The sequence below is a fragment of the Nesoenas mayeri genome (assembly GCF_963082525.1).
Source record: "Nesoenas mayeri genome assembly, chromosome: 7".
Classification (NCBI taxonomy): Eukaryota; Metazoa; Chordata; class Aves; order Columbiformes; family Columbidae; genus Nesoenas; species Nesoenas mayeri.
In genome coordinates, this window is record NC_137551.1 from 5,698,711 (window position 1) to 5,826,291 (window position 127,581).

Genomic DNA, 127,581 nt, shown 5'->3' on the forward strand with positions numbered 1-127,581 from the left:
AATAGCCAATGAGACATTACTGCTGTAACTTGTAACAAACAGTGAAGAGACACATGAATTGGTAAAACTGTATAAAAATGCACTTGTGGCAATAAATAGCATCTACTACTTTCATCCTGGAAGTACTTGGTCTATATTGTTTGTCCGTCTCAGTCACGACAGGTATCTTTCAAAACGTCACTTGAGATTGGCCCAGTGGGGAAACAGGACACTTTCATAATATGCACTTAATAAGACACAGGTCCCAAGCAATGAGGGCCACAACCGGACTTCGAAGTTGCCCACACAAGCTCAGATCTACAACTTTGAATTGAAAAGCACCTCATATACTCTGGCACCAAACGCTCTAGAGGAAGATGCAAGACACACCAGAGAAGACATATTAGAAAGTCTGACCTCTGCAAAAGCTTTTTCACAGTGCTTTCAGGATGATGTCATCCCATCTGCATATTCTTCCCAGCAGCACCAATGTCAATAATCTGCTGTTCAGTCTTGCCTAATTCCCTGCATCTACTGATTGGTCTGTACAACACTTTGTACATGAAAAGCTGGGAAATGCATTAGGAAGAGGGAAATAGTTTTGACTTCTTTAATCCTTCAGTATCCATTTGGTTTTGGTTACAAAATAAAAATGAAACTTCTCATCTGCCTTCACAGTACCATGAGTTATTTCACACATGGTCCTGTAAAGAGGCCTCTCTCCCTTGCCAGGGCAGCTGGGGAGATTTCCCAAATGCCCTCCTCAGAGGGACACCCAAGGTCTTCCCTTGCTCAGCACCCCACAGCCCCTAGACCTCCCACAGCCCTGTTCCAAGTGATGTTTCTACAATCCCACATGCCATTCAAGAACAGAGTTTCCCATATTACTACGCATAAGTTTTCTGCTTTATTTTACAGGCTTATGCTTCTTTTAAGGCAATCGGGCACTATTTTATTCACACGTATTAAAAACTTACCAGCAGCATAACCGCAAATCTGGGATGCGCACTGCAGAACAGCAGCCCAGTTTCTCACCAAAGCGTATGCTCAAAGCACAACCCTTTTCCCACTGACATCAATAATACAAGATGATGTTGAGCAGATCAACCATCAAGGCCTTCATCCTAAATTCTTGTCCTCGCTGGGCTCAGAAGGGTCAGTAGGTGTGGATAAGGTGGGACTGCCACCCCGTCCCACCTCCCTCCCCTGCACAGAAGCTGAAGGCTGCTGTGAAATACACATTCTCCATAAACTCAGCCAGAGAGGTCCATGTTTAGCATTGTGCTATGTCATGACTTCATGTACCTTGGAGCCTACACAGCGAGTGAAACAAAAAAATAACACAAAAAAAAGCCTTCCTGGATTAGGGAAAGCCCTATTAGAACAATTAAAAAAAAAAAAAAAAAGTGTAGCAAGGAACCTCACATGTTTAAACCACAAAACCAGATTAAGCCTCAGACAAACAACTGGCACCAGAAACCTATTGTGAAGACTCACACCATATGTGCAAGTATCCTCCTGCAGCCCACACAGGAGCATGGGCTTCTTTAACCTCTGCTCAGCACAACTCAATGCTGACTTAACAGGAGAATGCTAAAAAGTAAAGATACCACATAATTTCTAAGGGTTCACCAAATGAAAGCCCATTCCACCAGAACACTCCAGGTACTTTTGAATACAAAAAAAAAAAAGGGGGTAAGCAAAACAAAGCCCAACAGCTAATAATCTGCCCCTCAAATTCTGCATTTATGCTGTTTCAAATACTGCATTTCTTTTTGATAATATTTGACTCCATTCTTCAGGGGGTTTGCCTTTTCTTAACAACAACAAAAAAAAGCAGCATGCTAACTGAATCACCTTATCTCAAACTCAATTAAAAGAAGGGGGAGGCAGAGGGAAGAACCTTCAGACAAAGATTAAACCTGGAAAATTTCAGCCTGAAAGGTGTTTCGAAATTTAAGTAACTGAAAACAGAAAGCAGGATGGAAATGCTTAGACCAGCTTTAACAACCACAGGTAGCACACCAGCCATAATAAAAAAATATCAGTGGAGATTTTGAATTATTACACAGTGAAGACTTAGGTCCGATAGAAACCATAAATATCAGAAAGTTCCGTGGTACATCTCACCTTGAATTCTTCCCTGATTACCTACTTTGTGTAACCCAGCCCATCCTTGTCTCCTCCAAGCACAACCAACCTCTCTTGTCCAGAAAGACTGAGCCTCATCCTCATCCCGAGAGCAACCACCACCCACCCTTGTGCTGCCTGAGAAAATGCTTCTGAAAAGCATAAACCAGCTTTCTCCTCCTTTACAACCAGGGTCACCCAGGTTACCTGCCCAATTTTGCCCAGAACAAGAATAAACACTACTTTTTTCTGGATTCAATCGCTACTCCTAATTCATGTTGACTGACATTAATTAAAACAAGGTGATTACTGCCTTCTGCCTCTCCACAAGAGAGCCTTAAAAAGCAGTACTGAGCACAGCTGGAAAGAGCTATTCTTTAGAAGATTTTTTAATTATTGTTATCTTCACAGGTTTCCCCACTGGCTTTTAAATTTAAAGATATACCTTTGCCCTAAATGTCTGCTTGGTCACATTTAAACATCTAACACTGCAAGTGCATCTTTGCCTTTTTTTGCCATTACTGCATTAACACTTTTAGAAAGATAACTCCTTGGCCAAATCCAGGCTGGTGCAGCCACTCTGGCCAGCTTGTTTACAGAGGCCACCTCACTGCCCCACTCGGGGGATTGCACTGACATGGGTGGGCTCATGCCCTGCTCTAAGATGCCAACTCACACGCTCCCCTCTCCTCCTAACGGAGTAGCATCTCGCCATGCTGAGCTGCTGTTACACAGGCAATGTGGGCCACGACACTCTTTAAATATCTTTGGGGTGCAGGATAGGCTGGCTGGGTATAGGACAGGCTAGGCACTGGCACAACTCCTTTGACTACTGTTGCACCTGGTCCCTTTGCAAATCCAGCATGCTGCACTGCTCACTCCGGGCATTAATAGCCATACCTGTGTCAGGTTAGCTGGTCCTGCCTCTCAGCAGGCCACCTCGTCCTTTTTCCTTACCCATCCCACTCGCTGAACAGCTTCCTCCTCCCCTGGCTTCATGAGGAGCATGGCAGGGGCCATCCCCACCAGCACCAAACCTCCAGTTGCGACAAGGCCGCCACCTCTTCTCCCCCAGCTCCCACAGCAGCTGGATGGTCTCTCTGCATCCAGGAGCACCTGGGGGGTTGCTGCCCCGCCGGGCTCTGGTTCCTTTAGTGGAGGCAGGGGGAAGGGCAGGGGCAGGCAGACCCCGCCTACGGGGGAGGCAGCGGTTCCTCGTGGCCCGGCCCGGCCCCCCCCCCCCCGCTCCCCGCCCCAAGAGCCCTACCCCGGGCTGCAGACAATGGGCCAGCCCCAGCGGGAGCGCTGGGGGCCCGCAGCGCCCGCCCGGACGCGCCCGGCTGCTCCCGCGGTAAAGCCGAGGAGCCGCCCTCGGGGACGCTCCCCCCGGCCCCGCACACCAGCGGCACCTCCGGAGGGTGATGCTGCTGCACGGCCCTCGCTCGGCTGTTCTCATGGGGGGGTGGCTGCGGGGGTTTTCCGGCTGGCCGGGGGCCCCGGCTGCCGGGTAGGGTCCCTTTAATTGTTCGCTGCCCTCCGCGGAGGCTGCAGGCAGTTTCTCTCGCCTGGCGGGTTTTTCCAGGCAGGCTCTGGCTGCTGAAGCGCAAACACGCTTCAGCACCGCCAGGGAGACCGGACTTTTTCGCTCTTTCGGCCAACAAACTGCGTTTTGCATTTGAATAAACCCCAGCCTCTCCGCCTGCTTGCCTTCCTCCTCGTCCCGAAACGGCCCGACCCGCGGGGCGCCGAGCCCAGCCGCTGGGCTGCTCCTGCCTCCCCTCCACCCTGGCTCAACTTTGCAAAGGGGAAGGAGGGGGGGGAAGCAGGGGGGGAAGGAGCAGGGGTCCGAAGCAAGAGGGGGAGGAGTGGGGGTCCGAAGCAAGAGGGGGAGGAGTGGGGGTCCGAAGCAGAGGTCTCCCACGCCCGCAGCAGCCCCGGGACCCGTCCCACACACGTACCAGGGCTGCGGCACGGCCAGCCCGCAGTTCACAGGAAGAGGCGACGCTGGCATGGCTTGGCGCTCCGCGCTCGGAGCCGGGCGAGGCGCGGTTCACGGCCCGGGCCCCCGCGGACGGGCGGCTCCCATGGCGCGACGAGCCCAGGTGCGGGAGAGGCAGCCCCGGGCCGCGAAACGTGCTCTCGGCAGCGGCGGCGCGCCTGGCCCTGCCGGACCCTCCAAGAGGGAGCGGGGAGGGGGCGGCTCGGCGGGGCGCTCGCCGCACCGAGCCCTCCCGGCAGGCGGCAAAACGCGCCCTGGATCCCCGCGGCTGGAGCGGGATTCGCCGCCCCCCGCCGCCTCGCTTCACCGCACCTGGGCCCCCGCGGCGGCACCACCGGGACGGACCCGGCGCGGCCTTGGGGAAGGCGAGGGTGGCGGCGGGCGGGGCCGCCCCGGTTGGCCCCCGAGAGCTGCAGCCGGCATGCCAGGCTGGTAACACCGGGGATCATTTAACAACAACAACGAAATAAATAAAATAAAAAGCAAATTATTCAGTTACTTGTGGGGGCTGCAGTTTGACGCTGCGTGCCTCCTGACCAGCCACGGAGGTGACACCCTCTGAAATCATCCCTTTTTTTTTAGGCAGGAAGAGGGAAATCCTGCTCAGTGGTGATGGGCAAAGGGTCAAGCCCCCTTTCCCCTTACACGTGCCACCCTAAACACCAGCGTCCCCCTAGGCCCAGACATGCCACGAGTGGAGCCAACTGGGAGATGCTGTTTGAGAGGAAGAGCTGCTGAGCCGCCCCTCCCTCCCGCAGGGAGGAAAAAAATAATAATGAGCCTTGCTGTCCCCATCCCCCACACCTCATCCATCAAGAACCCCGATGATATTTTCTGTGCCTTCCCAGGGGCCAGAAGGTGTGCAAAATGCTATAATAAGAGGAAGAGTCAGTCAAGCCTTCTTACACAACTGCAGCCTTTTGTCAGAGCAGAAAGCAGGCCACCAAACCCAGCATCTCTTCAGACTGTTTTCCATGTCAGAAATTGGATCTATGAAACAACATGCCCCAGCAGCACTTTTTTTTTTTTTAAAAAAAAGCTTCATTATTATTAAGTCTCTAGTTGTTGTAGTATAAAGCACTTCAGATGTGAACCAACCCATTCAAAATGTGAGACTTCAGAGGCTTTTCCGCTGCATCCAAGAGAGCAGTACTGTCCACATCCATTGCTATGAAGATGCTTTAAATGCCAGTGTTTTGCTAACTATTTTAATTGACATATGAGCAAGGAGAGGCAGAAGCATGGAACTGCACAGCTCATTGTTATTGTTAGTGGGTAGGTAGCCCATCACCAGTTTGTGCGTCCATCCTCTTCCTCTTCTCTCCTCCCCTTCATCTCCTTGCAGTGAAAAAGGAATTCAGTCTGGGAATCTCAGCCAAGGTCACAGACACATTTCAAATGCAGCAAGGTGAAACCAACAACACCTGAATTTTGAACATTGGCCTGACCAGCTCTCAGTGGCAGCTAATTTTAGCCATGCCACATGAGTTCTCTTTGGTAACCATAACACCTCCTCCTTGAACTGACAATTCCCTGAAAAGACTGTTGCTACAAGATATTAAGACTTCTGTCATTCCCAAAACCTGCCCTGCTAAAAGAAGAGGTAAAACAAGCTATTTTTACAAGGCAAAATTGCAGATTATTTGAGAAGTAAAAGAACTATTGGTCTCACAAGTGCTACACACAGCAGAATTAATTAAAAGGAACCCAAACTCAATTAAAAAAGCTCCATATAAGCTGAGTATGTTTCTTGGAAGATGTTAATATTAGGAAGCTAGAAGTTGCGGGCTTTAATAAAATGCGGAACAAGAAATTAGTAACTTGGAGGAAAGCAACAAGCAAGTAGGCCTAAAGCTTGGTTAGAATAAGCAGGTTAACAGGATCACCCCAACGCCAACATGTACAACCACAGCTCCATTAAAAACATAATAAAGACTAGGAAACAAAGAAGAATTAACAATTTCTCATTTTCACAGCCACAGACATGTTTTCTCATTGCCTTTTTCAACACTAATAAATATCCTAGGAAGCAAATAGCACTTGGTGACAACCTTTCCTGGCAACTCTAAGATATTCAGCCTACCAAAATAAGCTAAATATAAATGGCTGGAGAAAGATCTCACAGTAATGACTGGCTGGGCAACAAATAATGGATTAAATCCTTTAACTAAAACGCAGTGAAACACATGAGGGGAAAACATAGCCTCTAAATTATCTACTGCTATTCAAAACAGAGATCTTGATACTGTAAGAGATGCCTCTGTAAAGCTGTTCTGTATTGCTCATGTGGAGTCTTAGGAATCATTACAAAATGAGCAAAAACAAGGACTGGAAACATCAGTACACCATCCTTATTTAGTCCAGATCTATCATTTGCTTACATCTTGAATACAAAATGCAGTTACGGTCTTCTTAAAAGACACAAGTAGAACCTAAAAAGCCACAGAGAAAAGCACTAAAGATGACCAAAAGTAGAAGGAACAGCTAAAATACTTTAACTATTGAAAGAAGGCAATCCAGGTGAAATACTAACCAGGATACTATAAAAACAAGAGCAGCATGGAAAGGGTTATCAGAGAGTGATCATTTACTGTGAAAAATAGAGTATATGAAGTCAATTTATCAAATATTGATTAGAAGATAAGACAGCTATGTTTTCATGCTATGTGTTGCAAGCCATGGAACTCTGCTACACCATATTGTAGATGAAAAAACTTCACAGGTTGCATTTTTTTAAGCAAAATGAATGGGAGAAAGTTTAATCAAAAACTACTTACCACAAAAGTATTATTTTAACTATATATTACTTAAAGCTCAAAGAGTGTGCTGAGAAAATAGCTCTGTATGCTACTCAAGCCTTCCTCCCTATGTATGTTCTACTGTCTACTGTCATGGGTAAAGCTTTAAACTGGTGGACCTTTGATCCAACATAGTACTACCATCCCTTTGTTTTTCATCTAGAATAACACATGAATTGATACATACCTGCAGAATGAATAAAGCTAGACAACATAGTACCAAAGAACACAGCGCATAAGCCCATAAATTGTTCGACATTGCATGCAGCTCTGGCAAAATTTGAGTCTGTGGTGAGTATCAGGAAACGGTGCATGGCAGCTGCTCTCAGAAACAATAACAGCCAGCAGGACAGCCCCACTGTAGCCACACAAGGCAAAGAGGACAGACCTGTATCCAGATTCAGCCAGGAGTGCAGCTTCCAGGTGAGGATGCAGGTCCAAGATTGAACTGAGAAGTCCACCCGTAAGTCAGAAACAGGTCTGGTAACCCACTATATGAGCACAGATAGATGTAATACAAGCAGATACTGAGCAGGACCCATAGCAACTAAACAGAATCCATAAAACATACTAATACTTCTAAAATATAGCTTAACCAGGGCTGACCTTAACTAGAGCTCCTGGGCCCATGGGTAGAGGAGGCAGGTGGAGGCTCCAGGTTCAGTTGGTCAGGTCCATTAAGGTCTATTAGTGCCCTCAGGGCCCTGACCCTGGAAACAGAACTATCTAGGTGTAATATGTTGGCCCTAAATCAGTCCCGCAGTTTTACCTGGATCAGATCTCTGCAGTAGGCATAATATCAGTCCAGGCTATAGAATATTAGACTTGTCACTGATGCTGAGTTAAGCTCTCCACAAACCAAAAAGCTCTAGGAATTACACCACAAAGACACCTGTGCTGCTTTGTAAGGGAAATATTGGACCCACCTTGGCCTATCTTGGCTAGCTCTGCCTCCCCTGTAGAGAAAACGTGATGCTGAGACATTGGAACTGGCTTCCTGTGTGATTACAAAGCACCTACCTTGCAAAGCCTTCCTCACATTTATTAGCGTGGACTCCAGTGTGACAAAGTGAGCAGTCTGCTTCCAGAGCAGACATGACCTAGGGAGCTATACGCTACACTGCTGTGGTGCTGTGCCTGCAAACCCAACAGAATGCAAGCCAACCACTGCTAGTGCCTTTGTATTTGTAATACAGATGATCAGATAAATCACCCACGGTGTTGTTAGTTGGCAGCATCTAAAGATAAAAGTTTTGAACAACAGGAGTTTAATGCAGAAACTCCTGAATTCTAATTGTGGAAGACAATGTCTTCCTCATTTAGTCTTTCTTGGCCCTGTTTCTGTAGATAGTATCTACCTGCCTGATTGGCACCAAAAATAAGTTAACATTTGTAAGCATGCTCAACACAGATTATTTAAGCATTAATACCATTTTACATTAAGTAAGGCCAGAAGGGATTATGATTTCATCTTCTGACACCTGTTACATAGGCCCATTGCATTTACTCTAAATGTTTCCTATCAGATGCTTCTGACCTGATGGACAGCAGTTTGCCCCCAGTTTCTGATTTATTGGAAATCTCCGCCCTTGCTTCACTGCATGATTGTACAAGTATGAATGCAGAATGATTGTGTTGTGCCTGGATGGTAAACACTATATCTGGGAAGACTTGGCTAATTTTGCATGCACCAACTTGACATTTTCTGATGCTTCAAGTCTACCGCACTTTTGCAGTAAGCCATATGATACCAGAGGGCATGAAGTGCACACCTCTTCCCTGCACCTGAAAGAAAGGAAGAGGCCTGCTTAGCTAGAGAAATGTGGCACCACTGCATTTGCAGGCTCAGTAGCCAAATATTTGTCCCTTAAAGACCACACTGACATGCTACAGGTAGGGACTATCAGGGTTCTGATGGTGCCAATGGGTGTTAATAGCCATGACCAGCCTCTGCCCACACACCTGGTCCATGGGCTGGGAGCTCTATTTAAGCTCAGGCCTGGCCAGGTACTTGTTCCTCAGCTGAGCTTATGTGTGCTTGTTTTGAGTCCTGGCTCTGGCCTTGTTTATAGCCTGGACTTGTTTATAGCTTAGACTTGGCTGCTGGATGAATATGAAGCTTGTTTCTAGTCTTGCTTTGGGCCTTACCTTCTCATGTTTGTGGCTTGTTTCTCTGGAATGACCTTAGTGCTGCTCTGTGCCCTTGGTGTGACTGTCAATGGAGCCTGTTCCTGCCACCCAGCTCTGGCTATCCTGCTGCAGGACTGTTGGTGAGGATTCTACCCATGCTGTAGTCACCCTCACTTCCTAACTCATATCCCCTCAGGAAGTAAAACTGTCTTGCCTGCTTGCTGACAAAGAGAGCTCAAGATGGCAAGGGGCTGAGATTTGCTCAGGTATTTCTAATCTGCAAGCTATAATGTCTATTGCAGAAGAACAAAAACAAATTCGCACATTTCTGAGTCTTGTGGGAAAAGTTCTGTACTTTTGGTGGTTTTGTATATAGTTTGGGGCAAATGAACACGCAACTAGATAAATGTCCCTTCAGATCACTAGCTAGTAAAAACCAGAAGCAAGTATAAAGTGGAAAAAAATCTTTTGGATTCCTATAGTCCATAGGATAATTTCTATAGCTGTTCCAAAATTGAGCTTGATGTACACCAGTATTTTAAGAGAACTGAAAATCTTCAACAACAACTGCCGTGAGAATAGCTTACATAACTTCAGCCTTGATAACTTACTTAAATTGATAAATATTTGAAACACCTTTATGAAAACAAACACCTTCAACTCCAAAGAAAAAAATCAGAAACTATTTAAGCTATTGACAAAACTGCCTACCTCCTTGAATTTTTTGTCAAGATAGAAGCTCTGCTTTTGAGTATCTTGACTTTGTCTTCTCTTGTTCATCATTAACCTGTCAGGGAAACATGACAGAGCATGAGGCATGAGTGTAACGTGAATTACGTTAAAAATGCTGATGACTTTTAAGAATAGATCATAAAAGAGAACCCACCAGAGAAACTCTGTAAAGGGCATAAACACTTCAAAGTAAAAAGATGAAGTGACAGTAGTGAGAATGTTAAGATTTGAAGGTGCAAATAATTAACCACTACAGCAGGCAGTAAAAACCCCAGAACTTCAGAGCATTTTATACCAGTAAGTATTAGGAAAAAAACACCTATACATATAAAGCTCATTGCTGAATACCTTTGTGTGTTAGTGTATCTATGAGATGTTCTGCTTGATTTTGCAGTGCAAGTTTTTTTATTGCTTTCCTAAACAGTGCATGCTTCCCTCAATTACAAGGGTTGACAGAATACCTTCCTGAAATACATTGCCTGTATCCAAAAGAAGTAGCAGCCTATTTATGCAGTTATCTGATTTTTCTAGCTGCTGGTGAAACTCTAGAAACTAGATGACTTTCAGCTGTTACTATATTTGCAGCACTTTTCTGTCTGAAGTCTGTAAATAAGTTCCTACAGTTGGAGCTATTAAAGCAGAGTGACTGCTGCTGTAGTGGGAGGAGGAAGGTGTTTTGTTTTGTTGTTTGGGTTTTTTTTGTTTTTTTTTTTTCTTTTCTGAGCAGAATCCCAAAGGAATACAAATTGGCTGGGGAAAACCACAACAATTACAAAGCTTGCTTCAATAACTCACAGAAAAATTGCTCTGACATTAGAGACTTAAACATTAGCGTGACTTCAACAAAGATTATGAATTTCCCAGGTATATTTAAAAAAAGGTAAAAAGGCTCTAGAGCTTTCTGCTATAAAGGACATACTCTGTATTTTCGGGAAGAAATCTGTCCACCTTTGCTACGCATTTTTTTATTATTGGAAAAAAATGTGTATTGTAACAGCCATTTCCCAAATATACAAATGACATAATGATAAAACAGAGCAAAATAATTTTTCCAAATACTGAAGCAAACTTAATTTTAAGGAATGTAACCTATTAAAGGAAAAAAAAGTAGTAATTTCTCTTGAAAGCAGTTTGACATAAGCAGGAAGAAAAAAGGTTCCAGCAGACTTGTTTGGAACTGGGTTCATTTTACTTGTGCAAGCCTTGAGATCTGCGTGATTGTTTCCTTCATGTTAAAAGACAGACTTTTAAAAAGAGGGTTTGGTATATGAAATCCTTGAAATTTGGGTCAGGGTGTACAGGGCAAAAAGTATATGAGAAATATATGAGTAACTGCAGAAAACAGAAAATCTCACAGCCTGAACTTTCTCACCATTGTCTGGCATCCCATGCGCTCACCCACCTTACACTGGGCACCAGCATTGAGTGTGTTTTGTTGGAGTTTTTTTCAGAGTTGAGGACAAAAGTTTAAATACCTCCTGGAAAGCCCTATTACACTGTGTTCAACAGAGACATAGCAGAAAACCTAAAAAAAGTGCAAGAAATGTTGACAGCTGCAGATACTGGGTTTGGCATTCCTGATTCTAAAAAAGTAGTGGTGTTTTTGTTTGTTTGTTTGTTTTTAATGATATCTACTTCTTTCTGATGCATTTTGAAACTTGAACCTGAGTAAAAATGCTGAAGAATTTTGCTATATATGAAACAATACTGGATATTTTTTACTAGATATGAAAATATACTGGATTTTTTTTGCTAGATATTAAACTATAATTTAGACAAGAGACACATTGATGTTCTAGGATGGATTAAGTAGCTATTGAAATGCTTAGGAAAAAAAGTCTATGTACTTTATAATATAGACTAATTAAAGGTATTTAGGTTTTGATTAGATGCACATATAGGCCTAAAAATATCTCTTTGTTGGAACAGGGCACTACTGACCTTCCTGATTCCAAAAAAGCTAAGCTGGTTTTGGTGGGGCTTTTTTGGTAACATCTACTTCTCTTTCTGATGCATTTTGAAACTTGAATATGAGTAAAAACGCTGAATAATTTTGCTAGATATGAAACAGTACTCGTTATTTTTTGCTAGATATGAAACAATACTAGATTTTTTTTTTTTGCTAGATGATGAAACTAATTTAGACAAAAAGAAATATTGATGTTCTAGGATGGATTAAGTAGCTATTGAAATGCTTAGAAAAAAAAATCGATGTACTTTATTGTATAGCCTAATTGAAGGTATTTAGGTTTTGTTTAGATACACATACAGGTCTAGAAATATGTATTTGTTGGAACAGGGCACCGCTGAACGCCTCAAATCGGAGCCGGGCGACTCGCCGCGGGTCCTGACGATGTGAACCACCTGGGCCGCCTGGCAGCAGCCGCGGCGGGTGCTCTGGGGACTCCTCGGGCGGAGGGGCGGGGGCCGCTGCGCACCGGCCGCGGGTGACGCGATCGGCAGGCGCCGCGGCGCGGCCCGGCGGGCCCGGCCATGGCTCACTGCGGCGGGCCCGCAGTGACGGCGGGGGCCGCCCCGAGCTCCGCCCCTGTGCCGCGGCGGGGTACTGTGCGCTGCCCGCTCTCCGCTCGAGGGAGCCCAGCCCTCCCCATGGCTTCCCCGGCGGCGGCTGGGCCCGGCACCACGCTGCCCCCGGGCGCGGCGCGCCGCGACTTCTACTGGCTGCGCTCCTTCATCGCCGGAGGTGGGTGCCCCGGGCGGGCCCTGCCCCGTCTCTACGGGCCCTGCCCGGGGAGAGCGGGGTGCCGGGGCCCGGGGAGGGTGCGGCGGGCAAGCAGAGGTCCCTTCCATGTCTATCCCCGGCAAAGCGGCTCTTCGGGGGTGTCGCCACCCGGGGAAGTGGAGGCTCTTTTCCTTTCCTTTTCTTCCTCTTTATTCCCCCGATGTGCCAATGTCGGTGACTCAGGACACGAGTGAGCCGCACGTGTGGCAGAACCGGCCAACAGCCCCGAGTAGTCGCCGACTGCATGTTCACAGAGCCCGGAGCCTCGTTGGGGTTCTGGGGTATCCGTGTCTCCGCGCTGCCGCGAAGATTAAGGTGGTGCGGAGGGGGGACAGCCGAGTAAACACAGCCCCAAAGTACGAACCTCTTTGAGAACAATCCTGTTTGTTCCTCCCAGAGGGTGTTGTCCCAGCTGCCCGCTGTGCCAGCGGGTAGGAAGATGTTTTATTTAGTTTTCTCTCTGTTGGATCTCGCCCTGAAGTCGCACAGGGTACACGGCAGACATGTAGCCAGCTCCTTTGGGCTCTTCTCCGCGGAAGGGATGGAGGAAGCGAGGTGCAAAACTCTTGAGGAACTTTATCTGAAAGCTTCTGCTGCGACTATAGCAGCTGAGACGGCAACCTGGGTTTGCGTAATCAGGAAAAGTAGCTTATACGTTTCTTTAAGGCTCTAAGTGTTTTGTAACGTACTTCTAATGCAGGGTGTTTACCTGTCATTGGGGCTTCTTCCAGTTCCTGAGTTTCTCCTTCTCTGTTCCATTTAAAAACGCGTTAGAAAAATCCTGTGTGTATCTGCTGACATAAAGAACTTTTGCATCCTGTCACTTCTCTTTTTCTGCTCTTGGAAAGGTGTTGCAGGATGTTGTGCCAAAACAACTACTGCACCACTGGATCGAGTAAAGATTTTGCTGCAGGCTCATAACCACCATTACAAACATCTAGGTAAGATGGCTACTGCCTGTATAATTTTTTGGTTTAAAATGCAATGTGTGTGGTTGGGGTATGTTGATTTATTCAGTGATGTGGCTGATAAAGGAGGGTGCTAATCAGACAGAAGGTTCTATCTGTCTGGTCAGTCTCTGTGCCATGTTTTGTTAGTGTTTATAAACAAAACAGCTGTCTGGGTTGATGTGTTGGCGATGGAGGTGTCAGAATAATCCTCAGTAAGATGTCTAAAACTCAGCTTTATCTTCCTCTTGATGAAGCCAGCAGGAGGCTGGTGATGATGGGTTCAGAGCTGGGATCGTTTCTGTAAAAACTCACTGCTGGTACCCGCTGCCGTCTGCCCGGTGATCGTCGTTCCCAGGGCGGTGGGAATTGGTGCCTTTCAGAACTTGGTGGCCTTTCCAGGGGCTGGTGATCCCAAGACAGTGAGGGCCAAATCCTGCAGGACTGGAGTGCAGCAGTGTGGTCCATGTTAATTGAAGCCAGGGGTGGATTTGAGCTTGGTGTAAGGTGCAGGTGATGTGTATTCAGCACGTGTTCCATCGTGGTGAGAGAGGAAACTCAGGGTTGTCCGTGTGTTTCGCCGTGCAGCTGTAACAGTGCCCTCTTGTGCATAGTATTTGAGGCATTTTATGTCACATGTTCTTGAAATATGTCATAACTTATGTTCAAAAATTTAGGTGTGCTGCAGTTGTCACAAGAAAAATAATTTTGATTTGGTTAAGTTTACATGTAATGAAACTTTAGAATTTTTTTGCTTAGAAACTAACGGTAACTTTTTTCTTAAAGGCTGGAAAAAAAAATCACAAAGCAAAGCTCAAGGGCTATATATTCACTTAACTGCAAAAGGGAAACACAAGTAATGTGGCATTTTGGTAACATAGTCACATAAGTATGCACTCATATCTGCAGTTAAGAATTGAAGGCTGAAATAATTGGTTTGATTGCTATTTTAAATCTTTATTTTGTTTGCTTTGTCCTGTGCCATAATTGGCAAGTAAAATTTTACATTCTTCCCTATATAGCGTATTAGATACGATTCTGTTTATTAGAAATGTGTCTGAGTTGAATGCATGTCTGTGTTACATGTAGGCAAAAAAAGAAACTTATGTGGACGGGATGGGTGTGAGTGCAGAGACCCAATGAATTAGTTCCTCAAAGTCCTCACTAAATGTTTTTACTGCCCTTGCTCTGTGGAGTTTGTGCCACATGGATGTCAGAGCATGTGTTTTAAGAAATAAGAACAGTAACTCATCATTGCAGGGTAGAGAAAAATTCTAATGGCATAAGTGTTTTCAGAGGCATGATGTCTTAAAAATAGATTTAATATTCTTAGAACGCCAGAAACTAATTAATACTTGTTTCATTTAAACTTCAAATGAAAGTTTGTCAACTACTTTTTTTTTTCTGCTTGAAAGTAAGACAAATGTGTAAGCCTTTTGTATGTTCAGCTCTTACCTTATTAAGTAGTTGCATGTGAGTAAAACCAGTTTAATGCTTACAGTTTATTCCTTTGCAAAAAAATAATTTAAAAGTTAATTTGGTAGCAATTGTGCATAACTAATATGTTTATAATAGAACTGTAGGTTTTGCCCAAACTTTGTGTGATCTTCCATTATTTCCCACTTATTAAAAGAGAACAGGGTTGCTTCTTGTTGCAACAGCTCTGGAACAAGAAGTGTGAGATGATTAAGTTGTAAGTAATGAGCATCTCAAACTGCTGTTTACTTCATTTCCTCAGTGATGTCATTTAATCTGTAAGTTAGCACGTAGTGATGTTAGATTTCTTTTCCCATGGCTTTAGATTTTTAAGTTTTTATTTATTTCGAATTGACTGAATTGCAAGTCAACCAGTTTCCTTCCCTCTGTTGCTGGTGTCAGCCATTGTGGGTGGTTGGGATTCCCTGCAGTGGGGCTTCTTGTGGGCCAGGCAAGTTGTGGGGAGCAAATGTGTGAATTCAGGAGAAGGTTGGCTGAGTCTGGGAGGTGAGCAAGCTGATAAAACTTCATCTTAAACCTCCTCCTCCTCCTGCTAATGTTTGGGCATTGAAAGTGGATTTGCCACTCTCCCTGGTTACATGAGCAACATGATCCAGCCTTAGTTCTGTGCATATTTTCTTATTGACAGTAATATTTGCTTGATTTTTTTTTTTCCACCTTGCAGTGTAATTGTTAAATACCTCTTTTTGTATTGCTGGCAGGAGTGTTTTCTACGTTGTGTGCTGTCCCCAAAAAGGAAGGTTACCTTGGGCTGTATAAAGGAAATGGGGCAATGATGATTAGAATCTTTCCATATGGCGCAATTCAGTTTATGGCATTTGACCGATATAAAAAGGTAGTTGAGTTTCTTTTATTACTTTTTTTTTTTCTGCCTACAATGAATACACATTCTTTAAGTGATCTAAACTAACACTTAAACTTTTTCATCATAATAATTAGCTGCATGTCTTTTCTAAGGTTGCTCACTTTCATCCGAGTATACCCATTAAGAATGTCACGGCAACGGTGAAAATCTTTGCAGTTTTGCTTAAGGAAAAACCATCCAACTGATTTTTGTATCTTTGTATTTTTGAGAATAATACCTTTTTTTAAATGAAAGAAACAAGTAATCTAAAATCTGTTGCTATTTTTATTGCTATTAGGAAGCCCTTTGTGAATGATGTAGGAGCAAATGTAAAATGGAACATCTTTGTTGTGTTGGGATTCTTAGTTCTTGATGGATAGAATAACTTAACTTTGGAAGTTTGGATATGACTGTTACACTTGACCTGACAAACGACTGTAGGGTTCTAGATAAAAATGACCTGGAAAACAAAATGCTCGTTTCAGGGTCCTGCAAGATCTGTGGATTCCTTTCTGCTGTTATGCATTTACTCTTTCATAATAAATACATGATAAATCCCTGCAACATCTTTTGGAGGTCAGGTGTTAGTGTGAACATGTTTTTAAATGTCATGTGTATGTGGTGAAAAATACCATTTTACTGTTTGCAATGAGGAATTCTGTTTGAAAGGTCAGATTTTGTACCCAGTGAAGTAAATCGCAGGATCTTTATGGAAGACGGTGAGATTGAAATTGTGATTCCCTTCCCTAAAGAGCAAATTTCAGAAGGCTGATACAAAGAAGTAAATGTAATGAGTTTCATGTCATTTTTTGTCATGTAATCATAGTCTCAGTTATTTGATAAAAACCTGGAAACTAGTTTCTAACTTCCATCCTGATGTAATGTAGTTTACGAACTTTTCGGTCCCAAATGCTTGTCCAATTTCTCTCTTATTTTTTTTTTTTTTAATGCAGTTGAAGAAAGGCACAAAAATATCTTTACAGGAGTATGTTTCACATGCTGTGTATGGAAAAAAAATTACTTGTCTCAAATGTGTCACTTTTCAACTTTGCTCAGTGTCCTTTGCTCTTTGTCATGCAACAAGGACAGTATTCAGTTTGCCTGCTGTGACACACATGAAAAATAACTAAATAAACAATTAACCTAGTTTCTGAAGTAAATAGTACAAATACTTTCTGTCTTGTTAGTAGAATTTTACCACTTTGATGTTTTTAGTAAGAAATTGGTAACAGCAGCAATGTTCAGAAAATTCTTTTAACAGTAATGCTCTGGTTCGAATTTGTAGTGTTGTAAATTTATTTGAAACAGCTAGGGAGTTTGCATTAATGTTCTAATAAACTGTGTGATGCATTTCCCTGTATTTTCTGATATATGACTATTGTAAATGTTCCGTATTTTGCAGGTAATAAAGAAGCAACTTGGGATTTCAGGGCATGTGCATCGATTAATGGCTGGATCCATGGCAGGTATAGTTTTGCTCTTGATTTTCAGGCATCCCTTTTGCTGAATAGTATTTGTTTAGAAGATGATTTGATATATTTTCAGGTCAGACTGTTGCAAATTTGTAATAAGCAAAAATACTAGTAAAAGGTTAATGTAATGGATAGTTGCCTAATTGAAAACTGTCTGAGGGTATTCTTTAAAATATATTTGTTCAAGCATTGAATTCTGTGCTATGTTGTAAAGCACATTTTTACAGTATTTATTATGGATTTTTAAAAATGAAAAATCCAGTGTCATCAAGTTATGAAGTACAAAGATTCAGGTTTTAGTAGAATTGGCTCATCAGCCTGTCCGTCATGGCTACTAAGTGGAGGTTAAGCCCACAGAAACAGAGAAATTGCAGCTCCTGAAATAGGTGGACTTTTTGGATTTGCCAGAAATGTCTATGCTTTTCAACATCCAATGCAGGATTGTCATGACACTCTTTAGATCATGTGTGTGAATGTTAAAAACCATAATTTATCAGTTAGTGCAACAGCAGTAGAAAACCTCATTTGTAAACTGCTGGTGTACAGTATGATTATACATTTCTGTTTTCCTCTTGCTAGTCATTCAGCCAAAAGTAGCTAAGAAAAAACAGGTGAAGGTAAGTAATACTGAGGTGGTTTTTAATTGAGGTGGTTCTTCATGTGCTTTTACTTTGTAAACCAGGCATAATACTGTCTAGTGACAGGCCATAAATAGTTATGACATGAGTATTAATTAATATATTGCTTCTTTTGGAATAAAAACACTGGTGTTTGTTAATACTACCTTCAGTTAAACTAGGAGGACCTCATGAAAGGAAAAACAGAATGAAATGAAACAATTCAAAGATCCTAAAAACTAGCAAAATCCATTTTGCAAGATATGTTCCAGAATTTGGCTGGAAAAAATACATAAGTTTTATTTTTTTTTCTTTCTCGCGGCTTTAGCTGTACTAAAGAACACTTGCCCCCACTAAAAGCTTGTTATTAGCTTTTTCAGGAGCCTGGTCAGAGCACTGGAGCCTGACTTCTGAGGCACTGTGAAAACATTGAATAATCAGCCTAACTCTGTCCAGGTTGGACATGCTGGAATTCTTTGCGCAGAGCAATTAATAGCATCTGGCATAATTTTAAGCACCTTATTGGTTAAATCTGTTTTGTGTGGTTAGAGTAACAGAAATGAAATTGATATACAGTACTATCTGGAAACTATGGTTAAATTAAATGCTTCATATGGTGCATTTCAGTACAAGATACTGAATAGTGTGGTATTGAGAACCCCAAAACTGAGTAGACTTAGGTGGTGTGTGTAGCTGTCAGGTATAGTGATAGTATCGCGTCTTACTATTTGTTTACTAGGTGGCATTAACTGCTTTTTGGGATATTCATTAGATACCATAAGAGAGGAGGATTTATATTGAGGATGCCGAGAAGATACAGAAGAGGAAGGAGGCACTAAGAAGAGCATAGAGTTTGAAAGCTGATACAGAGGTTCTCTAGATTTGCAAACAAAATAAGAAAAGGCTTTTAAAAGCAATTGGTAATATTTCTTGCTGTAACTCCTGTGGCGTAGTCTCTTGCTGGCCTCGATAGGGATATTATTCTGTTTATTCCAAGTTTAAATGACTAAAGGATGTGGTGTGCTGCGTGTACCCTGCTGTTGGTGAAGAGGGGTCTCCACATTTTCTTGTAACCCAGCTGAAAATGCATAACCCTTGTTTCCCTCTCCTTTTTGTCCCTTCTACACCATCTAGCTGCACAACTATCTGCTTTCACTTCTGTGTATGCTACTGATTCTTCAATCTTGCTTATGCCAGTTTCCAACTTTACTAGCAGTCAACAGACCTGAAACAGCTTCAAAGTGGTGGGAAATATTTGAGTATCTTCTGTAACTGATAAACAGGATGAAAAGCAAGGCAGTGAGGATGGGGGTAGTGGAGTGAGAGAAAAGAAAAACCTATTGAAATGCATGTATTTAAGGAGGCCAAGTTAAAGTGACTGTGGAAACTTTAACTCTGAATTTCCTGAGTCTTGTGTGATTCAAATTTCAGCTCTAACACCTCATTAACAGATAAATGGTGTATAACTTCTTTTAAGGAAAGACAGAGCTGGGGAGAAGATAGAGAAATCATAGAGGTTAGTGTGGTTTAGGAAACAGAATTATCAAATAAGTCCTGTATCACTGGATGATTTTGCAATTTTTTTTTCATTTTTAAATTTAAAAATCGGAATTAAACCACAGAATTATGTATTTCCTTCCCTGCACTTGGTTACTTAACATCTAGCCTTCTTTGGCTTTTTTTTTTTTTTTAATCTAGAATTAACACAAGTTCTGTTAAACTAATACAGAAAGTATGGTTCTGTTTTTACCTTTTTACCTTCAGTGAAAGCAATTGGAAAATAGTACTGATCTAGGATACTGTCTCAATTGTAAATAGTATGGAATTAACAGTTACCTATTTGAGTCAGCATATTAAAAGAATCTGCACTGTTTATTTCTTCATATGCAATTCAGAAAGAAACAGTTATATATCGGAGGTCTAGAAATATTAGGACTTGTAAATTAGGCAGTTCTTTAAGCTGTCTGATAAGTATTCTTTGTCATCAGCTATTTATCTGCATAGTTCCTGAAGCTTTGATTTGTTCAGAAGATGCCTCCTTGATAAATTAATCTTTATACTAGTTAAGGAGCATGTCTTCTGCAGTTCAAGACACTGGTTTGTGCTTATTACTTTTTGAACTGCATACCTCTGCAACACAGTTGTTGATAAAGTACGAAGACTGTGGTACATAAATAATAAAGAACTTGTGCATCAGGTATGTTTGCAGTACTTGATCTTTGTAAATGTTTTTCACTTTTTTTTTTCTTGGTCCAGATTTTTTTTTTATTTTCAAAGAAAGAAAATTACTAAGAATGGAGGAATAGTTGGGAAATTGAGAGACAGAGATAAATCCCTTACATCTAATCGCATTGTTAACTCCCAAAGCCTGGGAAGCAAATCAAAGACAGTCTAATTCCTGTTGTGCTTCATTGACACCAAGTTTCAGTAGAGGCCTGTGTAAGCCACGGTCTTGTCCCCAAGAGTGGTCAGGGGTGCTTGAGGACAATATGGCGAGTGAAGAATGGTCTCTCCTTGACTTGCTTGCCTTCTGAGTGAACATTTGCAATGGAAAAGTCTGCTGTTTTTGAAGAAGTCGTTCCTTAAAGGAGTGAGAAGCTTCATTTCCCTAATATTATTTCAGATCAGACACTGGGAATTGCAGTATGTCTCTCTTCACTGTCGAGATGCTTCCAATTCTGTCCTGTTTAGCCAATCATGGGAGAGATTTTTGGCTCAAATTTCATTATTTGAGATATACTTTGCTTCCTCAAGACAAAGGAATCAGCCTTAAGATGCTGTGGTCTGACTTCTGGTAACTCATAATATTTAGGGAGTAGGGATAAGTAATTTTGTAGACTTCACCACTATGACTTTGTGTCCCAAAGTTGGCCATTGTTCCTCCTAGAAAGGATAGTGTCTCTTCTGTGCCCTAAAGGAAATCTTGATCCTTTGTACGTACATTTTTCTTACATGAACAGCAAACAAACAAAAAACCCAAGAAAAACAAACCCTATTTAAATCCTTCCTGCATATGGTTTCTTTCAGTTCCATCTGATATTTTTTCAATAGTACTATTTTTGAACTGTGTACATCAGTGCATTCACTGAGCTCTTAGTTGGCCTGTTTGCTAGCCTATGTTCAGAGAATATTCCTGGATATGTATCAGTGCATGACTGGAAAGGGAAGGGGGATAAAGTTGTCGGTTTTCTGAAGTGGGATGACTTTCCTGTGAACTCTTAAGCTCTCTAAAAGCTTTTTTTTTCCTATATTTTTTTTAGTTTTTTTTTTTTTTTTAAATTGCTTGAGTTCATCCATTTTACAATATTTCTGGACATCTCAGGCAATCAATTAGGAAAAGGCTGTAGTGTAAGCAATTGCATTTAATAATGTAGGTCAGTGGAAACAGTCCTAAAGTTGTAGTGTAAGCAATTGCATTTAATAATGTAGGTCAGTGGAAACAGTCCTAAAGTTGCTTTGGTGTTTTGTAGCTTCCAACTTTTGAACCCTATGGGTGAGAAAACATCAGGAATCAACAGTGGATGTCTGCTTTTTGTTCAGAGGAGTCATCCAAAATCTCTGAAAGAGATGTTTCTGTCTTGTAAAGTAAATTACTGGTAGGATAGTCCAGAAGGCCACAAACTTTACTCTCAATTGAGAGTTGACCAGTGTCAGCTTTTTGGATAGCTGACTTAGAGTGTTCTTTTTTTTCCTCCCCATTTAATCCTGGTATCTTCTGTTAGATCATTCAGCTTACTAAAGTTGCCTTTTTTTTTTTTCCCTCTAGACATAAAAGTTATGAAGAGTTTGTTTGCTGGAGTTGTGTTTGGGTTTTGTTGTTGTGGTATTTGTTTGTTTCTATGTTTTTTTTTCCTTCCCTTCCCTGTTGTGGTTTTCTCTTGACCTTGTGGAAAGGAGGGGAAATGATACACCTACAAAAAGAGATGTCACTGACTATTAAAACTTCAGAGGAAGTGGTGGCAATTTCCTGCTAGCACAGTGAGTGTGCTTAACTTGTGTAGGAACAATTTGTAAGGGTGATGTTTAGCTAAATGAGAGCAGCTGCTAGAAAACAATATCAATTATGAAGCTTTTTGCTTTCTTTTTCTCCTTTTTCCAGTTTTTAATGAAGGTGGTATACCACCAGTAAATGACCTCTGTTTTTAGTAGACAGTTTTAACTATTCCCTCCAAATTGTTTGTCAGCAGTTGAGTTCTTTGCCTAAAATACTAGCAGTAGGAAATAATTTATTGAGGTAACTGTTAGAGGAGTTATCCTCTGTACTCTGTATACTCTTCCCGAAATTACAAGTTGGTCAGCATCTAATCAGTTTTGAAGTAGTTCAGAACTGGATGAATCAAAAAACTTGATTTTTTTGGCATCTTGAGTCTAGAAATGGCTTTTTTGGTCAGAGTTGTAAAACAGAGCGTTGGTGTAACATGAACTATTAAAATGCAGTAATGCAACACAGTTAAGTACTCTTCATCAGTACGATCCTGACTTTATTTTAAATGTCATTAGAGTATATTTAGTGTTTTCAGATGCAGCAGATAGAATTTGATGTGATTACTGGATATAGGTATATGTATCTGACACAATGGTTTTGAAATCAAACATTACATTTGGTGGTTTGATTTTTTTTTTTTTTTTTTTTTTTTTAAGATGTGGCAGGATTAGGTTTCGTGATTGCAATCCAGTAACGCTTGATGCTTATGAACCATAGAAATAAGATTGCTCATGTGAATACAGTTAGGGCCATAAATCTTTGAAAACTCAAGGCCTAGGTTTGTGCAGCTTCAGTGAACACCAAGTATAAACATAAATCCTTTGTGTGTTGCTGAAGTTAATGTCTCTATTTGCTGATTATAAGTGACTTTATGTGTTTCTTTAACAAAATAATTTATGTATGCTATTCACTGCCACAGAAGGAAATTCGTAGTTTCAGAATAATCCTAGAATCAGATAAGGTGCAGGTGAGTTTTGTTTGCTTGTTTTGTTTTTGTTTTTAATAAAGGTATTACAGCAGTGATTTGTACTTACCCTCTTGATATGGTTAGAGTTCGTCTGGCGTTCCAAGTAAAAGGGGAACACAAGTACATGGGAATTATCCATGCATTCAAGATGATTTACACAAAGGTATTTTTTCTTTTCATCTTCAGTCCTGTCAAAGGAAAATATGCTCTTTAAAGAATGTTGCACTGCATTGAAAATAGTGACTTGGTGGAAGATAACACGACTTCCTTGTGTACATGTTGAATTTTTTAATGTAAAAAGTTATCTGGATGCTTTCTTCTACTTTGGCTTCTAAGATGTAGCTAAGTCCATTTACAATGGGAGGTCAAAAACAGCAGAGAGAAGTTGCTTTTCAACAAATAGTAATGATACAAAAACAATTTGGGGAGGAGGGTTATGTATAATGCAGAAATGTCTCCTAGATTATGATGTTGGATGTATATTTTTTGCCTTCATTTTTGCTGCTTTACCTCCTGTGGAGCCAGGCAGTTCCACCCTCAGTTCTTCAGGCACAAGAAATGGAATTTGATGTTAAGCTCCTTGTTGCTAGATGCTGCTAGTCAGATTGCTGTCATGTGAATCTGTGTGAACAGGCAGACAACTTAAGACATTTGTTGTATTTCTTTCCACAAATGTACTTGTATTTTTCTTTCAAAGGAAGGTGGTTTTAGTGGATTCTACAGAGGGCTGATGCCAACTGTTGTAGGAATGGCGCCATATGCGGGTAAGTGGAAAACAGAACGTGGCAGTCTTTCAGCAGTTGTGTGCTAATAAATTTACATAACATATTTGCACATCTCATTAATTAGCTTCTGTTAAAATCAAGGAGTTCGGTTTTTACTGAATGGAGAGAGGAGGCCATTAGAAGGATTTGCAGTTCTTCAGTCTTAATCTAGAGTTGATCCACATATGTTAAAGCATCTTCAACGAGCAAAATCTAGCTTTTCTGAAACTTAGAGTCTCTTCTGCTTCCCAGTTTTCCCACAAGGAAGCACGTGGGATATTTCTCTCCAACAGGTAGATCCCTGAGAGAGCAGAGGGCTCTGGAGATGGACACTTAGTGCCTCTGGATTGGCTCCATCTCCTGGTGACTTCTGTGTAAATACTTGCATGAGCTAAAGCAGCAGGTAACGTGGGATGGAGGAACAGCAGAACTGCCCTGCCAAACTACACTCATATTTAGAAGATGAGATTTTCTTTGGTTAAAAAGTTCTTAGGATTTACTCTTAACAGCAAGCCAGTAATTTAAATCCCACAGTCTAGCTTATTGAAAGCATTCTTTTAATGTTAATTATAAACACTGATTCATTTGGACAGAAGTTACTGTAGAAGTTAAAAATATTTGTCTATTTCTGCTGAAGAAAAGCTTCTAAAAGAATGGGTGATAGTTTAATATTGTAATTGCAGCTTTTTGTTTATGATGATGATGATGCAGGACAAATAGTTTGCTTTTTAATGAAAATATATAAAATTAAATTTCCTTTTAGGTTTTTCGTTTTTTACCTTTGGTACCTTAAAGAGCATTGGACTTGCTCAAGCGCCTAACTTGCTTGGACGGCCTTCATTAGATAACCCCGATGTCTTAGTTTTGAAAACACATATCAATCTGCTGTGTGGTGGCATAGCTGGAGCAATAGCTCAGACGATATCGTAAGTTTGGGAATTGTTTTTGTTTTCTATATAGCTGTACATTCTAAAGAAAACTTTTATCTGAGAATACGATCTTTATATAAGTCTACTAATTAGTAAGGTTTTTGAATCAGACACTGGAATTCAGTTATTTCCTATCACTTCATTTACTAAATATCCATTTAATCTTCAGAGTCTTTAAGGATACATGCATTGAGTCAGTTAAACAAATTCAGACATCTCCTAAAATAAGTTGGAATCTTGTTTGGTTAACTGGGAAATTTTGACCATGAACATAATTTGCAGAATTTTATTATTCCAATTTATTTTCAAAACAATGTAACCTGCAAAGCCACAGAATTAATAATAATAATAAAAAAAGGCAAGTCTTAGATAATTTGGCATTAATTTTTTTATTACTTTGCCTGCTTTCTCCATTCTCATGCTGTCCTTGTCATATTTTATTTTGTCTATAAAATAATTCAATGGACCTATATGGTGTCAATTTTTCACTAAATCACTGCATTACAATTGTCATTTTCTATTAATCCTTAAACTGTTAATTTTATTTTTGATTCAGATATCTTCTCCCTCCAGCATTTTACAGCCTGTTTTATACTCTCATCTGATCTTCGTGTATCTTCCTTACTCGTGCCAAGTGGAATATATTAAGAGATATGATTTGCTGGTTTTAGTTGTATAGGGGAAGTCTCCCTTTTTGGAGAACTTCAGCTGTGTTGAGAACTTGCTGAAAAGGGAGCTTGGAGGATCCACATGGACTACTTTGTATTCTTTTTTAAACAATATTCATGTAGTCATCACACATCTGGTTGAACTGCTGTTCGAATATTTCCTCTGTAGATATCCCCTTGATGTAACTCGAAGGCGAATGCAGTTAGGAGCGGTTCTTCCAGACTCTGAAAAGTGCCTGTAAGTATTTTCATCCATAGTAACTGAATTCTTACATGTCTGAGCAAAGTTAAATTCTTAGTTCTAACCCAAACCAGAACAACAAAAAACCCCCAAACTACTGTTGTTGATCTCTTCATTCTTTCAGTGAGTAAGTTTTCACAAAGACAAAAGCTGCCATTATCACTCTGGGATTAAAAAAAAACAACCCTGAAATAACAATGGCACTTTTTTTGGTAATACTGTGTTTATATTAGTAACTTTTTTTTCTATATTTTTTTAACTCATGATGTCATATCCGCAGGATTCCTAAGAGAGAGATGGCGTGCTTCTGCTGAAAGGAAGTGTTTCAAAGGGTTTTAGTGGTGCAGAATCTGTTCCATAAGATGATTTTGCATAATACTGTTTTATATGGTCTTTCTTGCATTTACAGTAATGCCTCACACTCCACATATAGTTGGGGTTCCTCTAGTAGAAGTGGAAGTACCATAATATCCTTCAAGTTATTATTAAATCAGCTCTCATCTTGAAAAATGTCCATACGGAAGAGATTCTGAAAGAGCAATGTATTTAATAGCTTGGAAATATTGAGCACCTCACAGATTTTTTTATGTTGCTTTGCATTTAATGTCCATTTGTTCAGTTTCAATATAAGTATGTGAGGAAGATCCTTCTCCTTCCATATATACTGCAAATTCTGCTTTTAGTAAGGTCAAGTATTATATACTTAACATGAATTCTAGCATTTCTCATTTGAGAGAAAATACTCTGTCTTGGTCACAGTGGAGGAAGCTACATACATGCAAGATGTAGAATTTGGAGCTAAACAAAAATTTCATATGCAGACCTTTCGAAGAGTGGGTAGTAGGAACCGAATGCTCAAAGAAAGAATGGTATACAAGCCTAAATACCGATATTTAATGCAAGAAGCGTCTGCTACATTCGGCAAATTATGTTTCTGTTTCTCTGTATTACATTTGTAAGAAGAATTGATGCTTCTCAGCTCCTTCCTGCCGGATATGCAACAGAATACGCGTAGTCATTCTGGTGCAAAATGTCTTAAATATATCTTTTAGGGCAGATGTTTTCAGACTGAAACTTCTTTAGATGGGATTGCACTGTCCTCTTCCCAGTTACCAGCCCTCGTGCCCACATTTCTTGCAGAAGTTCAGATTGTCTTCTGAGTCCTCAAAAGACTATAATGCTTTGCTATATGGAGTTCTGTGAGTTTTTCTCCATAGATCTCTTAAGGACCGTGTAAAACAAGTGCCTTGCGTGTAAAAAAAGTTATTTTGACTATTGAATATGTGTATCCAATAATGATTTGAGTTCTTATTTTTCCAGTACAATGGTGCAGACACTGAAATACGTATATCGACAACACGGAATACGAAGAGGATTATACCGTGGTTTATCTCTAAATTATATTCGTTGTATTCCTTCCCAGGCTGTGGCTTTTACCACATATGAACTTATGAAACAATTCTTGCACCTCAACTAATTTTTTTTTATTTTTTTTTATTTTTTTTTTTAGAAAACTTTCCTGTAAATCTACACTATCAGTTCTCAAATTACATTGGTGATTAAATTACTTGAAGTTTGAAAAAAAAGTTATCTGTTACTGTGGAACTGCTGTTGTCTGACATTTTTATTTGCCAAAATGCGGTTTATTTCCTGGAGTCAAACCAGGAGACAGATCAAAATAAACATTAGCTAGCTATAAACATTTTTTGCACTCAGTCTTCTAGGCTTCTTTAGGTTAATGTTAAGAATTACACAGATTTAAAATTACACCCATGTTTTACACAGGTTTCAAGCTGTTATTGAGCTTTATCACCATTCCAAGAGCTACACACATGGTTATATTGCTTTTTAAGCTAGTAGTTAGACATCTGTTCTTCTTTAAAAATTAAATTGAATAAACTGATTTGAACAAAACGCAATGATCTGCATATTCAAGTATTTGCCGGCTCTGTAGAAGCTGAACTCGGCAGACCCCAACTTAAGCTTTTTTTTTTTTCTGGTTTTGTACAAATTTTCTGTATGCAAGAACAATGCATATATCTTCAGATGGGTACATATGAAAGTCTGTTCAACCATTTCAATTAAAAATGGCAAGACATAATGAACATTATTAGAAATCTTGCAATTTGGAAAGCAGTTTCTTGGCATGCATTTTATTCTAAAACATGCTGTAACTACACAAATAAAACCAGGGTAACTTCTACAGTAAGAAATGCTATAAGAGATCTCCGTAAGGCAGTTGGTGTAGGACCAATCTTAAATGGCATTTCTGTACCTTTTCTGTGGAGCTGAATGTTCTCGATCTAGTTTATTGAAGGCTTAGTATTTTATGTACTTCCCAGTACTAGCTTGTGTAAACAGGTTTGTTCCTACTGTAAAACGTGGTGACAAACAAGACTGCATGCTGCTGTGTTTACTTATTTGGGCATATGGACCATATTCCATTTCTTGTGCAAGAAAAGCAAATGAAGATTGTATTAGAGTCTGTAGATGTGTATCTGTACTGTTTCTAAAGTATGGTATGCAATATATTGTTTTCCTCCTCCAATTCCTTTTGTGGAGGGGATTATCTTTCAGACTTGTTTATACATGATTTGCATTGGTACTCTTGATTTTACTCACTTGATTCAGGAAACTGTAAAGCATTTACTTTAAGTGATGTAAGTTATTTATTTATTGTAAATATTTTAGCCATGTCTTTTAAGAATTGGTAATGGTTAAGTGGTGGATGGTAAGATCGATTTGCTTAACTTTGACAAATTTGACAAACTGGATTTTGAGTTATATATTCAAATACCAATTTTGTGGCTCGATTTTTTTTTTTTTTCCCCCTCCCAGTTTTTTAAAAGTATGTATTTCTTTGCTATTTAACAGTGTAGCTATGGACAGAGAATGACATGCATTTGAATTTATTTTATTAAAAATTTTGAACTAATGTCTTTGTGTGATTTGTATGTGTTACAGTCAGAAAGAATGCATGTTTCTGGAGTTATCTGTACGTTTGCCCTTGTAGGTAAATCTGCATAACATGGTACTTCTTTATTAAGAGACAACAAATAACTTGTTTGTTTGTTTTTAGTTTAACTTAAAGGGAAACTAACCAATATCACAGTGAATCTTTAAAAGTTTTTGTAGGAGAGCTAAATTCACAAAAAAAAAAAAAAAAGAGATGAGAGATGTGCCGTTTTTCTTTCCTGTATTGTTTTACTGTGTGAGCAAATAAGTGCCAATTCTTTGCCATGTTAATACTATTAAGGATGTTCAAATTCAGTTTTACATCTGAATTTTAATAAAAATGATATATTTGAGGAACTCAAGTAGATTTGAGCTCTGTCATGGATAGTTAAGCAGTTCTTATGCAGAATAAAGCAGAACCCAGCATATTCACTCTTGAGAGGAAAAGAATGGTAAAAAGTGTCCCCTAAATAACTGAGTTGAATGTTGAATGTGAATAATAGACCTACTGGATGAAGCTGTGCTGTATTTTCAAGATTAGTTTTTCAAAATATAAGTGTATGAATGATTTATATATTCTTTTAGTAGATATTTCAAACTCTTTCTGGAAATGTTATTCTGGTATTTCTTATTCAGTTAGAACATAGAATTTATTTATAATATCTGACTAAGACAATGGAAACATGGGACTTAATTGTCCGTCTTCTTTCTTTCTCCAGTAACAGCCATATGAAAACTGGATTTATTTTCATTTTGAACTACTGAGTGGTTTATTCCCTTGGATTTTTTTTTCTTGTTTGCCTCTAATATTTTTAGAGTACTGAACAAGCATAATTTAATTCTAGCTAATAAAAACCACAAGATTAGGCTCCAGTCAAACTCATTTCTATGCCTTAATCACATAAATTATGTATTTTTTTCTGTTTACTCCTGAATATCTGGTTTTGTCTTTATTTCCTAAAATTCCAAGTAATAATAATCTCATAACTACTAGTTCTATCTGGTGAAGTAATTAGTTTGCGAAGAACTGGTTATGTAGCCTTGGATAATATTGTGAAACATTGTTAACGCTCTGTTTTCAGTACTCGTTGACATGAAAGTAGGAAAGTAACCCTCATCATTTCAGAGCTCCTTCAGGTGAGACAGTCTCATACAGGCTTATCCGTGACATGTCTTGAAAATGTGTCTCTGGGGGTTTGTTTCCAGTGATTAAACATTGTATGTTTAAAATAAACCTCATACTTCACATTCTTACAATTGAAAAATTTGCCTGCTGTGACTGAGGCATTTACATGTGACCGATAGTGCAGTTTGCAGTCCATTACACAGAAAAGTTTCATGTATTTGAAACTTTTTTTTTTTTAACATGGATTAATTGCAATGTCTCTATTTAATAATATTCTGCAGATGTTTCTTTTCTTATTTAAATGAGCTAAGACCTCAAAGTGGACAAATTCTGTTGACACTCTTCAAATTTCTCTCCTCCGTGTCTGAAAAAGGAGCATGCCAGGCGCTTTTATGTCTTCTTTCATGTTTGCAACTCAAAGCAACTATATTTGTTCAATTCAAACAGGTATAAAAGCTCTCTGTATTTGGTCCTTAAGTGTGTTTTATTCTGTGCAATTAGTGTGAGTCTGTTTCAGTGATGTGAAACTGTCCCCTGAGCATCCTCAGAGTGGATCCCAGGATGCTTCAGTCTGGTCTGAGGTTTATTGTACTCCCACTCTCCTTCCCACTCCTATTAATAGGTTCTACCTTGCAACTAATTTGTGCTGGTTTATGCTGCTGTTTAACTGCATCTCTGGGTGCTCTTTGACATTTTGGCTTATCCAGGGTAGATGGTGCTGCTTCCACTGATGCGATGAAAGGTTAAGCCACCGAAAGAAACAAATGGGTTGTATTCGTGTCACTTTATTGAACCAGCTCACGCTGTGGCTGTGTGCTTGCTAGATCTGATTCAGTATAAATTTAATCTCAGACTTAGCTTTAGGAATAAATTTGCCACCTGGGGTGGCAGCAGGTGAGTATATATTGCTGAGTCTGTTGGTGGTGAAGATACCCCTCATACATTTCCCTGATTAAATCTGTGGTCTAAAAAAAATGAGGGCATACACAGCATGTGAACTATTTTTAAGTATAGATAGGTAATTCCCCTCTCAAGAGGACTGGAAGGAACACATTCTGTTATGTTGTGATAACAAAATTTGATAATAAATTCCTAAATTTACACAGTTCAGACTGGAGGGGGAATGGAGATGTATCTTAAAATGTTAAGAACATTTTTCTCGACCACTGATGCCAAAAAGAATTAGCCGTAGCCTGAACACTTTTACTACAATGTGTGGTACTGAAGTAAGGTTTGGTATTCTTCTGGATTTCACAGGCTCTCTAGAGATTTCCCAGATTGCTTGGATTTTAGGTAACTTCAAAAACATATTTAAAGCATATTTTGTACTTCGATAACTGTATTCTTTTTAGATATTTCTTAGTGTATGGGAGATGTACAAATAAAGATATTACAGAACACAAGGTTATCAAGTGTAGAAAGTAAAAGTATTTACATAATCTCTTTGAATACCACACCCAGTTATGTAACTGTGCATTTGTTAGTATCAACATGTGACTATTCTAAGTAAGCTTAGAGGTTCTGCAATGGAAAGTGACATTGATGTAGTTTACTCCATGTATTTCAGGATTATCCCAAAGGAAAATAAGTGGGCTAATTTAATTATATTCTCACCTTTCAAAATTCAAGCTTTGATCCTCTGGTGGGATGTCCAACTCTTGTCTTTGAAGGTCTGAGCCTCAGAGTGTTTCCAAATGTCTGGATACGTTAAAGAGATCCAAGGCCAAACTGTTAATACATTATTTTCACATTTAAGCTACCAAACAGTCATACTGATGTACCAAGAATAGATTTAATACCTATCTTTCAATCTTTGCTGGAAGCAATGATCTCAGATCCAGAATACTTTGTTGAAATAGTGGTTTTGTGGTTTAAAAAAAAAACACAGAAGGCGAAGAAAGGAGATCTGTGTATCTGAAACTTGGGTGTCACCTCAGAAAGCTGTCGGTGAACAGCACCAAATGCAACAAGTTCTCGTCAGAGAAGAAGTTCTACCCTCAGGCTGGGATTGACCCATAAGCAGTGAGGAGTGGAAGGCTCATCTGATAGTACCTCACAGGGCCGAGGAGGGCGGTGGCTTTAGGGCACTGACGCTGTGGAGATGGCGGACGGGCCCGCGCAGCAGCTTCCCGCCCACTCCGCGCGCGGGTCCCGCCCCCTGGCAGCGGCGGCAGGGGCCCCGCGCCGCTTCGCGCCTCCAGCCCCCTTCTGCCCGCGCGCGGGAAGCGCCCGCCCCGCCCTGCCCCGGCAAAGAACCGCCCTCCCATTGGCTGCGCTAGCTCCCGCCCCGCCAGTGGCCGAGCTGGGAGGGGTGGAGGGGCGGGGCTTCGGGAGTGCGGCTGGACTGTGCATGCGCCCGGACTGCCCGGGTTGTCTTGTGAGGCGCGGCGCTGGGGTGGCTCATCATTTACCTGTCCGTGCGCACTGGGCCCCGGCTGCAGAGCTGAGGCGGGTCGAGCCGTGCGCTTGCTCATGGCGGAAAGGTAGCGGCCGAGCGGGGGGGGGAAGAGCCAAGTGGGTGGAGACGGCCACGAGCGCGAGGGGTTTGGAATCCGGGCTGTCTCGCGCGTCCGCTCCCCCACCTCTTGGCCCCTCCGGAGCTGTGAGGGGCGGCTCGAGCCTCGGCGGGGCTGGGAGAGGCGGGAAGCGCGCGAGACTGGCTGCAGTAACCAGAGGAACCTTCCCCTTAGCCTGGAGTTATCTCTCTCTGAGTCGCTTGGATGATTGTGAGGATTCCTACATGTGTTAGAGTGTTCGGGGAAATACAGGCTTTCTCACAAATACGGGGTTTGCAACGCAGTTACAATTAACTTATAAATGAGTGTGGTTATATGAACACCAAAAGGAAACACTGGTTGCAGTAAATAGCAACTTACTATTTATGTTTCCTTCCTTATGTGCCATATGTCCAAATAATTGGTTTTCATCCTTGTCATCTGAAGAGACAATATGGAAACGTTACCAGGGAGATTTCCTACACTCTACCTGTATAGAAACTAAAACCCTACAATAAACATATATAAAAATTGAAGAGGGTGGAAGTTGGGTTTACACTTGAAGCTTTCCCTCTTCTTGCATGTGGGTTGGCTGTTTCATTTTCAAATAGTGTGATGTACTTTGCATTAATGAATTGCTACTTCAGTTTTCAGAAAAAAGTGACTGACTCCCCTGACGCAATACTTAGGAATGGGTTGAACAACAGATACCGTGTGTTGGAAATCAGCGTAATACAGAGAAATGGAAGTGACCCTGAGAAACACTTGACAATTACAGCATCTCAGTCGCTGGAAGATACGGAACTGTGTATTCTTAGGAATGGCTGGTAATCCATACAGAAATGTAGATGTCTGAAAAGAGGGTGAAGTAATGGATTACTAAGTCAATTTTCTTTGTGTTGGCTTTGAGATGTGCTTTTCTGCCTTGAAAGTGACACGAAATCTGGAAACAACCTTTGTCTAATATAATATGATTAGTGTAATGGGTATTCATCATGGATATTGCTACCTTAAATTTTAACTGTCGGTAGTCAAGACAATAAGCTCTCAGCAGGCTAGTTTAAGTGTTACCTTGCAACAATTAGAAATGTTTTTCTAAATGGTGTGCCCTCATTGTACATATAAATGTACAAAGCTATGTCCGTAAAAAAGGTTTTATACAGTTTGTTAAAATCACCTTAGCTTGAGCACTACTACAAAAGCTTTTTTGTGTAAGAATAGGATACTAATTGAAGTGTTTGTGTGTTACATGGTGTGTTATGGAAGAAAAGATTAGCTTAGACTTTTCAAACACATGGGCATGCCTATGCAATGTGGCACTGCCTTTCATTTTCTATGCAAGCCTGAAGGATAGGAGAAAAGTATGATTCAATTTCTCAAAGGGAAAAATCTAAAATATCTTTAACCTTGACATTTCTAAATTCATGCACATATTTTTAGATTTTGCTGAGATTCTGAAGCAAGTAGAATTGTTAAATAAAATAGTTGTTCAAATGCATTACATTACAGGGAATCTGTTCCGGTTGTTCCAGGAGACATCATTCATTTAGAAGGGGAGTGTAGCTCCAGTACGTGGGTCATAAATGAGCAGTCTGGGTACCTGGTTCTTTACCCCGATCTGCTGCTTTCTGGCACTACAATATCAAATAGTATTCGATGTATGAGAAGAGCAGTGCTGAGTGAAAGGTTTAGGGTAAGTGTTAATTCCAGAGCATCATGCATACTAGTGGATTACTGTTCCATCGAGACTGGTGGTTTAGTTGAATATTAAAACTGGCTGAGATGCTGTATCACAAAATGTCATTTTTTGCTATTGGGGGGATATAAATCCAAATGGGTAAGAGAAAGGAATGGTATACAGCCACTGAGAGCCTGTGGCTGAAACGAGACACTTAAGTACAGAATGAGGTGGTGTCAGGCCTTCATTAAACAAGTAATAGGAATAAACTAATCATGTGGGAGTCCTGAGTCCAGGATAACACCACCCTCCAGTTGTGGTTGGAACCCACAAGTGCCAGTTCTGTAAAAGGTATCAGTAAGTACTTAAAAAAAACCCATACTGATCAAATTTCCAGTTGTTTGGTGGCTCATGCAGAGGTCATAGCTTACTACCACTTTCAGTTCTCATGAATCTACAAAGCCCAGTCCTGGTGATGCTTAGATGGGTTTCTGAGCCATTCTGGTGATACTTGGAATAATTTTGTGTGAGCTGGTAACACACAGGAAACTGCTTCATGCAAAAAAGAATATCTGTAAGATCGTAAAGGTGAGTATTTGCATTAGGAAATAGTGCTATTAATACTGCCCACAGGTAAAACTTGATGAAAATTCATTTTAATCTGTACCTTTGTTTCTGACCTGTCAGTCACATAGGGCTCTCGTATGCTAACTTTATGAGTGTTGGGATAAAAATGAGAGAGGAGAGACCCATTTCTTTTCAGCTGCTTTCACAGTCAGCTTTGACTAGATATTTTTTAGTGAAGGTGAAAGCTCTAATGAACTTGTAGTTAAATAAGTGCAGTCCATCATGTGCAGAAAATAAACCCCAGAAATTTTATAGGAAAGGTGTCCTGAACTGGTTATAAATATTCTTGAGTGTTATGTGTGTGTTTATTTATAATATCTGTTGCAGGGCTCAGAGTCTGGTTCACGCCAAACACTCATTGGTACAATTCTTCACGAAATTTTCCAACAATCAGTAACAAATAACTTGGCACAAGAAAAAGTTAAAGAACTAGCAAATAAAATTGTGTATGGACAAAAGTACCTCAAAGAAATGTAAGTAGCATTGCAAGTGTTTTTTATCTTTGGAAGACAGGGTAGGAACATTTCTACCAGCAGATAAATTTCTATGTTAAAAAATGTAGCACTAGTATTGGGAGAATATTGTGCCAAACGACCTTGTTTAATGAGACTTGGTTATCTTTTAGTAATATATTTTCTTGTTTCATAATGTAATTTGATTTGCCTGCCCTGCTGATGTACTTCTATAGCTGTGGGTTTTTTTCTTCCAGGCCAAGCAGGTTGGAGTATTTGTACCTGTAACATTAGATTTCCAGGCATTTCCCCAAGCTGAGTTAAGTGTGAGATGAACTTAAATCATTCTGATCCTTGGGAGATGAACTAGAAACTTGTGACTGACCAAGCATTGAGAAGTCTGATATTATTATAGTTTTTTATCAGGTTACTTAATAGCTCAGCTGTTAGAGGACCTTTAACTTATTTTCTCTGCAAAGCTGATAGAAATGCTGGCATAATTAGTCTTCATATTTCCATCAGAAAATGGCAGATTTTAAGATTTTACTGCAGACTTGAATAAAATAAAATTCAAGTCACATTAAAAACCTCTATTATATCTAGAATATTATAAAATGTATATTGGGCAATGTCAGTATCTGTTAGCTCCAGATGAGTTGGAAGTTAGAGTAATAAATCTTGTTACAATTTTAATTTAGTTTTGAAGGTGGATATTTTAAATTTTGGCTGTAAAGATTACTTAAAGGCTTTTGTGTCACTGGGCCTCTGTGTTCGAAACTGTTGATTTGTGGTTCCTCTTTGCATATATAGGCTACTGTTTGTTGGGGTTGAAAATTAAGTTATGTAGAAGTCTGCTGGCTGTGGCTATTGGCACTTGTATAAACCTCCCTGTGTATTTAGGCAAAAAGCAAATGGCCTTTTTTTTAAAAAAAAAAAAAGCATAAAGCATAGGAATAGTCTTTTTTAAATGCATGTATCTGGTACTCCTTTTTTGCAGTCTGTTAGTTTTGTTTCATCACATCTACCATGCTGCTGCTTTCCTTGTGCTAGACCTGTCATTTCAAAAGTTGCATCAGAAAAGAACATAGTGTATTCTATCTCTTCTAAAGGATGTTCACTTAGAGTTTTATGAAGTAATAGAGTTGAACCTTAATGAATCTGTTGCTATCTAAAATGTATAGATGCTTATTCAAATTTGAGAGCTATTTCCATTATCTTTTTATTGCCTCAGGCAAAATTTTGTTTGTAACGGCAACAAATCTAGTATTTCTGTCTCCTTAATGTACACGGCTTTATTTTTTAGGTATCACCTAAATCTGAAACAAACAGAAATAATGCAGGAAGTGAAAGAATATTTGCCATCATTTTTTAAGTGGGTGGAAGACTTCATGCACAATCCAGCTAACCAAAATAAAATGCAACTAAAACTGTAAGAAACCTGAATTAGAAATAAAAACCATCCTAAGTTGTATATCTTGTTCGGTTCACTTTTAATTTTCAGAACAGCGCTTTTTATGCAAATCTGTTCAGTGATACGGAGCTGATTTGTGGCCCCACTGTCAAAATAGCTGAATTTAGCTGCCATTGTGAATGCTGGGGAAGATGTTAAGACTGAGGGTGAACTGACATAGAAGTCTTATTGGTCTTAAAATCCTTATAAACAGCATGGTTCCAAGTAGAAATTTTAGCAATTAGTAAAGCAAACATGTTTGATCTACTGACTAAGCTAGAAGTTACTGTAAATATGTGCAAGACTACAAATCAGTATGCGAAACTATTTATTAATCAAATCTTATTCTTCACTAAGATAACAGTTTATCGGAGAGATGGTGAAATTCAACTGCTGCTGAGCTCTTGTTTGTGGCTTCTTGCTGTTAATGGTCATAGCCATAGGGTGTTAAAGTCTCAGTGAAATGGCAGGTCTGAGTAAAATGCTACTTTCCAGTATATATCATTACACTTTTTCAAGAAACAAAATGTTTTCGAGTGTAGTTATTCAGAAAATAACAAACTATTAAAACACATTTTAGTATTAAGAATTAAGGGAAATTGTACCTTCTGACTTAATTTTCTTCCTAGGTCAAGTGAAGAGAAAACACAAGATTTCTCTTCGAAGATAGAGATTGAAGATATCTTGGACATTGAAGAGAACATCTGGTCTCCCAGGTTTGGGTTGAAGGGAAAGATTGATGTTACAGCCAGGGTGAAAATTCATCGCCAGTCTGGAGTACAGTCTCGGATAATGCCCTTAGAGATCAAGTCTGGCAAGGAATCAAACTCCATAGAGCACAGAAGTCAGGTACAAAACCCAAATGTCTAATTTCACCATCAGTGCCTGTGTATACTTCTTTTTTGTGGTGACCTATTTTATAATCTAGAGTTGTGGATGGTTAATCCTGGCAGGCCAAAAGCTGCTGATATAAAATGGAAGTGAACTGAGGTGTGAGAAGTATATATGTTTTCCACCTTCAAACACATAGTTTTTGTCCTGGAATATCTGTTCTTTAATCTCTTTTTGTACATTCAAATGTTGGGTTGAGGCAGACTGCTTCAGGAATTAGTGTCATACCTCTTTTTAAATAGCTGGCCTGATCTAGAGGTACTATTTTTTTATAAGCTTTTGTTAAAGAAGATGCCTTTTAATTGAAATCCTTGATTAGGTGCTTACAACTTCTGGCTTCTAGATTACTTGTGATAGTAATGGCTGCTTAACCATATAAATTATAGAAAAACTAAATACAGCTTATAACATATTTTGGTTTTAATATGTTGTAATAAGTTTATATATAATGTTTGCAGGTTATTTTGTATACATTGTTGAATTTAGAACGGAGAGTAGATCCTGAAGCTGGATTTCTTCTTTATCTTAAAACTGGTAATATGTATCCTGTTTCTGGAGCTCGCATGGACCGAAGAGGTAAAGTTCTTTAGTTTCCCCGGAAATCATAATTACCTTAATTAAAATGAAACATTTTGGTAATAGTTATAAGGTTTATTCCCATGAACATCTCTGTATTTAGGGAGGTATCAGTTGTTACAATGTTATGAGCTCCAATAAGTTTATGTTAAAAACTTAATTGTTTTATTAATACTCCACTAGGACTTTGCTATATGAATGCTCACTTCTTAGCTGACTGAAAAATTGATGGCTAGTCACTTTTGAGTTGAAATCATTACAAACAAACCCAAAGCCATCAGCTTGGTATGTTCTTCTCTTGACAGAACTAATGAAGTTAAGAAACCACGTGGCCTTCTATTTAACGCACAGTACATCTAAGTCTGCTGTGGGAAGACAGCAGTCACAGCTTGCTGCTTTGCCTCCTGTCATTGATGACAGTCAAGCCTGTAAATATTGCTCCCAAATACACAATTGCTTTCTATACAGCAGGTAAAAAAAAAAAAAAAAAGTTCAGCTTTTTTTTTTTTTTAAATAATTGTAGCTTTTGATACCATGATTTCATTTTTGTGGTTGACAGTTTCTTATTTCTTTATTGAGGACTCTTGCACACCAAAAAAATGTTCTGTAGGCCCACTGCAACTTTTATAATGTCAGTCCCTGATTTTGCAGCTGTTTATTGTGTTTGCTCAGATACCTTTTCTGCTAGACAAAATTTCAGATAAGTCTGAATAAATTATTTCATGATGGTAACAGATTTCTGTTACATCTAAGTTAATAACAATTATGATTTTTAAAAGCTGTATTCTCACAACTCTTTGAAATGAGCAGTCTTTTGAGGCTGAATTATATCTGGACAACAACTCTTTCACTTTGATTCTGTAGCAGATTGCTTCCCTGTAGGGTATCACACAAGTAATGATACATTACATTGATATTACTCTGCTGAAGTGTTATTGCATCTCTTGTTAAACAGAAGTAATGAGAAAATGCTTGATAAATTTTCACGTAACAGTTTTAAAAACAATGCAATAGCTTTATAAGTTTTAGTCTTTTATTTATGCTACCAGAACCAAAGCTATCTACTGAAGAGATCAAATGAGATATGTTACAACAGGAGAGCTTTTGAGGTGATGTTGTGTAAGCAGAATGCCTGATCGTTTTTAAAATTGTACTGGTAAAAGTGTATGTTGAGGGAAGTAGCTTTGTGGACACACATGATATGTTTTTATAAACCAGGTTTTGTGAAATATCATTTCTAATACTCAGTTGTTACAGCAACAGGATTATTATTAATACTATCTGGGTATCACAGTATCACAGTATGTTTGGGATTGGAAGGGACCTCAAAAGATCATCTAGTCCAATCCCCTTGCTGGAGCAGGAACACCTAGGTGAGGTCGCACAGGAACATGTCCAGGCAGGTTTTGAATGTCTCCAGAGAAGGAGACTCCACAACCTCCCTGGGCAGCTTGTTCCAGTGCTCTGTCACCCTTACTGAGAAGAAGTTTTTTCTCAAATTTAAGTGGAACCTCTTGTGTTCCAGTTTGATCCCATTACCCCTTGTCCTATCATTGTTTGCCACCAAGAAGAGCCTGGCTCCATCCTCATGGCACTAACCCTTTATATATTTATAAGCATTAATAAGGTCACCCCTCAGTCTCCTCCAAACTAAAGAGACCCAGCTCCCTCAGCCTTTCTTCATAAGGGAGGTGCTCCACTCCCTTAATCATCTTCGTTGCCTTATGCTGGACCCTCTCCAGCAGTTCCCTGTCCTTCTTGAACTGAGGAGCCCAGAACTGGACACAATATTCCAGATGGGATCTCACCAGGGCGGAGTAGAGGGGAAGGAGGACCTCTCTCGATCTACTAACCACCCCCCTTGTAATACACCCCAGGATGCCATTGGCCTTCCTGGCCACAATGGCACAGTGCTGGCTCATGGTCATCCTGTTGTCCACCAGGACCCCCAGGTCCCTTTCCCCTACACTACTCTCTAATATGTAATTTCCCAACCTATACTGGAACCTGGGGTTGTTCCTGCCCAGATGCAGGACTCTACACTTTCCCTTGTTAAATTTCATTAAGTTATTCCCTGCCCACCTCTCCAGCCTGTCCACATCCCACTGGATGGCAGCACAGCCTTCTGGTGTGTCAGCCGCTCCTCCCAGCTTAGTGTCATCAGCAAACTTGCTGATAGTACACTCTATTCCCTCGTCTAAATTGTTAATGAATATATTGAATAATATTGGCCCCAGTACTGACCCCTGAGGCACTCCACTAGATACTGACCTCCAACTAGACTCCGCACCATTGACTACCACTCTCTGGCTTCTCTCCTTAAGCCAGTTTGCAACCCACCTCGCTACTCTATTGTCTAGACCACACCTCCTCAACTTAGCTGTGAGGATGCTGTGGGAGATTGTGTCAAAGGCTTTACTGAAGTCAAGGTAGACCACATCCACCGCTCTGCCATCATCCATCCACCTTGTTACATTCTCATAAAAGTCTATGAGGTTGGTCAAGCATGACTTACTCTTGGTAAAGCCATGCTGACTGCCCCTAATAACCCTCTTATCCTTGATATGCCTTGAGATGGCACCAAGGATAAGCTGTTCCATTACTTTCCCAGGGACAGAGGTGAGGCTGACCGGTCTATAATTACCCAGGTCTTCGTTCTTGCCCTTTTTGAAGACTGGAGTGACATTTGCTTTCCTCCAATCCTCGGGCACCTCTCCCGTTTCCCAAGACTTGGCAAAGATGTTGGAGAGCAGTCCAGCAGTGACTTCAGCCAGCTCCCTCAGCACCTGCGGATGCATCCCATCTGAACCTATGGATTTATGGATGTCCAGACTATTTAGTTGCTCCCTAACCCAGTCCTCATCGACTAAAGCAAACTCCTCCATTGACCTGGCTTCATCCGGGGTCTCAGGGGTACAGGGCTCCCCAGGACAGCCTCCAGCAGAGTAGACAGAGACAAAGAAGGCATTCAGTAATTCTGCCTTCTCTGTATCTTCTGCCACCAGGGCACCCACCCCATTCATCAGTGGGCCTACATTGCCTCTGGTATTAGTTTTATCTGCTATGTATTTGAAAAAGTTCTTTTTGCTGTCCTTGACCCCTCTTGCCAGCTGTAATTCTAAGGAGGCCTTAGCTATCCTAGCTGCCTTCCTGCGTCCTCTAACAGCAGCCTTATATTCCTCCCAAGTGGCCAGCCCCTACTTCCATGACCTGTAAACTCTCCTCTTCTGCTTGAGCATACCCAACAGATCCCTATTCAACCACGCAGTCCTCCTGGCTCCCTTCCTTGACTTCCTACGTGTGGGGATGCTCTGATCCTGAGCGTGGAAGCAGCAATCTCTGAATGCAGTCCAGCTATCTTGGGCCCCTCTTCCTTTAAGCAGTCTTGCCCATGGGATTTCCCCCAGCAATTGCTTGAAAAGGCCAAAGTTAGCCCTGCTAAAGTCCAGGGTTGCAATTCTATTTGCTATTCTGTTCCTGCCACACAAGATGCTGAACTCCACCATCTCGTGGTCACTGCAGCCCAGGCAGCCCTCAACCTTTACTGCTTCGACCAGACCCTCCTTGTTAGTGAGGATGAGATCCAGCAGTGCACCTCTCCTAGTTGGCTCCTCCACCATCTGCATGAGGAAGTTATCATCAATGCACTGGAGGAACCTCCTGGACTGTGGCTGGCTGGCTGAATGGTCCTTCCAGCAAACATCAGGGAAGTTAAAATCACCCACAACAACCAGGGCCTGTGACTGTGAGGCCACTCTCAGCTGCCCATAGAAGGCCTCATCAACTTCCTCAGCCTGATCTGGTGGCCTGTAATAGACGCCCACAACAGTGTCACCCCGGCCAGCCTGCCCCTTGATCCTGACACATACACTCTCAACTCCTTCGTCATCCACTCCTGGGCAGAATTTAGTACATTGTAGTTGCTCTCTCATATAGAGAGCAACTCCACCACCACGCCTGGCTGGCCTGTCTTTCCTGAAAAGGGCATAGCCATCCATGACCATATTCCAGTCATGTGAACTGTCCCACTATGTTTCTGTAATTGCCACCAGAGTAGCTATTAACTTCCGAATTAACTTTTCTTTTTTTCCTTTGTTTGCATTTTGTATACATGATTAGGTATAATGTCTCTTGGTATTTAGTTCTGAGGTAAATTGACCAGAAGTCTGCTTGTGTATTAACTATTAAATCCCTTTAACTTATCTAAATCTCTACATACAGGGTATTTCAAAAAGATGGACCCAATTTGAAATTACTGTATCTCTGAAATTGGGTCCATCTTTTTGAAACACTCTGTAGTATTCATATCATGCCAAGAAGGAAAAAAACATCAGTTATCTATTAACGTATACAGTACTATCCTTGAAATGTCTTTAATTGGTCTTGGACTAACTTATTGTGCTTAATAATACAAAATCCTAGACATGATGTAAAGTTACTAACATGAGCTTTTTCATATGAACAAAGGATACAGATTCAACTTTATTTCAGTATGATAGATTAATCTATCTGCTATGTTACAGTATATATTTAGATTGGCATTATGTGCGTATAGACCTGCAAAGAGAAAAGGATACAAGTTGACTCTTTCCTGTGTTTGGTTCTGCTCCTAGAGCTGTAGAACAAAAGATGGGCAACGTGTCTTTTCCTCCCGCTATGTTACCTGTTATTGAAAGAGAGACCCAGCACCTGAAGCCCTCCCACTTAGAGTATTTCAACCTGTGGTATCTAATGCTAACCTTGGAGCTGCAAAGTGGAGAGAGCAGAAAGGGATATAAAAATATATGGATGATGCCTTCTTTGGAAAGGTAAGGTATAATTTCTAACCTGGTGCAAATGATGCTTCCTTCAGAGACGGGAAGTGAGGCATTGTCAACCTGTGTTCTCAACACAAGGAAAACCACATGTAGTGCTTGTAGAAATAGTCAAGTATGCTACTTAGATAGGTAAGATTTTTGTGAGATGTGACCTAATGGAGACATTAGCCTACTAGATTTATTAGTTTTGTATTTGCAATATGATATTTGGTTTTTTATTGTTGTTAATTCACACGTAGGAAGCGGCAAACTGCAGTCTCATTCTTCGGAACCAAAAGTGGTTTAATTCTGTTTGGGTTGTGTCCGTGGGCTGAGGCTGCATGCTGCCTGTGAGCCCAGCTCGCTCTGCTGGTTCCTTGAGGGTTTAATTGACAAACAGTGGTATGTTTTGGACCATACTTGCAGGTGTGGCGATGAACGTGGATAAAAGCAAACTAAAGGTGCTTGTTGGCTGAAGTACCATGTAATTACACATCATCTAGTCCAGCAGCTGTGGAAAAAGTTCATAGGCCCATTTCAAAGCATCCGTAGAAGTAAACGTAGCTGAGTTGTTTTAAGGGAGATAAGCAACTTCATAAGCAAATATGGAACATCTTAGTGAAGTGAATCTATATATTTCAGTGTTTGTTTTTTAACAGGAAATTATAGATAACTTTAGCCTAAATATCAGAGTCTGTTCTTGAAACAATTGCAAGGGTTCTCTATGTATTTTTACTATCCTTCTTTGGTCATAGTGGCTATTGTAAAATGACTGTTTAATCTTACTGGTTCTCGTGTGTGGTGGGGTTTTTTCTTAGGGTTTTTTGTGTGTGTGTGTGTGGGGGGAGGGATTGGTTGTTTGGGGATTTTTTTTTAATTGTTTTTCTGTGTTGGTTGAGGGTGGTGTGTGGTGTTTTGTTTTCTTTTTTACTTGTGGGTATTTTTTTAAATATTTATCTTATTGAGAGGATCTTGATATTAAAATATATTTTGTTTCCCAATATCTTCAGAGAGAAGGCTGGAGATTGTGTTGGAAACATGATCAGAGTTGGTGAAGTGCAGGAAATTTACGAGGGACAGTATCTACATTTTTTCCAACGTAAAAATGGTGCCATACCTGGGACAAATCTATTGGTTGGTGATCGAGTGGTTGTGAGTGGAGAGGAAGATGGTTTACTTGGTTTGGCTACTGGCTATGTTAGAGGAGTCAGTGCGACAAAAGTCTCCTGTTTGTTGGGCAGGTAATAGAACAACAAAAGGAAAAATGTCTGTTTGAAGACACTATGATACTGGCCTCAGGAAGGGAGCTTCTAGGTGTCCAGAAAGCTCTAACTTTTTCTGACTCTTCTTGCTGGGCTTGGGGAAGTACCCTTCATAAATTCTCTTATCTTGATTGAAAATGCCAATACTTGGTCAGTGTATGTGCCTCTATGTTTAACTAGGTTGTCCAAATAAAAAGCATGCTTGCAAGCTCAATTTACTTCTGCCTCCAACATGAGACTGTATGGATACAGTGATTATTGTGTTAATAGTAACTTCCATTATTCAGAATATATTGCCTTTAAATTTGGCTCTGATCATGTTATATTTAGATCAGTTAATACTGTGTTTCTTCTAGCTATTGGTTCACTCTGGGACATCTGGGAGGTATCACTTAGCACTTAGTAATAACTCTTTAATCATCAACATGCTGCCTGTAAACAGAATTCTTTTGTTCATGTTACTGTCATCCTTCAGGAATTTGTCAAAGCTCCCAAAAACCACCACATTTAGGCTGGATCATGAAGAAGGAGACTTTGGTATAGGAGTCCCTTTTGAAAACCTTTCTAAATTGATGAAAGATTCTCCAGTCAGGTACGAGAAATCAGATTAATTTCACACTTTCATTATTTTTAGACAAAGTTTCTCAACTGGTAACTCTTTTTTCTGTTTTAATCTGTAGTGAAAGGCTCCGCAACTTGGTAATCGACTTCCACAAACCACATTTTATTCAGCATCTGAGCTCTGTCCTTCCTCCAGAAGCAAAGGAAACTGTTGCTAATATTTTAAAGGGTACGAACTAGTTTTCCCCCAAATCCTCTATTTAGTAGCATGTCTCTGTAGTCAATGCATTTCTCACACTAAGTAGAAGGGTATTTTCCTACTTTAGGGTCTGGTGGTAGTTTCTGGCTTAAAAATTAAAACCAAGTTCTTATGTCGCAGGTCTTCCCGTGATTAAATTAGTCATAAACTATAATAATCAAGACATGACTGGATGTTTGATTAGAATTTTATTTTACTTTTGTTAATTGCTGCCGCTTGCAGGTTTTGATTTGTGATTCTCTCTCTGACCTTTACAAAAGGGAGGAGCAGGAAAGGCTCTTGGGACAGAGGAAGCAGACATGGAGGGGATGGGAGGAGTTGGGCTTTGGTGTGAACATACACTCATATAATCGCTCTTGCTGACTCCTTGGCTACTCTGTAGTGCGTGATGCTTTGACTATTTTTCTTTCTTATTTTTTAAAAACAAAATTTGTTTAGGAATGTGGCAGTGTCTCATATTTGAAAATATTTCATTGTTCTCTGACAGAGATGTCTGTGAAAACAGATATTTAACTGAATTCTCTTAGAGCAAATAGAACTTTTAACATAAACTCAGTCTGAAGACTTGTTTTTTGCTTGAGCTTTGCCTAGTCCAAACAGCTGGAACAAGCCGCTTATTTGCATCAAACTGTGCAAAAACATCTCTGATGTAACATTTCTTCTGAACAAGATGATGGTATATGTGCAAATCGTTTCCCTTTCCTGTGAGCCATATGTTTGAATGTGAAAGTGGGTATGATAAAATAGAAATGTCCCTGCCTGATATCATGTGGAGGTGGTCATTTAGGATATTAGAAAAAAGTCACAAAAGGTCTGAGAATAAAAATGTCCTCAGCAACTTATTTTTAGGACTGTAGTGCAGACCTTGTACTACATGTCTTGCTTATTATGTTTAATATCATCACTTCATTAGAACCTACGGACTTAACTTTGCTCAATTCTTTTAAGGGCTTTAGTGAGGAGGGGAACTGTAGTTTGGTTTTTTAACTTCAATTATTACAATGATCATGAAGTGTAGACATTTCACTCTGATTTTTCTTCTTAAAGGTCTGAATAAGCCTCAGAAACAGGCAATGAAACAAGTGCTGCTTTCAGAAGACTACACACTTATTGTGGGTATGCCTGGAACAGGAAAAACTACTACAATATGTGCTCTAGTAAGATCATGTACCTTGATGTTTACATTTTTTGTGAAATTTAGAAGATGACAGTAAACAAATTGTCTATAAAGCACACCATCTAAAATTAATTGTCATGACTTAGTGTACTCATATCTGCATAATTTCAAAGAAGAAAACACATTTCTTTTTACTTTAGAACTCACATTTGGTAGGACTACATTTTTTTTTGTGGAGTAGGATTCTTTTTTGCATGTGTAGGAAAATACATGGGAGAGAGGAGACGATTGAGGTATATTTACTCACTTTAGCCTTAAAATTCTTTGACCCCCCCAAATGTCAGCAAGTCCCCAAATCCTGAGTTACAGCTCAAGAAAGGGACTCCTTGGGGAAGCCAGTAGCTTGTCCACTGTAAACTGCATAAACCCTGGTGCTGAAGCTCTGTGCAGCTGGCTAGCTGTCTCCTCTGGCTGGTGGTTCCCTTTCCCCAGGAATGGCCTGTCGGAACACACTGGATTCGGGCTGTGGGCAGAGTTTTTCTGGAAACAGCAGTGTCATCTCGCTTCCAGTTGTCATTAGCTTCTGGGGAAAGAGGAGGCTGGAGAGCAGCTGGAGGCTGCTGCTGTTGGCAGATTGGCTTGTTTTGCTGAATCTCTTGTGTCTGAGTTGTCACGGAGAAGAGTGTTTATGGAATGGGCTGTGTGGCATACTTGTATGTGAAATAATAACTTTTTCTTTGCCACTCATTAGGTGAGAATTCTTTCTGCTTGTGGCTTCAGTGTTCTTCTGACCAGTTTTACGCACACTGCTGTAGACAACGTCCTGCTCAAGCTAGCCAAATTCAAAGTTGGTTTCTTGCGGTTGGGGCGAGCTCAGAAAGTTCATCCGGATATACAGAAGTTTACGGAAGAAGAAATTTGCAGGTCCAAATCAATTAAATCTGTAATGGATTTGGAAGAGGTCTATAACAGTCAGGTGAGAAAAGCTTTTTCACTAGCCTTGCAAAATAGTAAGGATATTTACATTAGCATTCTGGTGGTTCAGATGCTGCGGAGAAGAATCTTGTCCCAGGGGTATGGTACTGGTGAGAGAAATCTGAGCTGAAAGAGATACTCAGTTTCTGCATTGCTTGGATTTATTTATAGCCAATAATGACCAATATGAACAGTCTGTAATTTGAAAATAATTTTTTATGTTTCCATAAAGTATATAATAATTACAAGTGATAATTCCCAAACACTCCAGTGCTCTTATCTGAGATATTGTGTTGGATTTTTCACACATATATCCTCTCCTAAAGTGTGGTTCCTTGTCAAATTTATCCATTAAGGGGGTGGTAATTAACTGCTGCAACCTCCTCTGTCTTTATTCACATATTGTTACTGCTTGCCCCTTTTCCCTTCCCACATGCTAGTTGTACCATTTGTGCCGAGGATGGGGGAGACTGCTGTGCTGTGCAGCTGATCTGGACAAACACTAATTTTTGATTGAAAGATCAGTGCTGCCTTTGTAAACATTAATGCAAAGGACTGTAACAAGAGCTGGGTAAACTGAATCAGTGGCAGCTTTAATTTAAATTCATTAAAAGAACAAAGCGTCATGGTAGTTGGAGTAAATGCCAACATTGCAAAAGCCACCATTTTTTTGTTGATGGGCATTGCAGGGAAATTATTGAAGTTATAAGGGAAGTCACCTGTGTTTCAAATTGCAGCAGAAGCGCAGAGGTGGGAAGAACTGTGCTGCTGTTGTTTTATCTTTTTGGAATTAAAAAAAACCAACAAAACAGAACATGTAATTTTCTAAGGTAGTCATTTCAGCACACTCCATGAATTGTGCATGCATGGAACCTGCTACCACTCTGAACACATGGCAGGAGTGAGTTATTTAATACAGTCTGTTCTAAAGCTGGTTTTTGTTTGTCATTTGCAATTGATGCAAGAATATGCAAGGCCAATATGTATGCAAGGTGTGCTGTTCTGATTTCAAGGTTTAATAACTTGATATACTTTGTCTTGCATTTTAGTTTGGTTTAATGGGACATATTATTTTTCTTCTTAACTTGGAAAGTGTAGTGATAACACATATAAGATGTACCTTATCCTTAAAGTGTGTCTTAATTTTCAGTCAGTGGTAGCAACGTCTTGCATGGGAGTAAATCACCCCATCTTTGTTCAGAAGCAATTTGATTTCTGTATAGTTGATGAAGCTTCCCAAATAAGCCAGCTCATCTGTCTGGGCCCACTGTTCTGTTCGAAAAGGTTTGTGCTGGTAGGGGATCATCAGCAGCTGCCTCCACTTGTACTGAACACAGAGGCAAGGTAAGATAAAACGCTGCTGGGCAGTTATTAGGAACATGGATTCTTGGAAGGCTCTTGTAATATTTTACTTGACACATTTTTTGTTTGTTTTGTAACAGAGATCTTGGCATGAGTGAAAGCTTATTTAAAAGGCTGGAACAAAACCAAAATGCTGTTGTGCAATTAACTGTGCAATACCGAATGAATAGGTAAACTTTTATTTATTACATGGGGGTTTTTAGTGTGGAATTGAAACCATGAGTTTTGATGCCTTGTCTTGTTTTTTACACCTGCAGTAAAATTATGTCACTGAGTAACATGTTAGTGTATGAAGGCAAACTGGAATGTGGCTCAGAGAAGGTATCAAATGCCACTGTGAACTTGCCCAACCTAAAAAAATTGAAACTGGAGCTTGCAGATGCTTCAAAAACATGGTTGAAAGAAGTACTTGATCCAGACACACCTGTGTGTTTTCTGAACACGGAGAAGGTAAAGTTCATCATCCTTTTGAAATTGTATTTCTGGTGTGAGTTCTCTATACAGTCAATAGATAAAACTTCATACAGCTTAAGTAGGGTTAAATGTGCAACTTCAAAAATGGTTTTCAACGTACATGTAAAATGTGCAACATGCAAAAATTTGCTAGTATAGCTGATCAGTTGGGGTGGTACAGCGACTGCTGGAAACATTGTATCTAAGCAGCTGAAAAGTTTAATTCAGATAATATTTCAAAAATAGCGAATGTACTTTAAACTTTTTTCTCATATACAGAATGTAGCTCAAAATGTGTAGCCATATTGGGTGCCATTGCAAACATGGAATGGCTTCATTTCCAGCACCTGAGGGTCAGGGGTGGTTAAGCTGTGTGCCAGTGGCCCGAATAATTGTAATTCTCCATTGAGTTTTGCAGATCTTCTATACATGGAAGTGTGAGGGAGGAGTAAGTTGGTTCAGGTGTGTCCTTTCACAGAGACTGAAATTTTGGCCAGAAAAAAAAAACTCTAGAGTGGATAAGAATTATGGAAGGAAACTGACTTCTAGGTAAAATGAGGGAGACTTTATATGCATGTGGAAAAAGATTAATACATGCATACATATTTGTGATCTCTAGGACTTGCTGTCACGGTAGTTAGTGACTGGATTATGAATATTTACATCTTTCTAACAGGTTTCATGTTGATTCCTATTCATACTGTTTTTTTCCCAATAATTGTATCAACTGATGGTCTTTTATGTTGGCCTTGGAAAGAACTCCCCAGTCTTTTTGTGCTCTCCTAAAGATTCATTTTGTAATAACAATTCTGATGGAATGTCTTCAGTGATCCCACAGTGTTTACTTTAGTGACCTGGAGAAATTAATAAAAATGCCTAAACTAAACAGGGGGACCTTTTCAGGGTTGCCTCAATAGTGGCTGTCCCTTTCACAGAAAAGCAGACAACTAGTCCCAGAAAGGAGGCTTGTTCCATTAAGAAACTGGCTGATACACTGTTCATTTATTAACCATACCAAAATTAGTAATGTGAGAGGTAGAGTTTCTGTTCTATTTTTTTTTCTTCCCTAGAAAGCCCATCTTCAGTATAAGGCAGCTGTTCTGTTTGTAGAACCGGTAGGAAAGTTTCACTTTCCAAAATACTCTTGCTTTTGTTGAGACATTAGGCTATAATGTCATCTCTCTTTTTGGACTTCCCATCAAAACTCTGTGTAGTGTGGTAGTCATAGAGGGGAAGGAAAAGCAAACAAACAAGAAAAAAACCTCACCAAACCACCAAAAAAACCCGCAAAAAAGCCAACCAGCTCTTCTGGAAAAGGCAATGAAATCTTCTAATACAAAGGAAAATATTTTCTGCTTCTATAATCTATGCAATATACTGAAAACACACTGTGGTGTAAAAGAAGCTTGGAGAGCATGTTGTAGAACAACAGGATTCTTGCTGAAGTATGTAGGACCTTAAGCAATGCAATATGGACTACATTTTGTACGTGGCTGGAATCCTAAAATAAACTTGTGGGTACAGTAGCTTACTATTTATAAATATATATATAGGTGCTGCCTTGAGAAGACTGCTTTGTAGAGTTGCAGCTGTGTTGCATATGAGTTTGTCAATCTGTATTAAATAATTTTTTTGTTCATTTGTAGTGCTGTAGTGTGCCAGACACTGAACACAGATTACACTTAATGAGCTGCCCAGTCAGCTGGATTCCTGGATTTGTGAAGCTTTTGATGCACATTGTGCACCATCAGATTCTATACGTGTGCAGTAGGCCTGCTCTAGCAAGCAGATGCCACTTACCTGGGATACTCTTAAAACATATTAATTATGTATTGCTTTACCCATATGTTAAACCTTATAGCAATCTCCAAATTCAGATGCTATTAGGGTATTTGTTTGGAGAAGTAAAACTAGTAATAAGATTCTGAGACTGTTGCTTTAAGTTACAGTGTACCACCTCCTATTTTAAGTGGCAATGCTGTCATCAAAACTTAAAAGGAAAACTGTACCAAGTGGCATCTAAGACAACAAAGTTGATGTATGTCACTAGTAACAGAGGCAAATGGTAGAATGGATAAAGTAGTAAATAGCAGTAAATGAATAATGTAGTAAATGGAATTGAGAGCCAGAAAACAAAAGCAGATTTAGTGTATGCTTAGTTTTAGACTCTTTTTTAAATAAATAAGCTTGTCACTTGACCCCAGATGTTTGTAGCTGCATGCCAGAAGGATAACATCAGGGCCACATTCATGGCTAATGACACTACTTAAACTGTAGAGAAGGCAGCGGCTAAGCAAAGGGGATAAATTATAAAACTGTGATACCAAAATGAGTTTACATTCTCAGCTTGTTCCTGCCTTTCTGGTCTCATTCATACATGATGGAGGGAAAGGGAGTTAATAGTTAAGAAATGCTAAATTCAGTGATTTTGATTTTTTTTTTTTTTTTAGATTTTGAAGTTAAATTTAATATACTACCATTTTGGATAGTTGTTCCTGTAGTTTTAAATGTAGGCTTTCAAACATATAAAAAAATCCTTTCTGCCATGGAAACAAGGAAAATTCACTGTAAACATTATTATATAGAAAGCCTTAGGACAAAAGTTTCATGTAAAATATAGTCCATTCTTTCACCTGGTCAGGCTGGGAAATGTCCATCTTTTTCATATGATATATGAATATATTGTGTGCACTGTGAAGTCAGATGATGAAGTTTGGCAGTTGCTGAAGGTGACTTTATAGTAATAGAAACTCATTGCAGCAGATTGTTTCAACTTGTTTTGCAATTGCAGTATTCTGAAGTTACACTATAGGCTCTTATACTCTAAAATTTAGCATTTAGCCTTATTTTTTTAATTACAACTGTTACTGTAAAAATACATATGATACGGTGAGTCAGATATCAGAATATAGTATGCCATTGTAGACAGCAAGAGTAATTATTTTCCATTGTTGTTTTTAAAGGTGCCAGCACCAGAACATGCAGAAAAAGGTGGTGTAAGTAATGTGACAGAAGCTAAACTAGTGCTCTTCCTCACATCCTTATTTATTAAGGTATCTTTTACATTGTTTGGAGGGACAGCTTTATAATTAATCATGTTTACATTGCTGTGGTAATGCCGACTATATGCATTGGGTTATTCTTTGAGGGATGACCTTAAGGATAAATAGAAGATTGGCTGTGTCAGTATAACAAGCTTGACATTTGTATTTCAGTTTTTGCCCCTTGCCTGGTTGGATTTTGGATGCAAAAAAACCTGTATGCAAATTCTTTTAAGAGATGAGGACTTTCTTGTGAGGGAGGGGAGAGGATTTGCCTTTCCTCTTTATTTCATCCAGTCAGCTTCAGGAGTAGTACAGACTGGGAGTGCTGAATGTTCACCTCACAGTTTGAGGAAGAAAGAAAAATGAGGATTTCAAGGATATCTGTCTTTGTACTAGGTTAAGATAAAGCTTTTGAGCTTGCAGTAACTAATATTTTCTATTCTCATTAGTTAATACTAGTTATACCTGATATTATAATGTGTATGCCATATCTGTTATATTACTAACTGGTATATTATACCAGTTTCTTTGATGATTTAAGTGTAGATACAATATCTTGCAGCACTGTTTTAAAACAACAACAACAAACAAACAACAGCAAAAAAGAAAAACCTCCTTGAGAGTCTTCTGACAGTAATGAGTATCCCAAGCTAACTGCAGCGACAATTTTCTTCTGTTTCTCCATCATTCAGGCTGGCTGTAAGCCTTCAGACATTGGCATTATATCACCATACAGACACCAATTAAAAACAATCACCGATTTGATGGCAAAATTGAAGGAGAGCAGAGTGGAAGTCAACACCGTAGACAAATACCAAGGAAGAGACAAAAGTATCATAATTGTATCTTTTGTTAGAAACAGCAATGATGAAAATGTAAGTTGGTCATATTATCTTCAGCTAACTTTCAGTCTATTTTAGATGTGTTTTGAAACTCAGTGTTTTATCTACTATGTACATGAAATTCTGAAATTTAAAAAGGAAAAATAAAAGCAAATTATGTTTATTAAACAGCTTGGTGCCCTCCTGAAGGACTGGCGACGTCTTAATGTGGCTATCACCAGAGCCAAGCACAAACTCATCATGGTGGGCTGCGTTCCAACCCTGTGCCGCTACCCTCCTTTGGAGAAGCTCCTCGGCCATTTGCAGTCGGAGGCAATGATATCCTTTTAATTCCATGCTCTTTTGTGAAAGGGGAAATATAAGATTGACTTACTGAGATTTTTGAGAGAAGATATTTGATTGTTTGGGTTATAGTTTTAACATCGATTGGCAACACAGTACAAAATGTGCTAATTAAATATGCCAAAAATATACTTCACATCAGGCAAATAGATTAATTTAGAACTACTGTCTTCAAAAGTAGAAAAAGTCCATGCTGATTTGCAAGTCAACTTTGACATAATTTATTTTAATTTTGAGGCCTGAATTTTTAATGTTTAATGCTTCTGAATTTTTTTTATCCTCCTAGTTTCTTGGCAAGTTATGCCAGTGTGATTGTTTTCCTCAGAGTTACCATGCATTTAAACACATCTGGTGAAAGAATGGTTCATGAATAATGTTGTTAGAATGGAAAATGGTGTCACTTTCAGATGACTTCTGAAATTTTGTCTTTCTCTCTGGCATTGTATTGAGTCTTCTGTAGCTATGGCTGTTTCCAACTTGTATTTAAAAAGGAAAGACCTTGTTAGCTGCTTTCTTTTCAAACACCAGTGCATATTCAAACAGGTGTTGTGTTTTTGTGAAAGTAGTATGTTATCAAAATGCTTCCTTAACTTGCTACATCTTCAGTCTTCCAGCAGGGGCTCACGAAAGTATCCACAAATGTAACATTTTGTGATTGTGAAGATATGGAGAGTGTTACAGGCATTTGTGTATTTTCTTGTGGTGCTGCTGACTATAAATAATGGGTTAGTGGGGTATGAGTGCTGGTGTGTGCTGGTTAATCTGAGTGCAGCTAAAACAGAAATCCCATTTGATTATTTGAAACACTTCCTGTTGCTAAAATAACACCACACGTCTGTCTTTAAGCTGATTAAGTTGGTCTTTTTAATACCCATATACTTGCAACAAACCAGAAATATGAAGTGTTCTGTTCCATCAGATACTGGGATAGCTACTTCATTATTCACTTTTACCTTGATAAGCAGATATCTGCGTAGTGAATGGAGAAACCCTTGATGTGAAGGGGAGGACTAAACCAACACTGCATTTAGTCATAGTTTTCTGGGCTCAGTTTTGTTTTAAAGATGCTAAAATGTAGTTTACATACAGTAATTCCATTTGTTAGAATTCCTACTTCAGATGCTGTGGTTTTGTGCTGTTTGGAAAACAAACAAACAAACAAACAACCTGAAAACTTCCTTCTTCAGAGCCTCACATTGTTCTTTAAAGTGTACTTTTAAAAATACTGAAGTCTTTTGTATTTATATACATAATATAATTAATCTCTCATATGAAGAGCCCTGTATGACTTCCCTAATCCCTGGATTTTGTATATGTCTGGGACAAATTAAGTATTGATTCACTTAGTTCCCTTTTATGAACTCATGCATTTAGCAGATAAATCTGAAGTGAAATCCTGCCCAGTTGAAGATCATAGGAAAACTCTGGTTTCCGCTTACCAGATCTGTAGTCTTTACTCCAAAAAAAAACCCCAATCAAACAAAAAAAATTCCCAAGAACAAAACTAGAGATGCAGTTCAATGACTGAGAAGTTTACATGCTCAGGTTCTGCTTTTTGTAAAGATGATAGCAAATTTACAATACAAAATATCTTTTACTTGACAGATCTAGTTTAGTTTCTTTATACTACCTCATATTCTATGCTATTTCTGAGAAGTTTACCTCCAAGATCGCTAGTAAAAACATAAATTTTTTTTATTACTATTTGTTTTCTCTTGGAATAATGTCAAGTACTGTGCATATAGTTGCAGACAAACTTGTAGATGTTAAATGTGGGCATTTTCACTCCTTTTTTTAAAACTGCTCCCTAACTTTTGTAATGTTTGAAATAATAAAAAATTGATGTTGGTTTTGTTCTAGTTGTTTAATACTTTGCTGTATATAATACAAATATTTTGAACAATACAAAGCTAATACAAATACTTCACAGGATATTATCTTTTTCAGTTGAAAATATACGCTTGTTCATCAACTATGTATGTACTCTAGGTCTTTCAAAAGATCAAAATAATTAGGGAGTTACTGCTAAAATATGCTCTTAGTACAGTAGTTATTTCAGAATAACATATGCTTGTATAGAAAAGTTTTCTTTACAAAAGTAATGAGATTTATCTGTTTACTCACACCAAGCTATGCTTATCTAGGAAATGATCTGTATGCTATGGAAAAAAAAAAAAAAGGACGTATTGGCATCTGTCCACAAAGTTGCATGAGAAACAGGCCAAAGAACAACCCCTTAACCCCTTATTTCCTTATCCACTTCTACAATGCACGTTTTCCTCTTGTCACATGGTAAAAATTGGTTTGAGCAGAGATCTACAGATTAAACTGCTGCCTCCTGCCAGGCCAAGGCCGTGACATCCCTTTTATCCCTTTTTCTCTGCAATCTTTTCTGTCATCTTTTTGTCCCACAGCTGGTTTGCCTCTCCTTAGAAGGGGACAGGGAAGAGCATGATTTAGAATAATTATTAAGCAATGTGACTCGTAGTGTGTAGATGCAGTACACATAAACTGAGATTCTCTCCATGACAGAAAGGGTCAGTTAAACTCTTCAGTGTTGTGGTTTTTTTTTTCTGAGATACATATTTCAGGACTGAGGTACATATTTCAGAACTCTTAAAACTAAAGACTTGTTGATATCTCTGTGTTGTTTGAACTACCAACTTTTATTCCCAGCACATTACTTTTTAAGGTACTGAGCTCAAGTGTTTATTCTGGCATGTTTTCCAGGGTTAGAGAATTATTATTTGGAATAAATGTTAGGGGTTGAAGCTTTTAATAACAAGAAACAGAAGGCGACGTTTCAAGTTTATGCAGCTTCACTGTGCTTATATCGAAGGTCTGGAGAGCTGTTACCCATCTCTTTTTGAAAACACACCTCTGAAAACACAGCAGGGGCTGTGTGAGCAGCGCGGCTCTACTGGCGCTGTCGGGGCTTATCGCGATAGGCCGGGAACCGCACAGCGGGGCCAGGCCGGGGCGGGTCCTCCCGCCCGCCGGGGGCGCCGTTGGGCGCGGTTGGAGGGGCGGCGCTGGGCAGCGGGGGGGCGGGAGGAGCCGCAGGGAGCGGCCGAGGTGGCGGCTCCTCTCCAGCCATGGGTGAGCGGGGCCGTGCGGGCTGGGGACGAGGGGGAGACGGGGCGTGAGGCGGCGACTGCGGCGGGACTGGGGCTGGGGCGGCCGCGGCGGGCGGCGGCGGCGCCGGGAGCGGCCTCAGCTCGCGGTCTGTCTGCAGCGGCGGGTGTCTCTGCCGCCGGGTGACCCACGGAGACCTTGTGCCGCCCGTAGCCATAGCGACGACACGCTTGTTTTTTTTTCGGGTGGCTGCTCATCCGGACTGGGAGAGGAATGTTGTCTCTCAGGCCAAGCCTTGCCGGGCAGGGTCTGGTGAGGTCGGCGACGTCAGTGCCACCTGCACAGCATCCCCGCGGGGTGAGAAGAGCCCTTCGTAGCTCATTTTTCATCACCCATGCACAATCTACCCCATACAATCCTAGCAGTTACAGGAAAACACACCATCTGAAATTGTAAATTTTATTTAATTTTATTTTTTTTTTAAAGCTAGCGAACAAAAATTGTGATGTGGAGGTAGACCACACTTTAAAACAGACCTAAAATGCCTTTCTGCCCCAGAAAAGCTGGGAAAAGGGCTGGCAATTACAAGGACATTAGACGTGGAAATCTGTGCGGAGGATCAGCCTCAAAAGTCGAAATGAGGTCACCTGAAAAAGGGATTTGTAAGATGCCTTTGGGGAAGTAGACTTGAATATTTAGCGAGGGAGAGCTGCCCACCTGAGGTCCGAATTCCAGCGGGGCTTTTTCTACAATAACGTTCACATTTAGTACTGTCAATAGCAAACCTATTAAAGAACCAGGAGGTCTGGTACGAGATTTACGAACAGAAAGCTCTTGGTGTTGCCAGGCTCCATTTGCTCGGAGTGGGCTGGTGCTGCTCTTGGCTGGGTTGGATCCATTCGCAGAGTCCAGAGATAAACCAGTGAGCCATGACTGCTCACCAGGTGTGTTTTAGCCAGAGCACTGTTGCTCACTGTCTGCTGTGGCGTCTAACATCTTTTTGTGTCTTCTGTTGAAGTACTGGTGAATTGAGAGGCTATAGAAGTAGTTTTCAAGGTTATCTCGGGTGCATGATCTCAGTCATTGTTTTTTAGTTGTTACCTGAGATAGGCTATATTGTATAGGAATAATGTAATCTGATGTTTGATAGACAGTTAGGAATACAGAAAATTAGAAAGTAATTTTCTAAGTGTCTGATATCTAATACCTACATACCTAGAGCTGCGATATGCAAGAAATGAGACAAGTAATTTAATTGCCATTTGAGGAACTGAGAAATTAGCCATCTGTTATAATGATTCATTTTTTCATTTGTTTTTGGTTTTATTGTGTACAGTTCTTTATGTTTTCTGATGTGCAAAGACATAAGGTCATATACCAATATGCAGATTTGCAGAGGAAGAGGCTCACGTTTTTCCCTCAGACAGAAATCTGTGTAGATATTTTAACATCTGTGTCTCAGTGTCTTGAAAAAGACGATCTGTTTTTGTTAGATTTAATTGCAAATAAGGGAAAACAGTTAATCATCAACTTTTTTGCTTCTTTCCCCGTTACTTTGATCATGGTGAATAAAGAGATGGTTGCTTTATCTGTGTTAGAGGGTGGACTGAATGTTTGAATTGCTTTATTATAAGTGAAAATAAACTAAGGATCTCATGAATTTAAGAATCTGATTTCAGTAGCAGGACCTCTAAGAAGAGGAACCTTGTCCATTCTGTCAGAATAAGATGATTTTTAAAAGCTATGGGTTTTTTACTGAATAGATTTAATCCCTAAATGCATTTTTGTAGTGTACATTTTGTAAAGTTTACAAAAAACATTTTTAAGTTACAGCAAAACCTTTAATTCTTAAGCTTTCTTGTGCAGAAAATTTTTTGTAGCTATATGAGAAACTAAAATTTCGATAAGTAATATGTAGTATTTTCCTGAAACTGCACAGGAAAGCATGTGTTTAGGTCACTGTGCAAGTAAGACTAGAGTTGAAATTGGTTATATGTGAGAATTATGATGTCTGTTTCTGTAGGCAGACTGTACTATACCAAACAGATTTTTCCATGAACAGGAACATAGCTTTACTACCATGGTGTTTGTTAGAGGGGATGCTTTTCTACAACATGGTGGTTTATAGCACTTATTCAGTTATTCCTTTGAGTTTATCTAGATTAAAGTACATTTTTCCATTTTTCTTTGAACAAAGTGGCCATGAAGCATTTTGTTACTTTGCATCTCTTCTAAAACTTGAACAATAACCTTTTTTTTCCTTTCTTGTCTTAGCTGTAAAGGACCCTACAGCTGTGGAAAGAGCAAATTTACTGAACATGGCTAAACTGAGTATCAAAGGTCTCATTGAATCAGCTTTGAGCTTTGGCCGCACTCTGGATTCTGACTACCCGCCTTTGCAGCAGTTCTTCGTTGTCATGGAGCATTGCCTGAAGCATGGCCTCAAAGGTGTGCTAACTGCTCTACCTGCAGGGTTTTTTTCCTTTCTTTCTTAAATGAGATAAAATCAAAGTGCGTTATGTTGCTTTAACAAGTGAAGAAAATGTGTAAGTTGTCACCTTTTATATTTAATTGTGTCATCATTAATACTTCACAAGATATTTTTCCACATTTACTGGTTTCTTTCATGTACCATTTGCTGGAAGTGGTCCAGGGATTACCACAAGTGCATATATGTATCTTATATGTTTAGCTAGTCATCCTTTCTATTTTATTTTGTTCCAGCACAGCAATTTTATGTTCAGAGTGAAGTAATTCAGAAGATGATTTTGGATACTGGTGAACTGACCAGTGTCACAGCTACCTGTTGTCTGGGTTCAGGAGTTGAACCTTGCATCACACCAGCTATTTTGAAGGCAGCTACTGCAGTAATTTAAATAAATTCTTTCCAAGTATTTTAAATCAATTCAGCTACTTAATTTTTCTCTTCCTAGTGAGAAAATCCTTTCTAAGTTACAATAAAACCATCTGGGGTCCTCTGGAACTTGTGGAGAAATTATATCCAGAAGCTGAGGAAATAGCAGCAAGTGTCAGAGATCTGCCTGGCCTTAAGTAAGTAGTATTGGTAAAATACAGCAAGAAAAGTAAAGGATCTGATTAAGAATCTGCAGATGTCTCATGACTTCACTTGTCATTAATCAAGCCTTTGAACAGCTAGCACATGATATTGGGGGGAGCACAGGTGAATCTTGCTAGCTTTTCATGCTCTGCATAAAACAGCTAAAAAAGTAGTATTTTTATGTTATTTTCTGATGTTTCGGGTGGAAGAGTTTTCTGAATGGTGGACAAAAACGGTGCAATAAGGAACAGATTGTGTGTCAAATAGTCTGCATTCTAGAACTGCAGCAGCTGTGAGTCTGGTTAGCAAGGCTGCATAGAAACAAAAGGTTATGTGCTGAAGAGGAAAGTATGAGGCATCTTTTCAGATTCGTTTGTGTAGGGTCTTTCTCATCTGTAAAATTATGCCGGGGACTACAATCTTCTCCCATTCCTCTGCACTCTGCTTTTGTATTTAGCTTTAGAATTGCCTGTACATTAAATTCCAAAAGGGCCGGGTTACATTGGGATTGGTATATGGCAGCATAAGGGTTAGAATCTCTAGCTGTAGACTGTATCTAAAGCACACAGGTATAGAAATTGTTATTTACTCTTATATCAGGCCAGATGAAATAATAACCTTTGCCAAGTATGTTACACTCTTCCTATCCTGATATAGCATGCAAATGTTTTTTGTTGCTGTTTTTTCATTCCTGTACTTACTACTTCTAAGGGTACAAGCACTAGAAGAGGAAGGTCTAACAGTCCAGGTGTAATTTTTTGGATATTAATGTTTGCCAGTTACATACATTTTCATATTTTTTGAATTGTCTTTAGGATACCACTGAATTTGTAAACAAGTATGAGTTAAAGCTAGAATTCAGTTGTGTAGACCCAGAGAAAACTGGGAAAGCAGGCTTGTGTGATGAGTTAGAATGAACATTTGGTTACTTTTCTCACAATTCCTCTGACTTTATAAGCAAGTTGCAGAGGGAAGTCTGAATTTTTGCAGTCGTTTTACTTCGGCTAGAAACAGGAGTTTCAAGATTACCTCTACAGGCACTGTCAGGTTAAGAAGAAGGTACTTACAGGACCACTCTTAAAATTTTTTTCCATGCTGCCAGCCACATACAGTGTGAGAACAAACCACATTGAAATACAACAGTATGTAGAAAGTAACATGTTTTCACTGAGTAAAACAATTAATTTTACAGTCAGGCTCTTGTACTTTCTCTGTTCCTGTTCTCTCCACCTTCTGCTCCCAAGCCCAGCTGAGTTGATGAAAATTTTTCTGATTTATCCCAAAGCTTGGAGCCCAAAGCCCAGACCTTGTGGCTTCCCAGACCACTTTGCTCAACCGATAGTTTAAAATACCCTTTCAGAAATACCAATTGCTCTGCCAATAGACTGATAAAATGTTTAATACAGTGAATTAATGAATATATTGTTGATTTGGGACTGTTGGTCTTCATGCCCTTCTTTTCAGAACACCACTGGGCCGTGCCCGGGCCTGGTTACGGTTAGCATTAATGCAGAAGAAAATGGCTGACTATCTCCGCTGTTTAATCATTCAAAGAGATCTTCTCAGGTAAACAATTAACTAGATTTTGCTTATGATTTAGTTTAGAGATTTGTCTCCTGGAAAAAAAAAAGTATTATTTTCTGTTTGCTACTTTTGGATGCATCCTTAGCATAGCAAGGTGTAGCTTCTGGCCTGTGGGCTGATTTCTTCCAGTTCTAAAATTACATTGCTCTCTTCTAGTATAACTGCTCCTTTCTGATCAGTTAGTTGAAGCATAAAGGGAAAAAAACCCCAAACTTGTCATCCTGATTTCAGTTCTGTAATTTCTATATATTTTTAAGACTCTTCTTGTCTGCCTACATAGTGCTGGTATGTCAGGATGACATTGGTGTTAAACAGCTATGGACTTTTCTATTGAAAGCACAGTTTGTTTCAGAGAGTCTAGAACTTTATTTAAAGAATGCGAGGAGGAGTTGCTAAATTATGGTATTCTGTTGTTCAGTGGAGTGTTTTTATTTTCAAAAACTTTTTAGCATTTCAGCCCTTTCTGTTTCTCTTCTTTTACACATTTAATCTCTTCCTTGGCTTCTTTAATTTCAAGCATGTGTTCATTGAAGTCCAGACCTTTTTTCATACCAGGTAAATTTTCTTACCATTCTTCTTTTGCATCCTGCAGTGTTTCTTAAGAACATAAGAATTGTCTGACTCAACGTGGCCAGACATCCATCTGGTCCATTATTCTATTCAAAAGTGGCTAATAGCAAGTGAAAAACCTTTTAAAAAAATAAATGGGGCAAAATAAGCTTTGCCCCCCAGATTTCCCAACCCTTCAGCAGCTTGTGGCTCAGATTTCTGGAGCCAAAGGTAGTGTCTTTGTCTGTAATGGCCTCTGAGACAAACCATGCACTTACAATTTTTGAATATTTATGAGGTGAAAGTATGGAAAGACCAAGTTCATCTTTAAGGATGTTGACTTAAGGCTAAAATCATAGAAACAATTCCGATTTAGATGTCACTTATTAATTTATTGCATGTAAATATACTGAGTATACCAATAAGATGCAATTTTCTTCTTTAACAGTGAATTTTACGAGTATCATGCCTTAATGATGGAGGAAGAAGGAGCAGTTATTGTTGGGCTATTGGTTGGGTTAAATGTGATAGATGCTAACCTGTGTGTGAAGGGAGAAGACTTAGATTCACAAGTAAGTCAATCCAGGTAAAGTAATGTACATGCAATCCGTAAGATTTTTATGTACAGTGAATTTTTTTACTATGGAGTTGTGACTTGTTAGAAATTATCCTAGAGACTGTTCAGAGTATGATTCAGCTCCTGGATCAGTGGAGGCTGTTGCATTAACCTCAGTATTGCTTGAGTTGCACCTTTAGATGGTGATAATTGGCAGAGTGTAAGGGTAAAAATTTATGCTTTGTCATCAAGTGGATGCCATTTTATTAGTAGCAATGCAGAATTCTTTCCATCTGAATTGCACAACTCATCCTTTACCTTTGTGGGAGAAGCGTAGTTCCATGATCAGTCTATCCCATTTGGTTCATTCCTTGTTTTTCTGGAACATAATAGGAATGTTTCAAGGACCCGAAAGAAAAACTTGCTTCACACGGTATAATAAAAGACTGTATAAGAGGGTGACTGCTTTCAGTCTGCAAAACAAAGCTTAGTATTCTTCCTCCTTTGCAGGGTGCTTTGACTTTGAACTCTGATCCTTTCAAAGAAAATCGTGCCGGGTTCTTAGTAAAGGCAGATGCACAAGTATTTATAAATAAATGTGGACTGTGTTCAGTCCTGATTTTTTCTGTCCAGCTTCTTTGTGGAGAAAAATCATAATAGTTAAGTGATTATTTACTGTATTTCAGCATATATTTGATGAAAAAGTGATTTCTGTGGCAAAGAATGTGAATCATAGTGTTAACTTGTCTTTGATCATTCTAGTTACTATCTAATGTTTTAGGCACTGATGTTGCATACCAGAAGACTTAATATCGAAAAGCCTATAGTTATAGAAAATTTATCAATATGCTTTTCTTAGTATTGAGAATTACGTGTGTAATAATTGACAAAATCTATTGCTAGCTACACCTTTGTTATCTAAGTCACTTGGTGGCTTTGCTGTATGAGGGGATGTAAACTTGATTTGAGAAGGTATTTAGGTAAATAATAAGTAATCGCGGTTTTGGACTGTGAATTTTAAATCATTATAACGAGGCTCAAACACATCTTCATTAATCAAAATAGGAACCATTACAATCAACACAGTTTTGCCAATGAGAAGTTTGTTTATTCCTGTAGTGTAAAAATCCATACTTCAGGATTCAGCAAACTCTTGGAAAGCATTTTCTGCATCCTGCTGGTTGTGGAAGTGTTCTCCCTGCAGAACAATGTCTAGATGCTTGAAGAAGTGGCAGGTGGCTGGTGAGAGGTCAGCTGAATATGGAGGCAAAACTTTGTAGCCTGATTCATTCCACTTCTGATGCGTTGGTTGTGCCATATGCAGTCAGGTGTTGTTGTGGAGAAGAACTGGGTCCTTTCTGGTGACTGATGCTGGCTACAGGCGCTGCAGGTTTTGGCGCATGTCATTGATTTGCTGAGCATCCTTCTCAGGTGGAATTGGGGTTCAGAAAGCTGGAGGGGATCAGAAGTGGCAGCAGACCATCAAACAGTGACCGTGACCTTTTTTTTGGCTTTGGAGGTTCTTCTCAGTCCAACCACTGAGCTGGTCATTGCCAGTTGTCATATAAAATGCATTTTTTGTCGTACATCACAATTTGATTGAGAAATTATTTGTTATTATTGCATTAGAATAAGAGAAGACGATACTTCAAAGCGACGATTTTTTGATTTTTGATCAGCCTGTGAGGCACCCGCTGATGGAGCTTTTTCACCTTTCCAATTTGCTTCCAATGCCAAATGACCATAGAACAGTCAACGTTGAGTCGTTTGGCAACTTCTGGTGTAGCTGCGCGAGATTCAGCTTCAATGGTGGCTCTCTCTTGGTCACTGTCACCTTCTGATGGCGGCCACTGTGCTCCTCATCTTCAAGGCTCTCGTCTTTTTTGTGAAACTTTCGGAAGCACCATTGCACTGCATGTTCATTACTAGTTCCTGGGCCAAATGCGTTGTTGGCGTTGCGAGTTGTCTCCGCTGCTTTACAACTCATTTTTAACTTCAATAAGAAAATCGCTCAAGTTTGCTTTTTGTCTAACATAATTTCCATAGTCTAAAATAAATATAAAATAAACAGCAAGTAATAAGTCAGTAGCAAAAAACAAGCGACAAAAGTGCATTAAAATTATGTATAACATAACCACATTTATTTAAGAATGTTTCCAATAAATTTCAACAATGCAAAAACTAAAATTCCTTTTGCATCAATCTAATAAGATTTTGAGAACAATTCTGTTTATGAAGAGTAGTGTAAATAAGGCTTCTTCTTAGATAAGACAGAAGCAGCAAGTTGTGTTGAGCAGAAAGAGAAACCTGTGAAGGATGATGGAAGTCACATCCAGGAGCAAAGTTTTGGTATGTTAGAAGGATGCTGTTCAACGGTGAAATGTGTGTGCGCACAGGGAGAATTAAAACAGAGTAACTTGTGCGGAGATAACATTTTACCTCTTATAGAGATGGTATTTTGCTTTAACAAGCAAAATATGTTTTTCAAAAAGCTTTGTAGAAGATACATTTTCGAAAAAGATGTGGAAGGAACTGTTAGAAGACTGTCATAGGGAGGAAGGAAGCGGTAGATCAGATAAATTGAAATACTTTTGTGAAAAGGCTGCTAGAGACCTAAAAGGAGGGGTTTTGGTAAAGCAAACGTAGTTAAATACTTTTGTTAGAGGTTCATGAATAAAGTTGGAAGCAGAACTCATGGTGATGTCATTTATAGTACATACGATTAAATGACAATTGAATAGAAAATACATTAGTTAGCTTCAGATTTAGAAAGGTTTAAAAAAATTAGTACAATTGAGTAGGCACACGTGGGAATCAGCAAGTGTGGAGAAGTTGTATTATTTGGCAAGATATATAGAAAAACTAAATACGTGGGAAAACATAATTTTGGAAGATGTACTGTGGTAGGAAATAACATGAAACACTACAGACTAATTATCACAAGTCTACTCAATCAGTGGTAGGTTTGAGTAGGTTTGAGTATCTGATGATTCCCCAAATGAAATTCTTCCTCTAAGTTCTTGGCTAAACTCAGTTAGAGATAACAAGTCATCTTTTCTTTGAGATTTCGTACGTAGCACGTTGTTAATTTTGTTCAAAGGTAACATAATTTGTAACAAATATATGAGACTACACTTAACAAAAAAAAATCTTGTTTAAAATATTATGGGTCAGTTTTTTGGCCTTCTGGCTGAAACTTGACCTATCTTAAGCTGATTTAACTGAGGTTTTAGTACTTATGTAGATACAAGACCATTATTTGTATGATATTAAACTCTGTGCATTTGCTTTTCCCTAGGTTGGGGTGATCGATTTCTCTATGTATTTAAAGAGTGATGATGAAATTGGGGGTAAGGAAAGGTACATCCTCACCAATTTCCTCAAATTTTGCATGTTAACAAATAATTTCTTGACTGGCGCCATGTTCTGTGTAGAAATAAGTCACGTTCCCTAAATATGAAATCTTATCTCACCATCTGGATAAAAATGGCACGCTACATTGTTGTGTATGACTGAAAGAATGTTTTCAGTCCAGATCAAGCCTCAGCAGCATCACCTGTGTCCTTTGTCTGGTGGACAGTCTTGGAGAACTACAAGGCAGTGGTGAAAAAGAACCTGTCAATCTTTAAGCCCTCAGCTGGGGATTTAGTCAGTATTTCACAGAACTAGAGTTACAGCAGAGTAAAAAAAACATCCTTTTTCTTTAGAGACTGTTTTTTTGTCTCTCACTGGTGTCACAACATGTAAGTTATTGACTTTGTGATTGTGAGATGAAGTTGCTTCCTTTCTTTTTAAGAAGCACGACTATGATGGACATTTGCATATGATAGATACATATGTTTTCAGTATGTAGTTCACTACGTCATTTTGTTAAAGCTTATTTTGTTATGTGCTTGCTTTAGAAATGGACAGATTGCTGCCATTTTGGACCAAAAGAATTATGTTGAAGAACTGAACAGGCAACTCAAGTAAGTATTCCTTTGAAGTACACATGTTGGGCCAAACTTACAGACATAATAAAACATCTGTAATTCCTTTTGTACCACAGCTTTGTGAGATACCTTCAGAGAAAGGGGTGCAAATTCTTCAAGTTTAGGCTGCAGGTGTAGTGAAGCTGGAAAGGATACACTCTTCTGGAGAGACTCAGGAAGTCTTGTTTTTGTGCTTTTGTTTTTGACAGTTAGAACCTTTGTTCTTCAAAGCAACAAAAAACAGCTGGCCAAAACTAATCAGGGTCCTCACGATACAGAACTTCACAGGAATGAAAAGCTTGATCTGGATTTTAACTGCGTTCTATTTAACAGTTTTCAGAAAGTGATACTGAGTGAACTGAGTGAAACCACATGCTTTTGTTCCTTGGCCTTTCATAATATTTTAGTTTGTAGCTTTAATGTCTATGACCAAAACTGTATAAGTTGATTTCTTGCAGAAAACTACTTACATGATGTAGGTTTTGGTTCCTTTAGAAAGAGTTTTCAGGAAAGCAGCCTTTCACCCTTTGCTGAATAGAGCAAACCTGCTTTACCACTATGTCTGTTACTGTACAAACAGAGGAACTCTGAGGAGTATCATATAGAATTGAATAGTGCAAGGAGCTACAAAAGAAAAAACAAAAACCAAACTGAACAAAACACACAAAAAAAACCAAACCAAAACCAAACAACAAACCCACAAGCACTTCCATAGAATCTGTAACATATCTTAGCATCTTGATCCATTTTTGAAAGGTAATCATATGTTTTATTTTTATTTATTTATTTATTTATTTGTAATGCTGGTAATCTCGATCGCTAGTTACTGTATGGCCACTGTTGGGGTAAAGATATTCTGATTAAAAATTGTGTCAGTCACTGAGCAGAAACCTTCAATGGGACAGAATAACTTGAGTGCATCAAATATGAGCAAAATGAAAGTAAGTTACGGAGGAGAAAGGAACATGTGTCATTATTCAAGTGAGACTCTATGTATTGAGTATGTTCTTGTACGCTAGTTTATGCACGGAATTACTTGCAAACCAGTGATTCAACAACTCTCTTATTTCAGGTCAGCTGTTCCTTTACACACATCCTAAAATGCATTAATCTCCTCTACTTTGCGATTCTTAATGAACTGGTAACTTCTGAGGACACCACAGTAGATATACATGGAAAAGTAAATGGTGTTACAAAATAGGGTTGTGGTTTGTTGCTGTTGGTTGGTTATTTTTTTCCTGTGTGTGTAGCGCAACCTAAAAAAAATGTGCTTACAGCAGAAATAGGCAATCAGGTAACAGAGGCGACCTGGATGTAGTTTGATATGATTAAAAAAAACAGTAATAAAAGGGAATAAAATTCTGGTGAGGTTTATAAATGAAGTCAAGAAGCATCAAGAAAGAGGTAGCTTGCGGATCTCAAAAAACGGGGAGAAGCAAATAATTTCCTAGAAGAAATGGGTTTTGGAGGAAGAGAACCTAGAGAATGATTTCATTATATGGGGGGAAAAAGACCAAGAATCTTGTAAATTGTCTTTTAAGAGAAGTCATTAAATGTTTAGATACCATATAGTTGTGAGAATAAAGGGGAGAATACCTGTAGAGTCACACCTGACCAGGAGTTTAAGTGACAGGCATGACGCTGAGAGTTGGAAACAAGTATATAAATGTTAACAAAGGAGACTAATTATCTTGTATTTAGGAAAATCTCAAATAACAGGACCAGACCTTTTAGCCCTCAACGATTAATCATTGTACCTCGCCTTACAGCTTTTGAGTTTGGTTGAATGAGTTTTGATGTCATTTTGAATAATGTTTTTTCTTTTTCTCTTTCAGTAGCACAGTTAGCAGTCTACATGCAAGAGTTGATTCACTGGAAAAATCCAACACTAAACTGATTGAAGAGGTATTATTTTCTTTTAGTAATGTGTAATTTACTCAAATTATTTTAATCTGCATAAGTTCTGTGTAATATATTCAGCTACCTTTATTTTGGCTTGAAGAAAAGGTGTACAGTAGCTGCAAGGATTTGAAGTCAGCTTGCCTAGGTAGCCTGCAGCATCAGTAAATTAGTTCTGTAGAACATGGAATTTCCCACTTTGGAGAAAAGCAGAAGAGAAGCCTTTCCTAAAGCAAGTCTGATTTTGTGGAGATTACTAGTCCATAATGAATCACACCAGTTGCTACAAAGAGACAGAAAATAGTTCACCAGGCAGTTTCTCTTACCATCTTCAGCCATAGCCAAAGGGTTGTTTCTTGCTTATTTACCATATGCTTATATACAGCCTCTATACTTGTTTATCTCTGGATTTGTATTTATATCCTATATTTCCAGTTATCTTTGATGCTTGACTAGATTCTGATATTTTTTTAGTTTTACAAGAGAGAGCATGATTTTTTTTAATCCGAGCTGCTTGAGAAATAGTTAATGAAGTGGAAAATTGAAATAAATGTCTAAATTCAAGTGTTGAAGGAATAGCTAGCTTGCTCTGGGTGTTAATGTATCCAGATAGAGGGAAAACATTTTGTTCTGAGTATTAATCCTCAGAGTATTCTGATTCCTTTGAAAGCCTTGAGGTCAACTGTCGACCTATTTTGATCAGCTGGCTGATAATTTTGACATTAAGGTATATACTGTAGCGCCCAGTTATAACGTTTCCTCTTTTATGAATATGTTTTCTTTTCATCTGGGAGAGGTTTTCTTGTGTAAATCGCTCCACATGATATATTAAGAAGTCCGAAAAAGAACAGAACTGGATATATTTGAATCCAAGCAGGAAGAAAAAATTTAGAATGAGGAAAGGGAATTGAGGGTCTTTAAGTCATTATGAAGCAATGAAAAGAAAGCACATTCTATTCTTTACTAGACATGGAATAATGAAGTATCTGTTGTGTCATGAAAGTGACTCATTACTAAAACCAAGAGCTTTATGTTTTCTTTAAAAACAATTAAACCTCTGTTTTGTATGTTGTGAGAATAGAGCAGAGATTGTCTTGGTCTTGCATTCGTCAGAACCGTTTTTTCTTTATTTCCATTCACAAAAGTGGTCACACTGCTTTTTTTTTTTTCTTCTTTTCAGTTAGCAATAGCCAAAAACAATATAATTAAACTTCAGGAAGAAAATCATCAGTTAAGGAGTGAAAATACTCTTATTTTAATGAAAACACAGCATCATCTAGAGGTATGTTAGTTTTGCCACATTTAACGTAGTAACGTCACATTGGTTCATTGTCATACAAATGTTCTTATGTCGCAGCTTAAGCAGTAGCTGGGTCAAATCTAAAACAAATTTTATTAGGGAAAGGACCTATTAAACCTGGGGAGCTTTATAGTCACATAATAATAGCTCACCGGATTGTTTTATAAACATATGCACATTTTTTAGCATTTTTCCTTGTATTCTTTCTATTTTTCTTCCCTTTCTCCTTTTTCTTTAGACTGTAAGCTATATCTAAGAGCACTTAAGGTGATAGTATCTGAAAACCTTGTCAAAAAATGTGTGTTGTAGTTGGCAAAGTGTCTATTCTGATCTGTCTCATTATATGGAATGTCATTTGGAGCAATCATAGATACAATTGCTGAACTTTTTTTTAAGGTGTGATTTGTAGCTCCTTATATAACTTCCTGTACATATTTTACGGGAACTGTATTTTACAGTACTGAAACATTTGTGTAGTAGAGTGACTTACTGAGGGAGGACTGTACTGCAGTACAGATGTTTATTTTGCTAGATTTACTCAATTCTCATTCTAAAACTGATGACCACATAGCAGAAACAGCTCTTTCCATGTTTGTACTCTACTTGGAGAATGCATTTTTAAGCAGCTTTTTCTTCCCCCCCCACCCCAAGTGTTAAATTTATGCTATTAATTGCTAAACTTGTGCTGAAGAAAGATAGATTCTTTATGTCTTTATAGGCAACTAAAGTGGATGTTGAAGCAGAACTTCAGACATACAAGCATTCCAGGCAGGGCTTAGATGAAATGTATAATGAAGCCCGTAGGCAGCTTCGAGAAGAATCACAACTTCGACAAGTAAGTGTGCTTCTCTATGATTATATAGCACTTCTAGAAAAGATTATGCTTGAGAAGAATCTATATATAAATATTTCTAGTTTTGCTTTTTCTGAGTTTATATGCTACCTTTAATCAACTTTAATTGCGTTTTTTCTGTCTGTAATAAAAAGGGTTTTTTTTTTTTAATGGAGCAATCAATACATCTGTTAACAATGTTGCTAAAGCATAGTAAAGAAAATACGTTTTCTTTGGGTAGTTTTTAGGTAGGCTTTAAGCAATACTGTGTGCTTTGTATGCGTGCTAAATCTTGGGAAAATAGAAATCCTTTAGTTCTATTTTTGTAATTAATAATTAGGCAACTCTGTGCAACACTGGCAGTGTTTCTTATAATGTGAGTTGTCTTCTCCCAAGGTTAAAAAAACCCCATCGGTCTCTAAGTACATGAGGACATAATGTTTATGCAGTGGATAATTTACAGAGTTAAAGAGGAGCAGAATTTCTCAAGTGGTGAAATAGGTGGTGCAGCAGCTCTGTTAGAGTTAGCTTTGGTCTTTCTCAAAACAGAGAGAAAATGTTGCATTATTATTTAAATATTCCGGGTTACATTGTGTTTATGTTTTGTAGGATATGGAGAATGAGCTAGTGGTTCAAGTTAGTATGAAGCACGAGATAGAACTCGCCATGAAGTTGTTGGAGAAGGACATCCATGAGAAGCAGGATGCCCTCATAGGCCTTCGACAGCAACTTGATGAAGTTAAAGCAATTAACATGGAAATGTACCAAAAACTGCAGGTAAGGGAACAATTAGCTGTTAAACCAACTTTGCCTGGAGTGAGAGGGGTGCATTACCATTTTGTTTAGTGAAATACTGTTGTTTCCTTAATTTTAGGTTTCTTTCCACTTCTTAGGTCAGCTTGTCGTTTTGGAACATCACTGATATAAGCGTGATTTCACACAAAGAAGTTCTTAAGGCAGTTATGTAATATTAGTGGGTTTATAGAAGGAAAAAGAGCATAAGAGTAAGATCATGGCCTAATAACATGCTATGTGGAATAGAGAGGGTGATAGTGTGTCTAGTGATAATGACACTTGTTGGCCTGAGCTGCACAAAACAACCATGAGAACATAAGTATCTAGTCAGGAGTTAGAGTGGAGATCTGAACTTTCAAAGTAAGGAAAGGCATTTGGAAAACCAGGTTGCATTAAATGGAAAAAGCTAATTACAAGGTGGGTTGGTTTTGTTTGTTTTGGTGTTTTTTTAATCTGTTAGCAAATTAAGAAAATCTGTAAGCACCACACAATTCTTCTTCGGGAGATTATGGATCTCAAGAGACCAAATATGCAGTTAACAAATGACCGAACACCAGGGAAGTTTAGCAGTGAATTATTTATGCAGAACATAAATTTGATTTATGGAAGAAATTATCAAAAACAGCACAAGAAACCAGTCCAATCTGTGGTAGAATGAGGGGGAAAAAAATAGGATGTAGTGGAGATAATTGAGATGATGGACAAAGGATGCTGCTTTTCCAGGTGCAGATGTGAGGAAACCGGACCAGAGAGAGAGGAATATAAATAGAGCTGGAAAGAAAAATTATAAGAGAAGGTTCTTCATTAGGTCAGGATCTGTAGGGTTTTGTTTTTCTTGGAAAGCTGTACTTCTTGGGACTGTGGGTAACACCAATTTCACTTCATGACATTCAGACCCACTTCCTGGCCAGAGTAAAGTGGTTAAATTGTGCCCAATCTCTGCCATTCAGGGACCAGTCAATAATGTTGAGTTGTGTAGCAAAGATGATGTTCTGCCTTTTATTTCAATCTTCAGGCTGCGGTTGTAACAGCTCTGCAAGCAATCAAAACTGTGAAATGTGTTGGTAAAATTCTTAAAAGATATCTAGGTGCATATGGTATCTTGATAGGACTTGGAGATCCTCAGCGATTTAGAGGACAAAGCATCTTAGTACTTTATTGTTAAGGTTCTAACGGGCTACTTAAAAAGATGATCAGTGAATTGAAGTTGACTTGCAAAATGATTGACTAGGAAAGGAAACCAAAATGTGAAATATATGCTTATTAAATAAAATCTCAACCTGCAAATTACAAAACTATGAGTTTGCTAGGCACAAAATTATTTTAAGTACTGTCAAGTACATTTTTTTAGATGAGAATGGTTAAAAAGAATCAAAACCTGAAGCCATTTCAACATGTTCCACTTCAGATATTGAAGGAAAAAACCCCATGAGGTAACAGTGTAATATATACCTACTTCAGTTTAACTTTTTTTATTGCACAGGTTTCTGAAGATGCTATGAAAGAAAAGAATGAGATAATTGGTCGATTAGAGGATAAGACCAATCAAATCAATGCAACTATGAAACAACTAGAGCAAAGGTACAGGCCCATCTTCGACTTTCCTCATTCATGTCTCCATCCCCTTACATTTTACCATGTTCCTACACAGTTGCCACTGAAATGTAGCTTTCAACTAGAAAATTTAAAAAGAACCTTCCTGAAACTTTAACTAGTGCTTTGCTGTTTGGTTGTTTGTTGGTTTTTTTTTTTTTTTCTTTTTAACAAATACACTTATTTTATATACAAACTTAATCTTTCAGTTTTCTTCCTCCACCATCTTTCTCCTGGTCCTCAGTTTTTGTGCTGATATCAAAAGTTGTTCTTTCAGCTGTTTCAAAATTCTGATTCATTATTGCCTCTTCTTTTTTTTTTTTTTCCCCACCTGAATGAAATGCAATAGAAACCAAAGCATTAATCTTGCTTATACTTAAGCATGTTCTTAATATAAACATTTAATGCCTTCATGGATCACTGTTGTGTTTGCCTGGTGCTTTGGAAGTACCATTATTTTAAATGACTTAATGAGTTTTTACACTAAAAGGTTGAAAAGCGAAAGACTAAAATTTTGGTACATAAATTTACATTATCGTTAGACCACATGTATTACATAGTATTAAAATATGATTCATATGTTTTAATTTAGTGATCTATATGCAACATTGATCTTTTAAATTGTAAAGTATAACATATCCATAATCCCTGTCATGTTGGTGTTTGACATGTCTTTTTTCATTTAAATCTGATTATGAAAAACATGGTTATGTATTAAAAAAATTAGACATGAATATTCTTTTATTGACATCCTTTTTTCCTCTTTTTTCTTTTTCTTTTTATCCTTTATCCCAATTTTTGTTTTTACTATTTTGCTGCCTTCATCTGTCTTTGATTTTTGTCCACTGCATTCATGAAGTGACAAAGATCTGTTAACTCAAACTAGGACTATTGCAATGTCATTCTTCAAATGTACCAGCAATGAAGCTCAGCACCAGTATAAGCTTGTCAAAGATATATCATTCTGAAAGCTCCTCCAGATCTGTTGTGTTTAAATAATTACTGATAAAATACAACTTCAGAGTTTTAAAATTACAACTTTAAGTATAAAGTGGTATTAGAAATCCTGCACTGTAACTGATTATAGCTGGGTTCTGTTTTTTTTTACTGAAAGAACGTCACCTCTGATCTCACTTTACCCCTCTTAAAACAAAGAAAAAAGAGAAAAAAAAATTAAACTATTGCACTATTATTAAGCAAATGTAAGCTAGTTTTCTAATGCTATGTAATCACTTCTTAATTGTCAAACCAAGTTCATTTTAAAAGGTTAGCTATATTTACTTTGGCTGTACATTTATTTGACATCTAATTAGTGATTTTTTTCTATTCTTGATGGTCCTAATAGGTTTTAAAAGTAGCCCTTCTGACTAATATTTCCCTTTCCCCCTGCTTATTTCTTTCACCTTTAGGCTGTATTTATCCCAAAAGCATGCTCCCTGTTGGCTTTTTGGTTGTAACTAGCACTGTTGATGATATATTTAAAAAGAGGGTAGTGTCAGCATGTATGCTTAGTATGAACAGTGGAAGAATTAGAGGGTTTGGGGATAAACCAGCTAAAGCACAGTTCCATTTTGCTGATGTGATGCGGGGCAAAATATTTTCCCAGAGTTTAAAGGCATTTGAATGAGTCTCCGGGCAGGACAGGCAGCGCGTTGTAGAAGGTTCTGCAGTGGGGACTCCTGCCTGGAACCGTTCACTGCGGTGTGCACAGCGGATCTGTCGTCACAAACTGGATTTACATTTAGGGCCTCGATCCTGAGCTGGTCTGACTTGTTCGCCTGCCAGGGGTCTCACCTTGACCGTGTCTGTGCTGTAATCCCGACCTGCGGCTTTGCCCAACTCCTTCTCCCTCCCTCTGCCCATCGTCAGGAGATTGTTCCAGCTCCTGTTTCTGCTTGAGCTGCCGCTTGCCTGCACCACAGAAATTGGAGTTTTAGCCCTTGACACGCTTCCCAGTATTTGCTCTGAAGTGCAGAGGGGGAGTTGACTGGGAAAAGAATCTGAGGGTCTTTGAGCAGAAGGGGATGTGTTTGCAAAGGGCAGGATGCAATAATGCAGAAAGGGTTTCTAGTCCATCATTCTATATTACCTTATTATTCCTTGGTCTGGAATCAGAAAGAGCCTGTAACATGTTCTGGCTACTAGAAAATAAAAATATCTCCCATCCTCAAAGAAAAGCCAAACCAGGAGCACTGACTAGAACAAGAAACATGCCATAGCAGAGATGGGTGACCAGCTCAGGGTCATCTCTGCCAACAAGTGTCTGCTCAGTGTCATCTGAATCCCAGATCCTGCTGTGAACTGGGTCCTGCTCAGCACTGGTGGGAGTTGGAGCAGTGTGGTGGCCTCGGCGCTGGACCTTGGCTTGGCCAGCAGGGTTCTTGGCCAGCAAGCTCCCTTTCTACCTTGGCTGTACAAACTGCACTGCAGTGTAATTTGTGATTTAGGAAGGGTTTTAACTTGCTTTTGGTGTTACTGCCTTGCATAGCTTCATTCAGCTGCTCCTGCTCAGTGAACTGACCCTGGTTTTTCCCAGTATTCTCCTTTCCATACGTGTTTTGGCCCTTTGTGCAGCAGCATCGCAAATGTCACTGGGAACATTCTTGAAACAGCTGGTGTAGCTGAACGAGATAGTGCACACTTTGTAAGACAGTTTAATTCCAGTCTTTTTTCACTTGTTTACTGGCAGCTTTTGGAAACTCGTGCTGGTGCAACTTCATCAGGAGAAGCACAAGTGTAGACATATTGCTGACTTAATTTATCTTTGGAAGGGAGAAATCAAGCACAGAGGGTATCACAGGTTTCTCCCACCGCTTACCTGAGAGGCCCTTCAAACAGTTTTGTTAAACATGGTGCAACAGGTGGGACCTTTACAGGCCCTCCTGCCTTTTCACCTAGACAGGTGTAGGTGCGATACTGCATGAGTTCCATTTTAATACCTCTACTTTTCTTACATTACATCCATCTTAGTTTGGGCTGAAGAGGTGACCAAGCAGAGAGGAACCACAGTGATCTAATGGATTCCAAGGGGAATCAGAAACAAGCAGAAACAAACCCCTGGAATTCAGAAAGGAAAGCTTAAGTGAAAAACCTACCCCTCATTTCTTGATTAATCAGTTTTATTTATTTTATCTATAGTATGGAGCTATTTTAACCAGTGGAAGAATGCATTATTTTTACTATGGTTTATTTAAATTAATTTAATAATATGATGTAGTTGAGGTAGTTCTATAAATATAGTGGGACCTGTCAGGGTGTGTCTTCTTGTATTAGGCTGGTGAAACTTTTTTGCTGTCTGATTGCAGTGCTTTGTACTCAGCCTTATGCCTGAATTGTCTTGAGCTGCTTTTACACAACACATGCTCTGCCCTGTCTTAATAGGTGATTAGTACAAGCCAAGTACTTTTATGGGATTTATTTGGGAGGTAAAAAAAGCCTCCAAAAATAACACATGACTGTATGCTAAAGGCAAAAAAATCCATTAAGATATATGCTTCAATTCTAAAATATGTATCATCGTGCTCTGGCATCTGTTATTCATGAGCTTAAAATAAAGCAATGATTACTTACAGTGATTACCCTCTTACTGTATGAAAAACAGGAGCTAGTTCTCTAGGCATTGTATGGATTTCTCGTTTGAGTTTGTGAGTTTCCCCCAGACTTTGTTTTTATTTAGAAGTGTTTCTATTTCCCCATTTTTCTTTTATTTGTCTTCTTCACCCTCTACGCCCTAGTTCTAGCTTCAGTTTTACCCAAAGTTGATTTGAATTACACCAGATTGCAGCAAGCAGAGAAGGCTCAAACGGAGGTTGAGGCCGAGGATGAGAAACTTAAACAGGAATATGTGAATAGATCTGAAAGTCTGCAGAAAGAATTCTCCCAGAAGGAGAAACAGCTGTAAGTATGTCTTTCCTATTTGGAAAAATATACAGCAGTAAACATTCTACATGGCAGTATGTCCCATGGCTTACAACAGGCTTCTTGTTGATTAATGGTTTTGAACAGAATGTAAATACAAAAGATCTTCATGTTATGTACTGGCAAGGTAGAAGAAAATATGTCATTCCAATGAATGTATGTAGTACAAGTACATAGTAGTATAAACTTAAACAGAAATGGCATAAGAATAGTTTAATTGATCAGGCTTATGAGTAAGGTAGGAGTGGTTTAACGTACCACTGTGCAGAAAAGAAAAAAATAAAAATCCACTGGAATCGTAAATATGAAAAAGTAATATAAAAGCCAACCCTCTAATCTTTTTCCTGTTAAATCCTTTGGTACTGATTTAAAGAAATATGTAATGTAAAAAGCTCCCTGGAAGGGCAGGTGTTCTCCTTGTTGGGAAAGATAACAAGTAAATTATTTAAGACAGTGCAAATCTATGGCACAATAGGATTTGGGCTTAAAAATTAGTGATTTCCAATCCAGTGATTAGCCCACTCTGCCTCTCTTACATCTCTGAACGTTAATAAACTTCCATGACAAATGTTCACTTCACAGCCACAGTCATCTTTGCAGATTTTGGCAAAAGAACAGTTCAGACCCCAGCTTTAGAATTCTGCAATTCTGAAACCTTCTGATCTTTTCCAGGCCAAATGCTGAGGTAGTATCCCAAAATGTAAGTCTTTCCTTTAAAAATGGTTGTGGTTTAAAACAGGAAAAGTAAATGTGGATATGGGTTTTCCACCAAAAAACTTTGCATGACTACTCTCAGAATTTTTCCTCTTTTATTGTGTTGGCATGATTTAGATGTAGAAGGTTGAGCAGTGTGCTTGCATCCTTTGGTTCTCCCTGACATCCTAAACACCAACTCTCCCATGAAACTGATAGTGAAATTCCAGCTAAAGTGCATCTTCCATCAGAGTAGCCCTAATTCTCTTAATTGTACATTAGTTAAACTAATAGAACTTAGATCCCTCTTTATGTTAAACCTCAGCTATGTAGAAAGCTCAATAAAAAATAGTAATTTAGCGTCCTTCCTCCTTTATTTGCAGTTTGTTTCAAAATGCCGTAAGCCTTAGTTGAAAATAGAAGATTCACATCTGAGGAGATAATATTAAATAACTTTTATGAGCACCAGAGATCATTGTCTGCATCCTCAGTCGCAGTGTGGATGGTTGGTTGGTTTTATTTCAGAAACAAGCTATGGAAAGTTAAGGAGACCCTGGTCTTATGTGTGTTTTTAAAAGACTTCAGAGTTTTATGGTTAATCTAAACTTGCTCATTTATTAGAAAGGTCAGCTCTTCAAAATTATGCCATATTCTTGGTCCTTTAAATACACTTGTTTTTAAAAGCATTTTCTAAGTGACAGTGTTTTGTTTTATTTATTACACTATTGTCTAAAATATTACAGTAGTGATACCTTATTTCTGTTTTTGAAAACGTGTAAGTTGATCATTTGTTTATTATGATAATAGTGTATTGCACCCAGAAATAAACACTTTTTTGTTGTTGTTTAAAAAATTATATTACTTTTTGTTTGTTTGTTTTGCATATTTTAGGCTTCAACTGGAAACAGATTTGAAGATAGAAAAAGAGTGGCGGCAAACCTTAGAGGAAGATCTTCAAAAGGAAAAGGAAACTGTATCTCATCTGAGGCTGGAGACCCAAGAAATAATTAACCTTAAAAAAGTAAGTTGTGTAGTAAAACTTAACTAGTAATTTAGAAATTGATTGCGAAGTTAATTGTGGTTGTAGACATGGTATTTTTAAGTATTCCTGCAAGTAGATAAGAAAGATTAGATTAATGTATTCTCAGAAATAGACTAAGAAAAAATTTTTTTTTTACTTCCCATTTAATCCTCAGATCAGAACCCAGTGCTTTGAGTAAGGAAAACTGAAATCCTTGTTTTCCGTTCTCAGTTGCATTGAAGACTCTGTTGTCTCATTGTAGGCCAGAAAGTCCTTCAGCTTCTCCCTGACTGGCTATACATGGCTGGCTAGTGAGATTGAGGTCTGCAGTCAGTCCTTTTCATTTGCTTCCTGGAGAGGATTGCAAAAGCAAAAATGCTTCGTCTCTTGGGGACTAAGAGAGTTTAATCCTGAGTTGTTGCAGGTCATGTTGGATTTGGGAATCTTAATAGGGAGTGTGATAGATCATTCATTCATTGGGCTTTCTCAGTGAGACCAGCTTTGCATAGTAGCAGTTTTCTAGGCAGTGGGCAAAGACGATTTTGAGAATAATTGGGGTTTTTCTTATTTGTTTTGTGTTTTGTTTTAAGGAGTTCCTTAAACTTCAGGAAAAGAACAAGCAACTGAAAAGGATATGTCAAGACCAAGAAGCTGCTCTCCAAGAACTGGCATCCAAGCTGAGCGAGTAATTTCATTCTTTATGATGATGATTATTTTTGTCATGTAAACTTGAATTAAGAAAAATAACAGGATGGTGGTCATGTGAATCGGACTGTGCATGATAATATATCACCTAGCCCGTTATCACAAAGAAATATGTCTAGTTAGGTCAGGTCTGTTTATTTTTGGCTGGTGGGGTACTAATTTCTCTTACCCAAATCACCCCACTTAAATGTACAGCCATTCTGAGCTCTCTGGAGAGAGCTTCTCCTGTAGCGCTTAGTACTAAGTCAATATTACTGGTATTGACCGATTGCATCTCCTGGATGCTGCTGTAATATAAAATACTCAACTAAAAGCGCAGTGCTTATAATTTTTCAAGTACCCACAACTTTTGAAGTTCTTAGATGGAAAATGACAATATAGGTGTTTGAAATCATGTTATCTTATTCTTTAGATCAAAGCTGAAAATAGAAGATATAAAAGAAGCGAACAAAGCATTACAGGTTGGTAGTATTTGGAGGAAAGAGAAACTTCTTTTTTTACCGTTCCCTTTGAAATACTTCAGAAGCATGAAATGATTTCTCTCCAACAGCGGCTAGTCAGAAGAGACTCGCTGTGTGACTTCCCCCCGTGGGAGAGAACCAGAGACTCCTGTTAACCTCACAGAAAAAAGATCCTTAGTTGCTTTTGATTTTTCTTGTTTGATGTACAGCTGTGGATTTTGACACTTCTTGTGCAATGGTGCACCCTTCCATATTTTACATAGTTTATCTGGGACAGAATATGTAGCTAACTGCGCTTAAATTATTTACTACCTCTCAGCGATCAATAAATATTTGGTTGTCCTAGGAATTAAGTAAACCTGGAGCACCAAGGTTGATAAAATATGATCTGTAATGTCAGAGTGTCTTTGTGACTCTATACTGGTCTCAGGACATGAAGCAATTGAGGCAGTAAATGTACTGTTACTTATTTGTCTTGTCCAGTGAAACCCAAATCTTAACTTCATCAGATGCATATATTTATAATAATTTTTTTTCTCCAGGGCCAGGTTTGGCTGAAGGACAAAGATGCCACACATTGCAAGTTATGTGAAAAGGAATTTTCTCTTTCTAAAAGGAAGGTAAAACTTTCACGAAATTTCTTCCAACTTGTTTACATGTATTATGAGAAAAACATTAATTATCTTAGAGGAGTGGTATGAAATGTCAACGCTCAAATGGACGCATAGTTATTTTTGAGATGTCTTTCTAGTTCTTTGATACGTACAGTGCAGCTGGACCCTAATTTCAATAGAAACGCTGCTTTTTGGTGAAGTGCCACAAAGGAACATACCTAAAAATTATTCAACCTACTTTGTGGGATCATCATCTCCAGTGCTTGTCAGCTCTGGCACTGTTAAAATTTGACACATAGAAGTATTTTTACGGCATTTTTTATACAGTAGACTAAGAAATCATGAGTTTATTGTCATTTTAAAGTAAAATGTGATGTTAATTTCCATGCCTTATTAATGTGTGCAGGAATTTTTATTTTAGCATTTTATGTTAAATCTCAATTAGCTACCTGACAGAATCACAGAATGTCAGGGATTGGAACGGACCTGGAAAGCTCATCCAGTGCAATCCCCCTGCCGGAGCAGGATGCCATTGGCCTTCCTGGCCACAAGGGCACAGCGGTGGCTCATGGTCACCCTGCTGTCTACCAGGACCCCAGGTCCCTTTCCCCTATGCTGCTCTCTAATAGGTCATTCCTCAATTTATACTGGAACCTGGGGTTGTTCCTGCCCAGATGCAGGACTCTACACTTGCCCTGGTTCTATTTCATTAAATTTTTCCCCGTCCAGCTCTCCAGCCTGTCCAGGTGTCTGGATGGCAGCACAGCTTCCAGTGTCAGCCGCTCCTTCCAGCTTGGTGTCAGGAGCAAACTTGGTGATAGTCACTCTATTTCCTCGTCCAAATCGTTGATGAATATATTGAATAATACCGGCCCCAGTACTGACCCCTGAGGCACTGCACTAGATACAGGCCTCCAACTGGACTCTGCCCCATTGACCACGACTCTCTGGCTTCCTTCCTTCAGCCAGTTCACAGTCCACCTCACCTCATCTGCTGTCTTGAATATCATTGCTTGTATTACATTCTTCTAGAGCAGAGTGTGTTCTTAATCCAGGGATTGAACAAAATCTGAAAAGCATATATATATATTTTTAAAAAATTATATATATATATATATATGTATGTGGTCCTAGACAGACTGTCTATCTCTGTATCTATCTATGATACAATCCTAGACAGACTATGGTCTGTCTAGGATTGCATCATAGATTAGGATTTAAATGAATTATCTTTTGAAATCTCATTCCATGCTCAGACAAAAGCTGCTCCGTGTATATTGTTTATTGGGATCCAATTAGCAAATATATTGTTTATTGGGATCCAATTAGCAAATATATTTCCATTATAATTTTTTTTTTCCTTTTTCCCCCCAATCTTCTTTCTGTTTTTTAGCATCATTGTAGAAACTGTGGAGAGATCTTCTGTAATGCGTGTTCTGACAATGAACTGCCTCTGCCTTCCTCACCAAAACCTGTTCGGGTCTGTGATTCCTGCCACGCAATACTTATACAGAGGTGCTCTTCTAATATGCCATAAGATTCCTTCACAAGATAGTTATTACCTTTTGGTATTTAGCTAATCCTGTAAAAACAAAAACACAAAAAACCACCAAACAACTAAAGAATGTACAGCAGTATTTCCAGAATTCCAGGTAAGCAGTTTAGAGTTGCATTTTCAAGGTGCTGTTATTTGTCTGCATCCTCTTGAAACAAATAGAGAAAATGGGACCCAAATGCGGAAAATGGACATGTTAAAACCAGCGGTGACAGTGTCAGTCTAGCAAACGGCTCGGAGGCTCTTTTGGAGGAAGCAGGGCAGTTTATAGAGGAAACTTGATGTTAATGTGTTATTGATGAGTATCTTAGTTGTAACAATCATCTTGAAAAGGATGATACACTTCCCTGCTTTTACAGGCTGGTCTGCAACAAGTCCAACCTAATTCTGCTGCAGAATGTGCATCTGTGGTGCTGTTGTGAAGCAAAACTGTGCGGTAGCTAGTTTTAAATTGTATTTTAAAGTAACACAATGGATGCAGTGGTCCAGTAAGTTATTGCCAAATACCATATTTGTTTACTTCCCCTCAATTATCAAAACAAGATACATCTGAGAACATTGCAGTGAGAACTCTGTAGTCACAGGTGTACAGGGAGCTTTTGTCAGACAAACTGCCTCTCAGCACTGGGTGAAGGAAAGGGCATTTTGCTGAATTAGTTATTAAAATTAACTATTAATTTGATGTATCTGTGTTTCTGTTGAAAAAGAAGTGTCCATCACAAAATTTTTGCTTTAGATTGTCTGTTACCTCAAACAAATATATTTGCATTATTTTCAGGTGAATGTTGCTTTCATGCTTGTGCACATAGTCCCTGCAGAGCCTAAGAAGCAGGGTGAGTCTGCCACCGAGACACACCAGGGTTAAATATTGGGAATCAATTAAATATTTCCATATTGGACAGGAAGGTTCTTCCTTATTTTGTTACCATCTTTCTCAGACTTTCAGAGTTTCTTCCTAAACTTCATCTTTTTCCGGAGCACTCCTGAGCAAGTTTGGCTCTGACCGCCCTTCATGCTGATGGGAACTTGAGCTGGCACATAAATCCTTGTTCTTCCCATCAGCAAATACAAATAAATTGATAAATTGTCCTCACTGCTGTGTCACTGCACTGGAACTGATGTAGCCCCTTCACTTGAGCCGCTCACGCTCTGCTCAGCAGAATTGTCAGCCCAGTAGTTCCTTCAGCCACAGGCTCGGAGTATTCTTACTACCAGAAGAAGGGAGGCTTTGAAACAGGTCTTTTAACTGTTCTTGCACTTGGTCTAGCTTAGCTTTGTCTTTTGAGGATAGGCATTCAGTTAATATTCTAACAGCTAATGCAGCTGTTCTTTTTAACACCTCAATGTAGTTGCTTACAGAGCTTTTGTAAAGAAAAATGTTTTTAAAATTACCTAATGTAACTTTTTGTAAAATACAGAACAAATACTTGTAAATCTGTAAATAGTTTTTGGAAAAAATAAATTTAATTGATCTGTGACTTAATTATGGGAGTAATGTCACATTATTGTAAATATTTTGAGAATTTTGAGATTACTTGGACAAGTTCTTTAGGAAGTCTTTACATATTTTGGGGAGCAGGGAGCTACCCCACTAAGGACATGCCAAACCAAGCGCTGCTGGTGCACCTCCTGGGTGTGCGTTCAGGTGAGCTCTGTGTGGGGCAGGCCCAGAGCCCCCAGGGTTTGATCTGGTCTATAGATGATGCTAAGCTGGACTGCTTTAATGAGTGACTTTTCAAAAATTATGCAGGTGAAGTTAATTTTAAAATGGGCAGTGTTTAGAAATAAGCATATAGTGCATTTACATGACACAGCGATGCAGTAGATTAAGTATGTATTACTGAACTGCAGTCTTCTCTGCACCACCCCATTTGCATGGGCCAATTTTTTATATTATTTCATACCTTTGTTTATATTCTTCTTAGGAAATGGCTTCTGACTTAATGAACTGGGGGCATTAGCAAGTAGAGAAAAACGTGCTCCTCCTCATCCCCCCCTGCCCAGGGCTGGTACTTGCAAAGGTGGTGGTTCACTGTGGTTCACTTACTGAATTTTTGTATTTCGGCAAGCAGGGGCGACACACACCCCCTCTGCACACCGCTATTTGCTTCCAGTGTTCTCAGCCAGCAAATATGCACATCAACTCCTTGCACTCTTCACAGCAAAGACTAAAGTGTAACTTTGTGTACCGTGATTACATCTAAAACTTCCTCACTGATTGGGGTTTTTTTCATAGGTTTCTCCTCATAAACAATTCCTCTTCAGTTTAAACACCACTTATGTGACTTGCAAGGTTCAGTGCTGGATGCTGCTCATTACAGGGTGAAGTGTCACTGTGCAGGGACAGGACAGGCTGATGGGCATGCTGTCCTGTACATGGAATTTCACTCTGCAGTGCACTTTTTGCAGGTTGCTTGGTCACACAAAGTAGCTGGAAGCAGAACTCCCAGCCTGCTCTGAAAAGGTGGGTGTTACACAGGTGTTTGTGTTCCTTCCTGAACACAATATCCACCTGAGTGCGCAGGCGGTAGAGAGCTTACCGTATTTTACAGCTGCCTGCTATGCTGATAGAAAAAACATCCTTCTGTTAAATGTACATGTCCTCTACCTCACTGTAAGGTTTTTTTTTTTCCTGCAACTGGATTAACTCTTGTTCTGACTTTTGTCATCACAGTTGTACAAAACACATAAGCTTTTTCAGCAACAGACTTAAGAGCCCACTGCTTTTTCAGAGCACCAGGTTAAAACTAAGCTCTGTGTATCACCGGTTTTAACAACCTCCTCATCTTCCCCCCACTTCCTACTCTGGAACACTCAGCACTGGGAAAGCTTCCCCTGCCAACTACCCTTTCAGCTCTTACTTGCAGTCACTGTGACACAAGAACACACTCTCTAGTGAAATAAACTCCATTCGCCTCTCCCACAAGAAGACATTTATTACATATATAACACAGTACTAGCAAAACAGGTGACAGACTTTCAATACCCAAGATCACATTTGACATTTTAAGGGAGGCATTGAGGACAAAGCAGTTAATTTGGGAAGTCACACTGGCTCAGAAGTATAAATACCTTTCATTACACATCAGGTAACGTTAAGTGTCTTCAAACAATAGTTGCTTACTTTTCTTACATGTCACAAATACACAATAAGTTTTATCGACATGTTTGGGTTGTATTATTTAACAAGTATTTGGCTTAGATTTTAGAAATACTTTGCTTGTAATGAGCTCATCCATATGGTGACTTGTCAAGTTTTGAACAAAAGACAGATGAATCAGCTCTGTACAAGCAAAGACTGAATCATGTTTAAATGTAAGTTCCATGTAAGAAAATCTTTCTTCCAAATTCCCCACTCTTCCAAAGAGCAGTGTTTGTGAAAACGACACTATGTTGCTAGCTTCAAATGAACTAGTACTTCACCTATTCCATGTTCGCCAAAAGCTATGCTAGAGTTTTAGTTTGCTTTGCAAGTTACATGTGCAAAATGCAGGATCAAGAGCTCTACAGCAAAGCGTGGAAATAAACTTTTTGGCTTGGTTTGGTGGAGGAACAAACCTTGGGCACTGCTCCTTGAGCCAGTTGTGCATTTGAAGATGATGATGGACTCTGGCAGCACAAGGCAGAAAGCTGCAACCACGACTTTCAGCCTCCATGACTGTACGCCATGTTGGAAATTGTTACAACTTTTAGCAAAAGGGTTTGGGAAATATTTGTTACCCAATAAACCACTCTATTCATCTACCTTTTTTCCCTTAAACAAGTGAATTTTTCAAACTCTTTCACTACAGCAAGATTACATAGAACTGAATCAGTGTTCATAGGAGTTACAGTACAACCACCTTTATTGAACCATAGTACAACATCTTAAACCGACTGTAGTCTTGAATATGTAATACATCCTTAGGAGTAACTAGTATAAAAAGTATCAACATCAGTGGTTTGAATATAAAAATTTATTTAAAGTCAGAGTATGCAACAAATAAAACCTACAGAAAACAGATTTTCCCATCACAATCTGTTGCTTACCAAATAATATTGTGAAAACACATTCCTTCAGTCATTATAAAGTTCTTAAAATACAAAAGAAATTAAATTTTGTAAGAAAGTCTAGCAGACCAGAGACTGTTTCTTCCAGATGTTTTGCAGAAGCAAGGCTATATCCTTCAATACATCCCACGCCATCCTCCTCCACCCATACTGCCTTGCCCATAGTATCCTCCACTATTTCCACTGCCACGACCTGCAAACAATTGACACAAGGTCACGCATACATACCTTGAAAAAAGAAAAAATGTGATGGGTAATATGGAACAGTTGAAGATGACTTAACTTATACTAAAATAACATTACTCTTGTAAACAAGCATTTGCTGCAGTAGCAAAATGCAGAAAACCCCAAGTGATTTACAGTTTCAATTAAACCACCTCCCCCTCCTCCCAGCATAAAGCCCACCGCTCTTTCCCTATCATCTGTCCAAGACAGACATCAGCAATACTTCCACAAAAAGAGTATAAAACAGAATGTTTACTTACTGTATCCGCCCAAGCCATCGGGAGTTCCATATCCGCCGCTGTAATTGCTGCCCATTCCCATTCTACCAACCGAGCCATAACCTTGATCTGAAAAGCAGAAAGCACATCGTTACACGCTGGGAACTCGCCAGACTTGGCAAAGCGTCAGCTCAGTCTGGGGCTGATGCATACCCATTCCATCTCTGCCGTAGCCTCCCATGCCAGAACCACCTCCAGCAGTTGAATTCAGGAATAGCTCAATATATCGATGTTCTGTAGGAAACAAAAAAAGCCTTTGTATTTTGTTTCAGAAACCAGAAACACAGAGCTACAAAGCCAAAAACCCCACCTTACAACTAACAGAAGCCCACAAAAAAGTGAGTTTGAAATGCGATAAACAGCAAAAAGTCTTAATCTGATTTGTGTATTTACTGCACAACAACTTAAGTTAAATGCAGTCTAAACTCTTACATGCAAGTTACCCTTATATGCCCTGCTAAAGCTTGGCCAATGAAAGCTGCGAGGCAACACTATACTCACGCATATGATTTTTATCCTTAGACATGGCAGCTACTGCATCCTCATGTGTTACAAATTCCACATCTGCCTCTCCTGTAGCTCTTCCATCTGCTCCAATATCAATGTGAACTCTTATAGGGTTCAATGGTGAGAAAAACTAATAAAAACAACAACAAAGTCACATTAATGCAGAATTCAAGCAGGTACTTTTTTTTCATCCCCTTAGTTAGCAGAGCACCACGTTAATTTCATCTCATCCTACCACATAAATTTAATGACTATTTTCCAAAGTATTACTACTTAGTAATAATGGACCTTCCACACTATGTCAATCTACACTTAAAATCTATTATTATTATTATTACAGAACTTGAAGAGCTCCAGCTCCAGAGCTTACAGAGCTTTCTTTAAAAGCAAAGGTACAAACAAAAATTCCTGCCAACACACTTCACTGTAAATAACAAGTTCTTATATGATGCCATCCTGGAAAAGGAAAATAATTACTTTGGTTTTGACGAAGCAGAGACAAATAGATTTCTCAAAGCAGGGACATTTTAATGGAATTCAAAAAAAGATGACTGTCTTCCTAGCTACAGAACTTCAAGATCCAGTGGTATTTCTGACCAACAGCCTTCTTCCCAAGCAGCTTGTGCAAACAAACCCCTGATATACTATTGACATACTACTCATCAATTTGCAATAACACACTCCGAATGAAAGCCTGTAGTCTGGCCCTTGTTCTCAGTCGTTAGACTAAAGAAAAACTGATGAAAAGCTGTGTTTAAACTAGGCCTTATATCTCAGAAACACTTTTTCTCCTACAAACTCATCTATAATGACACAAGAATGTAGTGTCAAAATCTTGTAGGTGTGCATTTATCTGCCACCCTGATCTCTTATGAGTAACGGATACCATCCCCTCCAACTGAAAACAGCCCCCTAGTGTCTTCCCACCCTGTCCTTCCTTAATTAACTCTCAGATCAACATACAAATACACAAACCACAACAAAGTTTCACATCTACTATTGCTCTTCTTCAGGTAAACTTCAGAAAGCCTTAAAATGAGGATACTGATTGCAACAACCATTCTCTCTCCAATGCAACTTTTATGGAAATAAAAATGCAGAGAGTATGGACATTAATGTTAAATACAGTTTAGCTGACTTCTTCAGTAGTCTTACCTCAGACATTACCTTTATAAAAGCTTGTTTACTACTAAGCTTTGCCAAACTCACATAAAGGGCTGTGACTTGAGTTTGCAGATATACCAGAGCTAACAATCACTTGTTTGAGAACTTTAACTGAGTTTGGAATAGCAGAGACAAGAACAAGCCAACTCTCAGCACTAGAAAGCCTCTTTTCCCACTGTACTTACATTAGCAATATCGTTTTCTGTTGCTCGAAAGGGCAGTCCTCTCATGTGAACAAAATGACCGCCACCATGGAAACCCGACCCTGTATCTCCAGCTCCACCATAGCCATGTCCTCCCATGCCTGTTAAAAAACCCAAAACAAAACCATGCACCTCTGAGTCCATTGTTAACAGCCAGAAAAGTTGTTACTACCTTTCTTCTGAAAGCATGGACTTTATACTGAATGTACAATGTTCACACTTCCCATGTACCAACCCAAACATTTAATAACCAGAAGAGAACTTAAGCAATCTATTTACCTTTTCCCAAGATTCCCTAATTCCCGCCCCCCCCTTTTAAACAACCTTCGTCCTTTACAAATAACCTAGTGAAGATAACTATTATTTCTGTCTTGGAAATACTGTGTCTTACAATTCAAATAATAAGAAAATATTTTTAAACAAACTACGAAAAAAAAAATTGTTACCTCTGCCATCCCTCATTCTGTCATCATAGCCATCATTTCCATAGCCATAGTTATTATAGCCACCGTAATCATCAAAGCCACCATATCCTGTGCCAATAGAGAGAAAGGACAAAATGATTATATTACCACTCAAAATTCACAGAGCAATGCACAAGAGTCAATTTTTCAGCCTGTGGCACCCAGAAGTTTCCCAACAGCCTCTACAGACTGTTAGACCTGGATTTCTGAATAGAATGCAAACACAGATTTCCTTTTATGTAATAAAAAGACTAAAACATGCAAGTGAGAAATCAAATTCTGCTGAATATACAGTTCCCTTATTATTTCCATTAATCTTAAGTAAGCCACATTTTTTGACACAAGTAAAAAAATTTTGAGAGAAGTGTGTCAAACCTAACAGGTTTGCAGCTGTTGCAGCTACTGTCATTTCTGTATTTCTTGACTAAAATGTCAGAAACATGACACTGACAACAGAACCTCCATTCATTAGATAAACATACCACCGTCATATCCACCACCTCCTCGACGCATTCTGTCATACATACTTCCACGCCCAGCTCCATAATAACCCCCTCTTCCTCCTAATGGTCTATCATATGGTCCAGGTCGTTGTTGTCCCATCATTCTTCTTGGCATGTCAGAGAATCCTCTGATTTCACTCTTACTACTTTTGAAGATTTCAATATATCTAATAAAAGAGGATTTTCAAGGTACCAATAAGAATACATGCATAAGCTGTCTGAATATTATAAAAGGCCACACTACGTTTTCTAGATCTAAACGAACAATCCAATAGAAGTGACTAGACATACCATACAACTTAAGTTTCTCCTCAAAACTGTAAGAATCTTAAGTGTATTAAAAAAAAAATCCGAAACACTTTACAGTGGCAAAAATTACTATGTGAAAATACTGGCTGTACAAATCAAGCATTTGTCTTTCCAGTATGAGAAACATACTGTTGAAAAACAATGTCTAGCTATAGTAGCATTTATCACAAATTACCCTACACAAGAATGATCAAAACAATTTTCTGAGTTTAGCAAACTACCCAGAGCAATACTGTCTCCCCCACCCCCCAAATCTACTGTATTTCCCAAGTTAACTTAGGATCCATTAGAAAAATTCTTAAAAACACCCAGTTCCATATAATGGTCCCCAACCCCCCCAAAAGCATTACTGACCCACAACCCCCAAAAATAAAGATTTAACACCAGCCCAAACTCTCCATCCCCACCTGTGCCCTATTCTTTCCTTGTGTTTCCCCAGAGCATTTTCTGCTATCTCCTTTGAAGCAAACTGCACGAAGGCCTCCCCTGTGCTTCTCCCCTGGTAGTCCAGCGTCAATGTTATCCCATTTGGCACGATTTCCAACCCTTTAACCCAAGGACAAATAACCCCATCAAGGGGAACAGTGTTAAAGGCTGAAACATTCCCATCTGTAGCAAATACTTAAAGCATATCTAAACAAGAACAACAAAAAAAGAAAACCACCTTGTTTCCCCCATCTCCCAACAATACAATCCAATGATCTTTCATTAAACATTTATGGATTTAGCCATATTTCTTTTCTGTTTATAAACTATGCAAAAATACACCCATCTATGTTACATGAAAAAATATAGCTACGCATCAAGCAATTTCTCTGATCCAAATGCTAACATTCATGTTATCCCAATATGCGTAATAGGTTTAGCACCTCGACAGAATTAGACACATACTGTGTTGTACTACATCTATGGTTATTCATACTTCATTTAAAGGGCATAATTCTTACTTAAGCTAATTTAATACAATCCTTCCCACCCACCCCACTAACAACTATTGCAAATTAAAATATGCGAAACATCATGTAAAAGATACAAAAAAGTCACTATACTTCGACTCTACTAGAGGTACCTTGGAAAAACTGAACAATCTCTTCTTTGCTGCAGCCAAATGGCAGGCCTCGAAGTCGTACCACTGTTCCATCATTGGTTGTATCATTTGGCCCGTTATGTTTTCCAGTCCAGTCCATCTTTTATTTAAATCAAACCCTACAAAACCAAAACACAACAACCAAAAAAAAAAAAGCAAAAACGTTGAGATCCCATCTATGCATAAGTCACTCCCCTCAAAGGCAATCTGGTAGTTTTTCTTCAGGTAACTGGTACTGTGGATAATGAGCTTTACTTCTGTTATGTATTTAAAGCGATACTTATTGCATCTGCAGCACACACACCTCAAGCCACTGAAGTGACAGGGACACAGAAGGCAGGGCAGGCAGCACGTGGGCAGGCACGGCACAGAAAGCTCGTTATTTACTTAGAATACAATGAACATCCGTCCTCTAAGTTTTGTGGGTTGTTTAGTATTTGGGGTTTTTTGTTTCTTTTTTTAAGCATGACAGCTGAAGAAGAGTTAGGAACACGCAACGCTTCCTGCGTGGAAATACAAGCCCTTTCTTTGTCTGCAAACAAAGCACCAGGCTCCTTTTTTTTTTGGTTTGGTTTTATTCTTTCCCCCCACCTTCGGGAAACACCGCGGCTGCGTTACCTTGAATGCCAATCAATGCCCCGGGACACGCCGGGATGCCCGGGCTGCAGCGGCCAGGCCCGCACCGGCACCGCGGCGGGGACGGGGCCGCCGGGCCCGCGCTGCGGGGGCGGCTCGCGCCGGCACTCCGGCTCCCGCGCGTTGGCAGGTGCGCGCGCACCGCCCTCAGCCGGCGCGGGGGCGGGGGCGTGAATGGAGGGGGCTGCACCGGGAGCGCCCCACAAAAGGCCGCGCGCTAGCCGAGCCGCAACAACGAGTGAACGGCTACCGCCACCCCCATCAGGCGCGGCGTGACTCTCCTCCCGAGCCACTGCGCCGGCTACCGCCGACATCGCGGCCCTGACCCGCTGCCCGCTCCCCGGCGCCATTTACCGCGCCTCCCCAGGGCCGCCCACTCTTGCGTCCCCCGCTGCCGCCCGGCTCCCCACCGCGCCCCGCTGCCACCTCTCCGCCTCGGAGGAGCCGCCCGGCCTCCACCCGCGCAACTTCAACCCCTCCGGAGCGCCCGGCCGCCGCACACCGATCTCCTGTGCCCGCCGCCGCCCTTAGCTCCACCACTCAAAATGGCGGCCGCGCACGGGAACGAGGCTCCGCGGAGCAGCGCCGCGCTGCCCCCTCCCCCCACCCTCCTCCAGCAGCGCCGCTGCCCTCGGCTCCCGCAGGCAGGCGCCGGCCCCAGCACCGGCTTCAAGGCCGAAGCTCCCGCTGTGACGGTCAGCCTGCCTGTAGGCGACCCGGCCGGGGCTCCCTCAGCCCACTCTCCCCTCTCCACTCACCAGACGACCCTCGCACACCCCTCGACCCGCCCCAGCAGGAGCTTCTGCCGCAGAAGAAGCTCCTTCTTGCCTGCAACCGGCCGACAGGCTCGCAACCTACGCAACCGAGACGGGCAAGTCGGCGTCCCGGCCCCGCAAATCTCGCGACAGCCACGCCGCGCTCCTCAGCCTGGGCGGGGCAGCCACTGGCACATGCGCGCGCCTGCTGGGGGACGCGGTAGCCGCACATGCGCGGCAGAGCGGTTCCCGCCTGTTCCTCTCACGGCCGCCGGCCTGAGGGGCGCCGGTGCGCACGCGCTGTAGGGACAGCGGTCGCGCGGGCGCCGTGTTTGGCGCCAAGGGGGCGTTGGGCTGGGGGCGCGTGCGCGCGGCGGTCGCCTCTAACGGCGCCATCCCCTCAGGCGCGCGGCGCGGCGGGTGTTCCTTGCAGTGCGTGTGTGTTGGTCATGTTGTTCGGCTCCCCGGCTAGGAGGGGGCGGTTGTCCGCTGTGGCACACGCGATGACTGCCCGCGTTCTCCTCGGCTTTGCAGCTGTGGGAAACCTGTGGCTGGCCGGGCCCAGGGCCCTCGCACAGCCCCTGTCTTCGTGAATGTACCGCTTTGGGACAGGCTGCGCCGGACGCTGTGGTGGAGGGGCCCGTTAGAGCGTTCTGGAGCTCGCAGCAAGCGATGCAAGAGGGAGGTTAAGATCTGTGTTAAGAAAATTGAAAACAGTGCTGAACGCTGGTGCAGTGGAACGAGGCTTGAGTCCGTGCTCGGAAGTGTCGACATGGGGGGCGGGCGCTGGCCTCTGCCGTTAGAGAAATACTAATTAAGAGTTCTAAGTCCGTTTCGGGGTGAAACTGGTTAGAAAATACCTTGGGAAAAAAAAACACTGGAGGCTAAACAAGCGCAAACGACAATGCAAATACCCACTTTCACGGTTGATGCATTTACAGACCGGCCATATTCTGGTAATCCTGCGGCAGTTTGTCTGCTTGAAAGTGTAAGTTTTAAAAAAAGCTATTTTATGAGGGACTGCAGTGGCATTTACCATTCTGTACTTGACCTCGGCACTCAGCAATGCATTAGACTTTACTTCCTTTACTCAGGAGTTCTGCTTGCAAGTGTAGTTGCTGTTGCTCCGGAATGCAGAGAAATTAGCTCTCCTTTCTCCATCAGAACGGTTTCATACAAGATGTGGGGTTTTTTCCGTGGTTTGTTTGGGTTTTTTTGGTGTTTGTTTTTTTTTAAGGAATATATATTTTTTTTCTGAGTTAAGTAAAAAAGAAATGGCTTAATTTCGTAATGGATTTAGAATGAAATCTCGGAAAGGAAATGCAGTCACATACAATCAGTACTCAGTAGTTTTTGAATGAAGCGTTTGGGGTTTGTGTGGATTTTTTCCCTCTCCCTTTTTTACTTCTTTTTTTCTTCCTCTCTTTAATTTTTTCTCTTTCTATGGGAGGAAAGAGGGGGATTATAGGCCCTCTGAGCTTTTAACTGTGTGTTTGTTTCAGCTTTAGCCAAGTTTAAACAGTTTTTATTACTTCAAAATTGCATGGTAGTTGCAGTGCAATTGTCAGTAGTCATCCTCATTGTGTTCTGAACAGTTGGTACTGACTGGTAAACTGCTGACAATTTATACCAAAATACTATTAAACTGCATTAGACATTTGTAGGCCTTATGTTATTTGTATAGTAACACTGGATGAAAATTGTAAGTGTGAAAATATATGTAGAACAGTTAAATCTGGTAACTTTTACTGACAGTATGAATCCTTCTAAGTGTTCCTAAGCCTATCTAGAACTTACACAATGCAGCCTACTTAACCAGATCAGCTAAAGCTATGGCTGAGAACGTCTCACTTCAGAGGTAGTTTTGGCCCCCTAAATACTCCTTCTCAGAATGAACTTGTTTTAAAATGATGTGCTTCCTATTGCATTTTTATAGTAATTTTACTTCATTACATTAATATATTGTGAGGGCAACTTATTTGCATGTTGCCTTTGGAGTGTTTAAAGTTTTTTCTGCAGTACGTGGGGCTAGTGGCTTTAGTTTTGAAGTTAAAACTGAGATTCAGTTAAAGCTGAAATTATGCTTCTAAGCTTCAAGAAAGTATGGTGCAGCTAACAGCAATATTTCTGTTCTCTGTTCCCTTCAGCTTCTCAGCAGATGCCTTACAAAACCTGTTGGGAATAATACAAGAATGGCAAAACAAGTCTTATCTGTGTTTCAGAAGTGCCACAGGATGGCAGTATTTCAATAAAGTTATTTTTTATAACACTTTGGTTGGCCTTTGTTCTCGTTTAGTGTCTTAGTATCTAATTGACAGTACTATTTTCCTGAGGAGAAAGGGTTGTTACTGTAAAAAAATACTATATGTTTTCATTGTATAGAATAAGCTCTGCAAATACAGGTCTAGGATACACATCAGCAATTGTTTCATATCTGTAGTAGGGGATCATTGACTGAAAAGGACTAAAGTTATGAAGGGAAGTAAAGTTACCAGGGCAAATTTTTATCTATCAGAAATTGAACCTGGCCAGGTCCACTCAGTACTTTGTTTCCTTTGTGTTTCAATATTTTAAAGACCAGGTTCTCAAACTTGGCCAGTCAGCGTAATTGTGTGGAAAAAGCAACAGAACAAGGGTGAAATAGGATTTTATATAGTCACTACAGCTCATGTATCATGGAATCAATGTGCACTGGCTTAAATCTGCAGACAGTTACAGAAAAATGTAGTAAGCTCCAGCATTTTATTTTGTTTGTTTGTTTGTTTATGTCCTCTTAGCTTCTACTGACTTAGCATATCATTCCCATTGTTCAAAGAGCAGTATTGAGGATACCGCTGTTAGTGCTGATCAGCCGTCATGGGCATTGCTACAGACCTCTTGCTGGCATGGCTTTTTCAGAGTTATAAGAGAGAGTTGTAGTTATTTTTAGATTTTGTAAATAATAACTTCTCAGTGTGACTTTAATAATAACTTTAAAAAAAAAAAGTGTTCATGAAGAGACTGAATTTTGGTTTTTTTGGCGATTTTATTTTCTAAGAATTTGTAAACAGGACAGATGCTAGAAATGCCCATGTATCACAATGATTGAACTAGTTATCCCATTTTATTCTTAAAGTGTTTTTTACTCTCGGAATTTTGAACAAAACATTAATCTATGTTTTATTATAATGGAAAATGAAATTACTGTATTTGACAGAAGATTTGATTCTGTCACTTTTGGCCTGCTTTTAATTGAATTTGTTGTTTCATCATTAGGACTTGAATGAAGATGTGCACCAAAAAATTGCAACAGAAATGAACCTTTCAGAAACTGCTTTCATCAGAAAATTGCAACCTGGAGATGACTTTACCAAAAGTGAGTGACTCTGTTTACCCACAAAAATCTCTTACAGGGGAACTGGAAGACACTGGGTGCATTTATAAGGAATGGTGATAATTTGAATGACAGCCAAAGCAAAATCTTGGAGTTGTAATGTATCTTACTTAATAAGCCTTTTGTGCATGCATTCTTTAAAGTAGTTGTGCTCCATATCAAATTAATTTTACAATACACAAACATACATTATTAATAAATTAGATCATTTGCTTTAGTGCCTTTTACTAAATAAACAAGTTGTGCATAGAAAATCTCCTAAAAATGCAATGCAAATATCTTCAATTAATACTTCCATTACTACTAATAATCTCCTGAGATAATTTGTTATTATACAAGCAGAATAATAGAGATGGAACATGGTTATTCCATATGCACAAGACTGCAAAATGAGTAGAATCTGGTTTGCCCATTCAGGGAATCATCACTGGTGTAACTGTAAGCTATTTTTTGAGTTTGTCACAAAATCTTGTAAACTGTCTGTGGAGCAAATACTGGAAAATGCAGATTTCCAACAAAACTGGGAAATCTGAAGTTACTTAAATCAAGTGCATTAGGTTGCTTGTTTGATTGGTTCCAGTGGAGGGACTTCACTGGTGTTCTTCAGTAAGGCATGTAATATGATGGGAGAGGAAACGGAGAGGCGCTAGACAAGACAGAAAATATCAGACAAAAACATACTCCAGTCAAAATTGGTTTGTGGCTTAGTTTTCAGCTGAATCAGCTGCTGAATCTGCTCACTTTGCAGTTGTGTGGTGGCACGAGCCAAGGGGCTGGAATCCCACTAGCCTGGAGTTAACATTCCTGGTTAAGGTATTGTGATGGCATGCCCTCGCTTTAATATGACATAAAGGCAGAGAGAGAGAAACAGCTTTGGGATTATTGGCTGTCTGAAAGAGGCCCTAGAGCGGAATGCAGAGAAACGGTTCTGTATCATTTGATTGTTTGTTCAGGGACTGTTTTGTACAGTCTCTGTAATTAAAAAGGATTTTCTTAAAGTATTAACCATCATCACTTACTCCTATTGTTAATGAATTGGAATTTGTTTAAAAGTTAGACTAATTGCTTGAATCAAGAAGTGATAATAGTTTTCATGTTAGCACCTTGCCAATATGTTTAAAGTCATCCATATCAAACAGTATATAAAATGCCATAATCTTTCTTATTAAAGTGCTTTTGATATTAAAGGGGCTAGAGTTTGTGACATCAGACCCACACAGCTGTCAAAGAGGTGCACAATTTTCTGAAGGAATTTAGTCACTGAGCTATACCTGAGAATGTGTCTATTGAGGGGCAGTGGGAGTGAGAGGAGACCAGGAACATCAGAATGGCGTTTATGAGACTATCATCTGCTTCTGGAACATTAATTGGTCTAATAATGGTTCCTGGACAAAGATTTTTTTCAGAAATATGAGTTTGTGATGAGTGCATTTCATTTAATTTTTAAAAGTCTACATTATTTTAGGGATATATTGATTTATGAGAGTACAAAATGTCTTCTCAGTTTGAGTACAGCTGTACGTCTCAAGCATTCAGGCAGATGTTCTGGGTTGCAGAGCTTGTCTGTCTCCAGTCAGTCATGGCTGCCTCCATTTCCTTCTGCTTCCAGCCACAGCTTCCACTTGGAGAGTGAATTAGCACCACAGGGCAGGCTCACAGCTGCGTTCTGTGTCTGCCCTGTCTCAGAGCGCTTCTCTGCCACATCCATTAGATCCATTAGTTTCATCCACTTGCTTTTGTTGGGATTATATTTGTTTTCATTAGATAGGGGACTATGACTTTAATGCACTAGTTTTTCACAGAGACAATGACAAGATTTGTTTGGGCTTTTTTTTTTTAATATAATTTCTTTCTTTTGTACCTTTTACTTATGCTTGTATGGTAATTATTCACTTGAAATATATTTTTGTAAGCATTATCTTAAATGCCGTGGTGCAAGGACTCTGCAAAAGCTACAGTAAACCATATATAGTGCATTTGGGTTCTGGTTTTTTTGAACAACAGATAGAAATATGATTTCTAGTTAAATGAAGGATCAGTGTTTATTAGAGGCTTTTACCAGACTTGGCTGGTGGTTTAAATAAAGTAATTGATAACAGACCTAGCTCTGATACAGATTCCATTGTACCAACAGAACTATCTTTGACCCCTAGATGGTAACCCAGCCTGCAGGTGTCTGAAGATCATGACTGTGACTTTGTAGGACTTTGTATTCTAAATTCTCTATTACACATTACCACAAAATCGCTACTAGCAAGTATACCTATGATTAATAAATATATACCTTGAGCTATTACAAATTATTATTAGTGATCAATAGTACAGGAGAAATTAATAATAGCAGCCAGAAGTATATATGTATTTTACAGGTTACTAGAAACATATTGCTAATCAATAATCAAACTTATCAATAATATAACAGTAGATACATTTAAGTATTCTATCATAAGTATAGAGATATGGTACCAAACACATTAAATAGAACCCAGAAGTAGGAGGACAAAGCAAACCAAGCCCAGAGGGGGACCAGTAATAACAGAGTCTCACTTCAAAGGTGATCTGTGTCATGGAATTTGGAGTCAGCCATGTGTCCCCAGTAAGTGTCCGTGATCTCATAGCAAGTTCACGCTAGACCTGTTTAGGAAAGGGAAAAATATATGCAGCATAGAAAGTCCTTAGAGAGAGAAGCTTGATTTTGGGTAAAAATTAATTTTTATACCTGAGAGACATGAGAGAACACAGGACACCACCACTTCAAGAAGCCAACAGATGGTCTTAATTTCTATTTGTCACCTGAGACAGCCAATAGATGATGATGTTTTCTGTTCTCTCAGACCAATTTTTGTCTTTCCGGACTCTTCCTGTTCTTTCAGTTAGAACAGGCAGTGGCAGTTGCCGATTCTTACTTTCCCAGGATGTTTTCCCCTTTGTTCAGACTATTTTTCACCTTTTCAGGTGATACGTTGCTGTTGCAGTTTGTTGGTTTTGTGCTTACCATTGGTATGTCTGCGTTATCTCCCACTTCTAGCTAGCCACCACTGCTTCAAAGGTGCCAGCTGCACTTCTCAGGGATGCTTCTGGTTCACAGGCCTAGTTCCCAGGGCCAGCAGGCATCTTTACTCTGAAGCAGCTTTACTCTTGTAACAAAGTAGCTTTCCTCTTGTTAGTAGTAGGCTGCTGGTTTTGACCTGACTTAAAAGCAATGGCTGTTTCAAAAATTACTACAAAATAGGTTCCTAAAAGTGTGTTTAAGACCAAGGCTCATTCTAACATGCATTTTGATTAACTGAAGTGTTGTCACTCTGTAAGTTTTGAGATAAATTGAAGAAATTGACTTATTTGACTTAATAACACTAAATAATCTTTATTTTTAAGGTTCTTGCTTTGGACTCAGGTGGTTCACCCCAGCCAATGAAGTTCCTCTCTGTGGTCATGCTACACTTGCAGCAGCTGCTGTGTTGTTTCACATACGAAGTATGTTTACAAGCTATTCATTACTATACCTTTGTAGAAAATTTGCTTCTAATTAAGTGACTTATTTATTTCAACAACAAAGGCAACTAAATATGCAGAACATTTAGTGAACACGTATGGACATACCTTAGGTATTGTCTTCTACACAGCTCTGTAACTATAAGGTTTTAGCCTGGTGCTTATGGTTGGATTCTGATGCCCTACTATTATTCTTATTTAACAAAAGTGCTAAATATGCAAATGTCATCTGGGAGAGGTAGAGTAGAATTTGATGAATAGGAAATATTGCTCTTTCTGTTTAAAGGAAATTCCCATTCATTGTAGGAATGTGCAGGAAAGATTCACTGGCAATTGCTATGTTTATTAGCCTCAGCAGATTATTTATTTAATTGGGAATTTTGTCTTAGAATACAGGTTTACTGTAGTTATTATATTTTAGCTGCATAACCAACTTTTTCTGAATATTCTGAGCTACTCTAAGAGCTATAATAGATTGGATTCAAATTTTTATGTTTGATAATGTTGCAATTTTCTATCTCTAGAAAATACAAATGCAGTTCTCACATTTGTGACACTGAGTGGGGAATTAAAAGCCAAGCGAATGGAAGATCATATTGTCCTGGACTTACCACTTTACTTAACCTACCCACAGGTCAGTCTAAATTTTAGTTAATAAAGGCTTTCAGTATAAAGTGTGTGTTTATGTTTGTATGTGCATGTAAGTATACCTGTCTATCTATAGTTGGATTAGATACATACATATATATGTTGTTTTTTACAGTGTGGTGTTTTTTTGTTTCAGGTACTTCAGGAAGTGGAAGACTTAATAAAGGTAAAAAAAGAACCTATATGTGGTTTTAGAAGCACATTTATAATAGCTATACTTATATATATATTAAAATGGCTGAAAAGTGGTAGCTTGGCATTGCTGATGTATTCGTGAATGTGAAACACAGAACTCTGAAGGTCTGAGTCATGCAGCTCAGGAAATGGAATTCTCAAAATGCTGCAGTTGAACTTTTTTCTCCCACTACCATGGACTGGAATGTCAGTATTTATTTCAGCTGCATTTTCAGCCTATTGAATGCATATGAGGGCAATCTAGTGTCCTTGCCCCTTTCTAAGTCCCTGCATTTCTTTCCAAATTGACATGTGCAGAGCTCTTAGAGCCTACCCGGTCTGTTCATGCACTTAGTGCATTTACTTTTCTTGCTTATGTGTACTTGAGGGCTGCATGAAAGACCTTGTATAAACTCCATTCTAACTAATGAAAATGTTAAGGAAATAATATTTTGTATTCAAATTACAATATTTTTGTCTCCTTTAACTTTCCCACTAGGCAGCCATTGGTGACATGGTTGTTCAAGATCTTCGTTATTCTCCTGACACAAAGAATCTCTTAGTCCGCCTCAGTGATGCTTATGAAAGGTGACTTTTTTTTTTTAATAATCAAGTGTGCAGAAATGGAGTCTGGTTGTTTAACATCTCCTCCTTACATGTTAGGCTCTTTTATCTGGTTTTAAAAAAGGTGGGTATTAAAACCTCAAATTTAATCTCCCATGTTAAATACTTATTTTATCTTCTTATGTGAGCTTATTGAACCTGCAAAGTTGGATAAGATCAATCGGAAATCTATTTCCAGGAAAAGGAGGTGTAGGAAGCAGTTTTAATGGTGGTGTATTCTCCCCATCTGAGTAAAAAAATGATCCAGTAACCTAGGAGGAAATTAGAAGTCTTACTTCTCAAGCAAAGAAGTAATAATTGCATAGCTACAGAGACCCACTTGGTGAGGCAGGGCACATTGGCAGAATGCCATGGATTCTTACTTCCATTTGACTGTAATCTGTTTACATATACTTAACAGCATCATAAGTAGCTTTATAGAAGAATTTCCAATTCAAATAATTTCAAAGCATTTGTTCGTCTCAGAGAGCTGAATTTCATTGTTAAGTCATGTATGATTTTGATATATATTGCCAAAACGCTATTATTTTCACTTGAAGTTTGACCTTACTAATGTTTAAAGATTGGACTAATGTGGAGATAAAATAACAAGTACTCAGCTGAGAATATTTTGTACTGTTTCAGACTTTTGTTTGTAGGGAGGTATGTACAATTTCAGACTTGTGACTGTGGTAGCGTGCTTAGAATGAAGCACGTTGAAGATCTGAATGGTGTTAGTTGTTTGCTTGCTCTGAAAGGAGGTGGAGTGCTTACTCTTTGCATTCTGTAGTGATGAAGTATTTCTTTCAATTATTAAATTGTTGAAACCAAAGTGTGCATTTTCATAGCTAATGTTGCAGAATGCTCTGTTTTCAAAAATAAATAGGAAATGCATGGCTTGAACTGTTTTCTCTGCTCACTCAAAGTGTGTTATATTTGAGGTACTCTTCAGTCAAATGACATTGGGAGGACAATGCTAGGAATCTGGTCTCCTCTAACATTTTGCCATGTCTGTTTTGGGATTGTAGAGAAGGCGATTATGTAGTTTTGTTTCTTTTCAGTACTTAATGTAAGACAAAAATATGGATTATTAAAATTCTATAATTATATTCAAGGTCAGTGTTGGAAGAACTGCAAGTGAATGCACAACGCCTCTTGTCAGCTGAAAAGACGGGAAAGGTGAAAGGACTCATACTTACTCTTAAGGAAAATTCCAGTGGAAAACATAAAGGCCATGATTTTTATTCCAGATATTTTGCACCTTGGTATGGTGTTCCGGAAGACCCTGTTACAGGTATGTGTTTGTGTGATATGCGATTCTTACTCTTGTTTCAGTTCAATTAAAAGGTTCTTATTAAGCTTCATTAATCTGGTTTTGTACTTTGGAGTCTCTCTTCTAAATTACTGTTTTATATGGACAACAGGAGTGTGCTCATTAAACTGAAGACACTAATGACTGATGCCAACTCATTCAGAAAAAATCAGGTTCTTGCTGTCATCAGGCCAGATATTCCTGTGTCTTTTTTGGATCTTTTCCCTGAAGTATTCCAGTTAGAGAAAAGCAAGAGACTAGTTTGGTATTGAATGAATATTGCAGTAAAAGTTCATATCCGCCTCTGTTGGTGTTCTTTTTTTTTTTTGTGTGTATGTATGTCAGCTGAGATCACCTCTAGTTTTCTGACACTTATTGTGGATATTCTTAAGCCTATGAATAATATGAGCTCAGCTACTTGTATATTTAGGGGCAGGAAGGCTAGTTCTCTGCCTGTTCCTTTGATGTTCCACTCAGAAGGTATGATGATGATTGCTGATATGATTTGCTTAGCTACCAGTTAATCATACGTTAATTATCAGTCAGCTGAGAACTTGGTAAAAAATGCTCATTAAGTGTTTTGCTGAATACAGAGAAGGCTTTCTTTGTTGGAATAATTCTAGTTATTCACCACTCCTAACAGTAAGAAAGGTTTATGAAGAAATATAAGCCATGTATTTCAGGTTTGTGCTTTTTTTAAGCTTTCAGTATTACTAGTATTACTATTACTAGTATTGATATGTAGGAAAAGCTAGAAGTTTCCTGAATCTCCAAGATTTTTCTAGGCTGGTTATAGCTCACAGTTGTTTGTCTTTCATCTTTAAGTGTCCTTTATTTTATAGAAATCTTTTTATGGTATTGCTGAAATATACTTTTAGCAGTGTTATGGCTTTATGTTGTATTTATTTTCTAATGATTTCTCAGTAATGCTACATGTCCTGGTGGCCTTTAGGCCTGATAATTATAGTTACTTCACAGGAAGGTTTCCAGAAGACTGTCTTTGATCGTAGCTGCTAATGTAGACTGAAGCAACATTTCTAACTCTGAATTTGAGAAATCATCTTTTTAAGCCATCTGCTGGTCAGGAAACAAGAAATCAATGTTTCAGTTTTCAGAAGCCGTGTTGAGAACTTAAACTTACCTCCTTAAGTTATGTCCTGATACTTACCAGCGTTCAACACTGGAAAAAAAACCCAGAGATTTTGTTGTGGAAACCGTTAACAGAGGAAATGCTTTCGTTTTACGCAGTGACTTCTATCCACCTGTTTCTATGCTTAAGAAATATCTAAAAGCCTGTTAAGATTTTTGATGGTTAGCTGTTCGTATTTCATTGAATTAACATAATGTTCAGATGAATAATACTTTGAATTCAATATTGAGGTTCTGTTACTAGGAAACTTCACTTTTTGTGAACAAATGAGTATTTTGGCTCAAGTATTTTAGTTGGTACTATTTGTTATTTTTACATGTTGTGGCTAATGGTGAAGCCCTTGCCTAGGCAAAATTTCAGTTGAAGCCATAAGATGAGGAAGTAATACTGCATTATAAATGAAATGTTAAAGCCTTAAGAGGCTGCACAGCAGACAGAACTTAGGTTTTCTTGCCCTAGACACAAATGTGGCACGTGATTTGTATAGAACATTTACACTTTGAATATGCTTGCTCTATAAAGCAGTGATTTTAATATAATTCTATACTTTGTTTTCCAATTTCTTTTAAGGATCTGCCCATGCTGTTTTAAGTAGCTACTGGTCAGAGCAACTGGGGAAGAAAGAAATGCTCGGTAAGAGAACCTGGTTTCTTGCAAAGCTGCCTGTTTATGTAAAAGCTACTCACTGAAACAGTAAAGGTTACGTTATTACTCCAATCCAAACTGTATCACTAACTCCCTATCCATTTGCTTAATATGAGCAGAATACTATGTCATATTTTGTGTGTGAGGTAATCTTTAAGAAATTGCTTTCTTTTATACCCACCAACATGACACATCATACTTGCAGGGAATTTGAAGTCTTAGTTTCTGGATCATAACTGTCTGCAGCTGTTTTTTTATCTCGGCTTTTGGATTTTAGTTCTCATGACCTTTCATCGTAACTGAGGCTTGGTAAACTTCAGATGAAGCTGGTTTTGTGATTTGACTGAATTTTACTTTACTTTTTGGTCTTTGAGGCTTGCACTTTAAGTAGCCTGAAAAAATAGTGATATTTTCATTCATGAGGTGTACTTTTCAGTAGAATTTAGACAGCGTTTTCCTTTCCCCTCATGTATATTAAAATGAGATTGAAAAAAGTCTGATGGCTTTTGCATGATTTTGGAGTTTTCTTTAGAATTACTCCAGATTAATCCTTTCAGTGACTTCTTTAGGAAAACTAGGGTTTAGAACAGCTAGTGCTATTACAGCTGGATAAGAAGAGATGTATTTTTAACATTCGAATTCCACTTACAGAATGTGCTTTATAAAAGAGATTTTTTTCTGGTTTGTGATACATCTGTGTATTTATGTATGAAGATCAGTTTTCCTTAGGATGATGATTTTTTTCATGGTAGCAATGAAGGATATAAGAAAGAATAATCACTTAATGTTACAAGAACAGAAAAATGTGACTGATATTAAATAATAGAGACAAGATACATGGGCATTGTCAAATTCCACTTGTTTGTGATTTTATTTTTAATCTTACTTTTAAATGATTAAGCCCTAAAGGAATATGAGATGACTGGATCTCTGAAGTCAAAGAACAGATTTATTGGTATTCTTTCAATCAATGCTTATTAGATCACATACTTGTTGTTAAGCAAGAAACTGAAGAACTTGTTGGAAAAAAATGAGAAAATGTTAATACATGGCGACAGTAGATAAAGAGGCATTGGATGTCTCTTTGATTCTCATGTTTCTAGTGCTTTGCCACAGAATGGAAGAACGACAGAATACATACAAAATGCCCTAGTCCCTATCTGGTTCCCAAAGAGGAACTGGGAGATTACAATTCTTTTGTGAACTTGACAACAATTTAATATTTTGTAACATTTAATTTAGAACAGAGATTGGATCCTTGATCTAATAAGGTTCCTTGTCCATGAAAGTAAACACTTTTCCAAACAACTGCCTTGAATATAAGCCTTCTTATATTGGGTAAAATGAATCTCAAAATGGATTTTATTGAGGATGATAAACTCTTTAAAGGATCTGTTTGCTCTCCATTGCTCAGTATGGTAATCCACAAGGACTGAGACCTTCTCCACTGTGAATTAAGGAAAGGTTTATCATTCTGTTGAAAAAATCTCATATTTGCATTTATGTCACGCAAACGTATTTTCTGAAGAGAAGAAACTGTCTTTGGTAATTCATCCTTATGGACTGGCTGTTTCTCACAAGATTGTGACATTTTCCAATGTTAATGTGGAGTTTAAAACTCTTCCATGCCATCTATAGACACTGCTTCTTTAAGTAATCAGACAGGAATTCTCTCTCTATTTTTATGTGATACTTTCTATCTGTTCTGCATTTTCCTGTATTTTGTATGTACTATGGCATTTCCTCTTTTAGAGAAACTATCTCAAGCAGCAAAGGCAATTGATACTGTAATCAGCTTTTCTAATGTGTTTAGCACAAAACAAGTCCTACCTTCTGACAAGATAGTTTTTTGTTTACGTTGTTGTTTTTTAATATTTCGTGTGTATATGTCTTCAAACTTCTTTTGTGGTAGAAATTGTACTAAACAGATTTAAGGAGAACAAATTCATTTGACATCTGATCAACGTGTGGTCTCTACCCGTGTTTATGAGAAATAACTTTTCCTTACATACGCATGACTGAGGGCTATCAGGTACTACTGAAGCAAATTCTGTTACTGAGGTTATTTGGAAAAGACATCTGTCAGTCAAGAAGATTCCGTATCACCAAAGATTAATGAATAAGAGTATCTTTTGACCATTTAGAAACTATTGTGGTGGTTTGTAGAGCGAGATAAGGACTAAGCAAAACAAGTCGATTCAATGTGAATCACGCTAAGCCATTTATTACAGAAACAAGTCTCCTTATATACGTAACTATATTCTAATCACGCGTCCACGCTCCAAGCATGGATTCGTTAAATGAGTATCGTGGGCTGTCCGTGCTCTGGAGTCTCACTGATGGTACGTCTGATGATTCATGCCACGCCAGGAGCCCGGTGATTGAGGAACGCCCCTCTTTCTCACAGCAGACTCTGTTCTCGTAGTGGCCTTGAGATACCTTTGAGCCTGACTAATTCAGCAACAGATCTTTATTTGTCAAGACCCATCCACACTTCCCCCTTTCTTTTCCTGAATTAGTCAGGCCCCTTAAACCGCACGGTGCATCATTTTTGAAATATACTGCAACATAGAACACGTGATTAACAACATAGTTACAATTACATATAATGCAGTTAAACCTTACTTAATAAGATCAAACAACTACCTGCCTATTCTTAAAACCTTAATTCTACTATGATAACCTTATTAACACACTATTTTAATAGATTCAAAATAACCAGACAAGGTAATACAATATATTCTCTTAAATTCCTAAAAGATTTATAACTGCGCAGTTTATAGGGTAACATACTTAATATCATCAGCATATACTAATAATTGAATTAATATCTTAAAAGTTATCTTAACCTATTTAAAAGATCAATAGCTTAACCTTAATATGCCTTCTAAAACTTTATCAGTTGCTGAACTTAGATTACTATGATAGAGATATCTCATAATTTTACCTTATCTATACATTGACTATCTAATCATAATATCACCCTTTTGGATCTCCTGCTGATTGTTCAAATTGCCATTCTCCATAGAAGGTACACCACCTGCTTGCTAATAGGCTTCTAGACCACCAGGTCTGCGAGCATCTGTAACACTGAATTAGGATCCATGGTTTACATCTGAAACAGTCCTCACAACTTATCTCCCTCCTGTCCATCTGCATCCGTTGAATCTTTGTTGAATCCACTTCAATCCTTGGCCTGTAATGACACAAACATAACCTTTTCCCCAGGTTATCAATTGATGTGGCCTTTTTAATTGACTAGTGATTTGACCATAACTAATGTAGGTTCTTTCTGATTTAGCATGGTTTTGGGTCATACCTTCAAAGTATTTCATCACATACAATGCTTTTGACAATTGGTTTTGTGGTGCTTCCGCTACTTCCCCCCCCTTTTTTTTTTCCTTCTTTTTTTTTTTTTTTTTTTTTTTTTTTTTGGTAAAACAAACAAACAAACAATTCAGAACCAGATATGTGCGTTGGATCTTGACTACGTACTCAGAATCACAAATCAAATTTAGAGGTTCCTCCTTAAAAAGCTCTAAGTAATTTAAAGCCGTGCCAAGTTCTGCTAATTGGGTTGAACCTTCAATAATTTTTACAGAATGACGCCAATTGTTATCTCCACACCAAACCACCACAGCTTTATGAGACTTCCCAGAACCATCAACAAAAACTTTGCAAGTATGTAGGATCAGACCAAATACAAGTATGGCCTATGACCTGATGTTAAAGGCTTGCAGGTTCTGCAGCAATTTACATTTATGCATGCCAAAAGCTGTGTTGTTAAGAAAACCAGCTAGTGCAATTTATAAAGACATAGATTACAAATAAAAAAAAATCAGAATTAAATTTCACAAATGGTACATATATGACAAAAGGATCATGGTCTATTAAGACTTAAATTCATTCCCTGCATTTTCTTGATCAGAGTGACAATTGGTATATAACAGTCGGTATATCAGTCTATTAGCAATCTCATCATACTGTCCCACAATAGCCACAGGTTGTTTCTATGTTGTAGCTATAAATAGACAAATCTGCAAGTCCAATCGAATGCAGCCAGCCTGTAAGGTTGTCATAAATTCATTCCTCAAAGTTTCTAACTCCATTTTGGCTGTCATATTTATTGGATATTGTTTTCCCTTACCGGATCAAAGTCCTGTTTCAGATCTATCAGTGTAGTGTTTGCTTTATCGAAACATTGGCTGTTAATACTAGTAGAAATACAGCATTTGAAATTTCCTTGGAGATTTCTCACTTGCAGCAAGCAGATCTGCAACATCCCAGCAGCTTCTTATAGGCCATGCAACTAAACAGAATTCTCAGAAAACGTTATTTGAGCTTACAATTTACTTAACGAATCTCAACCTAAGAGAGGTATAGGACTTTCTGGCAAATATAAGAATTAATGTATTAAAACTTTGTTCCAAATTTGGCATTCCATTAGTCTCAAAAATGGCCTTTCTTTCATTCTCTCCCATGACCTCAAAAACTAGCATGGTAAATTTACTAAGAAGTCTCTTACAACTAATTACCACAGAATAAGTCTATCAACAAATTTTTGGTTTAATTTTCCAGTTTCATTAGAACTATGGGTCTGCTAAGGATGCCTTTAAACTTCACCCTCGGACTGCTCCAGTCAGTATTACAGCGCTGCAGTGGGGGGGAGAGAGAACTCCCCTTTCACTGCTTTAAAAGCAGGCAGCCAGGTTTTTCCTTTTCTTTTTTTTTTTTTTTGTTTCTTTCTCTTCTTACTGCAGTTCAGATATAACCAAGGTCACGCAGCTGGCTTATCTCAGTTACAATGAGCTGCACACAGGCCTGGGATGTTTTGGTCTTTTGTTTTCCCGTTTCATTCCAGCCATAATACACTTTATATGCAATTTCAAGTAGCTCAGCAATAGTTACATTCCTTAGCTCCATTTACCTTTTAGAATTTAGAGATGTCAAAAAACAGTATAAACCAGTATAATAAACATAAATCCATTATTCTATTTTCCTAAATCTAAATCAGTTAATACTCTAGCAACTTTTAAATACAACCTCTTCTAAATGCACATCTATCATAGCATTTTAACAATTTAAATGCTTTTCTAACAATATAAGCAATCATTCTAATGTGTAAGGATGCATCCTAAGGGGGAGCAAGGTGGAATTTTAGCAGTGGAACCGGTTCCCATTTTGTAATTATTTCCCCAAACAAGATTCTTTTGTTACCAAATATGAATATGCAAACTAAAATACTGAGCTCAGATGTGAAAGCCAAATACCCAGTTCAAATATGCAGATGGATCACAGTCACACTAATTTAAGACAATATCTCAATTTTTGCATTGCACCTTTGAACCACTTACTGCTCGGCCAGGTGGAGGTACCTCTGGGTCTCCCTGACAAAAAAAGTCAGTTGCGCGCTGAAACCCATCCGCACCCGCCGAGCCAGACTGGACAAGGCCTTTTTTTGTTTTGTTTTGTTTTGTTTTTGTTTTAATGTCTCGTCTGGTGCGCTACAGCTGTTATTCCAAAACCAGGATTCTTTACATGATGTACATACAGAAAAACCAAATCCAGCACACCGAGATGAGACACAGCCTGTCACAGAGTTGCGCAAGTCTGAATGCTGGAATAAAGCTAGCATGTTAGAGAGAAAAACAACAGCCACTACACGCAAAATTTTACGATCACATTCACGCAGTAAAGAACTAAATTACTCATGATCTTCTGAATTATCACAAAATGCACATTTTGAGTCAATGGATTCTCATGATTTAACAGACTGTGAACTTATCGTACCATATAGCACAGACCTACCAAAATTGCAACATACTTAAACAGATACCCACAAAGAAAACAGGTTAATAAGGAAAGCATCTTGCAGACTTTAACAAGTTTTCTGTGACCTGTATGTTATCAGTTAACTCTCTCTCAGCTTGTTGAAGTTCAAAGCACCCCGCCTGTAAAACTGTCTGAAATGATTTAATGATCTCTTGTAGGGATTTATTTTGTCCTACTCTTCTCACCCTAAAAACAACATTAATCGCAACAAGATTCTATTGTCTGGACACTTTTCCCAATCATTTAAGTTATACCGCAGCCACCATTAATTACAATATTTTACAACATCTTCCTTCCTTATAATTCCAAGTGCTTTCCTAAGTTTTAAAACACCTCCCAATACTGATTTTTTAGGAACACAACTGAAAACAATTATTCCTGACCCCATCTTGCAAGTAAAAACCTTGAGAAGCGGGGGGGAGGGAAGGGGAGGAAGGCACAGGGCTGCTTGCAGCGAGAATGGGAAAAGTGGGAGAAGGTTTTACAGCGCACTTAAAAACAACTAGTAAAACAATTAACTCACATTCCTGACAAGCTGCTTGATTTTCAGAGAGGCAATACACAGGAGCACATAATATGTACTGGAAAACTTGCAAATAACACATTGATAGCAAACATTAGCATTCTCTACTGCTAATCTCAACACTAGTGCTTCCTTAGCTTCTAAGTTTTCAGCCTGCTTACTGATGGCGTCTTGAAGATGGTCAATAAATTGCATGTAATTCTCATTGGGACCCTGATTAATAGTTGCAAATGATTTGGCACCTCTCTCATAGCTTGATATGCAAGATCTGTTGACTGCCTCAGGATTTCAGAAACTTATCATGTCTGTAGTTGTGGTGTGTCAATTAGTGTCTCTTCCAGGAGTTGTGGGACACCTGCCCCCCTCGACGAATCCCCATTGTTCTGTCCTAAATGATCTATAGCTGTTACATTTCACACAGTTCTTTTGACAAATTATCTGACTCCAGTTCCTTGGACTGCTTGGTCTCCTTAGGGTCGTGTGATGGTATGGGAGGCCATCCACTCCGTAATTTTCCTCCCCCCGCACCAGACTGCTGAATCAGTGCCGCCGGCACAACAGGGGATGGAGTGGGGAGGGGGTCAAAAGACACGATCCGGGTAAACTTCACAGTCATTTTTAGGTTTGTTATCAGGCTGCAACGCTGGAAAAATTCTGGCAACGGTAGCCCGCTCAGCCTTAAAGTCTTTTAAAGTGGAAATTTTAAGCTTCCATTTAGTCGCTAGTGATTTAGTTTCTTTATCATCTCCATTGCTAACCCTATTCCATAATTTCTGCCTTTTATCATCCCAAAGTTAACGTTTAAAAGCCTTCTCATTTTCTCCTGGGTAGCCTTTAATTCTATACCGAATTAATAGTCCACATATGTTACTTTCTTCTTATTTAAGTCCTCTCATAGAGAGAATAGGCAGGAGGAGTTTAACTACGGCTTCTTCCTCAAAGGATTTATTTTGCCCCATAACTTCACTCTTCCCTCCTCCTGCTCCCAGCTGCTCACCCTTTACGGTGACTTCTTCAACAAAATGCGGAACGTCCGTACGCCTCCGCCCGGTTCTCAGTCCAGCTGATCCGCCTCCGGCTGGGCCGCTCTAGGCTTTTCCCCATCTTCCGTGGTACATCGTTCAGAGTATCACGTCGGGGTCACCAGATGTAGAGCGAGATAAGGACTAAGCAAAACAAGTCGATTCAATGTGAATCACGCTAAGCCATTTATTACAGAAACAAGTCTCCTTATATACATTACTATACTCTAATCACGCGTCCACGCTCCAAGCATGGATTCGTTAAATGAGTATCGTGGGCTGTCCGTGCTCTGGAGTCTCACTGATGGTACGTCCGATGATTCATGCCACGCCAGGAGCCCGGTGATTGAGGAACGCCCCTCTTTCTCACAGCAGACTCTGTTCTCGTAGTGGCCTTGAGATACCTTTGAGCCTGACTAATTCAGCAACAGATCTTTATTTATCAAGACCCATCCACAGTGGTTTCTGTAATATCCAATACCTTTTATTGCCAGAATAAAGGAATATTTTTTCTATAAAATGAAAGATCTGTTAGTTACAAAACAGATCAGATATGAAATAATATAAAAAATGAGGAACATTAAATCTATTGTCAGATCTCTCTGGGTATTGTGACCTCTAGGAGGTCAGCTGCATCTCTGATGAAGTATCAGAGATAACTTCCTGTGTTTGGGTTCTCATCCTACTTTTATTAGACCAAATTGTCAAACCACCGCCATCCTCCTTAACTACAAAGAGTATTTTCCAGTCTTCTAACAAGGTGAAATACTTCATGATCTTTCTTGAAATTATGTGCATATCCTTGAATTTAAGTGGAGTGTTAAATCAGAATTCAGTATCAGTCCTTGCCTTTTTTCATTTGAAGAGAGTCTGCAATATTTTAAAAAATATAATCTCTCATATCATATATATAGACTTTCATAATTGCTTAGTAACTCTGTATCCATCCCTTCACATAATTTTTGTATTCCTAGGATAACATTTATAAAAATGAATAAGGAATTTGATATAACCAAACATTATAGAGGGCTTTCCAGTTTCTGATCAAACAGTTGTGCAGCTTAAATTGGCGTACTTAACAAGTCTACAAGCTCAACATGCTAAGTGAGCATTATCATCCCACCTGTATATGGCTGAATAGTTTAGGCAAAAGTTTAGTTTTGTAATTATTTACAAGTGGAAAGCTATTTCTACTTAAACTTTGTCTAGCCATATTAAATTATATAATCAGGATTATATAAATAAATATCTGTTCCTGCCTGTGTAAGAATTTGGTCTCAGTTTGTGACAGCTGAAGCAACATCTATGTTTCTTTGTAGACTTTTTCCAGTGGCTACTAGAGTTTTGTTTACCCATTAGCTAAACACAACCTTTGAACCTAGTATCTGCTTCAGATGTTTGATACTGGTAAAATGTTTCTTCATTTTTATGCATATAATACCTAGTGTTCTTCCTGCTTACCTACAGAACCTGTCTATCACATGAATGGGAGAATTCAAGACTTCTTTAGATATACCAAGGGAACTTGGTTAGCTACATCACAACTCTCCTTCCCTACTTGTATTAACTAGCATCTTTGTCAGGTTCAATAGACAAGTTCTAGTCTGAGATACAACCTCAGCTAATCTTCATCCATCAAGACAATTCTTCTGGGGTGTCCCTGGTACAGTGCTTGCCCGGGTGTTGCTTGCTTTCTGGAGACAGAAGCCTCATTTCCCTGAGTTTTCATGGATTTTTAAATACTTTGTGATCGATACTAGTTCTTTAATTGTGGATTCTTGTTTCCATTTAGCTTTTCAATGTTCCCGCCGTGGAGGAGAGTTGAAGATTTCACTGCGTAATGATGGAAGAGTTGACGTTGCCGGGCAAATTGCTATTGTATTAAAAGGAAACCTGACCTTATGAAGAAATTGACACTTAAAATTTTATCTCCCACACCTTCAAATTGTTCTTATTATACTGTCTATATCTTAGCTCAAGGCAGTGAATCACCATTGTCCTCAGAAGTCTTTGATTACTTATTGTCCAGTTAAAAAAATTACTTGATGAAAATACTTCTAGTCTTCAAGATCCTTGCTATTGTTCTCTTCACTTTCATCTTGCTACTTCATATGTGGACTGACCTCAGAAACTCTCCAAGGACAGCTATCTTGTTTTTCAACTTTTAAATGATTCTTTCATTTATTTCCAAATTCCATGTTAAAAGCCATTTCTGCTTTCTTGATTGAAGCATAAAGTTTTCTGATTGATAAAACAATCAGACTTTTTCCATATTCAGTCATTTTCCGTGAAATCTGACTACAGTCCTTAAAAAAAAGTCACCATATGTTGAAATGATGCTCATAAGTTCATTAATTTACTTGAATTAAAATATGAAAAATATAAATGATTTAGAAATGTGTTTTATGGTTCCATTTTCTGAACAGTATTTTTCAAAGATGAATGGTATTTCAGTGGTTTGTAGTACTGCTACTTAGTCAATATTTTCAATTAAAGTTTTAGCAGAAATATTTAAGAGATTGACATAGTGATGCACATAAAACTGTTTAAAATCTGAAAGAAAACTTTATTGGTTACAGCAATATAATTTACTTTTCAAAGGCTGAAGATTTGCACCTAAATTAAAAGTTTATTCTCTAATTTTCTTCATGAAACGCACTGCTTCAGATTTTGTCATTTTTTCCTTTAGTGTTCTCTAGATTTATTTGGAATATTGAATTGTTTCAGTTAATCTGTCTAAAATTTGCTTTGAAATCACTTTTGTCCTAAGCTTCGCTTCAGTTCTTTTTCTTTGTAATATTTCAGGATGAATTATTTTGGACTCAAAGGCATTTTCATACTGTGGAAACAGCTGGGTGTCATCCCCTTATAAATTACAAGGGACTTAGTTGTGCCAAGTTCTCCTATTTCCAATTATTTTGAATTTTATCGTAACTTATGACTTACTTCTTACTTAAGCCTGAGTAGCTGAAGGCAAGTAACTGTGTAAGAATTTTAGGATTCATTTGAGATAAGTTTCTAGCTCCTGTTGCTGCACAGAACATACCAAAAAATATTATTTAAATGCACTACAAAGCTCAAGAGCTAAATGGCAAGCAAAAGGAATCACCAAATGGAAATTCACATTCTTCCTTCCATATTCAGTCTTGCTGGAGTTCATGGACCTGCAGGTGTGGTTTATGAACATGGACTTACCGTCAGATGCAAGACATGGCTTTGGAGGCAGCTTAACAGCAATGTTGCAATGGCATGTTTAGCAGCCACCTTGACCTTGCCTTCTCCTAAAGCAAAGCAGTCGCTTTCTGGCTGGTGACCTAGATATTCTCGAGGAGCAATGCTGCAAGCTTAGTTTACTGCATTTGCTGTTTCCTGCTGGCTTGTGCAAAGGGTGAATCTGCCGCATAATCTGAGCTAGTTTGGGGATAAAACAACCCTCCTTGAGAATATAAATGAACTAAAGAAGCAATTATTGTTCACCTGTTCACATTTAACAATAGAGGGTACAGGTTTGTGGTTTTTTTTTTCTTTTATTCAAGGGGACTAATTGTGAACAAAGCCTAGTAAATTTTAAATATACTTGCTATCTAAATTTCCTGACCAAACCAATATATTTGCTGCTCAATGCATTTTTTTTTCTAATAGTTTACTACTACTTAGTCTCTATTTCTGTTCAGGATAGAAGAATCACCAGAGCTCAGGTGGGAGACGATGCAGTAATGTGTTTGTAATCAACAGATTAGTTAATCAGCCATGATTTATTAATGATGAATTAATTATACCTGATTGTGCAGTTCTGCTGCCTAAATGGAGCTTTAAAGGAGTTATTTTATTAATCATCATTGTGCTAATTGCAGACACTTACAGAAGGATTGCTAATTAAACATGCAACCATATGCAAAACAAGCAAGGCTGCTGAGAGTGGCAAGAAAAAGAGCACTCATTTTCCGAGTAGCAACTTTATTCTAATGAAGTATTGTGTAGTTGACCTGGTGATCCTAACTATTCACTAAGACTTACTTTAATACATTGCACATTTCCAGTCAACAGTAAATGAAATCAGTTGTTGTGATGAATTCTGTGCATCGTTCCTAGTGAAAAAAATAGGTTGTACGAACTTCAAACAAAATTATTTAGAATTTGTGTGGCCTTGTTTCACAATTGCATGCAAACGATATACCAGTTGGTTTTATTAGCTGTTTATAGTTAATGTAACTTAACTATCTTAACTTCGAGCAAGATCCTGAATACTAAGTTACCTTAGCACCATATGAAATGTCTGTTTACACTTGAAATGATAATTCAGACTCAAAATTGCGTGAGTTTCACATCAAGAAAAAGAGGAACACAGTGACATTTAAGTGAGTTAGCTTCCAAGAGCCAAAGTCAGCACGGAAAATGCAGAGAAGAAACAGTACTTAAAAGTGGATTTCAGTGAAGAGACTACTGTAATTTAAATGAATGTTAGTGCCATTTGATCTTCAACCTATGCAGCACAATTTTTAGATCCTTCTAATACTATATATAATCTTTGAGTGCTGTAGAATTTCATACAGACTTCATCATCATGGACTTCCCATGGACTGTTTTTTAATGCAAGTTGCTAGGCCTTTCTCACTAATTAAATAAAACTTTGTTTAAGAGAGAATTTTCTGGAACCACCTGTATAATATTACAGTCATCATAAAAGTTTGGAACTTAATGTTTCTCTAATAAATAGTTAACTTGCATTGTTTTGATAAAATTAGATTGTTGAATCAAAAATTAAGTGAAGGTACTTAGTAGGTGGTTGGAAAAATGCAAAGTCTCTTTGTTTAGTGTTTCTGGTGCAGGGGATTTGCAGAACTGTTTTGTGCTGCTCTCTTAATTAAGACTGTAGCATCCCTATGTGTTGAACCAAGAGCAAATTATATGAAGGGAAACTACAATTCCAAAAACTTCTGTGCACTTGAGAGTTATTTATTATGAGTGTCCATCAGAAGGTCATTAAGGTACAGGCCACTGTAAGTTTTGATTAAATCCGTGGCTAGATCCAACAGCCAAACATGAACATGTAAATGCACATTTATTCATTTTGCTTCCTTGGTGTGCACATAACCAAGAGCAAGGAAGCAAAATAGGAAAAAAAATATTGAGCATCAGAAACCATGTAAGTTTGTTTGTTATGGAAATGAATGTACAGCTAAAAGGGTTGAAAAGAAAATGGGCAGCCACTTTTTAAATCAGTAAGCCATTTAACAGATTTGCTTGAAGGATTCGTGAGAATACGTTTCTTGTGTGTTATCTAGATGAGGATAGACAGAAAACAGATACTGAAAGTTGTTACCGAAATTGGAAATTTTTTCACAAGGTGGGAATAAAAGATCTCACAAATGCGTACACAGCAAGAGGTCAGAGAAAGGAGCCATGTGTTCCATAAGGGATAGGAAGGGAAATTAGCAACAGATGAGGCAGTTATTTCTGGGAAAGGAAAGATTTCTTTGTCTCAGTATTCATCCCAGTGACAGGAAGGAACAGAGGGAACCTTCCCAGAAGTAGAAAAAGGAGACTAAATGAAAATTAAGGGTGATACCAGATCAGGTAGAAATTAAATTAGTTCAATTAAAAACTGAAAAATCTGCCAGTTAAGCATTTTGTTGATGTGGGTTTTTTTGGTTTGGGTTTTTTTGTTTGTTTTTAGGAGTAGATCTGTCTTTAATTACCAGACTTAAACAAAAAGATGGTACAAGGAATTTTTTTTCAATTTCTGAGTCCTCCTTTTATTTCCTAAAATTTCTACAAACTATAATTAAAAATTTTGAAAAGGATGGGAAAGTGAAATAACAAAACCCATTATATTCCCAGATAGTCAAAAAGTGTGAACATTTTTTACTACAGGTCAGTTTTAGACCAAGACCTTTAGTTTAGCCTCGATGCCTAAAGCAGATTTTGAAAAAATAAACATTTCTAACTGTTGATTTCCTTAGTGAGAGATTCACTTTGACTTGTGCTTTTGCCTCATTGATTGGCAAAGGAGGACATTCCCTTGTTTTTTAATTTCATGAATCATCTAAGCCTAAGTTTTATGCACTTTTCAGTGTACTGTGACTTTTTTTGGTCATGCACCCAAACCAAGAAACCACTTTGCCATATGTAGTTTTTGTTCTGTTAAGAACCGCAGGGTAGATAAAACACATTAAGCAAACCCAAAAAAAAAATCTCAAGAACATTTGTAGGATTGTGAAGACAAAGGAGTTTGAAGGAGACAAAGTAGGTTTGTGAGGAGCAGTAAGAGGATACGGAGGTGTAGTGCCTGGGTAGAGACTAATATGTGAGCACAGTTAAAACACTTAAGGGCGTGTCCTCAGTTTTTGCCATTAGTTGAAGTTAATGACACAAATTGTCTTCAGTTTGTATGAGTCAGATGGAGAGATGTTAGGCTAGAGAAGAGATTATGTAGATTATATCAGAGCATGAGGTACAACAAAGCCAGGAACCTGAATTTGACATTTTGCTATGCTTTAGATCCAAACCAAAGGGGGCTTACCGTGGTGCCCATCCCACCAAGCTCAGTTCAAGTGCGAAATTCCAGTTGGAATTCTTTAATTTTTCTTTTGTTTCATAAAGCCTCCTTTCTCCATAAATATTTATGCCTGTAAACAGAAACAAGTTATAATCTTAATGACTATAAAAATTTCAGTCACCCATATTCAGAAAGAAATGGCTCCTTCCTGAACAAAATAATTCTGTTTTAAAAACAGCCTTTTGGACTTCAGTATGTTTATGCGTAGCAGCTTTTTGAAGATGTGTCTGACTGACTTATTTAACATCACAGCCTCTGTTCTTACCTATGTTTTTAAGGAGTATGGTTACTACAATTTTCAAAAAACTTCCAGTAGCTAATAGGAACAATAAACAAAATATCCTCTTAATAACAAACTGTAGACACTTTCTCAATAAAGTTACAATTTCAGCAGAAAAAAATGTACATTAAAAGGAAACACCTGCTCCTGTAAATTACTATGCTGCAGGTAGCAACCCAGGAGACTCCGCAGATGGTTCTGTGTTTGCAAACCTGACCTCACCACCTCTTCATCAATCTCTGACTGATTCTCTCCAAAGTGGAACATGCCACATCCCAAGGTACTAGAAGACATGTTTGAATTAGTCCCAGTCAGAATACCAATTAACTGGTGCTATTATTTCATTTTGGAAGTTCTTAACAAAGGATTCAGTTGTCTCATCAAGTACTAGCACTGCCAATAGGCGGTGCAGTCGGCTGGTTCCAAAAGAGCTCCAAAGGGAATTGTACTTCAGGAGGTGTAGTCTTTGATAGATTGCCTTGCTGACTGGGAGCGTGGATTAAGTTGTGCCATGCCCTGGGATTCTGAGATGGACGAAAAGAAGGTGGAATCTTGATCCTTAAAATGAATTAATCACTTCAGTTAGCCTTCCCCGCCAGCCGAGTAAAGGTAGAAGAGAGATTATAAGTTCCCTATGTTCATTTTCCTGCCTCAGCTGTCTTCAGGCTTCTTACTTCTCTTATTGACACCTGAGACTGATTATGCTGGTCTTTTCTTAACTAAGGCAAATTTTCTGACATGATTCCTCCATTGTGTACAAAGGCCTTGTACAATGTATTGAGACCAATCTAATCAATACTTTATTTTTCTTTGTGGAAGAATACAGTAAAACCCTTTCTAGGAAGCAACCTTTCTGAAAAAATATATGTAAGCTTGTGTTCCCAATCCAATCTTACATGTTCCTATTTTGTCACCCATACACCTCAAAATTCAGTAGAAGACGGTGATATGGTGATACATTTTGGTTTTCGGAGATATCAGTGAATTATTTGGGTTTGTTTCCTCTTCAGTGTTCACTTTCAATTTTATAGTTTCTAATGCTTGAGATACATTAAATGGCCTCCAATCACCTTAAAGAAGATACATGCTTTCCCTAAAGAAAAAGATTTAGAGAGGAAGGCGAATTAATCTGGATGGAGTTTGCCAGAATTTTTTGTAGTGTCAGACCCTCACTGGATCGCTGTCTTAGATTATTGGATGATTTTGGTAGTCTTTTCTGCATTTCATAGATGCATATGTATTATGTATAAGGCCATCATCTAATCTGATGACCTGAACACATATCACAGACTGCAATAATCCACAAAGCAATCCATACACTGAAGCCAATACTTTCTGATTTAGGTATATTACAAAGACATCCAACTCTAATATAAAAATGTAAGCCTATGAAGAATCTATCATATTCCTTTGTCTAGTATCTAGGAATTTTCTGTTAAAAATATATTCTGCTTTTCCAGTTCATGGTTTTCAACCTTTGTCCTCCAGCTCTTGGATCTTCTTATGGGTTTGTCTGTTAGGTTAAATAGCCCTTACTGTAAAGCTTGCATTCTCAATTTTTTCATCCAGTAGAACTTGGGCAGGAAATTTTTCTGGTGTTTGACTCCAAAAGTGTGCTTAGTTCTCTACATTGATAGCACTTTTATTCAATGCACTTTTTTCAGTCAGTCTGAATTACAAAAATATAGTTATTACTATGCTCAGACACTTTTTTTAAGCTGTAAGGAAAAACTAAGTAATACATACCTTTTTGCTTCTCAATCGTATATGAAGAAGACCAGCTGCAACAGAAATGTGGCTGCCTTACTGCATTTTCTGCATTAGAAATTAAGGTCCATGAGAAGCTCATGATGTAAACCACAATGTATGCAATTGAATAAGCAAGATTTTGTCATTTATATTGTATACCTAAAAAGAAACCTATTTAACAGAAGTGGCTGAATATGGCTGAATATATTGTTGTAAAAAGCTTTTCATTTGAAATTTTCACTAAGAAAAATTCTCCATCCAGAAGTTTGGATAATTCAAGAGAAAACTCCACTAAAATCTGATAGAATGCTGTCATTCAATGTTCTTGAAATCTTTGAATTAATAAAGAATGAAAAGAAACAACCAGCTGCAAAAAACCCAAAAACCCAAAACAAAAAAAACAACCAAACAAACAAACCCCACCAAAACCAAACCAACGAAAAGCCAAAAGCAACCAACCGAAACCAAAACAAGCTCTTTGATACCAAGTATTCAGACCTTTTTCTTTATACATTGGATGAAGTGAGTGTTTTGCTCTTCTGGTCATGGTTTATCAGTTTTTATTTTCATTTACCTAATGGGAAACATTGTCCTTTGTACATTCTAAATCCAGCAATAACTACATTATGTATGTGTTCATTCACAACCAGCTTTACTAGTAGCTTTTAGAATATGCCTGTCATATCTAATTCATTATCCTTTGGAAATGTGACACTTGGGAGATTTGAAAATCTGAAGCAGCAAATGTTACCAAGTGCTTAACTAGAACATCTTAATCTTTCAGAATTGCATTTCCTTTAGTGGAAGAACCTCTGTGGTGTCCTGCTGTCCATTTGGACAAAAGAGCAGATGTGTCATATGCATATGTGCGTGTGCGCTCATCTATGGCAGGATGCAAACCAATATAGCTACAAAAGTACCTAGTTAATTTGGAAAGCATTAATTACAACATCAACCCTTAGCTTAACAGTTTAAACTTTTACTTAAACTGAATGTGGATTACTTAATTTGCATAACAGTTTGATTATAAAGTAGAAATCTAATGGTAAAGTACTATAAAAAATAAAGTGAGATGTGTATAAATTTTTTATATACGTATGTATGTGTATGTATATGTATCCATCAACTTGTTTTATGGTTTGCTTCTGTTTTACCAATATGTTTGATCCTTGTCATTTTTCAGCAAGTTTCAAATTTCAGCAAGTAAAGATAACCTTATTGTAAAGGTGTTTTAAAAAAGTAAATAAAGATGTGCTTATGGAGAACATAGAGATTTAACACATGCCCTCCCAGAAAAGGTGAACGCTCTGCTTTCATTAACCAAGCATTATGAACTGAGGTCCTGGATGACCAAAACTTACAGTTGTTTTTAACTTTGCACACTTAATTAGTTACGTTAACTGCAGTAGGATTACATAAACATGTGAAGTTAAGCATGTATGTAAAGTTAGTATCTAGAATGTCTAGAGTTCTCATTTTCTTTATTAACAAGATTTTTCTAGGACAGTTCTTCACGTAACATTCTAAAACATATTCATGGAATATTTACATGATAACTATTATACATGACTAAAAGAAAAAAACTTAAGTCTGCAGTAGTGTATTTTAAAATACAATATACCCTTATGAAAATACAATATTTAAAATGCCACGAGAAAGGATTTTTAATTCACAAAACTGAATACATTAAATCTGAATTCTATGTATCAAAAGCATTTGATCCATTATTTAAATAATCTAGCTGATTAAATATATATTAATCTGTATTGAAATAAGTTAACTAATTTCTTTATATATATTCTTCTATGTGTATTCTATATATATTTCTTTAAATAGAAGTGCCTTCAGAAAGGCACTTAGCTAACAATTTTTTTCAGTGTTACTAAATATGTTATTACGTGGAAATTATTCTGTCTCATTTTTATGAAGCACCATTTGACAGTTTAGATCCTTCATTACTGAAAATACTGTCACTGCTTATTTGTAAATACTTCTCTGGGTGTTCATATTTATTTTCTGTATTCTTTCAGTGCAGAAGTGAAAGTTAAGAATGCTTCCAAATAAATATCTGGACTGCACAACTCTTACCCCAGAAACACTGTTGTGAAATACTGTGAAAGCTGATAGTAAGTACAGTGATACAACAGTTTTGCAAGTATACAAACTGAAGGAAAATCGACAAAAGTCTCATTTGTGTAACAGCTTTGACCCATTAGGGGCTTTTAAATCATGCATCACTGATTTCAGGGTTGCTGTTGTCAAGCTACTTACAGATCCTAGTTAAATCAGGCATTTCATATTTTTGCCCTCATTCGCTTTTGTTTACCAGCAGGAGACAAAATATTTAATTAGTTTTGGGGCATTTATAATCTCCTCTGGGCCAGCTCCAGCCACAATGCTGGACGCCACTCCTGAGTTAATTCCAGTCAGGCTGGCCCCTCCAGTACAGCATATGGGTAACCTATAAGCCTTTAGCAAAAGTTGCAACTGAACTATTAGAGGGATGGGACCTCCCTGCTGGGAAAATACTGCACAACAAAGCAAAAAGAGGCCAGCATCACCAGTGGAGGTCAAGCCAACACTTAGACCAAACAGCATCTGGCAAACTGTGCCAAGTAGAAATCAATGAGAAGCAGGACAGTGGGTAGTAATTTTATGCCTGTTTGCATGAGAAAATAACTCCATCTGAATTGACATTTTATAAAAAGCATCTTTTGGGATCACCCTCTCAATTGTTGCTTCATATGTTTTTATTTCAGTCAATAAACTATATGGCCCGGTCTATACATGATTTTGTTTTGGGCAAGCAACATAAATTGTAGCATTATGTTTCAGTAGATGAGGAGTTTTGAGAGTCCTCCTCATTGGTTAGGAACCACATGTATAACTGTAATGAATTTCAAAGGGCGTTACATTTTTTTTCTTCATGTTATAATGAGTCAAAGAGTTTGAGTAGAAAAAAAAAATAAATCCTAATTTATAGACTCTAGATTCCCACCACTGTAAACTGTTGCAACTCAGCCTGCTTGAAACCTTCCGTTGTTTTTCATCTTCCTTTCATTCTCACTTTCTGTTCCTCCCGTATCTCTACTTATATCTCATCTTGTTGCCCTTGTTTTTTCCCATTGTTTTCCTTCACTTTTTGTCTTTTCCCTGAAATTCCAAGTGCTGGTGTTTATCTTAAGTATTGTAAGCAGGCTGCCATTGAATTCAGTGGGATTACCTGGGGCTTAAACATACTCAAGTCCTTACAGGTTCATGGCACCAGACACCATATTTTAACCCTAGTGCTGCTTGTGCACTTTTCTGCTTCTCAAGACAGGGACCAATCTCTGTGGTTTTAGAGTTTTGTCAATAATATTTCTATTTTCAACAACTTCAATACTCATTTTCATACTTAAACTACCTTGTATTTTCCTGCACATTAATTATTTTTGCACTTTGAGTGAAGCAGGTTGCAGGTTGCAGATTGCAAAGTCTTGATGGTATAGCTGTTATACACAAGTAACAGTGTTTCATAAATAGATTGTCTACCTTGCAGCACCTGCTTACATGTCTCCTTAGTTTTCTGTGGTTGTAGGTGCTGGGAAAATGTCAGCTTCGGTCTGAGGGTCTTCATGCCTCTTGATGGAGAAAAGAATAGACTATAGACAGTGACTTTTCACTGGGGGGAAAAATGGAGAAAATGAATGTTCAAGCACTTTGGTGGAAGGAATAGAAAGCTGAATGTTCATTGAGTCCTTTACTAGTCCTGTCCAAAGGAAGGTTCCGTGTGAGGAAAAAGAGCTCACAGAAGTGAAGTGGACTAGCTGTTGGTGCCCAGGGAGAGAAATGGTGCTTTACTCAGTGAGTGCATTTTTTTAATAGTTATAAATTATACAGAAAAGTTTTAACACAATAGGTAAAATGCTGGAATGTTTAATTTTTTGGTTCTGCTTTTGACCAAAATCTGCATGTGCAGTCAAATTGTCAGCTTGTTTGTTCAATTTTAAATAAGATTTTTTCCTGCTGATGTATCTGAAAAACTCAGTGGGAGCACATTCTTAACATTTGTCTCCTTTGATACTATGAAGCACCTTTTATATCTCATTTTCTCTATTCCCCTTTCTCCCCTTAATAGTAAACAGAAAGCTCCACTGGTCTAACAGCTGTCTCTTCCCTAGGCTGTGATAGTTAATTGCCAATACAAAAAGTCTCTATTACTGTATGAACAGCCTTAGTTTTCTCCTGTGTATCAGCAAGACAACCCCCACATATTAACAGGTTCATAAGAAAATAAAAATGAGTTGTCTTTTCACACGATGGTAATTAATGATCTTCAACAGCTAGCTGGGGAGAGCCCTCACACCCCACAACTGTAAGAACCTGCTACAACGTCTGCAACGTATATTCATAGTAAATGTTGTTGCCCACGGTCTTGTGGAAGCTGGAAACTGCTGCTCTCAACAAAGCCCGAGTGAAATACATAGTTACTGATTAGCAAATAGGTTGGATACAGGCATAATTCAATTGGAAATGATAGTACCTGCCATTTTACTTATAAGATTAGACATATTCTTAGGAGGAATTTTGGTAAATGTAATACTTGCGCAGAAGAAAAAGGTATAGATATACCTAGGGAAGTAAGTTCATGCTGGGACGAAATTCCTAATTGTGTCTCAGCATATTTACCTGTTTAGTTTCTGTGTTTAGGAAATCCTTTGATTTTCATTCTGAATTCCAAAGAAGAAGTCAGTTTTAGAGGCTAACTTGTGAATGATCTTGGTATTTTTTGTCTAATTAAAAAAAAAAAGAAAAAGAAAAAGAAAAAAAGTTTTTTGAAGGTAAGTCAGCTAAATTGATGATTGTTTTTGAAACAGTGATTATTTACAATAGCATTAATGTGTTTCTTAGGCATAACAAATAGGTAATATAAAAGTTAGTTACTGCAATGTAAGGAAAAAATGTTTTTTCACCACATCAGTTTGGGGAACTGGCTCACCTTATGTCTGCATTATTGCCTACCTTGCCCGTGTTTGGGAGAAGGCAAGCACCTAGGGATGTGAAAGGAGTAAGACCACTTGTTTCAGCAAAAGCCTGAAGTTTCAGTAGATGTCATAACAAATCACATCCTCTGCTAAGATGAGCTGACATCCTATACTGCAACCTTTGTTGCTCAAGATTGACTATATATTTTCATTAAGGAAGAACACTGAGCTGATTTTCCTATTAAGAAATTTTAGTTCATCCATTCTTTGTAACAAGCTTAGAATTTTTGTTTTGGTTTTGTTTGTAGCACTGGTGTTGCTTCACTGTGTGTCTCCTATTATGTGGTACCTATAGGTCCCTTTGTGAAAAACTTCAGAGCAGCTTGTAGAGATTGCTGAGCATGCATAGGAGGAATTGACATTGACAGTTAACTTTATTTTTAAGCACACAAGAACCTATATGATGTTAGGTACTCAGAAAATTTGCTAGCTTTGTAATGATACGTCAAAGCTTTTTTTTTGCTGCTTGAGTAGCACAGTGGGTTGCAATATCATTCTAAGTCAAAACTTCTTTCTTTTCCTGAGCTGTCTTGTGTACTTGTGTGTGGCTACACATGTGTGTAACAGTAATCCTATTCTGTTTGTAATATAGGTGAGAAACATTATAGACTGTTAAATGTTCAAAACATGTTTCTCTAGTACCATGATAAAATGAACCCTTCCTCATTTTTTTTTTCTTTTTTAGGATGTTCTGAAGCTCATGTTGTAGAAGCATGCTTTAAAACAAAGTTATGTTGAGGGGGTGTTCTGTGCAAGATCACTGGGGAAAGCTATGCTTTTTGAGCCTCATGTGAGCAAAAGTTACTTAAGAAAGATTACATGGAAAAGTATGACTGGCAAGGATAAATGAGTAAATTGAGAAAAAATGATAGCTGGAGTGTACTAGAGTCTTATGTGTGGTTCAGAGACTTCCTTATTGAACTGTTAGAAAGAAAAGCTCAACGCAGGGAGGAAAATGAAATGTTGTAAGCACTCTGTAGGAAAGAGTGTCCGGTATGAGGGTGGGAAGCACTAGGTGAAAGGATTGTAAACTCATTTTACTGCTGTAGATTGCTATTCAACTTCCCAGTATGAGCTAGTTTCTAAATTTCCTTTCAGTTCGGGATACAACGTTCACTTGTGAATGGTTCTGTTTTCTGATTGTCCTATAGATATGATAGGGAAAACTATGTAAATAACCAAGAGAGGGAAATACTTTATTCTGCACACCATGGATTTCCAGCCTGTCTTGTGAGCTGAGTCAAGTATTACTAGAAATTTGGCCCTTAAGGATGGTCATGTTTTGGTAGTTACCTGCTTGCTCTTAATTAAGTAGCATACAGTGTGCCAGTCTTTCAGGCTTTGCTCAGTGACAAGAAGTCTTGATGAGGCTTTTACGAAGGATTTACCTGAGATAAAATAGTGTGTTCTGGCTAGAAGAGGTAAGATTCTTGCTTTGAAATATTGCTTGTATATATTAATTTAGTACAACTAGAGAGGAGAAAGTAATGAGGAATTAGACTTTAACCTGAAATGTTATTTTCACTTCCTTTTAAAATCAGTATTTAGCCACATTCATTCCACAACGAAAGTAGTTAGACTGTGTTTTCCATAATAGCACAGGTGGAAGATACCCAGCTCTTCTTATTGAGTGCTATGATGATTGCATCTGGGTTAGTAACTTGGATATCTAGCAGACAATTTTTGATGTGTTTCTGTATGTAGTCATAAATCCTAAAAATAATTCATTTCTTTAATGGACTGAAACTATCCATTATTTTCCTGATATCAGTGGTGATTTAAATATGATAAAATAGTTTGATTTATGACTGAAATAGCATTCTTACCTGTCTCTCTTGGTTTTTATCTGAGAAAAACATAATATTTTTATTAAAGATACTATTTTATATTTGAAATGTTAATCAAGAATAATGCTGATAGGGTCATGGAGTAGCATGAAATGTGTATCTGTGTAGTTAGAGATTCAAAGATTGAAATCTGAGTAATTGAGTGGATATAGAACTTCTTTCTGGTGATTCTAATGTTCTGTCTGGAGATAATGTTATGACAATAAAATAAGAGTAAAAAGGAAATTCTTGAGAAATTACTGATGTACAATAAAGCTGAGACTATTATAAGTTGGTATCTAGAACAGGTTATAGCACCACAGCAATATATCACATTGGAATATATTAATGGCTTTTTGAAAACTTATAAAAGTCTTCAGAATAATTTGAAATATGGTTTTGAAGAATGAGAGCTCTGCAAAATGGTTAAAAACAAATGGAGGAGGGAATAGAATTACTTAAGCAATAACTGAGACGAGCTGAAATATAGAGAAATTAAAATCAGGCGAAACAAACCCGGGAAAATTTCCGTAGTGCCCTTTCTGTTATTGACTGAGCAGTAAAGCAGTTTATTTTCTAGCTTGAGATAATGTGTTTTCATATGGCTGGTGGGCTATTCAAATGAGCTAAATTAATTGGTCTGCATAGGACCTTTATACTTATTTTTCTTATTTCTCTTTAGTACATCTGAAACTTTAAAAAATTGTAAGTGATTTTGATGGGCCAAGGAACAATTCTTAGCCTTGCCTGTCACCTATAAAATCATGTTAGGGGTTTGTTATTAATCCAGATGGATTTGGGCCCTTGTTCTGTGATTTGATAGTAAATAATTTAAGGTAAAGTTACAACTTGTTCAGTAAGAGAGATAAATCACAGCTTCTCTCTTGAGACTGTATCAATGTATTAGTCAAAACATTATAATGCTGGTGAATCAATTAGGAAGAGGAAGATTAACAGCACCATTGTGTACTATGTTACTATGCATCAGTGGAGTAAAATACTGAGTTTTTAAGCACTGTGATTTTTGATGTGTTTGAAGTCTTCATTGTAGTTCATTCTGGCAGGACATATTAAGTTAAAAATAGGAAAACTGCTGACAAATGAAAAAATATGGTATTATACCATATCATATTTTAAATGGGTGCTTTTTGTATTTCTGATATGAAGTTGACAGCACTCTTAACACCAAGAATGATTAATTATCTGAATTGAGTAACAGCTATCTCATGAGAATGCACAATATTTATTAACTTACAAAACACCTTAATTTTATTGTGTTTTTCTACATTAAAAATCCCTTGAGATTTATTTTAAGAGAGAAAGGATTTAACTAAGAAATTTATCTGGGCATAGAAGGCTGTAGCACTAAAGTACGCTCTAGCAATAGTGTGAAGATCATCAGAGGTGTAATTTTTTTATCTGCTGCATGTGCAATACTTTCCATGAAGAGTCTTCAGAAAAAGCAGCATCTCACCGGTTCTGACTGCTAATCCTTCTGTGGAAGACATATGGTTATGTGTTTTTTCTGAAAGGTTCTGTTCTCCACTGTCTCACACACACCAATAATCAGAAATTATCATTCACACACAGATAGGAATGTTGAACATTTATAATGAAAAGTGATGCAGTTGTACTTCTTTAAAAATTAAAGATGTGGCATACATTTTGAGAGTGGAATAATGGAGACTCCCTACCCCAACTATCATCTCTGTTCAAGACCATTGGGATTCAGAATATTAAGAGCAGAGCAACTGGGCGTAACAGCCTACGTTCAACATCTGTCATGCTGGAGTCCATTAGTGTTCAATTGCATCCCATTGTTTTTGGATTATTCAACCCCATTTCATTGTCATTGCTTCTGCTACAGATTAATCAGCTGTTTACAGCTACACCAAGTTTTGGAGTCATAATGAAAACAATTGAGCTATAGTTCTAAATAAATATACAGTATTCAGTCTCTAATGAAAAAAGTTACTAATTTATGAATGCTGGTAACAATTTAATTAAGTTTGAAACCAATACAGATAATAAATCATTGTGTGGCAGTTGTTTTTTTTTTTCCTTTTGTGTATATCATAAAATGATCATATGGTATTTCCTTGTAAGTTTATGTAGATAATGGTTTTAATAATACAAATACAGTAAAACAAAGATGTTTGGTTATGAGATGTGGATGTAAGTGCGCTGGCTTCTCTATCATGACAATTGGTAGCAGAAATACTGCCAACAAGCAGATGTATTTTCTTCACATCTTCTTTTATTCTCTTTACCTAACTAGGGATATTACTAAAAAGACACTTT

General features: G+C 38.5%; 6 protein-coding genes across 12 annotated transcripts; 4 read left to right on the plus strand and 2 right to left on the minus strand.

Annotated features, from left to right (window-relative positions):
* The first annotated feature begins 12,269 nt into the window (after positions 1-12,269).
* On the plus strand, positions 12,270-26,957 carry SLC25A16 (solute carrier family 25 member 16). 3 transcript variants are annotated; one of them, XM_080347933.1, is made up of 9 exons: positions 12,270-12,472; positions 13,360-13,452; positions 15,657-15,790; positions 17,202-17,265; positions 22,882-23,003; positions 23,538-23,604; positions 24,368-24,530; positions 25,371-25,439; positions 26,763-26,957. In XM_080347933.1, exons 1-9 carry the CDS (start codon positions 12,379-12,381, stop codon positions 26,917-26,919), a joined length of 963 nt encoding a protein of 320 aa, XP_080204059.1. In that variant the 5' UTR covers positions 12,270-12,378; the 3' UTR covers positions 26,920-26,957. The 3 variants fall into 3 exon arrangements, with proteins under 3 accessions (XP_080204059.1, XP_080204060.1, XP_080204061.1); XM_080347935.1 differs by having other exon boundaries at positions 12,297-12,476; XM_080347934.1 differs by lacking the exon at positions 13,360-13,452.
* A 5,038-nt stretch (positions 26,958-31,995) lies between these two features.
* On the plus strand, positions 31,996-53,360 carry DNA2 (DNA replication helicase/nuclease 2; the record flags this gene model as incomplete). The annotated part of the gene is made up of 21 exons (XM_080347718.1): positions 31,996-32,006; positions 32,666-32,845; positions 33,528-33,711; positions 34,651-34,796; positions 36,079-36,204; positions 36,855-37,074; positions 37,575-37,692; positions 37,998-38,163; positions 42,306-42,500; positions 43,499-43,729; positions 44,226-44,342; positions 44,431-44,540; positions 45,618-45,727; positions 46,439-46,663; positions 47,813-48,006; positions 48,105-48,194; positions 48,282-48,474; positions 51,441-51,530; positions 52,214-52,396; positions 52,535-52,692; positions 53,312-53,360. The coding sequence occupies 21 exons, from the start codon at positions 31,996-31,998 to the stop codon at positions 53,358-53,360; spliced, it is 3,096 nt and encodes a 1,031-aa protein (XP_080203844.1).
* Positions 53,361-56,417: 3,057 nt separating this feature from the next.
* On the plus strand, positions 56,418-80,866 carry RUFY2 (RUN and FYVE domain containing 2; the record flags this gene model as incomplete). The annotated part of the gene is made up of 18 exons (XM_080347719.1): positions 56,418-56,442; positions 58,055-58,228; positions 58,714-58,831; positions 60,303-60,404; positions 61,420-61,543; positions 64,826-64,887; positions 65,430-65,495; positions 67,334-67,403; positions 68,578-68,679; positions 69,416-69,532; positions 70,139-70,306; positions 71,808-71,905; positions 75,695-75,814; positions 77,420-77,549; positions 78,140-78,234; positions 78,667-78,715; positions 79,258-79,335; positions 80,723-80,866. The coding sequence occupies 18 exons, from the start codon at positions 56,418-56,420 to the stop codon at positions 80,864-80,866; spliced, it is 1,842 nt and encodes a 613-aa protein (XP_080203845.1).
* A 3,955-nt stretch (positions 80,867-84,821) lies between these two features.
* HNRNPH3 (heterogeneous nuclear ribonucleoprotein H3) lies at positions 84,822-91,256 on the minus strand. Of its 5 annotated transcripts, none has more exons than XM_080347674.1 (10): positions 91,139-91,256; positions 89,657-89,793; positions 88,995-89,133; positions 88,258-88,445; positions 87,758-87,844; positions 87,294-87,412; positions 85,939-86,074; positions 85,591-85,671; positions 85,420-85,506; positions 84,822-85,127 (listed from the first exon to the last, which is right to left on the minus strand). In XM_080347674.1, exons 2-10 carry the CDS (start codon positions 89,772-89,774, stop codon positions 85,051-85,053), a joined length of 1,032 nt encoding a protein of 343 aa, XP_080203800.1. In that variant the 5' UTR covers positions 89,775-89,793; positions 91,139-91,256; the 3' UTR covers positions 84,822-85,050. The 5 variants fall into 5 exon arrangements, with proteins under 5 accessions (XP_080203800.1, XP_080203802.1, XP_080203799.1 ...); XM_080347676.1 differs by having other exon boundaries at positions 88,303-88,445; positions 91,069-91,245; XM_080347673.1 differs by having other exon boundaries at positions 91,069-91,243.
* On the minus strand, positions 89,800-90,659 carry LOC308042337 (uncharacterized protein). The gene is made up of 2 exons (XM_080347678.1): positions 90,293-90,659; positions 89,800-90,206 (listed from the first exon to the last, which is right to left on the minus strand). Exons 1-2 carry the CDS (start codon positions 90,622-90,624, stop codon positions 90,158-90,160), a joined length of 381 nt encoding a protein of 126 aa, XP_080203804.1. The 5' UTR covers positions 90,625-90,659; the 3' UTR covers positions 89,800-90,157.
* Positions 91,257-91,969: 713 nt separating the features above from the next.
* Positions 91,970-111,744, plus strand: PBLD (phenazine biosynthesis like protein domain containing; the record flags this gene model as incomplete). The annotated part of the gene is made up of 9 exons (XM_080347857.1): positions 91,970-92,053; positions 94,321-94,420; positions 97,814-97,912; positions 98,455-98,564; positions 98,715-98,744; positions 99,252-99,340; positions 100,471-100,649; positions 102,388-102,450; positions 111,632-111,744. 9 exons carry the CDS (start codon positions 91,970-91,972, stop codon positions 111,742-111,744), a joined length of 867 nt encoding a protein of 288 aa, XP_080203983.1.
* Between the last annotated feature and the right edge of the window lie 15,837 nt (positions 111,745-127,581).

Coding starts and splice junctions, on each gene's coding strand:
- SLC25A16 (XM_080347933.1), top strand. CDS start 12,379: ATGGCTTCCCCGGCGGCGGCTGGGCCCGGCACCACGCTGCCCCCGGGC. Junction 15,791..17,201: donor CATTTGACCGATATAAAAAG/GTAGTTGAGTTT, acceptor CGTATTTTGCAG/GTAATAAAGAAGCAACTTGG. Junction 17,266..22,881: donor AATGGCTGGATCCATGGCAG/GTATAGTTTTGC, acceptor TTTTTAATAAAG/GTATTACAGCAGTGATTTGT.
- HNRNPH3 (XM_080347674.1), bottom strand. CDS start 89,774: ATGGACTGGACTGGAAAACATAACGGGCCAAATGATACAACCAATGAT. Junction 86,075..87,293: donor CAGAAAACGATATTGCTAAT/GTAAGTACAGTG, acceptor TGTTTTTATTAG/TTTTTCTCACCATTGAACCC. Junction 85,128..85,419: donor CGATGGCTTGGGCGGATACA/GTAAGTAAACAT, acceptor AATTGTTTGCAG/GTCGTGGCAGTGGAAATAGT.
- LOC308042337 (XM_080347678.1), bottom strand. CDS start 90,624: ATGTCGGCGGTAGCCGGCGCAGTGGCTCGGGAGGAGAGTCACGCCGCG. Junction 90,207..90,292: donor GGCATTGATTGGCATTCAAG/GTAACGCAGCCG, acceptor CTTTGTTTGCAG/ACAAAGAAAGGGCTTGTATT.